At 28.8% G+C, this 102,273-nt stretch overlaps 8 protein-coding genes across 14 annotated transcripts; 3 read left to right on the forward strand and 5 right to left on the reverse strand.

Moving 5' to 3' along the window:
* Positions 1 to 25,732: 25,732 nt before the first annotated feature.
* LOC111038782 (U3 small nucleolar RNA-associated protein 6 homolog) lies at positions 25,733 to 31,041 on the forward strand. Of its 5 annotated transcripts, none has more exons than XM_022322010.1 (11): positions 25,733 to 26,314; positions 26,381 to 26,613; positions 26,707 to 26,833; positions 26,912 to 27,064; positions 27,797 to 28,161; positions 28,227 to 28,358; positions 28,421 to 28,643; positions 28,708 to 28,932; positions 30,364 to 30,637; positions 30,695 to 30,842; positions 30,918 to 31,041. In XM_022322010.1, the coding sequence occupies exons 2-11, from the start codon at positions 26,540 to 26,542 to the stop codon at positions 30,967 to 30,969; spliced, it is 1,773 nt and encodes a 590-aa protein (XP_022177702.1). In that variant the 5' UTR covers positions 25,733 to 26,314; positions 26,381 to 26,539; the 3' UTR covers positions 30,970 to 31,041. The 5 variants fall into 5 exon arrangements, with proteins under 5 accessions (XP_022177702.1, XP_022177704.1, XP_022177703.1 ...); XM_022322012.1 differs by having other exon boundaries at positions 26,392 to 26,613; XM_022322011.1 differs by having other exon boundaries at positions 25,733 to 26,098; positions 26,157 to 26,613.
* A 2,665-nt stretch (positions 31,042 to 33,706) lies between these two features.
* Positions 33,707 to 39,792, forward strand: LOC111038784 (alpha,alpha-trehalose-phosphate synthase [UDP-forming]-like). The gene is made up of 10 exons (XM_022322016.1): positions 33,707 to 33,961; positions 36,026 to 36,179; positions 36,250 to 36,375; positions 36,440 to 36,583; positions 36,958 to 37,075; positions 37,146 to 38,034; positions 38,106 to 38,295; positions 38,371 to 38,508; positions 38,563 to 38,856; positions 38,921 to 39,792. Exons 1-10 carry the CDS (start codon positions 33,861 to 33,863, stop codon positions 39,158 to 39,160), a joined length of 2,394 nt encoding a protein of 797 aa, XP_022177708.1. The 5' UTR covers positions 33,707 to 33,860; the 3' UTR covers positions 39,161 to 39,792.
* A 1,100-nt stretch (positions 39,793 to 40,892) lies between these two features.
* On the reverse strand, positions 40,893 to 58,916 carry LOC111038787 (ADP-ribosylation factor-like protein 6). The gene is made up of 2 exons (XM_022322019.1): positions 58,693 to 58,916; positions 40,893 to 43,081 (listed from the first exon to the last, which is right to left on the reverse strand). The coding sequence occupies exons 1-2, from the start codon at positions 58,889 to 58,891 to the stop codon at positions 42,669 to 42,671; spliced, it is 612 nt and encodes a 203-aa protein (XP_022177711.1). The 5' UTR covers positions 58,892 to 58,916; the 3' UTR covers positions 40,893 to 42,668.
* On the reverse strand, positions 49,496 to 53,225 carry LOC111038786 (leucine-rich repeat protein 1-like). The gene is made up of 2 exons (XM_022322018.1): positions 52,265 to 53,225; positions 49,496 to 50,006 (listed from the first exon to the last, which is right to left on the reverse strand). The coding sequence occupies exons 1-2, from the start codon at positions 52,973 to 52,975 to the stop codon at positions 49,518 to 49,520; spliced, it is 1,200 nt and encodes a 399-aa protein (XP_022177710.1). The 5' UTR covers positions 52,976 to 53,225; the 3' UTR covers positions 49,496 to 49,517.
* A 541-nt stretch (positions 58,917 to 59,457) lies between the features above and the next one.
* LOC111038785 (dynein regulatory complex subunit 3-like) lies at positions 59,458 to 72,840 on the forward strand. The gene is made up of 10 exons (XM_022322017.1): positions 59,458 to 59,612; positions 62,217 to 62,380; positions 63,500 to 63,628; positions 63,745 to 63,923; positions 64,698 to 64,919; positions 65,544 to 65,684; positions 67,740 to 67,920; positions 67,984 to 68,136; positions 70,126 to 70,274; positions 70,756 to 72,840. The coding sequence occupies exons 1-10, from the start codon at positions 59,486 to 59,488 to the stop codon at positions 70,844 to 70,846; spliced, it is 1,536 nt and encodes a 511-aa protein (XP_022177709.1). The 5' UTR covers positions 59,458 to 59,485; the 3' UTR covers positions 70,847 to 72,840.
* Positions 72,841 to 72,969: 129 nt separating this feature from the next.
* On the reverse strand, positions 72,970 to 80,242 carry LOC111038783 (uncharacterized protein C05D11.1-like). Its single transcript, XM_022322015.1, has 18 exons — positions 79,719 to 80,242; positions 78,744 to 78,884; positions 78,562 to 78,662; positions 78,293 to 78,502; positions 77,277 to 77,399; positions 77,035 to 77,180; positions 76,869 to 76,968; positions 76,203 to 76,478; positions 75,861 to 76,115; positions 75,605 to 75,778; positions 75,308 to 75,544; positions 75,011 to 75,191; positions 74,645 to 74,897; positions 74,384 to 74,570; positions 74,150 to 74,293; positions 73,732 to 73,892; positions 73,515 to 73,667; positions 72,970 to 73,083 (listed from the first exon to the last, which is right to left on the reverse strand). Exons 1-18 carry the CDS (start codon positions 79,912 to 79,914, stop codon positions 73,020 to 73,022), a joined length of 3,102 nt encoding a protein of 1,033 aa, XP_022177707.1. The 5' UTR covers positions 79,915 to 80,242; the 3' UTR covers positions 72,970 to 73,019.
* A 10,565-nt stretch (positions 80,243 to 90,807) lies between these two features.
* LOC111038790 lies at positions 90,808 to 95,444 on the reverse strand. The gene is made up of 2 exons (XM_022322022.1): positions 94,896 to 95,444; positions 90,808 to 92,440 (listed from the first exon to the last, which is right to left on the reverse strand). The coding sequence occupies exons 1-2, from the start codon at positions 94,976 to 94,978 to the stop codon at positions 91,279 to 91,281; spliced, it is 1,245 nt and encodes a 414-aa protein (XP_022177714.1). The 5' UTR covers positions 94,979 to 95,444; the 3' UTR covers positions 90,808 to 91,278.
* A 4,426-nt stretch (positions 95,445 to 99,870) lies between these two features.
* Positions 99,871 to 102,233, reverse strand: LOC111038791 (nucleoporin SEH1-A-like). 3 transcript variants are annotated; one of them, XM_022322026.1, is made up of 7 exons: positions 102,003 to 102,233; positions 101,361 to 101,454; positions 101,133 to 101,289; positions 100,801 to 101,059; positions 100,490 to 100,723; positions 100,266 to 100,411; positions 99,988 to 100,145 (listed from the first exon to the last, which is right to left on the reverse strand). In XM_022322026.1, exons 2-7 carry the CDS (start codon positions 101,391 to 101,393, stop codon positions 99,988 to 99,990), a joined length of 987 nt encoding a protein of 328 aa, XP_022177718.1. In that variant the 5' UTR covers positions 101,394 to 101,454; positions 102,003 to 102,233. The 3 variants fall into 3 exon arrangements, with proteins under 3 accessions (XP_022177717.1, XP_022177718.1, XP_022177715.1); XM_022322025.1 differs by lacking the exon at positions 102,003 to 102,233 and having other exon boundaries at positions 99,871 to 100,139; positions 101,361 to 101,898; XM_022322023.1 differs by lacking the exon at positions 102,003 to 102,233 and having other exon boundaries at positions 101,361 to 101,898.
* Positions 102,234 to 102,273: the final 40 nt, after the last annotated feature.

Raw genomic sequence — 102,273 nt, forward strand, 5'->3', positions numbered from 1 at the left:
GGCTTAAATCGTATTTTGCAAAATAGTGTCAGTCTTGTAAAATATACTTTTGAAAAAATATTAAGATACTAGTATTTGAATAAAATAGTATTTAAAATACTTTTAAAATACTATTATAAAAATGTATTTTACAAATACTCACAAAGTATTTGAATACAAATACAAGTATTTTTTTTTTAATTTTAATAATTGTATACAATATAATATACATGTATACTATATATCAGTACAGCCTACATGTACCTATATTATGTTACTACTTACCACCATAGATTTAATTGTTTTAACAATTTGAAAAATACTACGAAATGTCACTATGTTGGACTATTTAGAGGTAAAAACAGGTTCACATATATTTATCAACAAATATTGATAAAATAGAATGACAAAAATAAATAAATAAAAATTGGTATTAACTTTTAATATAGGTCTATTTTAAAATGATTAGATTTAATATTATAGCCTATAAGTAATAGGTACCTATTAACTTATTTGGTACAATTGTATAAATTATATTCTATGTAACTATACGTCTGTATGACTGTACGGCTATAGCACTATACATAGTGTATAGTCTGTACAGTTTTGCTACATAGTATTACACATTCTCTTGATATAAAATATCATTACATATAAATCATTAACATTGTTAATTTTATATATTTCATTATTTATTTAACTGTCGTATACATTACCTACTTTATCATAAAAGTAATCAGTTGAGATAAAACTTTGGTTTGTTCTTTTTGTTCGGAGTTTATTACATGACCAAAATTCATTAATTCTTTTTTTATTTAAATATCTTGAGCATGTAGTTTCTGAATTTCCAATTACACAGGATTAACAGGTCTAGTAGTTTTCTTTACTCTAATAAATCATTTTGTAAGTGGACTCTCATCAGTGTAAGCTGAATCATCGATAATTGATCTATCATTTGCCATACCTGGCGAATCTATTTCATTACCTTCATTCAGCTCTTCTCTAACACTTAATGTTTCATTTTGAAAAAAGTCGAGATGAAAAAAATTCAAGTATCTAAAACCACAGTGGTTTAACGGTATGTTTTTCGGAAAATGCTGAATGTAGAAAATTATAATATGGGGGCTGATCCTTGGGTCCTTTTCCAATTGAATTTGGCCCAGCATTTTTTTTTAAATCAATATAGTTTTTTTCCAAGTTTCACCACTTTTGGTTACACTTCTTTCTATTGATGATTGACATACTCTAAAACCTAATATAATCATCTTATCATAAACTTGTTTCTATACCTTAGTTATAGGAATTCATTTGTCTTTCAATAAATGTTGTATGTTTTCACTCATAACTAGTTTTATAAATTCTTCAGTCGCTTGATAGTCTATTGGCCTTGGTTGCGCTGTATTCCGTACTGTAACTGTTGACGCCTATAAATTTGCATATCGTCAACAAAAAGATAACATTATAATAGCCAGTAAATATAGGCTCATAACCTAGGCAGGCAGCCGGGACCATGTAGTATTGTAGTTCACTCCCGACTCCCACGTTTTCGGGGTTCTCTGGAATCAGCGAGCATACTAGAGCGAAAGTATCATCATCAGGCTTAGAAGCACGAAGGCTTTTGAGCATAGGTACGAGTGGTCTTGGGATGGGTAACTTCTCTGGCAGCATATCTATAAGGACTTGCGTAGTAAGCTGTCTGGTAGCGAGTGAGCCTAGTTTGGCTTTGGCGTATTGCATTGCGCGAAGTGTCTGTATGTAGACGAGAGCGCCGAAATACATTATTGAAATGAACGGCTGCCATAGGTTGGCCTTCTCTTTCATAATAGAGGTTATCTACTACGAGTGAATCCGTGAAGTGAACTACTGAGTAGTAGTTCATGAGAGTAGGGGTGAAAGTACTGACCTGAGGTCGTCCTCTTTGTATCAGTGGGAACTTTGAATAAGGTACAGCGATAGCATCTTTTCTAGCTAGTGTTATTTCTATTTTTTGTATTCAATTTGGTCAAAATATTCACTTTAACTTTATTTATCGAATTTATATTATTTTATTCAGTTTGATTCTTTATTCAAATTAGATTTATTTGTCTGTAAATAAATTTTCAATTCAATTTCAAAATATTGCTGCCAAAAAAACTTGTAAAATTCACCAGAATAAAAATATTGATTTCAGAAACCTCTTTTGTAAACGAAATATTGGTTTTCAAATTATTAAGACTACCTTACTAATCGTTGCTAATTGACCACTAAATGATGGTTGAATAATTATTTCAATATGTGTTTTCAATGATATGGGTTAGGTTGGGGACATGTACTTTCATCAATCCCAAATTAAGGGGGGCAGGGATCTGGGCTCACAACATATATCAAACCATGGTGAGCCCCTAGCGAATAGTAAGTTTTCTATAATACATAGCTGAACCTTTTCTGGGCCATGGACACCTTTAAAGTATAAAATGTAATCACGGTCGTTGCTGGTCTTCAAAAATCGATATAATTACTTATATTATATTATATTTACTATTATATATTATATGTGTACAGTTCTTATTTTAAAGGTTCATCAAATAGCATTATGAATTAATTTAAAACAAATTTATTTTTGATTTATGTAAAACAAACTCACAGCCACCCCGTCCACCAAGTAACCATCTACGGATCCTCCAAGGGGTAGATCCATAGATCCATAGATCCCCGGTTCTTAACCTATGCTATAATATATGGATAATGGACATTATTATAATATAGCCCTGGGTACAAAATTGTTTTAATCCAGACTTTTGTACCTGCTATATAATAACCAGTGGTATGCTTAGAATGGAAGAAGATGTGACAAATTGAGATGTTAACCTTTAACATCATAGGTTAATATAGATATAATATTAATAATATTGATATAAATGTACATTATATTGTATGGAATTTAATTTAAATCCTAGGTAATTATAAAAAACGTAAGCCCGTTTAACACTATCAAATTTAGTACTGTCTAATGGATATACGTTAATACATGGTGAAAGAATATAATATTGAACTTAAAATTATTATATTTGACTAAATCTTTTCGTTTAGGTAAAAACCAATCGGTAATTTAAATGTGGATAACACAATGGAAACCCTGTAATAAATCATTAATTACTAAGCACACTATGATCAGTTCTATAATTTTGAGATCCTACTTTTCTTGGAGCTGTAGAACTAAATTAGGTCTGTTTTTTTAAAATTGCTTTTAACTTAATTTCTTGTTAATGTTACACTTATGGCTGGTATAACATCCTCGACATAGTATCCTTGGTATAATTGAAGCTTTCATTAGATATACCATTATATATTGCAACAAATTCCTAATGCTAACTCGAATAAGAATTTCCTATGAGCAATTTCATTTCTATAAGACAAAACAATAATTATTGATAGCGCCTAAAATTTGCTGTGTAGGCAATTAAACTACCATTCTACTCTAACGGGTCCCGCCGTTGACTGTAAAGGGTACCTTACTTTCATTCAATCGATAGTCCAATAAATTACTGCCCTAGAGTTTATCTTGAAAAATATAACAGGTGCTCGCTTAAAAAGAACAAGTACCCCCTACCAGTACATCGGGACATTGGGTAATCTAAGAATTAATCATTTCATAACATTTTTTTTAACCTACCAACATCTAAAACTTATTAGTTATTTTAATATGTTTTTTAATTATTTTTTAATATCTGTCTACATAAATAATTTTGACATGAACTGCTTTTCAATAATTATAGGTTTTTATTAAACTAATGTCGATAAAAAATTTTTCGATCATTCGAAAAACTTAAAAATATATTACCTGGTTTCTCGTAAGTTGTTTTTAGTGGAAATTAAAAAAAAAAGTTCAGCGTTAATCCACAATAATTGTTTATGAGCGTTGGAATTTAGAATTTTTACAAAATTTCTTAAAAGTAACGAGAATGTACATTATTTTGAGTTTGAAATTTATAATTTTTTCTTTTTATATCTAAGATTTTAAAATTTAATTCAAGATTAATTTTGTTTTTCCATCTTTATCAAAAAAAGTCAAATTTAATTTTTATGAGCGTTTGAAGTTGAAATTTTTACGACATGGGATATTCATTTGATTTTTCCCTTTAGCGAGATATCAGCGAATATCAGTTAACAAATATTAAAAATACATAGGCACGATTTTGTCTCATAAGCATTTAAAGTTCAAATGTTGACAAAATTTATCGAATTGAAAATGTACAAATTATTTAATAGCTAAGGATTAAAAATACGTTGCACACAAGTAGTTAATTTTGTGAAAATGCGCACCAGAACCAGACTGCTTGAGGTACGGGCTTACCCTCTGCTCTGCTCTCCAGTGACGGACTGTCCCGTGTCTCCGGCCTAGAACTTTGTCTTTTCTTGGCTGTCGAGCTTGACACATAGACGTGTCCGCTCGCCGCTTGCCGAAACTGCATGTACGGACAAGGCGTTTGTGGCCAAGTTGTCGCAACGTAACAATCGAATTTATCAAGTCATCATTTTGGTCAAGTTCGACTACGCGTCGCGTTTTCATACTCCTGAATGTTCCCACTCGAGACAGTGAAGTATGTTCGCTGCGTTCTCGACTTGCTCTAACGTCAATGACGGGCAGGGCCGGCTCAATGTGGTAGCAAAATAGGCAGCCGCCTAGGGCGGCACTACTGTGGGGGCGGCAAATTTCAAATGAACCAAAGTGATTTAATTATTATAATATAATATATAATATAGTATGCTGAATTGTATATGTTCATTGTTCAAAATATACTAAACAAGTTTACCGAGAACGCACCAAAGTCGTAATACTGCATGAATATAAATAAAACGGCGATAACGGTGGTACTTGCATTAGTCGACCAGAGACGAATGCACGTTCTTATCGAGTTTAGAATTATTATTTAATTGGAAAATAGTGGTCAATGACACAACGGCATTTAGTCCCGGACTTTTAGCCGCCCGCCTAACACGTAAATAATTTTTGCTGTAGCTGTGGAGTGATAGTGACAGTGTGTCAGTGTACCAAGTGTATGAACGTGTACAATTTTTATTAAAATACATTTTTAACGGCAACACTTAATTAGTATTAATTTTGTTGAATTATCACGTTAATATTTATTGAATATGTCAGAGCAAAAACGTATACGGTTATCAGGAGCTGCATATCGAAAACAAAAATTAAAACGTGATGAAGAAATTAAAAAAAACTCTGGTTCCTTTGAAAAATATTTGAAAAAAAAATAATGAATTTTTAAATAATCCAGAAACACATTCTAAAATTATTTTAGAAGAATCAAATACCTTAGAAGTTACTGACAGTTTAAAAGAAATTGGTAACTCAGAACAAATTTCCGATAGCATTGACATTTTCAATAATGAAATAAACACAACTTTGGAAGAAAGTTAAATTAATTAAATATTTTTTATGTTAAATTAAATACATATTTTTGATCTATGATAACGATAATGAATGTATAACGATGGTCAAAAATATTACTTGTTCTATTTCATACTCAACATTTATTTTAATTTTATTATTATGATTTTATATTTTGTAAAGAAAACTTGAGTCAGTCAAAACATTTTATTTTGTTTAAATAAACAATGGTTCATAGATAAAAATTAATGTCCTTATTTTATTCAACCCCTTCCTCTCCAAAAAATTAACTATTGCATAGGGCAGCGTAAATTAGATTTGCCTAACCTTCGGCCGGCCCTGATGACGGGTCAGTGTGATGTAGGTTGGTTGTATATTTGTATTATTATAAGTGATATGTCACTCCGTCAATCACACTAAATTATTATTTACTAGCTGACCCGGCAATGCTTTGCTATTACTAGATTTCAGTACATTTATATATGTTTAGGAACATGTGAAAAGTTTGATATGAATTATTTGAAATATTTAATTTCATTAATTTTTTTAGTATAATTTTATATATAAGTGTGGAATATATTTGTTTTGTTATGATGTATGATTTTTATTTTGTTGTCAATTATATCAATTTGTCTTAAGGTCTATTCACACATATCAGTCACGAGACAGTGACGCATCCGATCAGAGACAATGAAGTTACCGACGATTTTGACAGAGCAGTCAATTGTATTTCACACATATCAGTCGCCGAAGTCGGTCAGTTCAAATATCGGGTCAGTCATGTTGAGTCTATTATACACCAAACGTGCGTTTACACATACCTACGTATTTTTTGTATATTTCTTTTTTATTTAATTTAATAACATTAAAAACTACACATTAGTACTATATATTACTACGCATTATTTTACAACGTGAACATGGCAAATTTCACCGACGAAGAATTACGTATTATTGCGATCATTTTGGACGAGGAAACCGATGAACAAGAGAGGAAGACTCCGAAGAGACGAAAATGGGTGCATGAGGCATATGGCAAAAAAGAGACAGTGAAGGAGAGTTCTTGACACAATATAAGGAACTGATTGAAGATGGAACTAAATTTTATCAATATTTCAGAATGTTTGATACCGAAGTCTTCGAAAATTGTCGTTTTGTTGTTTTTATCGGAACATGAATTTCTTTAGTTTGTACCGGGGTGGGAGATGGCTGACTTTGTAAATTTTCTTCAGGTAGCTGTTCCTCTGAATCTGGCTGCAAATTTTCTTCCTCGTCTTGGTCATTTTCATTTTCATATTCAATATTTGTTTTGGATTTTCTTAATAATAACGATTAACGGACTGATGATGTTGTCAATAGACGCAATGTTGTGATTAATTTGGTCGGAAAATAAATTCCAATCAGCGCTATTAAGATTAAATTGCCGGAGCTCAGATGAAAAAGTTCAGTGATTTGGAGTGAGATTCCTAAGAGATTTAGTGGCGGTGTTGCCACTTGTCAATAGCGAAGTTAATATAGGAAAATGGTCACTACTATGTGGATCAGCCAAGGTCGACCAGAATGAGGACCATATTAGATTGGGAGAACCGAAAGAAAGGTCTATAGAAGAATTAGGGCAGTTTGGCCTGCCTAGATGGATGGCAGTACCGGTGTTATAGACTCTACGGCCTAAAGAGTTGATGGTGTTGTAAATCGTGTTACCGCGCCTGGAGGCGAAGGAGGAGCCCCAAGCAGGATGGTGGGTATTAAAGTCGCCTACGATGAAACAGTTGTTTCTAGCTGGGACTGCTTAGTTGTCACTGGTTAGCTGGAATAAGGAGTCCCACAGTGTTAACGAGATTTTGGAATCATTGGGAATATAGCATGACCAGAAGGAAATGGTAGGGAGATTTTTGAGGTTTAAAACTTCGATACCAATTAAATCTATTTTATGATTGAGAAAAGACTGTTTGAGAGTTGCATCAATATCAATTTCGCGGACAATTAAGGAAGTATGTGTTGCTATTGCAGAGCTGCCGTAACCGTCTGGGCGGTCGGATCTAAAGAGGTTGAAGTGTGGAATTTTAAATTTCCTGGTAGGGAGGGCCAGGTCTCAGATAATAGAACTATAGAGCATTTAGAGGAGGAAAAAAGATGCTGAATGGAGGGAGGCTACGGACATTCCATTGTAAAATATTGACTAAACCCATAAGATTTGATTTTTTTAAATTTATTTTAGCAGCTTAAAGGAAAATAAGTAAATTGGCACAGAAATTAGCTAGGGTAGAGATATAGTAGGGAAACTGGATATAGCTAAAAGGGCGAAAAGAGAGGATTCAATTAGGTTTTGAAGAGAACTAGCGGTTTGTGAAGTGAGAGGAGCTTTTATTAATGATTGTGCTGAATTAGTGGAGAGGGTATTTACCCATGTGAGGTCGTTATTTTGTGCTTGAGGTTCATTTGCTGAATGGCTATTTTTAGCATATTCCAAAGAAGAACTATTAGGAAATTACAAATCTTTTGTGGTGGGAAGTTTAAAGTGTTTACTAGTCTGGGAAGGAGAATAGTGCCTAGATGTACTCAAAGAGTGGTGATGTGTGTAGTTGGAGCTAACAATAATAGGTGGGTATTGGTGGTGGTTGTTAGATTGTGGATTAGAGGGGTGTTTATTTTTGGAAGTAACCATAGGCTGTTTATTAACAATGTTAGAATACCTAAAAGATGATCTGACCTGATTTTGTTTTTTGAAGGTGATAGCACCGCGGAATGAAATGATTTCTATGGTCATGATTTTCTGGATGTATCGCTGGAAATCCCATTCTTGACATTTGCGGTTGGTGGCAGAAGAGACAGCGAGGGTCAGTGGCTTGGACGGTTGGGCACTGGCTGATGGAGTGATTGCTTTCTCCACAATGACTGCATCTTGGACTTCTGCGACAGAATTTGTGGGTGTATCCAAACCGTAAGCATTTGTTGCATTTAAGAGGCGAACGAACGCTTGGCGAAACATCGATAAAAATGTTGAAGATGAATAGCGATTTTGGGATTTTAGTGGGCAGAAATTTTATTCCGACAGTGCGAGTACGAGTGAGAATATCGTCTCTGTTGGTGACGATACGACCGATACGTTTAAAAACAACAATTGAATTTTACTTATCTAACGATCTGGGCACTGATAATTATCGATGTTCCGTGTGAATTTTGAGATATCTACATATTATAATGCTTAACTAAATCATAAACCGGATTGTAAAATTGTGGCCTGTGTTAGCCGAAATTCGGTTTATATTTTGGCACATATTTAATACATTAAAACTAACAATTATTAATTAGAAAGTATTAACATGCATTGTGAAATGATTGCTGATTTAATTTATTGATACTGTAAAAGGTAAATAAAAAGAACTGTGAGCACACCATGTGTCTGGTTTAAGGCTCAACTGTTCCCAAATGAGTGGTTGTTTTGTGCTCAAACAAGTTGTCTTTTTGGCATTCCAATACTGCCTTGTATACGATAGTTTAATGTAGTTCCTTGTTATTCTGTCTATTATTTCTATAGCATTAAATGTGGTTTTTTACTGTTATAATATTTTAATAACGTAGCTATTATAATCCATTGTACTTTAAACGGATATACTACTATTGATTCATTTTCCTAGTTTTATGCGGGGGTTTCTATTATCGATTCTGATTTAGCCTATTTTAGTCTTATGTATTCCACAACGCAATTTTTCTTGTTCAATTTTCAGAACTACTTTATTGTTGGACGTTAGTACATAGGAGGTTTTATAATAGGTACCTATTTAAATTATATATTTAGTAGATTATTTATTTTTAGTGTATTATTTATTTTCCCTACCTCTATTTGGGTTTATAGTGGGGGGTGGTTGGGTGTTCGGGCTTTATGTTACTTGCCTCTGGAATATTTTCAATTCGCCACGGCACTGGCCAGGAGTCAGAGTAAAAATATAATAATAATAATTTTTTGTATGTAACACAAAATTATGAAACATTTGTGGATGTGGAAAATATGAGAAAAAAAGAGAAGTAAAGGGATTTAATGTGAATAAAAATGACAAAAAAAAAATCATTCGGACAAAAATACATTAATTATTTATGTCCAAAATATTATAATACGATGCCACTACGAGTATATATGAAAAAACTAATTTACTCTTCAACTGGAAATCTTAGAATTTGCAAATATAAAAAAAAACAAATTAATGTATGGTTATTCTCTTCATTAAATTATATGTAAAAATGAATAATAGATCAGTCCTTTAAAGATAATATAAATGTAACATTCTTAAATTTATTTTTTACTGTTTCGTGTTTTCTATGTAATAATCTTTAAATGTAGTTTTAATATTTAATAATATTTATTTGTATCTATGATTACATAAAGTAACTCTCTACCACCATTACAATCATTGTGCTTATAGGCGGTAGATACCGTAGATAATGTAATTTGTTTTATTTATGTTAAAAAAAATACACAGTAATAGACAATAATCAATAATCAATGATGCCACCCATGGGTCGTATACCTAATAGTGCGCAAATGACAAATGCTCTATGCGCATGTTCTTCGGGGCTGGGCGCCCCAGACATGAAATAAAAAGATAACAACTTTTAAAGAAATGATTTAAAAAATACAATTGTGTTTGATAGTATTAACATAATTGTATATAGTTTATTTAGTATTTTATTCCCAGTGACTTAAGCTAGCAGACAGAATTTACTTGCTGTAGCAGTCACTGTTCGGTATTCATTAAGCTGCCCTGCGTCCTAGCCTCAACTACCCACAGAAGCCACAAACTCAAGTCACTTTTCACGACGCCATCATCGATTTTCATTTCATCTAACCAAATCTGTAAGTTTCGACGGAGTTCTGGTAATCTTAAGATTTTAGTCCGTGTGCCGACATCGACGTCAGAAGCATTGAACTTTGCAGAGCCGGTATAAATCGTCATTGATTTTTTGCAGTCAAGTTTTACACCGTAATAATACTAGGGCGATGGTGCTTCCCCCGGGGAACAAACCCCAACGACTGCTTATATGCTTCAAATATTCACACACGACTGAATTCCATAGTATTATGGACGATTCTGACAATATCAAATATTTTCTACTTGCATTATCATGTCATTTTTATACTTATTGGCTAACCTTTGAACTTCACCCAAAAATATTCTATACCTGGCACATAACAATTATTAAAATGCAAGATTTTTGTGCTGATGTATTTGTCTATTAGGTATATTTTTGCACCAGCTTATAAAAAAATACAAGTTTCTATTTTAAAAATATAAGTATTTTACTATTCTTTATTTTTAAGTTTTTGCACATTATAGTCTTGTTACAGAAGTGACATTATCTTTAGATTAAACATAAGTATTACTATAATAAGGTGTAACAATAATAATATTTAAAGGTCTACTCAGGGGCGGAGTGGCTCAACAATTCTTACTGGGCAAACAGATATTTTCAGGCCACATAAATTTATTTAAGGCCATTTTTTTCAAATTTAATTTCTTACCATTTATTATCTTATTGCTAGATGTGTGCTTACCATTTTTTGATTGGGTGAAGTATAAAACAATTTAATAATATTGCTGGTTCACATATCACATTATTAATTTGTTTTCGTTGTTTTTATAGTCATCAAAAATAGCTAAATATTTTAAATATTAATTATTTTCATCACACCAGGACCAGGCCACTTTTTATATAAGCAAGCCAGGCCACCGGGCATTGTCCCGGTTGCCCAGCGGGCCACTCCGCCCCTGGGTCTACTCCATCTGTGATTAAATACAACAGAACTCCATTTTACACAGAATAAAAATCACCTAAGCTGCTATGTAACAATGTATAGTGGTGTACCCTATCACTAACTGTGTATTAATGAAGTAATCTAAAGCAACAGTTTGAGTTTGAATTCATTGATAAATAATATTCCATAATTTAAAATATCATTATGTGCAATAAAATGTCACACAAATTAAAACATTCATAGTGAGTTAGCAAAAAATTAGTATATTATAATATACTTTTTTAAGTTTGTTGCAATAAATAATTAGGACCCCCCCTGATAAAATTCCTTGTGTTTATTTTATAACAAATTAAGGAAACCTTATTTCAATTATATTCTATGAAAAAAGCAACAAATCTATTTGATGTTTAATGTTAATAAATACTAAAACTTTTTTTTTCAGGATAAAACTTATTATGAGGAATTATAAGAAAACTGAAATAACAAACTGTAAAGAGAGTAATGTACAAGATATTATTCAGGTAAATTTTAGCTGTATCGTGTAGTACTATAAATGTTGAATTACAGTTTAATGTATGACAAAATATTTTTTTAATGTTGTATAGACAATTAATTTAATCAAAGAAATTGAATTGATATTGTATGCAAATAGATTGTAAATTTTTTACTGTCCATTTTAATATTTCATTATTTTCATTTTGCCACTTTAAACTGCGGATATAATAACCTAATGACTTTACAATACATTCATAATTTATGCCAAATGTTAATTGGTTATTGAAAATATTGTTTAATGAATGCCTATTCTATGAATATTTATTATCCACAAATTATAACAATAATATTGCCTCATAATCATACATAACAAATAAATAAAGTTTACAATTTATCAAACATGACATTGACATTTTTAAATTTGTATACAATATACAAATTACAAATAATATTCTTCCAATTTTCTCTTCGAAATTGTATTACCTTAAAATGTGTCATTCCATTTTACCTATAGCTTTTTTACTTTTTAGTATAACCAACACTAAAACATTTTATTAGACTCAGATTTGGTTAGATATATTTCTCAGATTTATTACATAGTTTTTTATTGAATTGAATAATAACAATATTTATAAGAAATAAATACTAGTTTTACTTGGTAATTTGTACACTGTTTACTATACAAAGTTAGTAATCAAACCTAAAAAAAATTATAAAATGTAATTTTACTATAATAGCTTCAAAAATATCATTAAAATATATTTCTTATATTGTTTCAAATACATATAAAAATATTAGACAAGATTTTAGTGCTATTTAAATTAATATTATGAGCTTTAATAATTTAAATTATAATTCCTCTTATTTTTTCCTGTAAAACCGAAAGCATAGGATGCTCTGTGTAATCAATTATATTACTAAATTATAATTAATCAATTATGCTAGCATATACAGTTTTAAAATTAAGCATACAATTATTAGATTAGACTTTTGGGAAACAATTATTGAATGATTATAGAAAAATTGTTTTTGTATGAATAGCGAGTAATCAGACACAAAAAGTTATAACACATTTTTTATACTGAGCGTATCTTATGTCAGGTACTTATGCAGATTTTTTTTATGGGTCAATTATATGGAATTTTAAAAAACAAATCTTTATTTTTAAGTCAATTTTTTAGTAATAATTTCAAAACTTTTAAGCATGCAGTCGTACCAACAGCAAAATTTACTTTATTTTTCAAATGATAATACTTTTTTTTTTTATGGATTCTGGTAAAGTTTTTTTTCTGAACATTTTGATAGTCAATTCATGAATTTTGATATGCATTTGTTAACTACAGTCTAATAAAGTTTAGTAAATGCATACTTTTAATTGAAATAATATTGGTATACATTTAATTTACATGAGCTATATAGTTTTATCTTTTAATTATCTTAAAATAAACTTAAATTGGTAATCTAATAACACACTATTTGGTGGTTAATTTGTTCTGAAAATGTTTAATTATAATCAAAATTCCATCAACTAGTTATTGATTATTTAACTTTGTGTACCAACTAAGAACTAAAGATATTAGGTCCATGATGGAATTAAAATATATGTGGGCTATGATGATTTGAACATTTCCCAATTGTTCAAGCTAAGTACCTTGCTTATCTGCTTATTAACATTATCTGTGCAACGGCAACCGTGATCTTCCCCTCATCCATTCAAAACTCCTTCCGTTAATACTTAATAATCAAATTAATTAAATTATTGTAATATTTATGTTTTTATTCTCTTTGTTTTCTTTTGTCTGTGTTTAAATATTGATCGGCCTGTTATATAATATTTCATATATCTTACTTAACACTATTGTTTTCTTTTAAAGTTGTTGTATTGTTTTTGCTCGGCCAACGCCCTTTTTTCTTTCTTTTTTTAACGGTCAAAATTGTAATTGGTCGCTATTACAGCGGTCAGGACTTTTGTGCGCTACTGCAGCCACGACAACATACCATGTATACACTTATTGTCAAATAAATTGATGTGTAAGTCAATAAGTGAGTTAGCCCGGTCCGAGTAAGTCCGCCAGTACCCGCGGGGGTGCGTGAGAGGCCCCCATGGTCGTCCAGTTGTATCTGTCACTAGCAAGCTGCTCGTCATTCAACTGCCTTAGATCTAAGTTGATTTTAAGAATTATCACCCCTGAAAGTGTACTCTCTACGATCATTGCACCAGACCGATCGGATCATAGAGAAATCCCCCCCCCCTTGTACTTAAACTGCATCATCCAGCTTCTATGTAAACTCGTCTTCCTTATTCTACACAACCACTAGTAGCTCGTTCCTTAGTATTGTCGTTGTGACAGTTAGCCAACGCTTCGTTTGTCTGTCTCGTTGTTTGAGTTGCCTACCCAAACATTAGTAGGCGTTAAATAGCTCCCCGTGCATAATATAATTCATCTTTGTTCCGCCGAATGTTGTTTTTTTCGACCAGTCCTCTGCGTCGGGCACATACACTAATCATAAAGATCTATTAACTTTAATAATTTGGAAACATGGTCTAATTATAATAAATACTAGATAAAATAGGTATTAAATCTATTTTATATTGTTGTATAACCATTTGTAATAACAATTAAATATTTTTTAAATTGTTAAAATTTGGTTAAATTCTAATTAATATTGTTTTTGTTTTTTGTTTTTTAGGATAACTGGTCCGAAAATGATATAGAATCGTTTCGTCTAGATTTATTAGCACTTTCTAGGTTAATCTGGAGCGTCGATAATATTATTTTTGAATTGATGGCGAAGAAACCTTAATGGCAATTATATTATACAAATAACATTTTTATTCAATAATGATTCTACACATTAACAGTTAAAAATGTATTTGTATATTACTTATTATAATATATTAATACTTATAATCAATTTGTACAATGAATACATAGATAATACAATACATAATATGTATTATGAACTATGAAGCAATATTTAAAAATTGATCACAAATTAAAGTTACACAATTCAAAAAAACATGTTCTATTTTATGTATGGACTAATACATTTTTCACTTGCACTAACGAAAAATTTAAAATTCTGCTTTTTACTTTTAAACCATAGTGATGATAAAATATTTTATAATTCATAGCCCCTCCTTATTTAACCTGACAGGATTGTCAAAATAGATTCTTAAATGGTTTTCTCAGTAATTTTCTTACATATTAAAATAGAATTTGAAAATTAAAATTTGAAAAATTGAAATTTTAATTTTGATTGAGTTAATATTTCAAAATAATCATTTGAAAAAATAGTATCTAAAAGATGCTTTTTGTTGGTGTATTTTGCTTTTAGAAGCTTAAATAACTGTAGTATTGAAGCATATTGAAGTACTTAGTACACTAGTGCAGTAACCAGTAAACACTAACAGATAACACTTCTGTAACCATGTGAATATATATTATCATTTTCATTAGCTCAGAAATTATAATTCATTAGCTTCACAGAAATTGAACTTAGTATATTTTATGCACATGATAATATGTGTGCTGTCAAACATACATTAAGATTAATTATCTCAATTTGGTTAATAATAATGAAAAAAAAAATCCTATAGCATGTTTCTTATGATCAGTAGTGTAACTTAAAATTACTTTCATAGTTTAATATTATTTTAGGATAATCCCTAATCAATTTTGTAAGGTATTTGAACGGTATTTAAAATATTTTTTTATTACTTTAATTCTTAGTTTGTTTTTATTTAATAAAAAATACCATGCAAAAGCTCATTGCTTTATCTTTTGTTGTTGACTGTAGAATTATAATTTGTAATTTTACTATGCAAAAATATTATTATTGATAACTATTACCTATTTATCAAGAAAATGGTTATCAATTATCATTATCATTTATTGTTGACAGCTCCAAATATATAATTCTATTAAAAGAGAGTGGTCACTGTTGGTGGACCAAGTGTGCAACTATCACTAAAAAAGAAACTAACATGAATGATCAGAATTTTGATTACTTGATAATCATGTTTTTAAACCAAGTTTTGATTAATTATTTCAGAACTAAATAAAAAATTTTCTTTGTATTTGAAGATTATTTAAAAAAATTCTTAAGTTTAATTCAAGATTATGGCCACTGAAAATATATCCTTTCAAGATGCAATCATTTTCAAAAAAAACAATTGTTATTCTTCTGTATTTAAGAATTCCGATGTTACGAACAGACAGCCTCCTGTTTCTAACGTAATTGTACCTAAACCCGCTCGACACGTTGTGGACTTTCCAAACCTTAACGACAGCCACCATTTTTTCAACTCGAAAAAGTCTAAATCCAGAGCTCGTCCCTTATCCCCTACCAAAAAATTGTTCTCTTTCTTCCAGGCCGTATTACTCCCCTCCCAATGGTAGTTATTTAATTCAATCCCCAGCACAGGGTCTGACTCCTGTTAACAAAGTTACTGATTTCTTTTGGGTTCAATCCTTATCCAAAATTTTAGCGAACGCTCTTATAAACTCTCCCACGCTCTCTTCACCTTTTTCTCCTTCCGCTCTCCAATCTTTAATTGAATCGTCTTTACACTCTCTCCTTAACGTTCCTACCTCAAACGATAATTAGTTCCCTATAATGTCTAACTCCTATAGCTCTATCTATTCAACCAATCCTACTAATATCCTTCAATGGAATGTTAGAAGCTTGAAGGCTCGTCTCCTCTCCCTACAATATGTTCTTTCCTGCCATAAATGCTCCATAGCCCTCCTTTCAGAAACTTGGCTATTACCTACTCGTTCAGTTAATATTCCTAATTATGTCAGTTACAGGTCAGATCGCCATGACGGTTATGGCGGTGCTGCAATTATAATTCATAACTCCCTTATGTCAAGACCTGTTTCTATTGTTGAATCCACCCATAACAATTTTCTTAAATTTATAATTGATACGGTCTTGCTACATTTCCAGTGATTCTAACATTCCTATAGGGGTCTGGGACTCCCTTTTTATTCTCGTCCGGCGCAATTCCCTCCTTGGTGGTGACTTTAACGCTTTCCATCCCACCTAAGGCTCGCACTCGTCATCACGTCGTGGCAACCTCATATATGACGCTATTAGTCCCCTAGTTCTCTGTTTTCTCAACAATGGTGATCCTACTTATATAGGTCGGTTGGAGTCTCCAGATTCCGCTATTGATTTATCTATTTGATCACCCGATCTCATTTGGTCTTTATCCTGGTCTGTCCTCGACAACTCTCATGGAAGTGATCATTTTCCAATATTGATATCTGCAACCACCGGCAATGATTTCCGTGGTACCCAATTGCCTGATTCTCTTCACAATCCTATTAAGGAATTACGTTGTACCTTCAATTTTAACAAGGCTGATTGGTTCTCTTATTCAAGTTTTATCCAACACTCGTTTGCATCCACACCTACTGATCTCCCTCTAGTTGATTCATATTCTACTCTTACGAAGATCATTGATAGTGCTGTTAAACAATTTATACCATCAAAAAATACTAATCCGAAATCCTTCCCTCCCTCTCCTCCCTGGTGGAACCCTTCCTGTTCTAAGGCAATTAATAATAGGTCTCAAATATTCAAAATATTCCATCGCTCGGGTTCGATGACTGATTTCTATAATTATCAAAATTGCTGTGCAGCTACTATCCGCCTTTTAAAAGACACTAGAAGAACTGCTTGGACAAATTTTGTTCAAATTTAAACCCCTCAACTCCAAAACATATTTTCTGGTCTACTGCTGTCACCCCATCTCACCGGCCAACCAACGATGACTGGTTCCACCATTTTTGCTCTAAGGTTGCCACCTGTTATGTTCCTAATTCATCGGAAGCTTACCCCTCCTTCTACCCACAATTGCCACTCCCTCATATTCTTACCAATCCCTTCACTCTATCCGAATTGAACTACGCCATTTCCACTAGGCGGTCTATAGCCACCGGGCTGGATAACATCTCTCCATTATTGTTGAAACACTTACCGCCTTGTGCTATTGACTTCTTACTTAAAGTGCTCAATTATATCTTATCTACCAATCATATTCCTCCTACCTGGATATCATATAAAGTCATGTCATTCCTATTCCTAAACCTAATTCCAATAAAGCATTTCGTCCTATCACTCTTTCCTCAGCGTTATGTAAGTCCTTTGAACTTATTCTCAAAACTTGACTCGATTGGTGGTTAGAACACCACTCCACACTACCACCTAATCTCTTTGCATTCAGGAAAGGCATGGGCACTATGGAAGGCCTTTCTACTTTTATTGGAAATATCTATCACTCCTTTAACTCTAAGGAATTTTTTGCCGCTACATTTATTGACATTCGTGGTGCTTTTGATTCTGTTCACATTCTGACCTTAGTCTCCAAACTTCGCTCTCTTCATATTCCGCCCACTTTTTGCAATATTATTTACTCTCTGTTTTCACATAGAAATCTCTCTTTTTCTTCCCATCTTCCCTCACCGTTCCACTTTCTCCGGTCTTCCACAGGGTAGCTGTCTTAGCCCGATTCTTTTTAATATTTATATGAGCCCCATCGAAAATCATCTTACCAGTCTCGGCCATAAATGCCCCATTTATGCGGATGTTATTGTTGTCTTTTCTTCCAACAAATTCCTTGATCTGGCAATTGAATCCCTTAATCTCGCCCTTATAGATCTCAAAACTATTTTCAATGATCTATTTTTACAGTTGCTTATGAAAAATGTAAATCTGTAATTTTTACTAGACGAAGATACCATAATCCACCCAACGTGTACCTCGACGATTATATTATTCCCTTTATTGACAACACAACTTACCTAGGTATTACTCTTGATTCCAAATTGCGCTGGCAACCTCATATTATTTCCCTCATCTCTTTTGGCGTTCAATGGGCAAATTTTCTCAGGGAAATGACTGGTACTTGGTGGGGTTCCCACTCGGCAACCCTTCTTTTAGTTTACAAATCCATTATTCGTTCCAAACTCGATTACGGATGCTTCCTCTTTGGTTCTGCCTCATTCTCCAATTGGAATATATTAAACAAAGTTCAAAGCTCTTGCTTGAGAAGCATTATGGGCTATATTAGATAATCCCCTCTACCAGCAATTGAAGTGGAATCATCGTGTCCTCCTTTTAACATCAGGAGTCGCTGGCTTGCAAGTAAGTTTCTTCTAAAATCTTTATCTGTCTCTAGCTCTCCCGTCTTTGATTTATTCTACTCTCTGTTCTTAACGTGGCGTTACGTCCCTAAAACCCTACCGGTACTCTCTTTGGTAGCTAACTCAATTTCACCTTTTCTTGACTACACCTTATCCAATATCAAACACCTAACCCCTCCGGTTTTCCATACAGGTTCATTTGATAAATCCATTTCCAGGATTTACCTCCTCTGAGCTTAGAGTTACTTCTCCCGTAGTTATTAACAATCTTTTTTCGAATTTTATTGCAAACAACTTCATTGACTTCATTGTTGTTTATACAGATGGTTCCGTCTCACCTCTTTCGGCTGGTTACTCATTTTATATCCCCAAATTACACATTTCATTTACAAACAATCTACCACCCTCCTCATCTTCCTTCACTGCTGAGTACTTCGCTATTATTGAAGCTCTCAGCTGTATCTCTTCTTTCTCAGATAAAAAGTTCTTAATTACATCGGACTCAATGTCTTGTCTCCAATCCCTCAACTCTTTTTCTCTTCATCCACATCTATCTCCATTAATTCTCCGTATTAAATCTGTTCTTTTTAGCCTTAGCCAATCAGACTTCAATATTCAGTTTCTTTGAGTACCCAGTCATGTGGGAATTCAAGGTAACGAGTGCGCCGATTCCTTAACCAAATGGTCCTCAAATTTTATTAGTCCATCTTTTTCCCTAATCCCTTGGTCAGACTTTACCCCTCTACTACGACGCCATTGTTTTAACTTTTAGTCTTTTTACTGGCATAATTTACCCAATTATTTTGCCTCCCGATTTAAATCTATTCTACTAATATTACCAATAACATTTGGTTCAATAATGTATTGCTGCCTAGATCCTATATTATTAAATTTAATCGTTTACGTATAAGGCATCATTTATTACCCTCACACGCCTATAAGCTAAATTCAAATGATTCCCCTTTTTGAACTCTACATATGGAAGAACATATTTGCGATCTGTCCCATATTCTTTTCGACTGTCCCTCACTCTCCATCAAGCGTCAGAACCTAGTTACTTCACTTAATTCCACGAATATTCCTTTCAATCTTCACTCCATTTTTAACTCTGAACAGGTTATTATTATTATTTCTTTTATTCAGGAGCTGGCTTTATCATCTAATGTTACTTATTATCTTATTGTCTTGTTTTTGATTTTTTTTTCTTACCATTGTAATAGTTGTGCCAGATTTAAAATAAAAAGCTAATAAAAAAAAACTCAAATTCTTAATTCAGATGGAAAAAAGTTACAAAAAGTCAAATGGGAAAAGGTACAGCCAACAGAACAAAAAAAATCTTCTTTATTTTGACCTAATTTCCGACAATACGGCACAATTTTATTTTTTAGTATTATTCTTAGACATTTTTATCCCTTGGTTGCTGGTATTTGTACACACATATATAATATGCATTTCATTATTTCTTTATTTCAATGATAATACCTTTTAACTATTTTATACTTTAATATTGACTTACTAGTTAGTACTTACTGAAGCTCTTGGTATCATCACTCATCGGTAAAACAAAGTATTTATAGTTAATTTAATAAATTCGGGAGTCTATGACATTTATTATCATCTTTATTATACTCCATGATTCTACTGTAACCATTCATCACTCATCAGTCAGCAGTGTTGCAGTGTAAAATTTGTTTTGTTATGCAACAATTTAGAATGTGTAATTTTTATTTTGCATTTTTTTTTGCATTTTTTGTATTTGTTGTGTTAAATGTATTTTATTGAATTTTTAAGCTCATTTTTACAAATATTACGTTAAATTTGTGTATTTAAACTAATCTTTGATTATTTTAAGTTTTTTTAATATGTGGTGTATAGGTAATCTCAATTAGTACCAGTACCCTCATACAAATAGACAATAGTACCTTTGAACTTATATCGACAGTATACCATAATATTATTGCTGTTATACCCGTTTTCGATAAAATTATTGTCACCTTTCGGCGAATGGGGAAAATTAAAACTACATTCATAAAATAATATAAAAACATTTTATAACTGGTGTAATGATATGCTCACACAACAATATAACAATTCTTTAAAATGTAACAGATAAATAACGGCCAGACCACTGCACGTCTACACGTAGAAATCGGAAATCTCCAAACCCCAATAAATTATTGTCACGGACAGAAATAGTCTACTTATATTATACGATCACGGATTAAGAAATCGACAAGTACTTATGTTTGTAGCAGTAAAGCGTAAGGCGTCTGGCTTTCTTACAGGCCGGCATTGAAAAAGATATTGGGAAAAAGAGGTCTTTTTAGATACACAAAGCAACCTTTGATATAGCCGCCTATCACTCTCCGGTCGGCACAGCCGGGTCGTCCCTTCGCCAGTGCATGAGCACCACTAAACAGAGTAACAACCTCTCTATACCGAATCCTACGTAGCGACAACTGGACTCCTTATGATGAGCAATAATCAGTGAGTTTTATTATTTTGAGTCATTAATTTGTGTCACCTACAGCATAACCCAGAGACAGCTACGAGTCGGGTAAGACATTTAATATAAAATATATTATTATTGACTGCATTATATTACATTCTATGCACATACCTACACATTTATATTGTACAGTGTATTTGATCGAATTCTCGAATACACGACCTAGAGTGCCCTCCAAACACCTGGAGGAAGGTAATAACGTAATTGCCATACTTGCATCTGGTATTATTCTCCAGCACTTATAAGTGCAGAAAATCACAGATACTTTAGATGCATATTAGATTTTAATATTAATACAGGAAGGAGCCTTATTTTTGAGTTATTACACTAGTATTTTTGTCGGTAAACTGGGTTTTCAACGAATTGGGATTCGGCAAATTGGGTATGAATCGTAAAGTAATATACTTAATTAAAGTCACAAGTCAACTCAAATTTGAATATATTTGTTTAATTTACTTCTTAAAACAAATTTTTACCTTTTTTGTGTAGTGTAAAAAAGGAATGAATAATAATTAATAATTAATAATAATATTTATTTTAAAATTAAATTTTTTTCGCTCATCTAAGTACATTTTTTAAGTTCATTTTTTAAAGGTTTTATTTTGCATGTCATTTTAGCATTTTTGTAGCACATTTTTGTGTATTATTATTTTTTTTTTTTTTTTCATCACAGTTTAGCTCCTGTGCGATTTTTATATTTTGTTTTTCAAAATGATTTACATTTTCTGGAACAACTGAACAAATATTATTTATTAAAACATAGGTATTAAAATATATTTTGTATTTATGTTTTACATGAGTTTGATGTTTATACTTACTAGATATATAGTAATTAGTAATATGGTATTATATACATGTAGACTATTCTAAATACACTGCTTAATACATACAGTAAAATCTCTATAATAATTAAAACATTTAAAACTGTTAACTGATGTTCAATATTTATCTACCTTAAATTATTTATTATGTAAATATCACTTGGCCAATGGAACTTTTTTTTTCCAACAGGTAATAATTGTACATTAAACATGTTAAACACATTTAAGATGTAAGATTATATACTGTGTATATCAATAGGTTAAACATCATTATAATTTGAAAAATTTAAAGTATATGGGTATTTAAAAATTAAATTTAAAATGCGAAATGTTTCTGGTGTTACTGTGTTTGATTTAATTCATAGGTGTATTATGTAAATTGTACACTTTTTTATATGTGTTTTGCTTTGGCCTAATTGTTCTATATTATTAATGTGTATAGCCATTGAAGAAAAGAGTTATGAATTAATAGAAAATATCAGGATTAACAGAATCAATCTACATAAAATGTTTCAAAACATGAAAACTGCAGTGGTATTTTGAATGTCTCATCAGATCCTGATAAAGGTGCCTAATTTAAAATTTATAAAACTAAGTACACAATTTTTTTATTTTATATAACCCAGTGCTTTGTCAAAATGTATAATGATCCAATGTAATTTATTGAATTCAGTTATTGATGAAAGCAATACAATAAATAACAAATGTATTTACTGTGTGTCTAGGAAAATATTTTAAAATTGATGCAATGTGTATCCAAAGAACTGCAGTCTGTTCAGGTCTTGGAGCAAATAAATACGGTCATTTTAGATATCAAACTGATGCGTGACAAATATGATACAATTTTTGACAAAGTAAAAACAAATGTGTGATTCATGGAGTATACCATTTACATTCCATCAAAGCCATGAACAGTAGAGCAAATTATTTCCTGGTGAAATGAATGGTGATAGAAGACTAACAATTACCGAAGAGAATTTTAAAGTAATTGATTTTCTTCTATCCTGTTATCGATACTATATTATCACAGCTTAAATTTAGATTTGCTAGATTGAATACTGTATGTCGGGGGTGGGCAACTTGGCGGCCAGTGAGCTGCATCCGGCCCATGAGAATTTTTTATCCGGCCAGAGCTACATTTTCAAATTACATTATAAACAAAATAAATGCTATTTAAAATGTATATTTTGAATCGAATTTTTTTTTTGCTCCCTATGCTCTGGCCCGCTAGATTTTAATTTTCTAAAAATTTGCCCTCTATAACTTTGAGTTGCCCATCCCTGCTGTATGTGATTATTTCAGATACCGTTTAATATGATTTCAATGACAAAAGAACTTTTAGTTAAGTAAACTTATGGTTTTATAGAAAGGTATAGATGATATTGCAGTGACTTCATGCGTAAAATAGTGAGTCTTTGAGATTTTTTTCAAAGGATGGTATTAGAGACCTTAAAAAAATGACTATAGAAGATCTATGATTATTTATTCTAAATGAAAATCTATCAAGTATTTTTCCTGATGTTTTAGCTACAATAGTGTTTATAACTATGCCAATCACTTCTGTTTCTGTTAAAAGATCGTTTTCAAAACTAAAATTAATAAAAAATTATCTACACAGTTCCGTGTCTCTAGCTTTACAAGATGGCTATATTAAACATTGAAAGGCTCCAAACTGCTGAAATAGATATGGACAAAATGATAAATATTTGTGCAAATACAAGCAATGAATTTTTTACGTTAAGACTAAATATTTTGTATGATTTTGCAATATTTTATTTTATAAAAATGAATAGGTAGTTAAGAGTTATGTTTCTAATATTTAATTTTGTTTGAAAAAAATTGTATATTTTTAATAATTATATTAAAACCTTATTATAAAAGACATTTTTTAAAATTAAAGTTGTAATACTATATTAAAGTGTAATAAAATATTTATTAATAATGAGTCCATTGAGTATTTAAGTGAACTTCATAAATATGTTTTCTATATTGTATAATATACAACAGTTAAAGGTATATTGTTTTACATACATACATACATACATACACAAACTGATGTAAAACGTGTTTTAAGACCTAAAAATGTTGGTAATTTTATACAGTGGTGGCCTGGCCATACTGACTAGTTAAATAAAAAAGGGGCCCCCTCTATTTAAGTACAATTAGATAGACATGGAGCCTTCAACATATTTTTTCAATAAATTTGAAGGGGGCCCAATCGAAGGTCAGACAGCCTAAAAGGTTGTGAGACTTGCAACAAAAATTAATCTGGAAAGAGACCCAAAATATTTATCGCACCCTTATCCTGTAGTTGAAGCACTGTATCGAACCAACATTGTCTAAGATACCTATGGTAGAAAACCCACCTTATAACTAGTAAACATGTTACCTATACAAGTAATAAAAGTATAGACATCAAAACCATAGTACTAACTACAAATCTAACTGTCTGAGAAACTACCCAACAGATAATACTTAAGAGTACTTATTACTTTTTAGTACTTACTTAGAAGTAAATAGTAGGTACTTGTGTGAAGTTATCACTTATCAGTATTCAGTATAATCACTACAATGATTTTATCCGATTTTACGTGACAAAACGGGTCATTGCACGTAAATCAATATAAAAGAATTAACAATAATGGTTTTGGTATCACGGGTTGTTTATTATTTATCGACGGTATGAAATTGACAGGTTACTATGGAGGTCGGTCTTGTTGTGGTGTGTAAAGGTACGAGTGGCACTGGATCAGGCAAATGAGGGCACAAACGTACGGTATACACGTCCTCACAGCGACTCACTGTCGGTAACGACCGTTTGGAGGTAGTGAGTTACTTACAACAAGCGGTGTGCGGCGTCGTGAGAACGGAACCGGTACGGCTGTAAGGAGGCAGGAGTCAGAACATGGAAAGACGAGTACCAAAGGTGCGAGCTCAGTGAGTGCAGTCCGTTTCGTCACTTCGTCAGTCGGAAAGACAAGGTGCTCTTGTGCTCGGGCCTGGTATGTCTGGATGTCAGCTTGGACGCCGTGCCATGTCGGGAGGTCGACCGATGATAGAAAAAGTATTGTGGCGGCATCCAACAACAATTTAAAAGATAAAGTACCCACATAGAAGTCCTTAATCCGTATACAAAAAGTATATGAGAATAGCAACTGTTATCTAAGCTAATTATATATTACCGTAAAAATAATATTATATTTTTCCGATAAATAATAATATTTTCTAAGCATTAAACTGAAGGGCCCGTGACGTTAAAACACTTTTGTCTTGGCGGTGGCAGTATATTGTGTTCGGACTTATTTTACCGCCACCGCTACCGCTGCAGTGTGTGGAGTCATTAATCCCCGAATGCCGGAAAAAAACTGTGCCACGAAATTATCCAAGATATCAACTAATCCTCCCCAATAATAACCCAAAATATTGTATCTCAATTTGCATTATTCATTTAAATGATAATTCCTGTCCTCCTATCACTCTTCATACATCATACATTCATCAAAGTTAATAGGTACTTATTAAATTCTATCCTGAGTAGTACGGCTCCATTATAATCCTGATTTTTATTTTTTACGCGGGCCCTGATAACGTGTGATAAGGCGCCGTATCACTACATTCTTATTGATTAAATATGGTATAATATTATCAATGCTTAATATTGACAATATTGTGTGAATGTGTGATCAAAATTCAAAATTCAAAACTTCAAAACGTCTGATCAAATTCTAAATACGATATAATTGTATTTGGTCTAACATAGTAACTCAAGAGACTGACAACATTACTGGAATCTAACACAGAAATCAAAATAATAATAATTTTTACTTCTCGTCGATCTTTATCAATTTTTGTTGTAGGTACGAGATAAAATACTTAAAGATCTTCTTTATAGATCTTGAGTACAAGCCACAAGAAGCTGACTGTTCTCGTGCACCACAAAGTAACAAATTAATATAACAGAATACAGACATATCCGGCTCTAGAAATCGGTCTACTATCACTGTAAGACAAAATATTATTTAGAGCCTTCTCGATCACAAACACTATTAAATTTGTGTAGTATCGACGCGTTTTGGATAAAACGAAAAACACTCGGTAATTGTCTTCAACAGCAGTACTTCGTTTATTGAATTTGTTTTTCAAACACTATGCATGACTTATTCTATTGATTTCTTTACTTTCCCTAACTTATTATCAGTGGCTGATACTGCTATATGGGTAATGGTTTATTTGTTTATTCGTTTTTATATGATTTAATAATTAATACGTTCGATTGAATTCAAGTACCTCTACAGCACTATAACTGTTATAACAAAGGACAACACTTGGCATCAAGCTGAAATTGTAGCATCTATTGTTGGTACCACAATTTGTTGGACTTATTAATTTGTTTGTTTGCCTTTCAAATACCTTGATCAGTCTCCAAAAGAATTATTTCTCATCATGTCGGTAGACGAAGTAGAATCAGAAATCCATTTCATGAAAACTTATGGTATAATGAAATGGGATGAACTAATGTAAGCAAGCGTACATTTCTTAAGACAGTGTTATTTTTTATTTAGTACATTCAATATTTAATTTGTTTTACTTTATTTTTTACATAAAATAAGAATGTTAAATGATGATCGCAAATCGCTTAACCAGAAAATCGCTCTTGGGGTGGCTACCAAAGAGGAATTGTTAAAACAAATAAAAGTGGAACTAAATATGTTGGATACGTGTCAACTTAAAATTGATGTAAGTTTGATAACTGATATTATTTCAATTACCTATTATTATTATTAGTATTATAATAATAATTATTATTTTTCATAGCAAGAAATGAAAGAAAACGACACAGAGTATATTAACACTGAAATACTTACCATTTTATCAAACCGTATCAATGATATGTACACCAGTATGTTTCTATTGTTTCCTGTCGAAAAGAATTCATTATCAGAATATATTGAGTTCTGCTCAAATAATGTAAGTAAACAAATTACAACCTGGATGATTTTAATATAAGAAATAGAATGAGTTTTTCAATCTTTTTTGTTGGCTTCAAAGATCTATTAAAAATCTCTGAAGTCTACTTTGTATAATAATTGTATGTTTATGTTAAATGATGAGTGACAATTGATGACTAATTAAAAAGTATGTCTACACGCATATTAATTATTGTGACTACCAAAAATGCATTATATACAACCAGCTGAACAACACATAGAGATAGATACGACTACAATGCAACTGTGTATTTGTGATTGTAGACTAGTATACGCCTTGGGGTCTTATTTTTTTTTATATGAACAATTACTTAATGAATTATTATCATTCAAATATAAGATACTTCACTATAAGAATTAATGTGGTAAACCTATATAAAATAAATATAGTAAATCATGTATGAGATCTTCAATAATTATCAATCACCAAATAATTAAGTCATAAACACATAAGACAATATACAATTCTTTTAATATAATTTCTGTTTCAATAATTTTACCATTTAATTTTAAAAGTATTTTAATAAAAATAATAAATACAATTTAAATGTTGATGATACATTTCACATTGTATGTTTTATTTAAAAAGGTGTTGAATAAATATTTTTAAATAACCATTGAAATATGTTTAACAAATATCAAATTTGTTTGTGTAGAATTTGATTAAAAATTATGAAATATTTATTTAACCATTAAAAATTCTTAATTTCAGACATTATTTATTACTAAATGTAGCAACATGCTGAATACACTCATGTTGAGATTCCATAGTGATCCTGAAGTATATATAACTGCAGCAACATATGAATTTGACGACCGAAATAATGTTGAATCAGCTAGACAATATTTTGCAGAAGGATTAAAATATCACAAAAATTGTAAGCGCTTATATGTAGAAGAGTTCTGGGTAGAAGTACAGCATTTAGAAAAGACTGCAGGTGCCTCACTTCCAATTGCCATGGGAAAATATAGAAACCTCATAAAACATTTTGAAGGTGATATCGAGTTTCATTTTATATTACTGGACAGAGCAATAAAATTAAGTGCAGTTAGAGAACTGCAATGTAATATTGTCAGGTATTGATTATATTTAAAAAAAAATTACTGTCAAATAATTTGAAATGTATTTTTTTTTTATGTAGAGATATGGTTAGAAAGTATAGGCATAGTGAACTAATGTGGCAAAAATTAGCTAAGATTCATTTTGATGGTTTTATCTATCATCAAGAAACTGAGCAATTACATTATGATAAAAATTATATAAGTGGTATTAGGTAAGTGTCTAAAATTAAAAAAATTAAATTGTCTTACTGACATTTGTTTTATTGTTTTATAGAAACTGCATTAAAACATATGAAGACGGATTGAGAGAAAATTTACCATTAAAAAATAAACAAAAGTTATGGAACTTTTATATTGATCACGTTATAGAAATTCGGAGATCTTATCGCATGAAAAAAGAAACAATAAGAAATTTTATGAATGAAACAATGGAGAGAGCCTTTCAAGAAGCACACAATAACAGAGCATTACATAAATCGGAACATTACATTTATTGGGTATATTTTCATAAAGTATTGCTATTTAATATAAAGAACAGTTTGATTGTTTATTTTTATTTAGGCTAAAAACACAAATAAAAGCTGTCATAAAGTTCTGAGAAAAGCAGTTGAAGTGGTGGAAGATAATGTAGAACTTTGGATTAATTTAATAACATATTATTTACACTTTGACTGTCTTGAAATGGGTATTGAAGCTTTTCAAGCCGGTGTTCGAGCTTTGACAAGCAAATCGATGCCTTTATGGCAAATTCTAATTTTATATTTGGGGAACACTCATCCAAAATTGGTAAAATAAGTATTGATATTTTTATATTGTCTCAAAGATAAACTTATGTAAAATTAATTAATTGAAACTTTGGTGTTAAAAGTTATCCCTTTAACACTTGATTCATTTTATGCTTGTAGATTTTGTTGACCAATATTGATATGATCTTAAAATACAATTTGTATATTACAGATTATCTATACTTTAACCCTAAATTAACTTGTGTCTACATCATAATATATTATTTATTGTGATTTATTCTTTCATTCCTAATGTCTACTGTATTCTTATTTAATATACATTGACTATAATAATGTCACAAGTAATTTGCATTTTGATTTTAATCGTTTCTTTATTTTATTAATTTAATATAAACTTAATAATATTTAACTTTTTTCTTTAAATAACAAACCTTCAGTCAACGGTCAACTTCTTAATAATCAATGCTTTGTTGTTTTGACACCCTAAATAAACTATATTTTGTCTAAAAATGAAATATTTAAATGTTATACAGTGAAATCTCAACTAATCAACACATTTCAGTAGCAGTTACCTTGGTATTTTTGGATGTCCCAGGTGCTATATTTTTTTCCCCGTTTATTTTTTACTCTTTTTCTATTCAAATATAGCAGATATTACCCAATAGCAGCATCTTAAATCATTAATCAGCTCTAAAGAGATAAGGTATTGGCCCACCGAGTCTTAGGATTTCTAGCCTTTTATAACTGTACTGTTTAAAAGTTTCATTCAATTACATTTTCTACCAATTCTTGTAGTAATTTATTATTACAGTGGAATCTCGATAAGTCGAAATTCAACGGAAATACAATTTTTTCGACTCATTTAGGTTTTCAACTCACTAAGGTTTTCTAGTTATCATGGTTTTAGAAACAAAATTCGACTGACAGAGTTTTTATAATGTATGTAGATAGGTATTATAGTTTTTAATTATTATATACATTGTAAAAATATGTGATTATAATATACGTTATTTGAATTTTAAAAAATATCACGAAAAAAATATAATAAAACATGTGTTGCAACTTTATAATAAAAAATTTGCTATCTTACTTTGACTTAAAATTTGAGATTTTTTATCATCAATTTATCAATTATTAGAACGAACAAGCCGATTAGATAAATGTTTATAAAACTATCCATCATTATCCGTCTATATTCAGAGCACAGAATGTTCGAGTTATCTATAGTTTTTTTCAACTTACCGAGGTTCCACTGTACATTATAAAAAAATGAAAAATTAAGACTCAAACATTCATTACCGGCCCACCAAAATTTTCTCTGTTGCTTATTGGCCCAATTCGAGCCTGTCTATAATACTTAATATAATTACCTATAAGTAAGTGTTTAATAATTATATATAATACTTAAAATATTATTCTCTACTTGTAAATATTTTATGGTTTTTCTATAACAATATTTATTTCTATTTAGCTCCAACAATTATATCATGAAGGCTCACATTTTCCATTCCCAGAAATTAATGTTGTTATCAGGCCTAAATATTTGGAATGGAATGTAGTTCACAATGGATTACTTTCAACTCGTGAATTATTTATTGAACTTAGAGACATAAAACCAGAATGTAAACGGTTGTACACAACCATGATTTCATTTGAACTCACTCAGAACTCAGGTATTACTAAATTGAAAACAATCAGAAAATTGTATAATGATGTATGCAATGCTTTTGGCCAAACAGACATTGGTGAGTATCAATTAATGCTATAATATTATTGATGTTTATTTAAAATTGGTGTTACAGGAGTATGGTCGGACTGCATTCGTTTTGAGTACAAATATGGTTCTCCTAAATTAGTGAAGGAAATTTATAAGGCATCATTATTGTGTTTAGAACCAAAGTTAAGAAATGTTATGACAAAGGAGTTTGAAAAACTTAAAGATGAATTTCTGTATGTATAACTCAACTAATTAACTTAAATTGCATACCAAATTTTCTGATGTATTTTGTTTGTTTAATTTTTAAGGGAGAATGATTCTAAAGATGGAGGAATTATTGTTATTGATGATGACGAATAATTTTATAGTTAAGAAAAAATTATCTAGATATATGTGTGTATTTATTTTATTGTTATTCATGTTTTAAGTAGGTAGTAATTAGTGTACTTAATTTTTTTTGTGTGTCTGTGATATTATGCTGTATTAAGTCTATTTATTATTTATTGTTATTTTTATTTAATTTTAAGTGGCATAAGCAAGAAATAACGTGATATTCATTTCTATGATATTGTACAGTGTGTAGTTTTGGGAAAAGCCCAATGCCCATGTTCATAATATCATAGAATACATTTTTTTCAATACTATTTTTCAATTAGTTATTACTTCAGTTTCAAACATTTCAGACTTTCAAACACAGTATTTACTATTTACTATATCCTTATTGAATTTTTACATTAGAAACAAAATATTTTAATGATATATCATATTTTGCAACTGGTTGACTCAATTAACAATTATGGAGATTTAGATTTAATATTCTATATATTAGTGTATATTTATTTTTTGGTTTTAACTACAACTTTTCTCCAATTTACTCAAAATAGTATTTATAACTTAGTTAAAATACATTATACAATGGCCAAGGTCCACTCATTAATCACTAAACATAATATTAAATAGTGATAATGAAACAATATTACCACGTATCTCAAATTTTATTATAGGACACACAACTGATTATTCCAAAACATAGTAAGGTATGTTATGAAATAATTATAATGAGACTAAAATCATATTATTATTATTCTGGATTATGAGGTGTTAGATATTTAGGGAATATTTCAAATTTCTGATATATTATTAAAAGAAAAAATTATACAACCTCTAAATGTTAATAACTAGAGCTAGGATTTCGGTGACTTTTGCATTTTTTTTGTTTAAATGCTATACAGTTATAACCAAAAACTAAATTTGTCTTGTGATACAACAATTTAGAATGTGTAATTTTTATTTTGCATTTTTAAGCTCATTTTTACAAATATTACGTTTGATTTGTGTATTTAAACTAATTTTTGTTTATTTTAAGTTTTTTTTAATATGTGTTGCATAAGTAATCTCAATTAGTACCTATAGTACTCTTATAAAAAATAGTACCTACCTATGAACTTATATCGACCACATACTATAATAATATTATCGCTGTTACATCCGTTTTTCGATAAAATAATGGTCACCTATCAGCAAATTGGGGAAGTTGAAACTATATTAATGAAATAATATTAAAAATATTTTAAAACTAGTATATTTGTTGGCAAATTAGGATTTGGCAAAGTGTCTATGAATCGAAAAAGTTATATAATTAATTAAACTCACAAGTCAACTCAAATTTGAATGTATTTGTTTAATTTACTTCTTAAAAAAAATTGTTACCTTTATTTTAAAATTAAATTTTTTTGCTCATCTAAGTACATTTTTTTGTCATGTTTGATAGTTTTGAGTAGGTGATTTTTGCATTTTTTTTTTAGTATATTTTTGTGTATTTTAAGTCATTAAAATCCTAGCTCCATTAATAACTATAAAAATAATCTCTTTGATGTTATAAATCATTTTATAATAAAATCGAGATTTATGGTTGATATTCAATTATTATTTTATTTTATAATTTTTTTGATATTGTTAAAAATGAAAAGTCTGACAAAGTAAATGAAGTTATATTAAAAATTAAATCTGTAAATGTAATCATTCAATGTTGTATATTTAATTATAATATAAAATGTACCTTAACTTAATTAAAATTCTAAAATGCCATTGCATTAGTCATAAGTATACCATTGTCCATAACTCATGGTGATAAAAAATGAAACAATTTGTGCATGATTTTTTTTTTATTGATGACATAATAAATAATATTAACTAATTATTAATTATCAGAATATTTTTTCTCATTTATTAATTTAAATAAGTTATTAAAGAATAATAATTATTGCATATTTCACACTTTTATCAGACATTTTAATTAGTACAATATTTAATTTTAGTTAAAATAGATGCATTAGAAAACAATGTTTTTTCAAAACAGATTTTATGATATAGCTCAACCCTCTAGTTTCCTATACTTAAATGTCCCTATACAAGATGCATTTTCCAAAACTCATACAGTTTAATATATGTAAATAATGTAACAGATACTAATACATTTTATATTTTATTGCCTTTCTTTGACTTTAAGTGTGATTCATTTTTCCTTTGAAACGAGTGCATTATTAACAGTAAATTTACACCACATAGAAGATAACTTATTTGAGTAAATAGAAAACAAAACAAAATATGAATTTATACAAATAATTTGGATTGCCTTAAGTAATCAAGACTTGTATACATTTTTCTATCTGTACCTATAGTAAATATTTGATAAGGCTCCTGAGAACATCGCCTTCGTAAAGTATGTTATTTTACGTTGTCCCGCGCTAAACTATTTTCATGGATACATTTTTCAACACCCGTAAGCGTCCTTTGAGAAAAACCGAGATTTGCCGAATGTTGGAGCCATCTAGTAAGAAATCACTGAACTATAAAAATGCCTGAAATATAGATTAGTGGCATCACCTTATCTTCTTTAGTTTTGTATATTCGTACCGCCATGCGAGTCTATTCGATGCCAATGAATTATTGTACCTTAGACTGTTGAGAAAATAAATATGGCCGACATTGTTGTCATATCTCTTAACTTTATCAAGAAACACGCCTTTAGTTGTCTCTCTGACGAATGAACGACGATGATACTCGTTTTCTATGTGAAGAGGAAAGTAGTGGGAATGACGCCGGCCTGCAAGCAACAGTGAATACTCAAACGACGACAACAACAACGGACTACTCAGACGGTCAACAAGTGAAGTGTATTTCGCAGCGCGTTTGTGAGAATCGTCGGTTTTCCTAGTACTACATTTTATTTTGTTTCTGCGTTCACAATCATGTCTGCACAAGCGTCTGGGAAGCTCATCGTAGTGTCAAACAGGCTTCCATTCATTCTCAAAAAAAACGAACAGACTCTAAAATGGGAAAGAAAAGCCAGGTATGATTAATGATTGGGAATTGGTTTTTTAGTATGGTAAATAATGTAGCAGATACGAATAGTACCACGTGTTTTATCGTGTTTGTTGTTACTCTTAGTTAACACTTGTTGATCAACAAGCGAACTACAAACATAAGTAGGTACTTAGTGTGTGTTTACAGTCCATTAGACGTACAGTAATTTTATTAGTTACTCTGATAAGGATGTATATGACAGTGGGTCTGTTTGTGTTAATACATAACAATATTTACCATTTTATTACCCACAAACCAATTTTTTGGCAACGCTCTGTGCCAGGTTTTTTTTAAATTTTATTTTATTGACGATGCTTAAGATGACGCTATGAGTGAAACATTATACAACGTTTCAGAGATGGCGTCGTGCTCTGTATCACGGCGGCGGCAAGCGATTGTAACCACGGTTGTAGATGGAATCTATTTACAACCGTGATTGTAAATTTTGCAACCTTTTATATGACGTATTTTAAAAAAAAAATTTTAAGTAAAATATAAAAATTCCAAGGTCACGCCCAGAATTTTATAGTGGTGGGTGGCTAAGAGATTTTCAACAAGACCGAAAATACTGTGTGGTTTCGATATGAGAGACGTTTTTCGATAAAATACACAGTTTTTATAATTAGTTCAAGTTTTTCCTGGTTTTCTATGGTTTATTTGTGTAAAACTTATACAATATTTTATCGAACCTACTCTTCTCGCCGCCACCCGATTCGCCACCACCGTTTTGCCGACGGACATCTCGCATTCTCGCCGCCGGACAATTCGCCGCCACCGTTTCGGTAGTGATAAGCTTTTGACTGATAAGAGTGGTTATTCTATGGTATAGCAGCGGTTATACTGTGACCAACTTTAGGTGGTGTTGCTTAGCAAGTCGAGGGATATTTTCGATTTGCGGAGCGGAGCGACGACGCCGAGGAGCTTAGCGACGAATGCCGCTAACAAAGCATCACTGTAAATTATTTCTTATTGGTGGTGTCACTGCTGGATCTCTGGTATATTCTGGTACGAGTTGTGGTGGTATTTTTAACTCGAGAAGTGTCGGCGAGACAGTGGCGGCGAGATGTCCGTCGGCGAAATATTGGCAGCGAGATGTCCGTCGGCGAGATGGCTTGGCGGTGAAACGGTGGCGGCGGGATGTCCTAGACCCATATTTTATCGATTGGTATCAATTTTCTGTCCATATTATCAATACAATTATCGGTTTTTAAAGTTGTTATGGTAATTTAAATCATTTTAGAGTATTTTTTCAATTTCTAAATCCTATCTCTGTTAATTGACTAAGTGTCTGAGTAGAATAATTTTTGGTGTATGAAGGAGAAAATTAAACACAATATGTCTTTTAGTAGACACTATTTTCTAATTTGGAAAATCCACCATTTATACTTTGTTAGTCAAACTAGAGTAAACTTTCTATTTTCTGTATCCATTTTTTAGAACCATAAAAATATAATTATTATAAGGAAACCACATATTTTGTAAAATGTTTATTTTTGATGACCAATTAATTTTTTATTTACATATAAAGTCGTGTCATATTTTGGTATTATATTGGTACCATCATTTAGTTGGAAATTATAATAATAATATCATAAAAAAATATTTAATTCCATTATTTTCTGTCAAAAACTGTCTCTTACAATATGGTTACGATGAGTGCCAACCGTGAACTTATACACAACAGTTAATTTTACTATTTTTAGTCATCATCCATCTTATAAACGATACTGGATGTGTGATGGAATAATATAGATTAAATAAAATAAATGTATCATCAAAAAAAAAAAAAAATACAACTGGATATTAAGTATACATAAATACATATTGTTACAATTGATTTTATTTGGATATAGATGGTATCAATTCTACACCTAATATTAATAAAATAAATGATTTTTAACATTTAAATATTTCATACTAAAAATAATAATCATTGCAATAATACTGCAATCAATGTTATTATAAAATACAATAAAGCTTTTTATAATTTTTAAAACATTAAAAAATATTAGGAATTATTGTCTAATATTTTAATATATTTTAATTTTAGTGCTGGTGGATTAGTCACTGCTGTAGCACCAGTTGTAGTTCAAGGAAATGGGCTATGGATTGGATGGGCTGGTGTTCACTTAGAGGAAGGTGAAAAAATACCAGAATCGGATCCTAATGATACAACACCTACTGCTGGATTATGTTCCGATAAAGTTAGTTATTTAATTTAACAAGAATTTAACTACAATGTAATTTATTTGAACAACTTTTAATTAATTTAAGGTTATACCTGTTGATTTTGACCCTCAAACATTTGATAGTTATTATAATGGTTGCTGTAATGGAACATTTTGGCCTCTATTTCATTCAATGCCTGACCGAGCACAATTTTCTGCAGATTTTTGGAAAGTAATAATAGTTGAAAAAAATACTGTAATGAAACTAATTAAATTTTTTTTTTTGTATTTCTAAGTCATACTGTGCAGTCAATAAAGAATTTGCATCAAAAACAGTAGGTGCTTTGGAAAATTTATCAAGGGAAGAAACAGATTCTGGAACACCTCTTGTTTGGTTGCATGATTATCATCTTATGTTAGCGGCGAACAGTATACGAAATGTAAAGTTAAATATTGCATGCATAGATAAATTAATAGCATTAAGTCAAAAGGATGTAACATTTTATTTTAAAAATCAGAGTATAGCTGGAAGTAATTTGCCTACTAATATATTATTTCTACACGAATTTCCAACTGATTTCATCAGGTGAAAAAATAGAAATGATGTCAAAATTTGAAATCTTATTTTTGTAACGGAAAATTTAAGAAATATTAGGTGTTTAAGTACATAGATAGATTGGAAAAAAAAATTATTTATCATAAATAAATACATTTTTTCCCCAAAGTTGCATACTTCCCTCGACAACACAGTTCAATAAAAATATTGTTAAACATCTAATTATATTTTATAAAATTATGTCAAGTATTATTTTAGGTGGCAGAAGAAAAAAATTTGAAATTTAAATTAGGATTTTTCCTTCACATACCATTTCCTCCGTGGGATATTTTTAGGCTGTTTCCGTGGGCTGATGAAATTCTTCAAGGAATGTTAGGTATGTGCATACTTATCTCATAGTAATTTAATGATTATAGTAACACACTCATGTTTACTTTATTTTCAAGGTTGTGATATGATTGGTTTTCATATTGAAGACTATTGTTTAAATTTTGTCGATTGCTGTCAGCGGAGATTAGGCTGTCGGGTAGATCGAAAAAATTTACTTGTTGAACATGGTGGTCGCACAGTACGTATTCGTCCATTGCCAATTGGTATACCATTTGATCGATTTGTTGAAATGGCAAAGCAAGCACCCACAGTGATAAATACATCATTACAATTGGTACTTGGTGTTGATCGATTGGATTACACTAAAGGATTAGTACATAGATTAAAAGCTTTTGAACTCCTTTTGGAACGATATCCACAACATAAAGGTAAAGTGGCACTTATGCAAATTGCTGTTCCATCACGTACAGATGTTAAGGAATACCAGGACCTTAAAGAGGAAATGGACCAACTTGTTGGACGAATAAATGGTCGTTTTTCAACTCCTAATTGGTCTCCAATTAAATATATATATGGTTGTGTTAGTCAAAATGATTTGGCAGCTTTCTATCGTGACTCAGCTGTAGCAATGGTTACACCGCTTCGTGATGGCATGAATTTAGTAGCAAAAGAGTTTGTTGCTTGTCAAATTAAAGAATCACCTGGTGTTCTTATTGTATCACCATTTGCCGGTGCTGGGGAGATGATGAATGAAGCTTTAATTTGTAATCCTTACGAATTAGTTGAAGCAGCTGATATTTTGCACAGAGCATTGACTATGCCCGAAGATGAAAGAATTTTAAGAATGAGGTGTTTGAGACGTAGAGAAAAAGTACATGATGTTGATTTTTGGATGAGATCTTTCCTTAAAGCAATGGGAACTCTAATATTTGAAGACGGAGATGATGTTTTTCCAACTACCATGCAACCAGTCACTTTGCAGGACTTTGATGATTATTTGTCTAAGTAAAAATATTTCTTTTACAATTATATTATATTATGTATAAATATATTTTATTTATTCATTCTTACTATAGATATATTGGTAACACAAACAAACTTGCATTGCTATTAGACTATGATGGTACATTAGCTCCATTGGCTCCTCACCCAGACCTCGCTATATTACCTTTAGAAACTAAAGGTGTTCTAGAAAGATTGGCTAATATGTCTGATGTATACATAGCCATTATTTCTGGCAGGAATGTTCACAATGTTAAAGACATGGTTTGTTATTAAATGTTTAACTATCATAATATGTAAAGCAAAATAAATGGTTGAAATTATTTTATTGAACATAAGGTTGGTATTGAGGGTTTGACTTATGCTGGTAATCATGGACTGGAAATTCTTCATCCAGATGGAAGTAGATTTGTGCATCCAATGCCTAAAGAATATGTAGATAAAGTTGGTGATCTGTTGAAAGTGCTTCAAGAACAAGTAAATATACAGTGATTATCAACGAGTTATTGACTTATTTGTTTTTATTTTTAGGTTTGTAAAAACGGTGCATGGGTAGAAAATAAAGGTACATTATTGACATTCCATTACCGTGAAGTACCTGTTGACGCTCGGCCTGAGCTTGCATCTATTGCACAGCGTCTCATAGAAAACGCTGGTTTTAAAGCTGGTCAGGCTCATTGTGCCATTGAAGCCAAACCTCCAGTACATTGGAATAAGGGACGCGCATCTTTGTATATTTTACGTACAGCTTTTGGTTTGGATTGGAGTGAACGCACACGAATTATTTATGCAGGAGATGATGTAACTGATGAAGATGCAATGCAGGTAGTTTCTATTTATCTTAATATTCAAAGAATATTCACCTAATTGTATTTATATTATTTAAAAGGCATTAAAAGGTATGGCAGCAACTTTCAGAGTAGCCCAGTCTCAAATAGTTAAGACTTCTGCTGAACGTCGTTTGCCAAGTACAGATTCTGTGTTAACTATGTTGAAATGGGTTGAAAGACATTTCGGCAAAAGGCTACCTCGTGAAGATAGTGTTGGTAATTTAAGCAATAGTCTACAGATGTCATTAAGAGAAATTGAAATGGAGCTGAGTATGCCGGAAGAAGAGTCTTCACAATAATACTTATTACTCACAAATATTAATCTCTATAAACCTTCGAAGTTTTTTTATACTCAAATTCAGCTACACTAGTATACTAGTATACAATTATTTGATATTGAATCTTAATATTATGTTTATGCATCTGAAATATGTTGTATTTTTGTACAAGAATACATAATATTCATGTTCAACGTTTATAGAATGTTTGTACATTTTAAAATGAACAGCAAATTAAATATTCTATAAGTCGGTTAAAAGATAATAAAAACAAGTAATAAATGTATGAACTTAAATTAAGATACCGTATAACAGGGCTTTTACATTCCTTAAATATTGTAAGTTTTCAGTTTTTTTATCTTCTATATTTTAGTTATCAAACAATTAGCAGTACAATAAAATTAGTACTAATATTGATTAATTTAAATATATATACAATAGATAATGATAAAACAATAAATATATCATTCATGTTATTTTTCATTCCTAATAAATTGTAATATTTTATAAGTTGAACAAATTGTAGTGCTTAATGAAAATCAAAAAACCAATATACAGTTGTAAGGTGAATTGTTAACAACACTAACCAAATAATAAATATTTAATTAAATCAAAAACTAACTAAAAATAATTTTCAACTTAATACAATCAAAAAAATTGTGCCATTATCTAAAACTATATTTGTAATTGGATAATTTTTGTTAAATTTAAGAGTTCAATTAATACATTATTTATAAATCATAATTTATTTATATATTTTTTTAGCCCTCAGTGGTATTATGTTGTAAGACACATGTACAATTATAATAATACTAGCTGTCCCGACACAGCGTTTCCTGCGTATTAGTTGGTTTTTGACATTTTTGTAGGCCGTGTATTATTACTATTATGTATGAGAAAATATTTTTTTATTCATTTGTAGTTTATTAGTGGTTTTGGAGATCATAGCATATAGTAAACTATTATTGAGTGTGTCAAATTAAGATTCATATAATGTCACTAATAATAACCTACGTGATTAAGTACATAATATTTTTAATGACACTCAATGATGAGGTCAGACCAATGTTCAATCAAGAAATTGAGAGAGATATAGAGAGCTTTAAGTGAGATATGCCAGATGTTAAAGAACAAAACTAGGTTGTGACTTACAATATGTGTTTAGAAATATTTTAGAGAAGTGTATATTTAAATTAAATTAAAGTGGGTAAACCGTCTATATATAGTATATGGGTGTCTAGAGAAGTCTCTGTAACAGAAGTGTTAAATTTGAACTCAATGATATAAAATAATTGTATACCAAAAACAAAACGATTCTGTGAGAAGACTATAATATAATTAAGTATATTATATGATATTTTTGTTATTTATTTTACTATTATACATTAGTAATACAGTAGATTAAATTAATTTCATTGTGTGTATGCAATACTTATAATAATATACTTTAAAAGTTTCAAATATCCACGGTTAATATTTTTGACTCAAAACAAAATAACTAAAATTAATATTCTTCTTTTAAATTTCTGATTTCATACAAATTTGAACTTCAAATATCTATAAAAAAAACAGTGTTACTTATAAAGTTATTAGATTTTTTGTTATATTATGAACTACTTATGAGAATGTTTTAAAAATCATTAGCTTTAAAAATTTCACATTTTTTAATTTTTGACTACAAAATAATTTTCTAGAATTTTTTCAAAATTTTAACTTTAAATATTTTTTAAAAAAAGTTGTGCCTATGTATCTTTAATATTTTTCAACTGCTATTATGACTACTGAGGAATCTTGTATTACATTTTCAAGTCTTAATTGGTATATTTTTTTTAACTTTTAAAGTAATTTGTTTTGTTCTGTAAGATTATGGGAATCTATAGTACATTTATCTATAGTTATAAATTAGATCAAGATATTTGATATATCAGTAGTTTGTTCTCTTTTAAGTTGCTGTGTTCTAAACCAATCTTTAATACAATTTTCAAATGTATTTTCATAATTGTGATGAATTTTAGTACATATTTCTTATATTAAAATGATCATACCAAATCGTGCAAATAAAAATAGATAATAAATTAAGTTTATAAAATTTGAAAATCAATATTTTACACAGGTATTCATCATTTGAGCCTATCGATCTGTGTTCTAGTGTTGGATTCCCTAGTTTTATATTAAGTGTGCTAATCTATAATCTACCACATTGTCTTCAAAAGTATAAGGTACGTTTGAAAACTATTATTTTTATAATTTATAAAATTTTAATAATTGATAAAGATACAATAAAATTTAGACAAATACTATTCGTTTATAATATTATAAATCCTTAGTATTATTCAGTTTAATTCCACGCTTTATACATATATACCTAGTTGTTGCGGCTTGTGCTCTTATTTATTAGGTATGGAATATAGGTAAAGAATTATTTGTTTACCAAAAATTATAAATTCTCATGTAAAGAACTTACCAAAAAAGGCAGTAAATGGCGGTGTGCCGAAAAAAATTTCAACTCTAAGCTGTAGGTACATAGACGAGTGTAAAACTACAGTTCTCTATGACATATTATATCTAATCTAGTACAGCGGAGTGCAATGGAAGATTTAACGGAAAACCCGTTGAAATTAATAAGTAAGGAAATATCTAATAAATAAACAATGTTAAAACCGATGAATTCGATAATTTTGTTACGTATTAACTTCAGTATTGACGAATTATAGAATAAAATTATAAATTGACTGAGACGGGTTTTGCATTTTATTTTCATTTATTCTTAATTGCGCAATTGATGCATATCTTTTCAGAATACCTTTTTTGCTAGAGCAATAGATGTATATTATACAGGATAGTGTCCCAAATTCGGCGCAATTGATGAACACATGAGTAGACTACTGCAGGGGTAGGTACTTGTTAGCTTTTGTTGGACTACAACTCCCCTCATTTGAACTTTAAATACATATAACTTAGACATGAGTACCATATAAATACATAAGCTACTTGTTTTCAATTTGATTTTCATAGATAAAGTATTCCGTTTAATACTCCGCTCCGGTAAATGAAATATAAAATGTATGTTATCATTTCAAAGAAAAAAAAGAAAAAAATGATGGTGATAAAATTATAATTATTCTCATGTTGTTTTATAACGACTTAAATTATTTGAAAACATATTTTCGGAAACATTATATAAATACCTAATATTGTTATATCGTTTTTAAAATAATGACTGTCTTACGTTAAATAGTTCACCACGGGTTAGTTAATGTAGTACAGCCAGTACAGGTTAAAGCACGTAGTTCTTTTATTTAAATTAAAAGGGCAAAGCCTTCACGCGTGTCATTTATGTGCTATACTTACTTAAAAGTGTTTACTACTCGAAATTACCAAAAATAAGAGACACTGAATTGGACGAATATCATTTTCGAATTCGTGTACGGGGGAACGATGATAATAACAACAAAAAAAACATCTCAAAAAAAAAAAAAATTATAAAATGTTATTCAATTATTTGCGAGTATGGAGACGAACGGACATTTCATCGCCGACGGGTGAACTTGACCAATTCCGCCAGCCACTCCATGGCGTCGCTCAACCCGTCGTCGGCCGGCTGGTCGGCCGCCGATATTGCGTCCGTGCTGGCCAACCGCCAAGGACGGTCCTGTTCCATGTGCTCATGCAGTCTGAGTGCTCCGGCCATGGCAGATGCGCCGCACGCGTCTGGCGCCGCAGTCTTGTTGGCCACGAACAGTATGGGCAGGTCCGGTCGATCGGCCACGTCAGGGTGTCGGAGCATCATGTCCAGCTCGTCCTTGACCACAGCAAATCGCATCTGGTCCGTACTGTCTACCACGAACACGATGGCATCGCACTGGCCGTACATGGACTCCCACATGCTCCGGTACCCGTCCCGGCCAGACATGTCGCTGGCGGTGAACTTGACGTTGTTGACTGCAACAGTACACAAAACAGACAGCGGGTGAGTGAAGAGCCAAGAGACTCTTGGTCTTGCGATGGTTACAAAATATAATTTTAAAAAGTATTTCAAATAGGCTTGTGTTTAAAATGATACATCAATCAACCTGCTATTATAATTATTTAATTATACATATATTATTAATTGTAAATGCATATAATAGCAGTATCATTTCAGTACGAATGTTCAAAGGTGAGCAAGTTAATACGGAAAAAATTATGAACTTTAACCCAGTTCAAAAAAAGTTAATTTACTTTTTCAATAAGTACGTAGATTACGTAAAGAGTGACTGCGTTTTTGAGAAATATCTAATTTCCTAAATTATAATTATAATCAATTTTATAGAATTATTTATCATAATGTACAGCAGTGGCGCTAAAGTGTTTGAAAAATATTATGAAATTGTACATTAAGGGGCCTATCTTAAAAACTATCGTTTTTATTTATCTTTATAATTAAAATGCTTTATACATAAAATGCTGCATAATTTATAATTTTATTGAAAAAATTTCCTGGTCAATGCAAGTGCACTATATAATATAATGTTGTCTACAAGTATAAACAGCAATGCAGCATATCATATTTGACGTATATATATACAAATATACAACTATATTTATACGATAATTTAATTTTCAAGTTATTTTTCGAATTTTTTTCAATTTCCAGAATCTGATTACTGGCCGTATTTTTCTTATCGAAAGTTGTTATTTGTACCTACTGGACACTTATAAATATAATAATATTGTTAACCTTTGTCTTATGGCTTTATGCCTGTATCCAATATACTAAAATATTATGTCCATATTCAAAATTATTTTATCGAGAAAAATAACAGAAATATTTGTGTTATTATAGTATTGAAAGATTTTTATTTTTTTTATTAATATTTAAGTATATAAACGTAGAATGTCAATAATTTTTGAACTTGATAGATCATTTTTAAATCAACTGAAAAGCTAAGTTATTTCGACTGCCAATTAAACTAGTTAAGTTACAAAGTTTATTAGAAAATAAACTAACTAGTTAAAATACAGTAGATACATTGTCAGACACTATCATCATTATTGACCTATGATACTATAATTATTATTGTTATATTTTTTCCCAAATATTAAAAATATGTAACCATATTGTATATATAATAATAAGTTTACATTACAATGGCAGGGAAACTTAAATAAATAAAAAAAAATTATAAACGTTAATAAAATCCCAATTAGTTCATTCTCATACTACTCGGTGACGCCGTGCCCTATTCTGTCTCAGTGAAAGTTTTTTGATTCGTAAATTTTTATTTGTTTATGAGGAATATAAAAATGCATCGAATTTGCCTATATAAACCCCTTTTATTCATATAGGTTATTTGACTAAAATAATTAACTGTTAACTAAAGACGGGATTCATATGTATTTAAAATTTTTAAATATGCATGCAAACATTCAATAAAAAAGTCAAAATATGCAAGAAAAAGATACAAAAGATGCAAAATAAAATTTTAAATTTTATTGCGTTTTATATTTGTTTTAAAATTTGCAGTGATGATTATTTATTAATTTTGACAAAATTTTCATAAACAAAAAGTAAGATGTATAAAATAACAAATATCTAATACAATAATGTAATTTGTTAAATTGTAATTTAATTTTTAATCATTGATACATCGTAAAAAATATTTTATTAAAATTAAATAGTAGATACATTGGTGATATACTGTTATAAATATGAAGTACGAACAATATAATGTAGAATGTTAATTGAGAAAAAAATAACCTAACCTATTTTTAGCACCCGAATATTCTTTAAGATGTAAAATATTTGATATTAATATTATATAAACGTACCTTTAATTTGTTTTTTTGCCCAACACCTTTTTAGAATGTTATAGGTGTATATTTGTACGGTTTTTTGTTAAAATATGCAAAAATAATATTTTTGCATATTATGCAGAACATACACTAACGTCAGAATATGCACAATAAAATATTGATATTTAATCAGTCAAGTAATGATTAGTCTACATTCATTGACTGCATGTATATGACGTTGAAAATAGCAACATGCATTTTATGCAAAATCCGGTCTTTACAAATAACTTACTATTTATTTATTAGATTAATCTTATAAACAGTTTTATTATAGGGGTTTTAAATTCAAATTTGGACGAAATTAGATATTTTAACTGAGAATAATGATTTTAAATAATTTATTGTAGTTGAAAAAGATAGTATTAGGTATAAATAACTATTTGAATCTTTTAAAGAATATTATTATATCATACACGCAATGACATTTTCAAACTAAGAATTTGAAAAAAATACCTACTTTATGAGGTATGAGCTGGAATACTTAGGGACCTAGTAATTAATAATATAGGCTGACAGACGGTCTACGCTTAAGAATCATTTTTCAAGTCCAAATAATATATATATAATGATTTTATATCATTAAATTCAAATTTAACACATCCGTTACAGTGACCCATTGGACACCAAATGTACAACTGCCAGCAGGGCTGTACCCAATTGCTCACCGTTTTAAAACTTTGTTCTTGTTTTTTTTTCTTTTTAAATTGTGTATAGAAAAACGGGAGTTTTAAGCCAAACCAGTATTTGACATTTTTTTTACGGTGCGGTTACTTTACTAATAACTATAGGTTCTTTAAATTTTCACCAAATGTATATTTATGACCATTATTTTTTGTTTTCCCAATTATCAAGAATAATACTTTACATTTTCTATTTTAACCTTTTAAATGTACAAACTTATCTTATTTGTAATCAGAAACAACCCTCAAAGTTAAAAATAATTTTTTTCCACCACTTTTTGTTTATACAAACACACAAATACACAATAAAAAAAAGGGGGTAAGTGGATGTCGCCCCACTGTACATTAGGTACCTAGAAGGTCGCTGTAATGGATGGTATTAAATTTAAATTCAATGATTGAATGATATAATATCATTGTAGGTATACTAAAAACTATATAAAAAAATTCTGAGTGAGGACGGTACCTATGTCCGCAGTCTAGGATATTTCATATTGTTAGTTGTTACCTATTACTTATTAGTATGGTAGCTGGTAGGTTGAATTAATATTATTCTTAATTTATCAGTGATACTGGAAAAATATTATATATATTGATGTAAAATTGGGCTGTTTCGGAACCAAATTACAACAAAATTACTAAAATCGTTATTCTTTGAGTTTATATGTAATTTCGACTAAATTTTAACTTGAAATAGTTATAAAAAAAGTTGTTCTTATGTTTATTCTTAGATTTTTTGGTTACAAAATTAACCACTTACGTAGAACCTTGTTTTAAATTTTCAATTCTTAGCTATAAAATTTGAACATTTAATACATTTTCAATTTTCAGTTTGAGAAATTTTGTAAAGATTCGAAGTTCAAATGATTATAAAACAAAAACTTGTCAATGTATTTTTTAATATTTTTCAACCAATATTGTAACAATATATTAGGAGCCTTGTATTAAATGTTCATGCTTTAAAATTGCTTTTTGACCCAACAAATAAAATTTTATTGACATTTAGAGAAAAAAAACTTATCCGTTAACAGCTCAAAACGTGTCAAAATATTTTGAAAATGTTATCAAGTAAGTAAAATTGATAAACTAAACATGTGTTGTAAATTACAAGTATCTACCTACAGTTATTTGTTTTTGAATAACAACAAAATAAGGAAATTGCTACATGAGAAATCTAGAAAATATCCTATGTAAAAATTTGAACTTCAAACGCTCATACAAATTTAATTTGACTTTCAGGTAGAATTTATTTTGATAAAAGTAGACAAACTTGTTTTAAATTTTCAAATCTTAGATATTATTATGAAAAAAAAATTATTATGAATTTCTAGCTTAAGATAATTTGCAAATTTGCGTCATTTCTACGTATTTTGTCAAAATTTGAAATGTATAAAAAATAATTGTGAACTTAAGCTCAACTATTTTTTTTAATTTCACAAACAACAGCTTATGAGGAACCTTGAATTATATTTCAAGTTTTTTGACAGAGCTAACATTTTTTTATCAACATTAATCGAAAAAACTGTAATAATAATCGAACATTTCATATGCCAGTAAATAGTTTAACATGAGTCAAAATAATTTGAAAGTGTTATTGTATATAGAAAATGCTAACACGAATTTTCAGTGAATATTTTATATATCTATGGTCATTTTTTTAGAGTACACTAAAAACCAAAATCGAAAACTGGTTTTTATTTGTTATTTCTGTCACTTTTGAAGAATATTGGGAATTTTAAATTTTGATCTGCCGAATCTACCAACTAGATTCTCTTTTCTACCAGAAAAATTGTTGTTGAAGAAAATCGAAGCACTTTTAATGCCCCCAACAGTGATGACAGACACAAAAATAAAAAACACATATCATTGTAAAATCAATACATTCATCCATCATCTTAAAATCTAAAATGTAACTTTGTTGTGACGTGACTATTTTTAATCAAAATCAAGAGTAATAAATAAAACCTCAGTAATACCGAGCTTTTTTTTTTTTAAATTACGGATTCCTTTTGTTTGTTTTAAGTTTTTTTTATATAAAAGTTTAGCTTTTCTATTTATCGAATGAGGCAATACAAAGTCGAAAAAATACCGGTTTTCACCTAAGGTGACTTTTGCCGGGCAACGCTGGGTGGGACAGCTAGTAGACAATAAAAATTAAAAAAACTGGAATCCACTTCAAACACTGTACCTATATCATTTAAAATAACACGTCCAAAACTCTCGGAAAACTTTAAAAAAGAACGTTAATTATGACTATACAGACTATTTTGGAGCAATATGAACCGTTGACATTTCAAACTCTCTTAAAATGCATATATCTGCATATGATTCCAGGCTTTAAAACTATTTTTATTAGTACAAATAAGGCTTGAACGCAGATTCACTATATTATTCTAAGTTAATTAATTTTATCTCACTGAAAAAAATCCTGGCTATGTGCCTGTTTTGGTATAGTTTAAAATATGTACAGTGTACACAAGAACAGTTATTAACTATAATAAAGCCACTGTTGTAACAATATGTTCTAGAATTTTGATAACATTAATGCTAAATATGGCGTCAATTCCAGATATGACATTTAATAGAATTGTAAATTATACATTACATTATTGAAAAATAATAATTTAAAATTTTTTTATTATCCACAAGACTAACATTTGTATTAATTCTGCTATAGTGTATACTACGATAAGTTTTTATTTATGACACAAATATTATTAATAATGATCAATATAAATATATTAAATATATAAATAAAATAAATAAATAAATTAAAAATATTTTAATATTTTAATTTATATATTTAATATATAAATACATAAATTGTATGGGGTCAAATGCCGGTTCTTCAAATTTTTTGAAAATTATATAGAATATTTTAGTAGCCCCCTTAATTATAAATATTTATAATCCATATCCATTAATCTACTGCCCGATATCTTTTTTAGGGGGACGGGAAGTGCCTCAGTTAATTAATAGTAAATAACTAGATAATAACAAAAATAATTTAAAATAGTATTATATTTAAATAATAGTAATACAATAAAAATATAAACATTTTGTACATTTTACATAATACATAATACATTATCCACACTACAAAATAGTAGATTTGTATCTAAACTAAAAATATTTTCATTTATTTTATAGAAACATTTAATTAATTTGAACACAACGCACTTTAAAGGTACTTTCTAAATATTAAATTTAAATTATTCTTAATCATAAATACTTAAAGACAATATTATATTACACTATGTATGACATTTAAATTAAAAATATAGGGTACTAATTCAGTAATGTTTGATTAAACGCAAAAATCTCTTTTCTTGGTCAAAATTAATGAGGATAATCAACTATATAATATTAAGTATTTAAAATTATCATGCATTTTTAAAAATTATCATCGATTTTTATAGTTTTAAATTATAGTAAAAAAACAATTAATGAAATATGATTTATAAAAATTTAAAAAAAACTAAAAAGATACTTACTTTTATTTAAGTAAAATGGAATATTTTAATATCACAAAACATTATTCTTACCATATAATCTACCACGATCAACGAAAGAAAAATATTGTACAAAATATACAAAAGTATGTGTATGAAATTTGTATTTAAGACAATTATGATAAATTACAATTAAAAAATAATAATAAATAATATATTTTGTAAAAACAGGAGATTTATTATTTATTGTTTAAAACCTCTATCTTTTCTACTTTTTTTATTTGTTTTGAATTATGGGTAAATTATAAGTTTGATATTAAAACAGCAATACAGTGATAATGGATAATGTCAATTTATATGAATACATTTTTTATACTTAATTAAGTTTCATATAGATAAATATGGCTTAAACTAATACGGACAGCCACATTCAGCTGAATAACGACATATTAATGATTGCCATGGTAGACCATTGGCTCTTTGATCTTTAATTATACGTTTTGCTTTAGGCAAACCAAATGTATGAGTTACTCTAGAGTAATTTGGTAATATCCATTTATTACACAACATACAACGACCAACAACATCAAAATGTGTCCACAGTGAGCGAGGTAAATCTTGTCTCTTAAATGGTATTAAATTATCTAATATATTGTTAAATGCCAAATGGCTTAATGGTTTAATACCAACGTGACGTAAATTTTCAGTATTTAATGTATCTAAATATATTTTTATGTGGTCAAACTCTAGAGATCTCGGTAACTGAAATAAGTTATTTGATATGTCGATTTCTTTGAAGATTTTACTAGACAAAATATGAGGAAAGTATTTTATTGAGTTGTCAGCAACAAATAAGCATTCGAGTTTCTTAAGCTCACCAATGATCTGAGGTAAATATGACTGAAAAAAAACAAAATTTTTAAATTACTAAAGCAACTATTTAAATTTATCTTGCATACACAATAATAATTTTTTTTCTATTATATTCAAGGTTTTATCATAATTAAAAATTTAGAGCCCTGAATTATATGCATTCACATGTTTATTTATAATATATGGTGTATGCTATGTGCAAGTAGTTTGAAATATTGACTTTTTGTACAACACCAAGTTTTGTTTTGAATAATATTAATTGTAGGACTATTTCATAAAAAGCTTATCCTATGGGATAGGTTAATATAATATATTATTAATCTTAGGTTAATATAATTAATCAACAAATTTATATTTTAATGTTTTAAATTGGATGTCTGTGTTATGTTTTTTTTCTTTGATCCACAGGCAACGTAGCAAATGTGAGTTTACCAGAATCAATCATTTATTATTAGCTCTAATATTAGAGTAAAATAACCTATTATAAAAGTTGCTAACATAGATGTTTCTACGTTGGATTTTTTATGATGTTTCAATTTTTAGGCCTTACCTAAATAAACATTTTTAAATTGTTATACTTACTTCCTCATAACTTACATAAAAATTTTAACATGTTAAAAAATTCTGTATAAGCACCAAAAAAATGTTTTAACTTATGAAACTTAAAGATAGATCAATTCACTATATTACCTATTACAGCTATTAACACAAGATTGGTTCTGCAGACAGAAAATTTGCTACTTTACGGTTAGGTCAGAAAAATAAAACCGAGAGCACACAATAATAATAATAAGGTATAATAAATATGAATAAAATAAATTAATTATTTGAGTATTCTTCTGGAAAAGGCAAAAAATGTTAAATTTATTCTTGATATAAAAGTTGTATGCGTTTTTTTTTTTTATCGAGTATATTGAATATATAAATATAATAAACATAACTACTTATTTAGGTAGTCACTTTTTCTCTGCAAATATTTTTAATTGTTGAATTGGTACATACAATTCTGGGTTTTAGATAAATTACAAAAAGAGTAATTAATTTTTGGCTTTTATCTATAATCTATATTCTCAAAAAAAGAATACCTAATATTGTTAAAAATAATATTGTCATATACAAATGTTCAATCCTCAACAACTAGCATCACCAAGCATATTAAATCAAGAAAATTGATTGGATATTAAATAAGTAAATAAAACAGTAAAATATGCATGTAAAATATATTATGTAAGTACAGAAAATGATACAACAATATTGACTGTATGTCTATTGTCTATACAGTCTGTTTCTTTTTAAAGATAACACTAAATAATTCTGTCCAGTGACATCAGATTGATATGCGGTTTTCGGGAGGAGATAGGGAATACTTAAATTCTTTACGAATTTTTTTAAGTCAATTTGGTCTTTTACACCATAGCTCTAAAATCAAAATTGACTAAATGACAATGAGTTAAAGTTTCGATTAAAACTATTGAATTTTTCAACAATCGTACTAGAATTTTATGAATTTTTATGAAATCTCAAGTATTTTTTTTTTTTGTACCTGTAGGCTTGCAGACATTATTAAATCATTTAAATTTAATTTTGAGGAATTAATTAACATCCATTAGACGTAAATGTTTAATTTACTAAGAAAAAATTAAATAAACTAATATGATTTATTTCTCATATTTCTTCTATTATTAAAGTTTCAATTTCAATTATTAATTGTATGGTTTTTTGTTACTTTTCATGATACAAGTGGGTAATTACTTGTAATGTCTATGATTATTTTATTTACAGCCATTTATTAAATAAACTAAATTTACTAAAATACTTGAAATTTCATAAAAATTCATAAAATTCTAATACGATTGTTGAAAAGTTCAATAATTTTAATCAAAACTTTAACTCATTGTCCTATAGTCAATTTTGATAGATATGGTGAAAAGGACCAAACTGACTAAAAAATTCGGTCAATCTGAATTTGGTATTCAAAACACTTTAAAAAAAATGCAAGTTGTATTGGGCATGCGCACACGGAAAGATGTAAAAATGTAAAAATCATCAAAAAATGTGTATTTAGGTATTCCCTATCTCCTCTTGAAAACCGCATATCAATCTGATGTCACTGGACAGAATAATTTAGTGTTACCTTTAAAAAGGTAGACACTGTATACTACGTACAGTTTATCAATGCATTGAAGAAGGAAATTAGAGAACAAAACAATAGTCTATAAAAGTGCATGATAAAAAAGACTTTTAGTAATTATGTTATTATTAGTAATAATTAATTCATAAATTACCAGCTTATTATTGCGTGCAGATAAAGTTTCTAGATTTTTCAGGAAGGATATTTCAAATGGCAATGTTTTCAATCCTATGGAATCCATTTTCAAGGTTCTTAATGAATTGCAAATTGTGGTTATAGATGTCCAATTCCAAAGGACATCTTGTTCATTTTTTGAAGTTGGCAGTTTACTACCTGAAATGCTAAAATATTCAAGGGATAATTGGCCAATTTGAAAAGGAATTTTAGGTAAATCGCAGTCTTCCAGCAGTAGTGTCTTCAAATGTCTCATGTTCAATATACGGTTGTCAAAACGTTGAATAGATGAGAACTGGAGAGCCATTGGATCAAAACGATTCATTTGAACCTTTTTAGTAGGCACTGTCTTAGGCATTAAATGTGTTCTAATGTTTACATTTTTTCCGGCAATAATGGTCTTAAGTTGACGAAAGAACAAGTAAAGCAGTCTCTTGTCATCGCATACTATCAACAATGCTTGTTTGGGCTCACTGAACTCCAATCCTATCTTCCCATCATTGATGAACTTGTGGTATATGTTTTGCAACATAGTGAGCTTGTAGCTCATAATGTTCGGGAACATTGAGTTCTTCACACATACATAGTAATCGTCGTTTACTCTTTTGGTCATCACACACGATCTGAGAGACCGTGTGTTCGGTCGAGTAGCATTCAGATCTTGGATAATGAGCGAACAGGTAATTAACATCGTTACTACCACACGCGCGTTCACAATTAATCAAAAACGAAGAGTATCGAAGATTCGACAATTGAATAACTAATCCAAGACAATTAACTAGGTACCTCGAATTTATTGATCCACGATGGTCGTGTACTGTTCCGGTAATCTTAATTCTCGATTCGTTATCACGACGTCTTGCGACATAAAACAAATTTAAATAATACTTATATTGATCAGATTGGAAACAACGCTCAGTCAGCTGATTGGTTGCTTGTGTTTTTATTTTTATTCTCTCCGCGAATTATTATTCCGATGTATGGAGGTACAATAACGTTGAAGAAGAAAAATTTGATAGCCCGTACTGTTAACGGAATAGTTACGTACCGGCTCGTATCGCAGTTTGAGTAATGAGTACGATACGGATCGGTACGTATCGCTGGTATACTGCATACAACATGACTTCTTGAAAGCGCAGTATTGAAACGATAGTCTATACACAAGTCACTGCAATTTCTTGCTCGAAAATTTTGCTTCCTTCCAATTAAACCATAAGTATATTAAAGCACCATAATAAGTGTCGGGTAAACTTTAAAAAAAAATGTTTGATTATTGATTACCTACTAATTAGTTAATACAATTTGACAAATGAATTAAGAGCAGTAGCGTCAGAAACATTGTTAATGATAAGTATTTAAATGTTTGAATGTGTGAAGGCCCAGCTACAGTAAGAGCTGAGCAGAAACTGAAATACACGTATTTGAGATAGGTACGTAACTGAGTTACATTTGTAACTTGTATCTTGTATTTTTTAGTTATATTTTTGGAGTGACTTATAATAATTGATATATACAAGATACTTGAATATTAAAATGTTATACTATGTTTTTTAAATCTTAAATTTAAAATGTTGGTACCTATTCGGGTAGTAAGCTAGGTATACCTACCGGCAAATTGTTACTTACCTAGGTACTGGGATATATGACGTACCTCCGTCATATTCTTGTAAAAGTTGTATTTTTATTTCATTCTATTTCGGGAAAATACCTGTTAGTTGTGACTTGAGTCGTCATGATTTACGATAAACTACATTAAACTAACCTTTACAATACTACAATATAGGTACCTAATATCCATTATGATACGTAACTGGCAACTGATATATATCCACCAAGACATTTCAGAAAACTTACTTTTTCAGGAATGACTTAAAAACAACAAGAGTACATGACATATAACAAATAACTATAGGTACTCTATAAAACATTTTAAAATACTGGGCAATGATGACCATCAGTAATTCATCAAGTACATACGCTTTCGTCTAGTAGTTTTTAATTAATTAGTAGGTAGAGCAAGGCCGTAATTTTGGAGGGGGTTAGTTAAAAGTATAAATATTTTAGCTGTGAATACCCTATTGTTTATTGATTACAATTGTACATTTTCATTAAAGTAATAATAACGAGCATAACTTGTTTTAATATTTTGAACGTAAAAATAATGAGTATTCTGTCTTCTGTACCTATACGGCTATACCTATATATTAAAATAAGTTGGACCCCCAAAAAGTGTGTTTTTAGTTACGGCTTACTGCTTAGGCGTAGAGTAGGTTCGCCGTTTTTGGTCGCAAACCTACTACACGAATACTAAACTGTTTATCTTTTATGTGATGTAAATTATAGTATTTTAGATACGGTTCAACTTTTCATCCTATGTACTTACAGATTAAGAGAACGCCATACGGCATTTGTTGTCTCGGTCTTACAAGCGTACAACATGGCAAATTTAAATGTACAGTTTAAAAATGGTCATAAACTCATAACTTATTTTAAAATTATAATATCAATACAATCCTCCGAGATGCTCTTGATAATATTCTTGCCTTTAAATTTTATACGAAATAAATTTACTCTAATTTTAGAAATTACAGAGTAAAATGTATTATTGTGAACTAAAAATTTGACATGTTCTACTTTTGTGAGACGAAGACAACAAATGCCCATATAATAACGCCCTATTACGATAGATACCTAATCCACCAGACATTGTCATTCAGATTTCTGACACTTCTATTAAAATACTTAACTCAAAATCTATATACCAACCTACAAGACAATACAATATTAAACAAAATGAAAATTTAGATAAATTAAACTGTTTTGACGTAGGTATTAAAAGAAGATGATAACTTTCTTATGTTCTCATTTCAGGACCAGGACACGGTCTGTCAACATCTCCAGATAGTTAGGTATAAAAAAGCTGACTTAAAATTATTGCGATATTTACGATTTAGGCTAGCTAGATAGCTTAACACTTATCGAAGTAGGTACAGTTTAGTAGGTATTTAATAACTTTTAATTTTATACTCTTTACTTTTTTAATATTTTAAAATACCAACATTTAATGAATACTTTTATATTTTAGTTAAATGAATCAAGTAAAACAATTAAAATTATATTTAGGTAGGTTTATCAAAAAAGTTCATTATTTAAGATTTTTTAGTATTTTTTTATTTTTTACATGGTGTATAAATACACATGACTCACAAAACATAAAACAAATATCTTCCAATAAACCAAATTACAATTACAGATAATTGTCTTAGGTACCTTTAGGTTTGAGAGATCAATTCATTCTAATACTAAAATGTAAAGCTTATACCACAAAATTAGGCTACTAAGCACAAATTTGCTGTTTTACCATAATAAAACAGAGATAATACAAGAGAGGGTGTGGCTGTGGAATCTTTTTATTTATATTCATATTGGCTTGGTAATAATAAAATAACAGTTTTTTGTCAATTGATAATCAATTGTCTACATAATAAGGAATATGTAGGTACAATAAAGCATATATTAAAATCGTTTATTATTTTTTAATTTGTTGTTTTTACAATAATATTGATAATTAAATTGTATTATGATTATTGTATTTTAATATTTAGGTATAGCTTGCATACCAAGTTTTAAACAAACCTATTATTATTTATAACTTAAAAGTTATAAGGTATAACATAAAAAAAACTTTTTAAAACTAAAATACTTTTATAATATTAATTGTACCAGTTCAAACTTCGATTAATATACTTTATACATGACAAGCTATATATTATTGTAATAATTTTAAAACCAAAGAAGTCCTTCTGTCGTATAGTAGGTATATTAGTTTCAAGTACCTATAGGTACCTAATATAATATATTATGTTGGTAGTTATATGTAAATTTTACTCGAAAATATCCAATTCTGAACTAATATTAACTTAATATCTAACCCATAAAAAATATTTATGGAATTACACTAAACTTTTTATAACTCTTGTATAAGCAAAAGGTATATGGAACTATATATTACATTTTCAAATCTTAGGTATGAATATTAATTTAAATGTTATTCACTATCAACTAGGTGCAAAATAATTTGCAAATGTTCGCAACTATGACAATTTTTAACAATTTAATTGAATACGCTCAACGTTATTTTAATTTCAATACAACAACTATATGAAGAACCATCTATTATATTTTCAAACTGTTTGACCGAAAATCTATTTTTCATCGATGGAATAGGAGTTTATAGAAAAAATATCGAACATTGCATGTGTCTTTAATAGCTTAAAAATATTTAGTGAAAATTTAGAGTATCTATCCACGGTTAGATACGAGTAATCCCACGAAGTTAATCTGCGAGTAAAAACAACAGTTAACTATTATCAATTAAGTAATTTATAAAAAATAATAATTTTTAATATTCCTACTATACACAGTGAAGTGAAAGTGTGAAGTGTGAACCATTTTTTTTTGTGGGGATTAGGGAGAGTAAAATAAGTGTTATACTAATACCTCAATTAAAAATAGTTATTGATAACGTCCTGATGATGTTATTAGGTTAATAAGTTAATAAGTTGGTAAGTTGTATTTTAAATCGTGCTGAATATTCAACCAAAGATAATGTTGAAAAAAGATCAACTTTTCTCGTAGGAAAGTGAATCTAGTTAGTGCATTCGAGAGATCAACATTTAAAATGTCCAATAGTTTTCAAAAGCAATAGGAAAAACAAACAAAAATTAAGGAAGAACGGGAACCAGTTTTCGATTTTGGTTTTTAGTGTTACTTAAAAAAAATGACCATAAATACATGACATTTTCACTGAATATTTGTGTAAGCATTTTCTGTATACCATACAATTTTCAAAATATTTTGATTGTCGTTGAACTATTTATAGGCATATGAATTTTTGATTATTATTTGTTTTTTTTAAACTACTGTCGATATAAAATTTTCCCTCAGTCAAAAAACTAGAAAATGTAATAGAAGGTTCCTTGTAAGTTTCTGTTAGTTGAAATTTAAAAAAAAAGTTGAGCTTAGGTATATGATATATAAGTTATATCCTCAGTTATTTATGAGTGTTGAAACTTAGAATTTCGATAAAATTCATAAAAATCACGAAAATTAGCAAATTATATTTAGTTAGAAATTCATAAAAATTTTCTATTTATATCTAAGATTTAGAAATGTAATACAAGATCTCTTATGAGTTGGTTTACCTTTAACAAAAAAAAAATTTCTATCGAAAAGTCAAATTCAATTTTTATGAGCGTTTGAAGTTAAAATTGTTATAACATTAGATTATATTAAGCTGTTGACGGACATTTTAAATTTTCATTTTTTTTCATTTCTTTTTTCTATAAATGTCCATAAAATTTTATTGGTTTGGTCAACAAGCATGAAAATTTAATACAAGATTCTTGATAACTTTTTACAATAGGAGTTGAAAAATATAAAAAACACATACCTAGGCACGATTTTTTTTATTAAGTTCAAATTTTGACAATATTTATCAAATTGAAAATTGAAAATGATTTTGTAGTTATTAAATCTTCAATTTTCATAGCGAAGGATTGAAAATTTAAAACAAGGTTCCACTTAAGCAGTTTTTTTCTATTACTGAGAAATCGAAAAAATATACGAATACAGTTATTTTTACAGACATTTTAAGTTCAAATTTGGACAAAACTGCATATTAACACAACAGAATAAAGTTTATCATTTTTTTGTAATTCAGTTCCAAAACAGCCCAATTTTACATAGGTATATTTAATATATTTCCGGCATCACTGATGATTTAAGATCAATATTAATTCAATTTATCGGCTACCATCATATTAATAATAAGTAATAACAGTATAAAATATCCTAAACTGACATACCGTCTCCGCTCAGAATCGTTTTTCGTATACAATGATATGATATTGAATTAAAATGAAATACCATCCATTACAGTGACCTAATGTACAGCTGAGCGACATCCACTTACCCTCATTTTCTTAATATTTTTTCTTTTAACCCAATTATTGAGAAAATTACTGGATATTTTCACTTCCGATCTCTGAAGTATACCAAAAGTTCCAAACACACTAAAGTGTCAAAGTACCAACCAGTTTCACTTTTCTAACATAAAAAATATTAAATTTTTTATTCTAATACCTAACTGGTAGGTTAGTTATTTACAATTATAAAAAATGCCTTCAGATCATAAAAAAACACACACAAAATCAATACGACGAGTCGCTCCATTCAAAGAATTTAAAATTAAAATAAATTTTTTATCTTTTATGTAAAACCGTGATGAGTTATTATGATCCTGAACATGATTTAGCCTACACAGCTAAAAGACACTCCTTAACAATGTGCACAATAGCACTGATAGTGGTTATATTTTGTAATTTTTTATGTTATAGAGACACTCACACACGAACATATCGGTGGTAAAACCGACGGTGGGCGCGATCAGTTTTCTTGACAGTTGTTCGCGTTCCGGTTTCAGACGGTTCAGCAGTGTGCTCTTGCCGGCGTTATTCAGCCCGACGAATAGCACTCGCGCTTTCCGCCTGCGTGGTGTCCGCCTCACAAAGCCCAGCATCCTCGTCAGCTTCCGCCAGATATTCATTATCTTCTGCGATGGCCGATGGTTACAGGCGTACAAGAGGGTGGTGGTAGCAACTTGTGCTCCTTCCTTAAAAACGCCACGTTTCCGGACAGTTGTCTTCCTCGACGTAACTCGGCCTGATTTGAAGAGCAAAACTGACGATGACCTGCAAGACTCGTCGACATTGATAAAGCTGCTCTCGCACGCGCGCTCACTAGCCGCCTAACTAACTTATAAGTAGGTACATACCTACCTAGCTACCAACCCTGTTCCCACGACAATCGTCATGGTTACCCGGTACGAACTTGTGCAACACAACAGCTATACTCTCGATCATTATAACTATTATTATTATTATCATTAAATATTTATGTTTGGATTAAAGCCACTGCATGACTACAAGGGGTATAATATGGTAATAACTAATTAGCTAATAATTATGTAATAATATTACATTAGGTATCTATTATATATTATATTATAAAAAATTAATATCAGTTTACAAGTTACAGTATAAATACACACTGTAAGGCTTAGGTGTATTTTCAATTTTGAGTATAAAGTTCATATCGTCATCGTCGTCGCGCACTTGACATTTCTTTGACTTAGTTTGACATGGAATTCACGGTGATCAACTCTGACATCGGGCGGTCTGGCAGAGACGACGGTTATCATAACGGTTCGGATGCAGCGTCGATAAGAAAATTTGAACACGTCGGATGTCTGGATCTCAGTTGTTCGAGTGAGATTAATATATTGAATATCGCTCCTATAATATTATAGACGATATTATGACTATTTTTTTTATTTTGAATTATCTTATTGCTTGTTTCTGAACGCTGCAATTGTACCTATATTCCGTGTCCACGGGGATCACATTTTCAACTGTAGTAAATTAAAAAAAGTTTGTTAATTTATTTCATACTTATTATAGTTGATAAATACTAAACATGTATATGTGTAGTAGGGAAATTAAAATATTTAAAATTAATGAAATAAAAAAGGTTTTATAGTATATATATAATACATACCTATTATATCTTATTCCTGAACAATTTCGTCAGAAAAAAAGAATTAAATATAATATAATACTGTTATTATAAAAAGGTAGGTTTGGTTAGGTAACTATTAGATAAGCAAGACTGTACTCGTATAATATAGTTCCTATCTGACTAGGGAACTACGTATGGTCAGTGGTCGAAGTTTTGGTAATACGGTGGAGTGGCATTCCTCCACTTTTTATAACTCACATTTTCCATCCCTCCACTTATTTTGTCGAAAATCATGCATCCCCCTTATAATTATACACAAATATTAGGTGTCGATAAACATATAGCTAAGTTGTATACAATCTGTTTTTTTAGTACCTACTAGGAGTTTAAGTCAATATTTTTTATTTTGCATAATTTGAAAATTTAGCTTTCTTTTCCATAAAAGTACATATTTTGTTATATTTGTATTTTAGATTCTGAGCGGAGCGATAAATGTATTGATTTCACAATGATGTGTGTTTTTATATTTATTTTTTTTTTTTTTGCGTCCATCATCACGGTTTCTTGCAGTAAAATGCTTAGATTTTCTCCAACAGCAACTTTTCTAGTATAGGAAAGTGAATCTTGTTGGTGCATTTAGGAGGTTAAAATTTAAAATTCCTAATAATTTTCAAAAGCAACGGGAAAAACGGGAATTTTTACTCAAAACCATTTTTCAAAAAAATCGATTTTGGTTTTTAGTGTAACTGTAACAAAAATGACCGTAGGCACTTGAAATGTACAACAAATGTTTATTTCATCAATCCATATCCTTGATTTCCTTGATTTTTTTCATATTAATAAATATTTCTTTTTTGATTAATTTTAGTTAAATAATTTTATATTTATTAATTAACGGTATTATCACTATATTATACTATAATGCATAACTGATACTTGATAGTATTTATAAGTTGCATATGCATTAATACTTTGAGCATAAATTCATAATATATTATATAATATTAATAATATTATGTATATTATATTTCAGAATTGTAATTATATTCAAAATATATATTTAAATGTAGCTACTTTTATAGTTATAAGTATTCGAAAAATGAAAATAAGACACCAAACTAAAAACTAAAAATATAAACTATATATAAAATTGTATTATAAAAAAGGTATGAGAAGTTTAACTGATCCCCTCACCCTCACCATCCATATGGTGTACAACTTTTTATGCCATATATGAAAACTATATAAATTATGAAGTGCATTCCTTCACTTATTTTGAGCAACTTCCTTCGAATACTGCGTCTATAGTGCGTATAGTATGACTATTATTATTAAATTAACGGGCTGATGAAATTTTTATTCTTTTCTAATTTTACCAGTTAGTAAAAAAAGCCGATGCTCCTTCTATACGACTTTAACTAATAATTATATGTTAAAAATTATCTACGTATATACTATGTAATAATATATTATTATGAGTTAGGCTATACCACCTTGCAGACACAGTCAGAAATAATATTGTAATATTTAAATATGATTTTGCTAAAAAATTTTAAAATTACGAATGTTTAATAACTTATAATAAGACCTATAGATACTTAAAAAAAGAAAGAATAACAAATTTTAAATCGTACTTATTATAGTTATAATAATACATTGTTGGGTTAATGTCAAATTTATCTTTTCAAATATTAATGTGAAAACTGATTAAAACATTTGATTCATTTCCGCTGACCCAGTGACATCTGACATTACAATATAAACATAAATATTAACAAATAACAATGTGTGCCAAATTTAGTTACATAAGTTATTATTAACCTTTCAATAATTTCAAATACATAGAACATAAATGTAACACATTTTATTAAAACGAAGAACTCTAAAATAGCAATTTAAAAAATAAAAAAACTTAAAAAATGGATTAAAAAATAAAAAACAACTACTTCTGTTTAGTAGATGATGTATGAAACAAATGTATAGCACACATAGCTATATTGGACCAATAGTCAATAAAATGAAATGCCTACAACATCCGAACCCTAGTAACAAGTAATTAGTTAAGAGTTGTTACTTATTAGTTATTAGTTATTATTGTTATTAAGAGTTAGGTATCTACGATCTACCTATTCTACTTCTACCTATTACCTATATAATTTATAAATATAAATATCTATATTTAATATTTATGAAAATTGTCATAAGTATGGCATCTATGAATAATAGTTGAATAATATGACATGCGAAAAATAAAATATATAATTGTATTACATTTTTATTTTTTATATTGACTTTCTGTAATTATTGTGAAAAATGTTTTAAACAACTATCTGATAATCATTTATTGTATACAGATATATTGCACATAGCAAATTTGTGTTTGATATCGTCCACCAATCTTACGTCTTTAAAATTACCGGTCAATCGTATTGATAAAATTTGCAATCTCGATTCCTACACAAATCTTGTCGAGTTGGACCTTTCTCATAACCATATTAAGCAGATCGAAAATCTCCAGGTAATTCAATTTTCATTAATTTGTAGGTAATTTAACTGTACGGCTGTATGGCTATATATACGTAGGTAAGACGTAAGTAACGAATATACTATATTATCATTGGCACTCAACTAAAGTCTAAAGACATCTGCACGGCTCACGGCTGCACCTAAAATCGAAATTCAATACACTGTAATTTATTTTCACTATTATGTACCTATTATCAGAGTAGGCAGGGTAAGGCCAAATGGTTACATAATAGTTATATCATATATTTCAAACAAAAAATGATAAATTTATTTACAATAGTCTAAGTAATGTAAATATTCTTTTGAAAATGTTTTTGAAATAAAATATACAAAATGGTTAACTTGAAATATCTATGTATAAAAATACAACTGTCAGTCTTACCTATTGTAAATAAAACACAGCTCAGATGTTGAGCCTTGGATATACATCATTAAATATCATAATAATTTGACTATTTGAGGTAGGAATTACACTACATATGTAATTATATTGCAAATGCAAAAGTTTGTAAGTTAAAAAATGTATCTGCCCAACCTATTAACAATAAAATATAAACTGTTGCGGAAATAGAATAAAAAAGTGAACAACTACTCATTATTATCAGCTATTATGATAAATATTTTATCATAATTATTTATATGTACTATTATAGTAGTATACATTAAATGAGACTAAGAAGCCTTTGCGAAATACTATTGTATGCTAGCATATTGTATACAAACATGAATATAATTTGATGACTATAGGTATCTATATAGAAAATTAATATACGCACCTAATACCTACAAGGTTGTATATACATATATATATATACATATATATGTACATATGTGTATTGGTAATAATAAAAATATTATTTAAATAATTCAAATATTTCAAAAGTATTTTAAGAAAGACGTATTTAAAATGAAAAATACAAAGTACAATATCAAAACATAAATAAAAAAATAAAACAAAAATTGGAAAATATGCTTTTTCAAATAGGTAAATAGATATATTTAATAAACGCATACCTGAATACCCATTTTTTCCAACCTTGTATATTATAACATATTTCCGAATCAGATTTTGTTGACAAATTAACAACAATGATTACCTATTATTTTGAAGGGATTGGTTAAATTGAAGCGTTTGACTTTAAATCACAATCCATTGACAAACATTCAAAATTTGGATACTCAACGTGATTGTTTAGAAATGCTAGACATAGGATGTTGCAAGATAGCCGATTATAAATTTGTAAGTTCATAATAGATACATCACTATACCAGTAAGATTTCTAGGTTTTTCTTTAACATCAATGAACTATAAGTACTAAAAATAATAATGTGATTGATTTTTAAATGAATTTTCAGGCTTTGTACTTACGAAAGTTTAAGAACCTTATATCGCTAATTGTAGAAGGTAACCCATGTCAAACAGAACCCATTGACTCGCAACGGACATTCATACTATCATTTGTACAATCATTACTGGTGTTGAATAATAAAACTATTGCAGTTGAAGAAAGAAAAAAAGCTCTAGATACACACAGGTATAACTTTAATTATACCTATTATAGCTAGCGTATAGATACCGAAATGATGTGAACAACAGGCGGTTATCGATGGAAGGGTTAGGAGGTTAGCCCTCTCCCCAAAAGGAATTGTTTGTTCTTTCATCATCGACAATGTAAATTGTAATCACAATGAGGACCACTTTACTTCTAAGATATAGTGCTAGTAGTGTAGGAAGGCAGGTGCTAGGGGTTTCCACCTCGTTGGGCCTTTTTTTATTACTTTAAGGCGTTATAAAAGAAAGAATCAATATTTGTTGACTGTTGGCTGTAATTGTCTGTTATACGTATTGCATGATAAAAATGTGCTCAAACGCTCAATACAATTTATGCCATTTGAGTGACCTTTAAGTGCTCGCAGTAAATACACTATAATTTTCACAACATTTTTTTAATAAATAATATTTCAGTTTATTAATATGGATTTCCTAGTATGGTATGTTGGTACAGCTGTAAACAATTCAAAAGTCCTGAATAATTAAAACTTATTAATTGTTGGACCCTATCCCCCCCTTCCACAAAAAAAAGCTCTAAATACGCCACTGAACGCTAGTCCCTTCAAAATGCAACCAAATGTCCAAAATACGTCCGCATATAATGTACACTTGTATTTATTAGACTAATTTGCTAGTGCATATGTAAACAGATAATCTTCATTCTCCAAACACCCGAACGAGTCAATTCAAATTACGTGTTTTATTTTTGTCAATTACGGCTTTTATCACATAAAAAATGTATGGTTTTTATTTTTAGTCAACTGATTGCTATACTTGAAAAAAACGACAAGAAATGGAAACGGTTGTCTGTGGACGAACAACTACGATTAGAACAAATGGCGAGCAGGAAGGACGCCTTTTTAGATGGAATCCCGGAAGGCGAAGACGTCGATTTCAACGTGAGCGTATTTCGTAACCCGACCGTGGAACAAGTTCTGATGGAAAACGGCCGTTACGGAATTTATAATGTTTACAGAGGGTAAGGCCGTATTATTGTATCCGAATTTAGGTGCACCAGTGATGGTTTTAACTGGGCGATTATCTATATCTATTGGAATTTGGAACTTAGTTAATTCCTATTATAATGTGAATATTAAAACATAATAATGCACTGAAATTATTAACAGTAGGTTTTATAAAAGTGTTTAAATATAACAACAATTATTAAACTCAAGTACAGCTAGTCTTCGAAAAAAATAAAAACAATTTTTCCCATATCATTTTGGCATTTAACATACTACCGCATCATCTCTAGATTCACCACAACCCTGATTGGAATTTTACCAAAACCGCTACCTATACTGAGTTGCACCGCACTGTTAACCAGTGGTGGATTTTCAATATTTTTCTGTGGAGTGGAGGGGGCTCCTGAAAAATGATTTGTATTTCAAAATTATTTTATAGTAAAAAAAAATGTTTGACTGTATTTTTTTTTAAATATATACATCCCCCATTGTCGGAAGGGCAAGGTGTCCCCTGGACCCCCCTTAAATCTGCCTCTACTTATATCCCAATAATCCTAATACCTATATGTTATTTTGGTTGTTTCGAGGCGATTTAACATTTTTTTTTGTTTGTTTTCCTCTGGTCATGAATCGTTTAGATACGCGGACGACTTTAGGCGACTAATAACCGAAATAACGGAAGCTGCGGAGACTAGCCGCGGGATCCGTGCTCGACTGGTTGACGAATTCCACGGTGAACTGCGGCAGTTGATCGACGACGGCGTGAATGAAAGCAGAAAGTTAGCAAATAAGTGAACTGAAATAAATAAAAAACTAAGCATAAATAATAATATGCAACGTTGAGTTGGTTAACGTAATTTAACGTTATTTTATTAGTTTAATAAATAGGCAATTTCTTAACAACTATTAAATTTAATGGTAAAAACAATTTCTGTGTCTGTACTTTGGGGTTTTTATCGATTTTTAAATTTTCATGTAAAGCATGAGGTATGACTGTCTATAAAATATTACAATTTAAAAATGCTCATATATCGCAGAAAAATGAAGTTTGGTAAAATACCAACATATATAAACATAATACCGGCAATTGTAAGCTACGCCCGAAGTACAGGTAAACACTAAATCACAAGTGTAAACTGCGCCCGAGATTTTATCAAGTGTAAGAAGGTGATATGTAAACTGCACTATAGCTGATAAATTTTAAAAATGAACAGCTATATTTTTGCAAATGTAAACAAAATTACACATCAAAAATTAAAATTTCTAATTTAAACTTAGTTCATTATTGCAGCCTCATAATATAAACAATTTATAAAATAAAATATATAGTTTTAAAAAGTACAATATTAGGACAAATAATGTCATATTGCTGTTATATAAGTACTCATCAATTGGAGTTGGACCACTATTATATTTATTAATTAAATGTTGTAATTTTTCGCGTTTTTTATTGGTTGTAGAATTTTTGTACTTAAGGGTTCATTTATACTATTCAGTTTCATATACGTTTCTATTTTAATCTCTTTTAATTGTCCTATGAACATAAAAATAGATGGATGAGTTGTATAAAAGGTAGAATTAAAGTGAAAATGAAATAACTCGCAACATTAGTGCTTAAAGTTTGCCCTGCTGATGCTTGAGGGCATATTTCAGGTGAATACTGAGCTTCTTCTCTTATATAAACATATACCTACACCTACCAGATGATCGGAAAATAGTGTAATTTTTCTATGCCGGATGTATTGATAACCACCAGTTGTTGAACACCACAATAGTTATTCGATAAAGTATTGGTGTTTTTATAAATACTGTGGTTTTGGACAACAATACAATTTGATTGAAAAAGTACACAAAACACAATCATAGATTCCACTTTAATAAGTTAAAAGTGTTGAATAATTTACAAATGGGGCTCAGGTTGCATTAAACATTTACCTTTTTAACATGGATAAAAATTTGGGCGCAGCTTACAAAAAAAGGTCATTTGGGCGTAGTATACGTATGCCCTATAATATTCTTAACTTTAAGTTTGATAATAGATCAATTCACTCTATATGAGTGGGTTAAGCTATAACCACAGTATTGATTATCTCTGTAATCATTATCGTATTACTCTTAATACATAAAATTGTTTAATTTCTGAATGAACTGTCTTTTAATCATCTAACTTAACAATCATTGTTCATGCATCGTTTCTAAGACTATACAACTCTCATTAATTGTTCGTCCATTGCTGTCCCATACCTTATATGTGGCTCTGGTAATATATGTACTTGGGTAGTAGATGTACATGGGTATAATATGGCTATATCTAAGTACACGCAAGGAGTTAATTTTTAAAAAAACGGAATATTTAAAATAACTTAATAAAAACATCTTTTTTTTTTTTCTTTATTTGTAATACACAATCTGTACACAATCGGCACAATAAGAGTATGAGCTGAGATAATAAAAAACATGAAATTATGAGCTAAGAAGCCACCCACCGATGACACTTATGTAAATTGTACATAAATTTGAAAAAATTACAATAATATAATGTTTTTATATAACATTTAGATAAAAAAACAAAAATGTTTACGAAAAATAAATTTGATAAAAATCTTGGAGCTTAAATCTAGGTTATCTGCAAACTGAATCGGGCGTTACGACGTCAATTTTTCGGTGAACCGAACTGCGATTTGTCAAACTCGTCAAATCTCACATGGGAAGTCTCTGCGTATTATTTGTAATGCCTGTTTTTATTTTATTAAAGGGCCATTGCATTTTGCAATTGTACCAGCTCAAAAATGATTGTCAGACTATACGTCGTAACTCGTAATCTTGTTTCTCAGGTGTGTTTCGGAATTTACGGAGTACAAAAAACGTGTAAAATGTGGTTTGTCGGCAGGTGGCGGTGACCATGTAAGTCCATTGATAAACGCTGACGTCGCTTGCGAACGGTTTGGTGAGAGGACTCGAGCAACATGGCTCACGCTGATGAGCCACGAGGACCAATTGTCTAGGAAAATAACGGTTGACTTTATTATCATTATTATTAGCTCCTCTTTAATTATTAATACCTACCGATTTATTTAGAAAATGATTGATGCATTGCGGGACGTACTCGAAAAACAGATAGTCGAATTCAAACAGTTGGTCAATAGCCGATTTTGTATGTTGCAGAGACAACAAAACAAATTCCTACAGTTCATTTTAGAGTATGCAGTGTCTTCGGTTCAAAGCGATGACGTACGTATAATTATTTTGTTATTGACGGACCACGGAAAGAATAAAACTCCATTTACACTTTACAAAACAATTTAAATATGTAGCATGTGAATAATAAATTAAAAACAATAGCTATTAAATTAGTAAAAATGGTGATAAACTTCACTTGCCATAATAATAAAAAAAAATATATAGATATGTCGTACATAATTGTATAACAGTAATTAACTTCCTAATAACTAATATTAGCTTCCATAGCATCTATTCCTATTTTCATCAGTACCTACCTATATTAGCAATTAACAGACGATTCTCATATAAAAAAGTATCAGAAATATTATTAATTATTATAAAACAGTATTTTTTTTTGGTAGAATATAATTCAGTTATAATTTAAAAATATAATCGTTCTAATAAATAAGGGCAATCTATTGAGTTATTTAATAATTTTAGTAAAATCACATGTACATGACAGTAATGAAAAAATTAAATCTAACGACGTAAACATGTTTAACTTATACGATTTGCGAAAAGATATTAATAAGTGGTTTTAGAGTAAAAATATTAAAACAAAATATGAAATGTATAAACAATTCGGAGTTTATCTCGTCAGTCATAACTCATAAGAGTTTTTTTTATGTATACCTATGGTTAATACCTATAGGTATAAAAGAACTTATCCTGGCTGGCTGCCGAGTGCTGAATCCATCATTGCCTATAACAGGGACCAAAGCTATGAGTGTGCAATTTAGTCAGTGGTTTCGTTTAATAATGTTAGAGATCCACTAAGAAAGACTTTTCCAAAATTTTTAAGGCACATTTACGTGGCCTCAATTAAACAATAAGCTATAAATCGTAAATGCTCAAAACCAAATGTATGTTTGTAGCTTATATCCTCAAAAACAACTTATTAGATTTCGACGAAAATATCAGGCATTGTTTTTAGAGATATCAAAAAAGTTTAGAGAGTTCTTAGTTTAAAAAATATACCAAGACAACGAAAAGTTAAATCTAATTCGTAACTTGAGGTTGCACATCTAGATTGAATTATTATTAGGTCCACTGACGCCGATTTGACAGTGTATTGATGTACACTATTACTAAGATACACTTAAACCAAGATACATAGGTATGTACCTATATCGCGTTGTATTTTATATTTGTAATATATTTATTATATTGTTTTAGTGAAGTCAGATTTTACTGCTTTATTTACTGCAAGGTATAAAATATTTTCATCAATAGTTATAAATTCAGTTAGATCCACGCGAAAAGCCGGGTGCTCGTTATAAATATTATAAAAGCACAAAAATATTTTTACATTTTTTTTTAATACCAACTTTTATACTTTTTTCAATCTAAATTAAGAATGCCGATAAATTTGTCTCTTAAATATTGCTCTCTTCTTTTCTGTGCATTTCATAGAACCTAAATGTTTGTAATCTTAAGCCACTTTTTAATGCTGTTTTGTTTGTTTTAGTTGAACATGTATAGTAATATAGTATATATAGACATATAGTATAGCCGTACTTACAATTAGGTAGGTAACTAAATATGACAGTCCACCAGATATACAAACCACGAATTGGGTGTTTGTCCTCAATCCCGTGTTTAAAATGATATGAATGTAAATATTTACAATAAGTCAATCAACCATGGGAACATCGACAATATTACTTAATTACGTATTACAATTGAGTATATAATAATGTACAGTATATATATCATACGTAAGTATTTATGTAACTATGTTTTATACGTAGCATGTAGGTATAAATGTACAATGTATATGTACAATGTATAACATTTTTCAATTCGTAGGTAATTAATTAATTAAATGATTTCCTACTTACCCTAAGAAATATAATATTTAATACTATAACGATTATGAATACCAATTCATATAGATTTATTAACTATACCTATAATGTAATACAACTATTATTCGAATGTCCTTCTCTGGACCTTGCCAGACATTTCTGGTCATAATTTTTTTTCTGATTATTTCAGATGAATAATAGAATAAGCAGAGTGTCACGATTTACAAACGATATTTCACAATGTATGGAATCGCAAGCCTCGCAGGTAGAACGCGCTGAATTATACATAACGAAAAGTGCTTCCAAATGGTTAGATGACGTGTTTGACAAATTTAACAGGTAATATGTCAAAACTAAAAAACTAAAAACTGCAGTTCATGATGATAAAAAAGACACAAAACATTGAATAATAACTGATACAACTTAAACAATTGAGCAACAGTGTTCGAACATGTATAGCATAATTGTATAGAATTGTATTCGATGCAGTTGATTATTAATAACGATTATACAAACAGCTGGTACCTACTCCATAAGCTACAAACCTAGGTACCTATGTATTTTATTATTTAAATGGTTTAATTCGTTTACATTTTATTTTTTATCCGTATATAAAATATAATTAATAACTAAAATACATAAAAAGTATAAATTATTAACGACTTCCTAATAAGACTCTTATTAAAAAATTAACCTAATATTTTACCAAGTTAACTATATATGCATATAATTCAAATGTTTTATTAATTGTATTGAGTAGGTACCTACTACCTATATTATTAATTATTATGTATTGTTAAAATTTTAAATAATTTTGCAGCGAAGAATTCCAAAGAAATCGTCGGAAAATATTAGAAATCGCAACATTCATCCGTTCTCAAAACAAAACATTGAAACAAACACAATCTTAGCAGTTATAACAGTTTTATGATGTCAACAGTTTGTTTATTACTAAATATCTATATTATAACGCGAACAGGGCGCAACTAGGATTTTTTAAAGGGGGGTGACAGTAGTGTATAGTGTAGTTTCAGATGAATTCTATTTTTAATATTTTTTTTTCTCATTCAAACTTACTACCATAATTATTTCTGAATAATAATATGACTACTTACGTCCGGCATTCGAGAGACTGAAAAACTTATTGGTACTCTATATATTTAGATACAAATCACATATAATTGAGGTATTATCAAATTTAATCTTAAGGCATTTTACAAAATTATACATAGCAAAAGTTTACATATAATTTCCATTTGTTCGGCCAACTTATTGAAACTTTAATTTATTTTTTGGAACTCAGTCGTTGAGAATACAAATGTTCTTTTTAATTTTTTTCTTTATTTGAAAGCTTTTGTTGACTTTGAGCAACATATAACTGAATAACAAATCAACAAACCTGACTATATCGGTGTACATGTCCATATAATTGCTATAATAACTATAATTTTGCATTATTTTTATTTTTTTTAAGTACGACAAATGGATCTGAAAGTTTATATCGAACATACAACGCTCAATTTCATAGCTCCTATCCTTCTGTCCATGTAGCTTTAAATATTTCAAAAGAAACGCAAGAAGAAGCATGTATGAAAATTCAATCAGTATTTAAAGGTCAGATTAAAAAAATGGAAAATGCTGATTCAATTCGTATAAAATAATCCATGAAAGAATATAACAAGTATAGAATTCATAAAAATATTATAACATATTTGGTCAAAAATTTGTTATTTAAGTAGTACTAAGGTATAACCGTATAACATTCTTTATTATATTATTTCAACCTTTTATTATTTTTAATTATTTTAGTTTGTTTACTATATTAGGTATATCATATTTGTCAAAAATTGAGTTTATAAGCACTACCATAACTTAAGTCATTTTTTAAAAATTTAAATTTTACTAATCACAAATAAAAACATAAATTTGGCAACGTTCCACAGCAAATCATACACAATCGTTTGACTTTTGGCGTAAATATTAAAGTTAATGGTTTAACGTATATCGCTAATCGTTAATCGTGTTCTCAAAAAAGTACATTGTACGCAATCGTGTGGTACCCAAATTCCTTTCAAAATTTCAAAAATTACAAATTTATTTCAATGAGTCATTAAATTCAATTTCCAACATCCTCTCTCCCCTTTGTAGTGGTTCTGGTTGTAATAATATTTTTATTTTAACCATAATAAATTTCCGAATTTGTTGCCTTCTCAGTATAGGTACTATGGACAAAAGACAATATGACATTTTTGTAACACATTATTATTTCTTAAATTATGGTTCAATGGGCTAGACACCCAAAACACCCCCTTAATTGAGCCACTGAAATTCAAAGATGAAAGTCCAAAGTATTATCCATAATCACTAGTTGTGAATGTTGTAATAAATTCTCTGAGCCAATTAGTGTACCCATGTACGAAACTATGAAATTGGAAATACTTCTGATTTTTTAATACTTTAAACATTAACCAGTGATGGTCAAAATACACAATTACATAAAACCACCGGTTGTTGTTTACGCAACACTATTGTTAATTTTGACCCTTTTTTGTTCGATTTTTTGGTCATACACCTCTTGCGCATAAATATTATTTAACAATAGAACTGAAAAAAGGTGAACACCCAAACGCTCAAATTCTTTTTTAACTTTAATCTTAAAATATAAACTGTTGTTGATGTTTAAAATTGAATATGTTTAGACCATTAGGAACATTAACAATTTACATTTTTTTAAAATAATGTATTATACCTACAATGGCATAAGAAATTTACATTGCTGTTGCCTAAAAACCAGTAATTATATGTTATATAATAGAATATATGAAATTATTTATAATAAGTAACATTAAATATGAATGTAATATTGTAGATTCAGATCAAGTAAAAGCAACATTTTTTGATAGTATGATTTTGGATTTTATTAACATTCAAATAAATGAATGGTTATAATATGATATAATTTATAATATTATAAACTTATGAAAATATAGTGAAGCAAATAAAGAAAAAAATGGCTTACAAGTTGGTTAAAAATTCTATTCTGAAGAAGAAAAAATATGAAATTGAACTAGTAAATTAGAAGATCTAAGCAGCATCATTGAGAATACTATCATCCAATGATTTGTATATGGTCATGTCAATATCCATTCTGAAATAAAATAAAAATATATATTTATTAAATTGTACGGGTTAGGCTTTTAAGTATAATAACACAAAATTACATTATTTCTATCAATAAAAATAAAAATTAGTAAGTTTTCACTGCATAACATAGCACTTTTAATTAATAAATAGATTAAATTAATTGAAAACCATATTAAAAATATAAAAATTGTTCTTATGGGACTGTAATTAATAATAGATTAAACTTAAATAAACTTAACAATAACACAAATAACAACCAGAAAACTCAACAATTATTATAATGAAACATGACGAATATTAGGCATGCAATTATTATATAAAAGTCACCAAAAAGAAAAAAATGTACATAAATACATGATTTATTAAATTGTAATAACATAATTAATAAATTCTTAAATATACAAAAAGTTAAGATTGAGAATGGATTGAACTTACTTTTTAAATTCATTAGCCACATCATCTAATTTAGATGGTGGGCAGACCATTGCTGTTCTTATACATTTTGGATTAAATAATGACATCACATACTTATTCCCAATTTGTGGCAGTTCCTCTAGTGTTACTTCAGATATCTTCTTAATAAGATTTCTAAACAATTGTTAATATTATCAATACATATAATTTAACAATATCATACAAATATGTTTATTACCGATTATAATCGGGTGACAAATTTCTAAAATGAAACAATACAGATTGTGTTACTAAGTCACCTATTGACTTTTCTCTTTCAGCAATTTCAAAAATAACAGAACATTTTGCAGATTCAAATAGTGTTGTATCCCAAACTGCACCATCAATTAAATGAGTCTCCTATAATGGAAAAAATAACTTATTATTGCAACACAATACGTCAAATTTAACTTTAATTATAACAATGTTAATATATCAATACAATTTGTTGCTTAACATATCTTCTTTAATTATGATTCATTATATTTAAGAAAACAAACCATTACTGAGCAATGGACAGATACCATGTAGACATATTATTATTGATAAAGGTAGAGAGTGGATGTACATAAAGATTCTAACTTGATTTTTTTTTTTAAATAGTCGAATAAACATACCATAATATTTTTGGTTTCTTTATATGCGGCAGGCACATTTACTGAACGATAAAAATGGAGCAATAGTAAACCTTCATTGGGTCTTGGAGTAATGCTGTATGAATATGCATGACCTAGTCCACGAATATTTTTCCACATTGGTCCCTATAAAATGAAAAATACTTAATGTAATAACAGTAAATAAAAAAAAAATGTTAATTTTAAATTTGAATAAAATTATACTATATAACATACTTCTAATTGTGTAAAATATTGTAAAAAGACTAATAAACCAGCCATATCTGGATGATTAAAGTCATTGATACAATCTGTTACTTGTATGAAATAACTGGACTCAATAGCACCCATACCAACAGCACAAGCTCGTATAGCACATTCATCATTGGGTAAAATATATTCATAGTCAAAAACAGTTTCAAATCTGAAATACATATAAATACCATTCTAATAACAATTTCAAAGTATACAATAATGCTTACTTGCTAAAATACTCACAATTTTTCTGAATGTTTAATGTTGGATGGAATTAGCTGTTCCAAAAGTGAAGATGCGTTTGGTTGAATTTCACATAATACATCTAAATCAGCAGATAAATGCATTTTTATACAGTCTGGATTGGCTAAAATCATTTTTACATTATTCAAATCATCATTAATAGATGACCACCCTTCATCAGATTCTATTTTATTTTGTAAATTTGATAAGAATTTATGTTGTCTCAGTGTACTGCACGCATAGTGATTGCTATCTATATAAATTGAACAAATAATTACATAACAAAATTGTTTAAAACAATGTGTATCATAAGATACTATTACAAGATAATAGAAAACAAAAAATGAAATATTTATATCGACTTACTATTTTTATAGATTATATTACGTAATATATCCCTTAACATATGATTACCGTCTCTTCGATAACTTGAAACTTCATTTATTATTTTTGTTAAATTAATAGAAAATTTTTCTTTTGTTATTTCTGTATTGAACAAAAAATTATGCAGCCATTTGATGCCCATGTGGTATTTCTTTGGTTCTAACTAAAAAAGTAAAATTTATAATAATAAAAAACTTATTATTTAACTGGAGAAGTGTTACACACATTATTTTATTAATAACTATTGAAAATTATTTTAAATAAACCTAATATAATTACCTGAAAGAATAATGAAATAACAGAAGAAAAAGTTCCACACAAGAAGTGAGATGATGATGATGTTCCTATTTCTGAATTCCAGCACATTATATCTTTTTCTAACTGAGCAATAATATCAGTATAATGAATTTTAATACCATCACAGTTGACTGTACTTTTCATTAACAAATCAACCATAATCGGTAAATACATTTTAAGATTCATAGGTACATCTTTGGTATCAATAAAAGTGTAAATCTACAAAACAAAAAATAAACAGTCACAAATTAATTTTAGCTTTACTAAAAATATACTTACATAGACAAAGTTGCTTTTTATATTGTCTACTTCCATGTATATGGGTGCATTAGTTATTTTAAATAAATCATGTTGATCAATAGAATTTGTCGTGAATGTTTTATATGAATAGAACTGTATGCATTCAATATTAGGAATATTAAGCGATGTTAAAAGTTCTTTGGGTGGTTTAGTCTGAAACACGAGCATATTTTATAAACAATTATTTTACAATCAAAATAATTATTTGTTTGGTTAAATATTTTAAAATTCTTACCTCACATTCAACTTTGGCATTTAATAATTCAACTGCCTTTTTTTTCAAACCATCTTCCCCTAGTGTTGTATGTCGTTCTTGTACTCTTTCTTTTTCTTCATTAGCTAACTCCTCTTGCTTTTTTATAGAAGGTATTCCCCTAACAATTACTCTATTACTATTGACAAAATACTTTTCCAATATTCCTTTCCAAAATGTTATTCCTTCATTATTTAGTTGTTTTAGTATGTTCATTTTATTCAATTTCTGCTCCAACTGAAAATATTAGTAATAATTATTTATATGAAATTATAGTGTTTAATTTTTTAAGAATTTACATTAAATATAAATAATATTACTCACATCAACAGAAGTTTTTCCATACAAAAAATCTTCTATAATTGTTGAAGACAATTTTTCATGTGGATAATTATCTAAGTAACTCAATATTTGAAGTTTGTTTCTCTCAACAAATGTTTTTAATCTTTCCAAGTCAAGATAACTAACATCGACCAAAAGTTTATAAAATACTTCATCCAATTTTGAGGGTATAATGTCAGCACCCATTTTTTCAATGGGAACATTTTCAAAATTAATGGTTATAGAAGGTTCATTATGAGAAGTCATATCAAATGACACCTGTTAAAATATATATACAATAATAAAAATTTATAAACAATAATTTAATAGATTATATTATTTATAACACCAACTCAAAAATAAATAATATTTAGTTTTTGGTTGTAATAAAATAGCTATGTGTATTGGTTGATTACATTTAAATTGTTCAATAATAACCAAATTAAATGTAATTTAATTTATTTTTACAATTTTGATAAAAACTTATTTTATTTGTAACTATAGCATATTTTACAATATTTTTAGTATTATTTGACAGAATTTTATTTGGAGATTTCACAGATAATCTCAATATTTAAAGATAATTTATAAGCAATATCAGCTATTAAGTTAATTTAAGATTTGAACAAAATATTTCAAAGTATTCTATATGCAGTTTTATATTCTTACATCAGTACAAAATGGATCTGCAATTTCAACCATTTCTTTAGGTAAAGGACTGATCTGAGTATCCGTCAAGTATTTCAACAATAATTGACATGCAATATAACTAAAATAGAAAAATAACATTAATATAATATGTTATAATAATTCATTAAATAACATATTTACTTACTCTTTTAAACAATTTGGACCTCTAAAGCCTACACTTATTATTCCATTAGTTTCCTCATCAGAAGGAAAAAGGACCGAATTATTTGAAGATATAGTTAATGGATCCACGGGGTTTTGCCAAGGTCTGACATAATCTCCTCGATTACCCTGCAATAATAATAAATTATATATTAAATATACACAATAATAATAGTTAAGTAAGTATTATTCAAATCAAAAAAAAAAAAAAACTAACAATATTACCTTTGATAAAATCTTTTGAATGAATGGTTCTAAAACGTCAAACACAGAAGAATGATCTATCTTTCCACTTATAAGAAGTAATAAATTTTCAGGACGATAAAATGCATGATGATATTTACGAATCTATAACACATAATGTAAATAAATTATTCAATAACTAAGAAAATTCTTTTTTATAACTAGAATTTTTACAGAGTAATTCATCGAGCCAATGTTTTCTTCAATAATGCAGTTCTTTCAATTCTGATTTTTTTAATTTTTAAATATACTTTAAGGCTGTATTTTAAAATTTTTGAGATTTTTTGTTCTACTCAAGGAGTGTCCTGTGGAGATACTAACATCTGTTTTTTAAATGAGAACACCCCAATTCAACTATAAATTGTACAGTAGATAATTTTTCTGCATTTTTTTACATATCAAAATCAAATTTTATAGTAGTTTTTGAGTTATTTAACTTTGAGTTCTAGGGATAAAAGATCCATAGGAATTAATTTATAAAATATGAAGGTGAGGGTAATTTGAAAATTGCAGCCATTAAATATTAATATTAATCTATCGATATTAATAATTTGTTATTTGGCCCAAGTATAATAAATACTAGATTCGATTTTAGATGTATTTTATATTTATGTAAAATCAATTTTAAGGAATATTATCTTTCATACAAACTTTTCAATAAGTAAGAAACTACTCATTAAAATTTTGAACGTTGTACATCATAATTTTCAAAAAAATTATCTACTAATTAATTTACAATAAAAGAGGAGGATTCTAATTTGAAAAACAGAAGTTTGCATCACCACAGGACAAACAAATTCAACAATTTGAAAATATGGTCTTTGAGTAGATATATTTAAAAATTTCAAAAGTCGGAATTTAAATAAATTTATTATTAAAGGAAAAAATGAGGTTAAGCATGCTTGGTGAATCACCCTGTATAATAAAACACTAACTATTATAATGGGTATTACACAAGAATAAATAAAAACAGTATATCCTTTAAATACAATTATTACCTTTTCATTTGTAGTTGAATCCCTCAAATTTTTCATAATACCTCCAGTTTCCGATTTATAACCACATTTACCTGGGTACAAGTTTTCCAACATATTTCTTGATACAATACTTTCTCCAGTATTTTCCCTGCCTTGCATTTCACAGTACACAACACCAGCATCCTCTGCTTCATAAGTTATATGGTGGACTTCCGTAATAAATCCACAATCCTAAATAATGTATTTAATTAATAGCTTGTAATGAATAAATAATTCTTAAAAAAGCATACTTTAATTGTAGGATATAATATATGGTCAAGATAGACTGGAAGAAGTGATAGGAAGCCTTCACTACCAGCTGTGCTAATTGTATAGCATGTATGATCAACATCTAAAATAAATGTTGTGGTAAAATAATAGTAGAAATCTTATAGTTTATTAACATAAAAGGAAAAGGGTATCATTTTTTTACCTGTCCAAGCATTTGTGCCAGATGCAAGGCAACGATTAGCCAATAAATCAAGAACTCCTTTAAAAGGATAATCTTCAGATCCTAGAAATATTAAATGTTCTAATGTATGTGGAATGCCATCGCCATCGTGAGCTTCAGTAGCTACAAATAAACATTTTAAAAATAGGTAGTTAAAAACATAGTTTTTTATTTCATGTATTTTAATGTGTTTTTAATTATAAATAAAATCAATGCAAATTATTTACTAAAAAAAAGATTTATCTATAGTATAAAAATGTGTTCATGAATAATGGAAATAATACAAGTTGTAGGCAAGTAAATATTATAAGTTCATAAAAACATAATTAGACCCATTCATATCTGTTTCACATTCATAAATAGGTACAAATAAAAATAATAGTCAGTAATCCAGTTATTTACTCCTAAAAGATATCTGTGAACATTTAAGTCAGAACAATGCTTCTCAGCCTTTGCTGAGCAAACAATTTTGTATTAGAAGAAATTTGAAGATTTTTTTATGGAAAACTATTATGACTCAATCTTATGTTTAAAGAAAGACAAAGTAGAATGTTGATTTGTTGAAATTATAAAGTCGCCCATTGGAGAATATACTATCAGAAGAATAACTTTTCACTAGATCTTAATAGAAATTGGTGTGATAGGCAATAATACGCTCAACCAGGATTTTGGTGCTTAAACTGGTAGATAACCCAAATCAGTAAAAATCTATTTCGCTATGATCACCAATTTTTTCCTGCCGTTATAGAACTGTCAACGATTAAAAATGTAACAATTCTTAGAAAAGAGTGCACACAATGCAAAATAAAATTACGTCAATTTAGTTTGCTGCGATAATATGGGAGTTGTGATCTCAAACAGATTACCAGTACAACACACACTGTCTTCACCACAGCTGTTGGTCGTTACAACATTTGTGAACAGAAAAAAAACAAAAAAAACAGACCAATATATTACCCAGAGTGAAGTATCCCTGGACTAGCGGGCCCTCTATGTCACCGAACACGATGGTGATGCCAGTACGCAAACATTTATACTTGTACACCGGTATGGTAGACTCGAGTTTCGAATAATTGATCAGCTGAAAACGGTCAGAGTGCTTCTCGCTGAGCGTTACGTCTACAGGAGCCATTCCGGCGCGTTCGTCGTTCATGTGCAATCCGGCCTGACAACCGTAAAACTAAAAAACGACCGTCGTCTGTGTGGTAGGACAGGTGGTGCGTGCCGTGCAAACCGTTCGATTGACAGTAAATGTTTAATAGGTAGTTATGGTAATCAGCAGAGAGGAGAAACTCGAATGAGACTGCCGTAATTCCTACAACATCAAATAGCTACGGGGAAGTATCGGAATATTATTCGCGAATGCCGGGCGTTAGGAACAACGAAGAACACACATGGACAACGCGACGACGGTCAACTACGGTAAGTGAATAGTGGTGGAGGCACGATCACGCGATATCGGATGAGATAAGGTACAGACGCTACCGCCCCTCCTCATTCCTGCCGTCGGACTGACGCCACTGAGCGTCGCCTCCACACTTACACCGGGCGCCGGTGAACACTGCGACCTACGTAAATATTACAGTTACGCGTAATCAAATTTAATCCTTTCGAGATTCGATGTTTCGAATGTTCCGATGCGAAAGATTCGAGATTGTCAATACACTGTCGTCGTTCGATCGCCGGACGGCTGTCATTAAATGATATAATATTATATTCCTCTCGATAATAAAATACCTACAACCTACCTACCAATTAATATCACTGTGTAAATACATCGTGTGGTAAAATGTAATGTAAATTAACATTATGTGTAGGTACGTGTCTGCTGTAGGCAGTAGGCTATAGAGGGTGCACCGTCTTTTATACAGAGTGCTGCTACTGCTGCACTGCTTTTGTTGGGTAAACGGCAATTTTTTTTCTCCAAATTGTGTTATGGAAAACAATTATTCCTTATAGGTAGGTAGGTACCTACTTAATACAACCTTAGTCACTGTTATATTTTAAAGATTTCAATTATACTTTGTGGCATTCTTGTTCCTTTAAAGTCCGATATTATTATAATTGTATAATAATGTGGATTGTAGCCTTGTATCAAGGTGGATATTTCCACCTTGCCTTGTGTGTATTGTGTTTTCATAAAATCAGTGGTAGGTAGGTAGGCCAACGGCAATAGTAAATAGGTACTCTAATACTATATGGTCCCCGCTACACACCTTTGAAATATTTTGTCCGGTCCGCACTAATACTAAATTTTACATCCTAAAATCCAACATTTTACACTTTTAAAGAGTAGGTAAATAGAATGAAATACTTAGGCAGCTATATTGAAATAACATTTTAAAACTTTTTTTACTTTTATTGGTATCTTGTTACTTTACTGGACACCCATTGTTTTTGCAATTTTAGACCTACAATTTCCCTAAAAACTCAACATTTTTTTCCCGCTTTTCCCGCAAAATTATTACTCGTAATATAAGTACTACATTATAAGTTGCTACTTAATATTTATAATAACTCACGAAGAAATAAAAATAACAACAATGTATCATAGTTGTTCAGCATCCGCGAACCATTTACCCAAGTTAAAAAAATTATGTAGGTATTTAGGTAGTTTACATAATTTAAAATCCCAAATAAGAAAATGTTACAGGTATATACCAACTTTAAACAAAACATTTTTACTAATACAATGGATAGTAATTATTTGTACATAAACCATAAGTATAAATAATAGGACTAATAAAAAACAATGAAAGATCATCTATTGATTTAACCGTTATTTAATTGTTAGTATCATAAATCATAATAGGTACAGATAGTTGGTATTAATGGTATTATTTATTTTAAGTAGGTACCAATATTTTTAATTACTAGATAATTTTGAATTTGCTAATGCAGCTTCAAATGAGTTTTTAGGAGCACCAAAATGTTAAGTAGGTACCTATACCGACATTTTTACGAGGTTTTCATGATTTTGTGTAGTCAAATGTTTTAGGTACTATAATCAAAAGATTGCTTTTGCTAGCTAACTTTTAATTTTTTTTTTAATACCTTATTCATAGTTATTAAACTAAAATAAATTCGTGTATAATTCATAAGAATAAAAAGAATTATCACAAAATATTAAAATTATATAAAAAGTATAAGAAAACCTAAAAGCTATTTTGACCACATTTTCAATTCTTAGTATAAATAGAGAATTTTTCTATGAACTTCTAACTCAAAATAATTTGAACATTTTTGTCAAAACTCTAACTTCAGTTGCTCATAAAAGAACATTTTGGATTTACGCTCAACGTTTTTTTTTAATTTTCAAAAAAAATAATTTTTGAGGAACCTATTCAATTTTTCAAATCTTTTGATCAAAAAAAATTTTTTATGTCTTTAATTTAAAAAAAACTAATACAATTTGAAATGTATGTATAAATAAGTTAAAAAGAGTCAAAATATTTTGAAAATTGTATGGTGTCTAGAAATTGCAATTATAACATACGGTGATACAGACACAATTAGGGACATTTTTTTTGGAGGGTTAAAATATTGTATAAGCAGCACTCTACTCACTCACATTAATAATATTAAAAACTAAAATATGTGATTAAAAATTTGAGAGGGGGCTAAGTCCCTCTATCGAGCCTATTTTTGGTGAACATTTAATTTATCTATGATGTGAAAAACACAAAAATAGTGGTTTTTGAAACCACCAGAAGTTTTTTCGTATAAGTGATATTAAAAAAATAAAAATGATATTTCACAGATAATGTTCTCAACTATACTGTATGTCCAATATGGTGTCCTTACTATCACAACAGCCTATCATGTTGCTCATTTTTAAGACTTAATACTAATCTACTAGAAGAGTAGACTCAGACACTCAGTGGCGCCGAAGTAGTATAAAAATACTCGAGCAGACTAAGTAAAAACACAAAAAGCATCAAGTACTCCTAATAAATTTCAAGTAAACTTGTGGGGAGTAAGGGGTTTAATTTGTATACAATTTATGATACTTACAAATAAAATGATTTGCAAATTTTCGTGATTTCGACGAATTTTTTAAAAATTTGAACCTCAAATGGTTACAAAAAAGTCGTTGTTATCTATCATAAATTTTATTGAACTGTTATTATAACAACTTATGAGGAACATTGTATTACATTTTCGGGTTTGTTTACTGTGCAAATATTTTATTTTATAAACTAAAAATTGAAAATTAAAAATGTCTATAAATTGTTCAAATACAATCAAAATATTTCAAAAAATTATACCACACATAGAAAAAGCTATTGCTTATAATCAGTATTTGGTGAACATTTCAAGTATCTACTAGTTTTTTAGTTACATGTTGAATTATAATAATAAAAAGTACAAACATCGTTTCATATGAAATCGTTAGTTTACGGGTGAATATTCAAAATCTTTGATTACATTTTTTTTTTTGTTATGGGTAGCAAAAACCTAAATTCTAAAATCTTAGATATTAAAAGAAAAAATTCATGAATTTTCTAACTCATAAAACTATTTTCAATTTTTTTTGAGTTACGCAAGTAACATCTTAAGAGTAGTCATGTATAAAATGTTCAAGTTTATAATAAAAAGCTTTAATAAAAGCTTATGAAAGAAATATTCCAATTAAATGCCTTAAAACAAAACCTCGTATCTCTGCAGTGCGATAAAGGACTCACCACTTATTTACCACAATTTAAATACTTATTAAGATTTTATTTTACCTTTTAAAATAGTATTTCCTTATAATGACTCATATTTTGTTTCTTTTGTTGACTGTCATAACTTTTTTAATTTATCATTTCAAAATAAGGTTAATATTTTATTGTTATTAATTGCATAATGATGTTTATTATTTATTATAAAATTCACTTTTTTAAATTACCTTTTGTTAAAATATACTACACTATTAAAATGTATTAAAGTATTAATTATTCATAGAATATTAAATTCGACATTATGTTCAACTTTTAAGTTTTAAATTTAATGTACCACAATTTTTATAAATCTCTCTAAACTATATAGACTTAGAGACTTAGGTATTTCGAGTTTTATTTTTATTGATTTCACAATGCAATTTAGTTTTTTTTGCATTAAAAAACTTAGAGTTAGTTTATAATATTATGCTGTATATTTCTTTCCATGGCATTAATTTTTTCCTATTAAAAAAGAACGTAAGTCAAATAAAATACTAAACAACTAAACAGCCTAATACACCCTTTATAAACTTTGCTGGGTATTTTCTCAATTTTCCACGCCCAAAACATGATTATAGACCTATTTAGTCAAGCTCTTAAACTAAATTCCCTTTCAGCTAGACGCGATAAACTTAGTACTAACTTCATTCGAGGTCTGATTGAGGATCGAGTCGAAGCTTCGAGGCTGCTTGAACAACTAGATTTTCGTACTCCCACTAATACTAAAATGAAGTGCTCTTTCTACCAACCAAATAATAAGTCTAACTTTGCCAGAAATGCACCACTCTCAAGATTGATGCGCGAAGCAAACTTGCTTTAATAATTGAGACGCACATTTTTGATTGTTTATTTCCTGTTTCTAACTTGTCATTTCGTTATTTTTATTATTCTTAGACCTTAGCTAAGTTTATCCCATATAAACAATACTGTAACTAAATAATATGCTGTATTCGTATTATGTAGTATTTGTAAACGCCGACTGGCGTTAATTAAAAAAAAATATATATATAATATATTACTTAATATGAATTATAAAAATATATAGAAAAAAAACAATTACAATTTGCCATATCGAAAATATTAAATAATATTTAAAGAAGCTAAATATTGAATTATTGAAATGCAGAATAATAATTTAACTTGGAAAACTTAAGCTGCTCTCCTAAAAAATGATGAAAAGTGAGTTAAGTCCATCTTTGTTGACATTAATGATAGGTAGGTATCTTAATCACAAAACTATATTATTTGTTTTATTATATTTGTGAAAACTATTGAGGTTTTTACTACCCATACATGTATATAATAATTAATAATGAATTCCAGAAAAAAATTCTTTTATTAAGACAAAAATCCATTAACAACGGTTACACTTTTGGCATTTTTAACAAACAATTTATTTAATTTCTAATAATTTCATATTAAATGTAGAAGATATTATTATATAATTTATGCAATTATTCTTAAAAATTATTTATGTTTAGTTAAATTTGAAGTGCCCGTCGCATTATTGCCTTAAATTTTTTCTGGGGATTTTTTTTCAACTACCTACCATAATGTCTACTATTATTATAATAGTGCTCTGATGGTTTTCTTTTTTCATTATGCAGTGTTAAAGATCAGTTCAGTATAATACGACTCATAAAATCCATGTGGGCCAGTAAAAAAATAATTTACACTGCACTTTAAAGGCAATAATATGAAAATTGCCAAGATTTAACAACTGTTAAACTTGAAGAATTGTACCGAGAAGTTGACATATATACTTGTGGTTTGAGTTTAATTATGAACTACTCAAACATATTTATTTTTGTCTAATATTCATTAGAACCTACTAAGTACTAGTCTCTATATACTTGGAATTGTTTTAAATAGTTGTAAATAATTAATACATTTTATAATTTTATATGTTTATAATCATCTCCACTAGATACTACATAAAATTAAATTGTGAGTGGTTTTCTACGACCTCGCTTACCGAGAAAGCTATTAAAGCAATTTGGCTGACATTTTTTACTGTTGTACCTGACTGTCTAGTGTCTATTGAAGGTGTTAGCACCACTTTTGTAAATAAAAAATAAGTATGAAGTTACATCAAATACCTACTCCTACGAGTGATATATTATTCACAATTTAATTGTATACCGTTACTACAGTTACAATCGTTAATAAACTGTCTATCGTAAAACACTTGCAGAAATTATTAACTGCAAACTAATTTAATAGTTTTAATATTATAAGAGTTGTATGAAAAACCCCGATCCCTTATCTTTATAACAATAAAAACTCTTCTTATTGATATGTCAACAACTGTCAAAAGTGTTACGATTCGCTAAGTTACTACCCAGTACCCCTTTAGGTGAGCCAAAAGAGAAATTGCATTTATTTTATTACAAGAATTCCCATGATTCCCACTGACTTGCCGTTTTCATTCAAACGGCTTCAATTCCCTGTTCAAGTTTCCTTTGAGATTAGGTACTATTAACTAAGGACAAACATTTAGGTATGTTGGCGTTGATCTTCGTTCACAATGCTTTTCACGTGGTATAATATCAATTATACGTGGTATTTTCTCGAACTGGGGACTCAAATCATCTAATGATTTTGATTTCAACGGGAGATAGAACAAAAAACCTTATACACTCAGAAGTCTTATACAATTATTTATCAACAATAGAAAATTAGCATTTCTTTTATATTTGTATTAATTTTTAATAAAAATATATTTATCATTAATACCACTAGAAACATTTCAATATGTGTTCATTAACCGTTTTTTATATTTACTTGTCGATCACTTTAAACGATAAAATTTGAATAAAAAATTATACATATTATCATCGTCCGAAGTCAAAATAAACAACCAAACACAGACGAAGCCGTGACGGGTCGACTAGTTACTATTATAATTGGTACCTACACGTTTTGGATTACAAATTGTTATTTTTATTGGTTAAATTCTTATACAATAGTACTCAATAATTTTTGATCTTACCGAATGCTGATTCTTTAATTATCCCTTAAATTTTAGATAACTATAGATGTAAAATATACCTACATAGAAACATTTTATCTAGACGATCGCAGTAAATTGAATAACATTCTTATGAATATTTAAAATGTTATTCCAAAATATCAAATGGCTAATATTTATTGTTTACTTATTACATTAAGTATTTTTTATTCCAAATTTATAAGCAATTAATTCCTTTTTATATTTAATGTTTCCCTGGACCTTAGACTAGATTTTCTAATATTTCTTTATTAAGAGACCTAATAAGAATTAAAAATTTATAAACATGGAAATAGGTAACTTCAAGTTTTGAAGTAGACCAAGAACTACCTATAATCCACACAAAAATGTATAGCTCTTTTTTTAAATAATTGTGTAATTGGTTTTATAGGCTATTAGTCCACAGTCTACTGATAAATAATACATTAATTTAATTTTCCCGAAGTAGCCAATATTAAAGTTCATATAAATGTTCAATGATTCCATTAATTGTAGTGTGTTTTCATACCAAAGCTCTTTTTGTAATAAATAAAAAAAATATTTTAACAGTTCAAAATAAAAATATTTATGTTGACAATAACTATAGGCTCTAAAAATTTTAAAATGCTGTTGAATATTAATAAACCTAAATACCTGATAAATAAAAGGATAACTGTTTAATGACATTTCCTAAACAAAACAGTGATTTGATAACTAGAATATTTTTTCCTTCTTTAAACTTAATTTTTGAATCATCAAAAGTTTACTGCAAATTAACAATTAATAATTTCTAATATACATATCAAAGAGTATTTTATGAAAGAAATAAACATCAGTCACCAAACATATTTGCTTTTAGCTTTATTTTTAATTTGCCTATTTTAGAAAAATACCTTTTAACTGAATTATTTTAACTAAAATATCTACTTATACTAAAATGCTTCAATGTTGTCTGTTATTGCTTATTGCTTGTAAATAGAGAGTAGAGTAAAAGGTTTTTACATATTATTATTATTATATTTATTGAATTTTGAAGATTTAGAAGATTTAGCCTATATTTCCAGATTTCCTATTTAAGAATATAATATGTTATTCTTCATATGAAATCATATTTGTTTATTTTTTGTTTTAATAATTTAATAACTGAAAATAACACATTTTTAATTTAAAAATTAAAAATGTTAGAAATTGTCTGTAGCTATTTTTTTCTGATTTCCGGGAGTGAATACTTATATTTGAATTTGATTACTTATGATCATGGAGGTAGGGTGTATTATTACTTATGCAAATGCCAAATTGTAAATAATATTGTATACATTTTTACAAGCTATATTATGTTTATTTCAATAGTACAATATGAAAAAGGCTTTAAAAATTTAAGATTGTCATTTAAATTCCAAGGGGAGCGATGTATATATTGATTTTACAATGTATTAATTTTTTTGGATATTTTTTTCTAGTAACTTTAGCAACGTTTCTTATGGGAAAGTGAATTTAGGTGGGACACAACTTTAGAGATTAGAGATTAAATTAAAAAACTCACAGTAGTTTTTAAAAGCATTGGGAAAAACAAAAACAATATTAAGGAAAACAAAAATTTCTACGCAAAACCAGTATTTAACCAAATCAATATTGTGGTGTGACAAAAAAAATATTGACCTTAGATACTTTGAATTTTCATTAGGTATTTATAATACCATTTTTAAAAGATTTTGACTCTTTATGAGCTATTTATAAGCATAAAAAATGTTATAAGGCCATTTTCAATGAATGATAAAATGTTCAAAATATTTTCATTCATTTTGAGCTATTAATTTGTATGAAAAATGTTGGCTTTTTCACTTATTGTTGATAAAAATATTTAGTTATAGTATAATCTGTTTTTCTTACAGTACTATCCATGATAGCTAACTCAATTATAATTATAATAGTAAGAATTAACTATTGAAAATGATATCAGCATTCACAAACACTAGCATTTAAATACCTACACTATCACTATGACCCCAACCAAAAAATGATAATATTTTCCTTTAGGCCTTATTATTTTGTTTAGTGTATCATATGATTATTTAAGATCGCACAGTCATAGCAAAGATGATATACCTACATTAATTAATTATACATTACACTCAATGAACATAATTTCTACATTTTTTCTTTTAAAAAAGGAAGTTTGAAAAATAACAATATATTTTTATGACTTATAATCTTACATCCACAGTATGGTTGGATTCTAACCTTGAGATTTTATAGAGCACTAAGTGTGCCGCAGTGCACACAAAAATAGTCACTGGAAATTGTTTTTTTAACTTGTTTGTAATTAAATTGGAAATAAGTAGTTTGATTTGTTTAATTGTATTAAATGTCACTAAATCAAAAAAAAAAAATAAGCATGTTAATACATTATGTGCTAATGGATGGTAAATATAAGTACCACATCATTTACATGGACATCAGGGCCAATCTTGAAATAGCCTCCTGGAAGCAATAAGCACCAGATAGCATAAATACAATTTTAAAATTATTACCTTTTCTCCGTGATAAAAAATGTAATATTTTACCTTGCATTTATAAATATTCTTTAAATTTCATAAGTTAATAACTTTTGTTGGTGTTGTGGCTTCAATAATAAATAGCAATAAAAAAGAAATAATTCATTTAAAATTTAATTATACCAAATCTTTTAAAATGATGTCAATGTTATGCACTACAATTATATTAAATGTTGTACATTAATTAAAATAAATTTTGGATTTAATGTAATTTATTATAATTGAAAATAAAAAAAAAACTTAATTGCATAGTTAACGGTGACTTTATTTTTATCTTTTTGTTTGACTTTTATTCACCATTCAAATATTAGTTATTTTTTTTATTAGTTTACTTGCACTGTATTATTTAGTTAGCAAACATTATCAATCATGTATAAACTTTGCATTACATTTTTTCATTTTTAGATGATGTTATAAGCGTTAAAATATAGTACAACTATACAACATAAAATGTTGCAGATTCAGTAAAATGTCTTGAACTATGATCAGAGTTGAAAATGATTTTATTAATTGTATTTAAATACCTACGAATATATAACTTTGTAAATAATTAATTAAAATATATATTATATAATAATTTATTTAATTCAATTTAACCAGTATGTGGTGTTTAATTTCAAAAGCTGAGCAAATCATAATTTTTTTTTTAACTCAGTTAAATTTATTTAAGGTTTTCATAAGAAAGAGTTAAAAGTTGATACATTTTATTTTTGTATATAAACGACAACAGCCTTCTTAATTTCTTCCATTTCAAAACTACATAGGTAGTGTTTATATTATATTTCATTGAAGTTTTTTGTCACTAAGAAAAAAAACAATAAATTGTTACAAGCAGTAAGATATTGAGATTTATAAATAATTCTAATAAAATGAACAGCATCAATCATAGATTTCAATATTAGCCATAAGGTACAATAGGTATAACATTTTCAACTTATGTCAATCTTCAAAAATAATAAAACTAGTCTATTTTTAACACTGGTTTTGTGTTTACCAATTGTTAATAATTATGATTTAATTTCCAATAAGTACTTACTTAATTTTAACTAAACAATTTACACCAAATATTACCCAAAATATATTTTTGACAATGAAATAAAATCAACTGAAATGTACTTTAATTAAAACAACTTAAATATGAAAATGTAATTCTTTGATTTTACATTAATTAAAAAACAATTAAGTTAAGTTTGTAAATAAATTCACAGAAACTCAAAAGTAACTAGTTAAGATAAAAGAAGAACCTAATTTTTAAATTATACATTTTTTAATGTCCAGCCGATTCATTTTCCTAATTTACTGATTAAATGTACAACTGATTTCTAATTTAAAAACAACTATTTTTTAAATTTTTATTGTAAAATCAAAGTAAAAAAGTAATATTATTTTTATTCTTTTCTTTACTGTGAGCAAAGTTAATACATTTGCCAAAATTAATTATAGTGAAACCTCTAAATACTGAACACTCTCAGTCACTGAAATGTTGTCCGCTATTCAGAGTTCAGTTTGTTGGTTGTCCCCAAGAAATATTTGCTATTTAGAGGAGTCTTAGGGGAGGTTTCACTATATATAAAATGTAAGAAATTTCAAAATACTGTTTGTGTATAGCATAAGAAATATAGAATATATAAGGTATTTAAGCATTTGAAATAGTATTGCTTGGATAGTAATGTAGAAGATATGAAATAAGAAAATGTATACATTTGAACTTAATGATAAACACAACTATTAATTAATCAAAGGAAATATTTTCATACCTGAAAAAAAACAATGATAAATATTTTTGTTTAAGACATTAAATTGTATTATGTTGTAAAAATAATTACAAATACTTAAAATATATTAGATATAAGCCAAAAAATTATCCCAATACAAAACCATTATATTTCTGATACATATCTTAAATACTTATCTTCGATACTGCCCAGCCCTGAACAAAAACTTAATTTAAAGAAAATTGAATCATTAGTTTTTAGTAAATTCATAGTTAAAAGTATTACATTATACAAGTATTTATAGAGAAACAAACTAAATATTTAAAAAATTTAGGATCTAATAAGATCCAATATATTGAAGTATATAAATTTATTTATTTTTGTTAATTTAAATTTTTGATGATAAAGAGATAATTAGTATAAAAATAATAAAATAAAAAAATTGTAATTATGAATCTGTAAATGTTTGATTTTAATGATAGAATTAAAGTCTTCAGTTTCTCTTTATAATAACACACAGTCTTTAAAAATAGCTATGAACACACATAATATACTCTAATTAATTTTAATCCACAGAACAGTTGACACAGATGCAACTACTAAGGCTTTAAGATCTTCAAAATCAATGATGTCAAACATAGTTATTTGACCAATGTCCAATTTTACTTCCAATAATATATTCTCGTCCTTGAGATTAATTAAATCATCCATACAGTGCAAACGATATGCCAATAAGAAACCATTTAGAGTTCCAACAAACAAAATATTTGTATACAAGTATATCGCAGAAGCTCCTGAATATTTTTTCTTCAACCATGAGCTTGCCATAATACACGAGTTCTTATAAATACCATGAATTAAGATGCTATTTACCTGATTCCGACTGATTATCAACCCATGAACTACTGATGTAAACAAAAGGTAACTTAAATGTGGGCATAAATGACCTTTGATAGCTTTTGAATTAGTATTTGAATGCCATTCATACCATGTTTCTCGGACCCAGCAGCATACATTAGTATAAGCGCACATGTCCACATCAACAAGTTTTCCAGTATAATGTTCTCTTCTAATTCCATCATGTACTACTTTAACTGTGTTATGCAAAGGGCACACATTTGAATGTTCTTCACGGCATTCAATGAAAGTATTATCTTCTCCAGTTTCTTGATTTGTTGTAGGTCTAGGATTTAACACTACTATTGTGTTTAATTTGCAATCTTCTATATTAGCAGTTCTAAGATCATAGTCTCCTGTGTTCTGGTTTTTTGTAAGTGAAAACATATACATAAAATTTGAAAATACAATCATGACATCAAGTTTATGACAAATAATTTTATCTACTCCATTAAGACCCAAAAAATTGTGTTGTGCTATACGGGATATTTTAAAATTAGGATTTTGCCATTCAAGCCATTTTTTATAAGCCATTTCATAATGAACATCTGTAAGTAAATCAAATGGAATATTACTATCAAACTGTTTGGTTAACAGATCAATTAAATATTTCTTTGGTATTTCTTGATAGCAGATTTTTTTCCACAGTTTATTAAAACGAAGTGCATTAGTAGTAATATCATGACATGTCTTTGACAACCGTTTGAATTTAACCAAAGTCTCGCCATCAAAATAACAAACAATTTTTTCCAACACTTCAGGTGGTAGATAAACCTCACGAACGTTTTCTGTTTCATTGACTTGTTTAGAAATATCAGCACTATAACAAAGTAAAATTAAAGATGTTAAAAAATAAGTCAGTTACCAGTAATATATTTTTTCTAAAAATAAAAAAAGTATAGGTAAAATACTAAACTATACTAATTTAAATACAAGGCTCTTTTTATTATTATTATAAATACATTTTACAATTGGCTTAATTTTTACATGAAGAGGATGCTACCCACGAGTTTGATGTCTCCATCTTACCAACTTACGACATATCAAATTTTTGATCATTAGTTTCAATAGTGTGCTGTTAGTTCTGATATTAGAGTGAATTGACCTATTATAAAAGTTTTAGGTAAGAATATTATCTATGCTTAAGCGTCAGCGGATTTTTGGATATTTCAATTTTCAAGCTAGATATGAACATTTTTGATTTGTATTATTTTACATAATCGTATCTTGCTTGAAAATGAAAATATCGAAAATTTACTGACGCTAAAGTATAGATAAAGTTCTTACCTATAACTTTTATAATAGGTCAATTCACTCTAATATCAATACTAACAGCACACTATTGAAACTAGTGAATGAAAATGTTCTGTTGTATGTGCATAAGATGGAGAAAACAAATGCATGGTCAGCGTCCTTTTAAGAGTTAGTGAATGGATAGGTGGTTCTAATTGATGAAACTTATGTACACCATTTATATTACATTTGTCTTTTGGGATCACTTGGAATAATATGAGCAGAAAAGTCCGAGGCGTGAGGATAGTGAAGGTTGGAATGGATAATTGTGTAGAAAGTTTTAGTTTCATTTCAAGGGTTTGGCCCATAATTGGAATCCATAGGACGGTTGAAGAAAAGCTAGTGCAAAAGGTCTTATTTTAAAGATTAATATACGTGGTTGTAAGAAGAAGCCATAATTTTAAGAGGATGTTAACTTACTATTGGTTTTCTCTGAAAATAAATGTGGGTTAATCCACAGTCTACATTAAATTTCTATTTAATTTATATCTGCTCCCAAGAAAGAATTGGCCTATTCGACAAAAAATATTTTATAATAATATTAAAAATATTAAATGGTTATTAGTGTGAGTGCAAGGGTGTACGGAAAATATGCACACAATCACAAGTACATGTCATTAACTAACTGACAAAAATGACTTCATGGAATAATGAATAGCTCATTAACAACTGAATATTTTCAGATTATTAATTTTTAATTGATAAGCAACAACATTTTAAAGACCGTATTGAACTCTTATTTTCAATTTGATTTTAAATTATGGTATAAAATAATATGTAAAAAAGCTATACATTTTCATTTTTTTTAAAGACTAATGATTAAGTTTGATATTAAAATATTGAAAAACAATGTTTGATGCGGGCTATAGGATATTTCTGTCTATAAATTAAGAAAAAAATGATCAAATTTGGTTGATTCTACTGGACGTTATCATTATTTCTGTAAAGTGTGTTTTAGAGGACAACTATTATCATCAGACACCTTAATGCATAAACAATACCACAATAAATTTCATTATTGTTTTAAAATAAAAGCTTCTAACTAAATAATGATCAAAATAAGTTAATAAAACAGGTAAGATTATTTTTGTTTTCAAATATAATGGGAAATTCTAGTTTATATCATGTTCTGATATATTGATAATCGATCATACCCAATAAGGATAACAACAAAAACCGAATTGATTATTTACCTATTCAGTTAAAAAATAATAATTATTCTGGCATTAGTAATGTGATTATGGCTATTAAAATCAACATTTATAATTAAATTCTATAACATAAAATTATAAAGAACCAGATAGTTAAAAACATAGTAAAATTGTTATATTATAAATTACAATTAGGTACTACATTGAACATTTTAATAATATTATTTTTTTTTCATCACAATTTCAACAACTTAATATTGGGTTTTATTATAATTTAAATCAACAACTTATATTTAAAAATTTATAAATATTTTTAAGTAAGTCCTTCTCAACTGAAATTAAAAGAAATTTTTCATGTGGTTTAGTACATATTGGTTTTAAAAAGTGGTTTCACACCTCACATGTATACCCACACACAACAATTAATTAATATTATTATACAGTATACACTGACGGACGACAGCAAAGTATCTCTTGCATTATCGATTCTCCGGAATGGAAAGCCCAGTGCAGTAATATACAACAGCCCAATTTTTACACGGCTACCAAAATGTTTTTTGTAACGCCGGTTCAATGTGACCCTGAGTAGGCCAGAGTAACAGACATTTTTATGGTAGGAAGAGGTAAGGTTTTCGTGTGATACCTAGACAATGACTTGGTCTGAGTGAATGTATTTCGACTCATTTGGATGGATACCAACATTTTTATAGGTACCACATTTTACATGTCTTGAATATAAATATTATCTTAATTAAAACTTTATAACTAAATTAACAATACAACAGAGCTAAGCACTTTCGTATTAAAAGCTCATTTATGAAAACTATTTACCGAGGATTTATATTCAAAGATGAAAGAGAAATGGCGTCCACTGAATCCATGTCACTCCATGCTGGGCATATTGAACTATCCATTTTGAATTTTTTTATTTTCGTCAAATTACAATATTGAATCACACTAAATCATGTACATAATACGGAAGAACTAACCTCACTAGTCACTAGTACACTGCTCACACCAGTCACACTTTTTAGTAGTTACTTGTAGAATGTTGAAACCGTGCGTCCGTGCAAACGCCGATTAACATAACCTTATCACTTATTATGTCAGCACTCGTAAATGTTTGTCATACGTACAAATTCATGGAGAAATATTCATCGCTTACAGTACATTTTTGTTTTATACCACGAAAGTGTTATGTATGAATCCATATCACGATTATTTTTTTTATATTCTGTGATATCTCTAACTTAACAGTTTGACACAAGTACACAATGATTATAATATGGAAATATTTTGTGCACACAATTCTTTATAATCGTGTTTGACCCAGACCCCGATTACGCAAAAGACACAAAAATATAATCATATACGTATTAATACATTACAATAATACATTAAATATTGTTTTATATTTATGTAGATAAATGTGATATATCATATATATTATTTATATATATCAAAAACGAACAGGCTGACTGTAAAAAAATAAAATATCTGCCTCAGTCCAAGACACGCAATAAATGAAATTATAATTATTTTTTATGTCTTTACACAGAACAGATTAAAATAAAAAATTGTCCTTACATAATAACTTTACTGACTACAGTAGATAAATAACCGTAGCACTGTATGTCAATATTTCATTATATGCTATATACCTATCTAATCTACAGTGACCTACTTACGACTCAAATTGTTAATATTTGTCATGTAATATACTTTAAATATGCATTATTATCTTAATTCGTGGTATTTGGCATTCGTATAAAGTTATAAGCAGATAAAATTATTGTTGGGAACTTGTGTTATAATCCATTTTTTCACCATTCTACATAAACTGCGCCGATGCAGTTTGTGTTTCACTTGGTAGATCCTTCGATGCTCACTGTATGTGCTTTACTTTACTGCACAACGGTGGTTACCAAAAAGCCCGTAGTCAAAATGTTCGAAGCATAGAAAAATAAATGGTAAAAAAGTTTGGACAGTAAAATGTCCACGGTAAAAAATATCATCACGTCATATAATTAGGCAAAAGGGAAAATACGATGTGATGACTATCAAAGTTCCAATCAATTTTAATATTAATTTTAATTAAATGATGTACCTGGCCAAATTAACAACTAATCTTGTAGTTATCTAAAGCGATATCGGCAGCATCAAAACTTGTTGATATACTTAAGTAAATACCCAACTACCTACTTTTTTTTGACTCTGAATACAGCTCGAATTTTGAAAGCATGCAATATTGGACCATTGATTTTATCTAAATGATCTATTTTGTCGAGGTTTGGTCGACTTTATTTTTAACCAAGACCTAGTATAATTATATAATAACTATAATATTTTTTTTTCATTAAAATTATTATTCCTATTCGTGACCGTCGTCACTCGTCCGTCATGTCAACTTTTTAACTACGAACCTATTGGTTATTATATAATGTATTCACACTGTTCTACTGTACGCCAGAATTCGATACTTCAAATCATCGCGTTTACATGGCATCGATTCAAGAAACTACCCACAACTTTAAACCTAAGTGTACCTATGTTTGGAGCATAAAATCTTAATTCTTAACAACTACTGGATTGATTTTGACGAAAACCTCAGAAAGTTTAAAGAGAAAGAGTTCAATCCACGTTGAAAAATATAGCAAGAACTAGAATCCAATACACGATTTTCGGTTGGCATCTAAGTCGATACATTTGACTCCTACAATACAGCAAGAGTATACTGGCAGGAGCCTTTTACAAATAATTGTAATGGTAAGTTTATCATACATTAATAAATCACAATAATAATAATATTGTAAATTGTAATATATATGATAATATTATATATTATGTATTATATGATAATGTTAATACATTATATTAACATTATCATTTATCAGTAATCACAATAAAAAAACGCTGCCCATGATGTGGCCTTAGATCATATACTATGGATGGAGCCATGGCCTATCTCGCCTGTGTAAACAATTTGAAGCACATATTAGCGATGAGTCCTCCTTGAGATTCGTTATCTGCGCATACGCGAGTATACTCATCGCATATTTATTTTTTAAATAAACGCGGGATTTAATATTCAAATAAAATATAATAACATAATTGTTTATTTTATTTATTTGCAGTGGCGTGTACCGTAAAAAAAATAGGTGTTGCTCTAATAAATGTTGGTGACCTACCCCTCATTATACTGTTATACCGACCTATAAAATGCCCTATTTTTCTTTAATTAATACCCACCTACCCATATTTAAGGTGTTGCCTTAGCAACACTTAAACCCTATGTTACACGCCACTGTTTATTTGTATTTGTATTTTTATTTGTTATTCAAATGAATAATGTCCAATTTCCAATATAGTAACAATGTAAAACAGACATTAATTAATAATAAAATGAAACATTTAGAAGAGAAAAGAAAACAATATATACAATTATTTACTATTTTATATTATTACTCTATGCATTGTTCATTTGGGTAATATTGTAACTTATAATACAAAATATTTAACTATTAATACTACATAACTACAGAGTACAGAACATTCAACATTACTAACTACTGATTATTAAGTATATGATCTAAGGATGTGGCATACGTTAGTACTTGGCATATTAATATGATAAGTGATAATCCAACTTAAAAACAGTGTATCGGTGTTCTTTGTCCATTAGGTACTTACGTCAAATACTCTATAATGTAGAGTATTTGGGTAGGCCGTTAATACATTATAAAGATTCTAGATACATAACTGTAATAAAAATATGATCACTATTATATAGTTATGCAACAAAACCATGTAAATAATAACACATGAGTTAATTTTAATAGTTACATATTGTTAAAACTAAATTGACAATTTATCATTTTTAAATATACGAATTTAGACGATTAATGGTATCCACTGTCCATCATCAATAATGACAGCCAAACGTTAGGAAATGCTCACTGAGCCGGGTAAGATGGCAATTATATTAAGGCTCTCTAGCTTATTACACAGACGGCCCCGACACTGAACTTTGTAAGTACAAGGAGGTACACACTTCACTTCATGATATTTTCATAGTTTATAACCAATACTCATTTCACATTACACTGAATTCCGTTGAAAATCAAAAAAGTTTATGTCCAGTTTATTGTTGTGCAATTCCGTGTCACAGTCAACGATACAATATTGGCTTTTACTGTATTAATTTTATAATTATATTCTTGTTCCGCTCTAAAACTAGATACCTATCATTTTTGTATTTAACATTGTATTCCAAACAATAAATTGATTATTTTGTTAACCAAAATTATTTGGTTAAAAACAAGATGACTGAGAACACAATCAACAATTCACAATCAACACTCATAAATTAAGATGACAAAATAATTCCTGCACTCACTTAGTCACTTCATTCACTTTCATCAGGCAATGGTTATGGTAACTTGTTCCTAAACTCAACTGTTTTCATGTGCATATATCAGAAACTGTAATTATTCTGTTTCTTGTAGGAACTATACACCAAGAACAATAGTATTTTATGAGTATACTTCAAACAATCCAAGTGTCAATTTGCCACAGCCTTGGCACATGTGTTTTCATCCGACGAACAAAATTAATAGTTGTGGGATAAGAGTATGTGTGCGAACGCCGGGGCATTTGGATTAGTTGGAGCGTGCTTATAAAAACGACTGACTTTGATAAAATTATATCTAAGCCCAAAGATTCCACTAGTTCATATCAATAATTAGATTATATGAAATAGGTTCATGAATACACAATAGGTATGTCGTATGACGTATGTGTATTGAGATAGTTATCACCGACCTAACAAATCTATGAATGAACATATTTATGGTTTGAGCTTTATCAAAAAAAAAGTTGAACAAAAAATTAACCTATGGTTTAAGTTGTATATTAATTGTAAAATGTTAACAGAGATCATAAATAAATTGATTTTGTGTTCATAATATTAATAAGCTTATTTTATGTATTAATTATTCATTCCTACCTTTCAAAAGAAATTCCACTGCATTTTTATAAATGATACACATAATGTTTATTTATTATATACAATTATTTTTAAGTTTTAAAAATGCATTTATGTGAGGTTTTAAAATCTAAGCTGGGTTGTCTTTATAATATTTCTATGTGTATCAACCACAGAATAACCGAATTCATAGGTTTGTGAGAAAAAACTTTTTAAAATTGGTATGTTATAATAAGTGTTATTTATAAACTTAATTGGTCAGTATTTAGATTGAACACTGGATACATCTAATAAAGAAGAATTGAACATACCATTAAAAATTGTGATAAGCATAATAGTCTGTACTAAAACTAAGATAGGAAGTACCACTAGCCATAAATAAATGTATCAGGCATTAGTCGCAGCGCCTGCCTTCTGAAGTTCAACCAATTGAACAGAACATAAAGTTGAGGTATTAAAAATAAAAAAGGTAAATAAAATTAATTTTATAGAAAACAAAGATAAAACAATTCATTGTAAACACTTTTTCAAAATTATAATGAAACAGTATTTTAAAACACACATTTTTAAACAATATATTTATTTCCTAATATTTTATGATGAATAAAAACCATTGAATGAATGAAAAAAAAACTTATGAGCATTATTGCAAGTGAAGAAATTTGATAGTGATTATTTTGTTATTGGTTTCAACTATAAATATAAAAATAGAGTATGAATATATATTTTTGTTAATTTTAAAAACTATTTGTTGATCTTAAATTTTTCTAATTACTATAGCTAAAAATGCTTATTTAAATAAAACAATAAATTAACTTCAACTGTTGATATTTAGAAAATATAATAATATTGTAACTGTTTTACATGAAAAACAATGGAATAATCTCACATTCAAGATATAAATTAATAAACAAAAGATGGAAAATTAATAGTAAGTCATTAATGCCAATGTACTTCACTAGGATGAGTAATTTGACCAAGTTTTATGAATCTCGTTAAATTGTTTTGAGCAGTTGATTGGGAATTTTTAGATTGTGGCTGTGGCAATTTACCATCACGTTTTAACACTCCAACACAATTCCAGATGTCTACTGTTGCTAAAAAAAAAAAATATTTATTAAGACCATTTTAAAATTAATTGTTATCTTCTAGAACTTTGTAAATTGTAAATCTATAACATGTAATAAATTTAAAACAAACATATTATTAAAACTAACATTTCCAAAGTCTCACACATCCATCATCACCGGATGATGCTAAAACGGTACCAGTTATATTCCATGCAACACGCCAAACAGTACTCAAATGATCATTAAATTGAGCCGCAGTTTCAATAGTATACGGGAAATCTCTTGCAGCACCACTGTGTAAAAATATTTCTATTAAAAATTAGAAATAAAATCAATTTTTCAATAGCAAACTTAAAAACTTTTGTACATACACAATTGGTCTGAGTTTTAATATACGAACATTATTTGTAGCAATTGCTAACAAATAAAATGATCGTCCCATATTAGGTGCAAATATCATGTCATGTACTGGATGCTCTACACTAGTTACAGATTTAGTTTTGGCCCATCGACGAGATACTTTATTGTATTCACATATAAATACTTTACTGTTTGTAGTATTAGAATTGTCATCACTACCAACTGCTATCATTCCAATTGGATTTCTATAAATAAAAAATGTTCAGTATTATTGTTAAATACTGTTAAAAAATGTTTAGTAAATACAACTTCAAATTATTACGTGGATAATAAAGGATTCCATGTGAGACAACTACTAGGCAATTTCAATGATACTTCATGTTGCAATGGCCATTCAGCAATGTTCATTGCGTCTGGAGCTTCATAAATTCGCAAAACTCCATCAGCTGAGCAAGTTGCTAAATTAAATCCAAAAGATTTTGGACCAAATTTTACATCAGTTACAGAAGTGACAGAATCAACTAAGTTTGCTCTATGCACCCAATGACGTAATACAGTTCCATTTTCATCACTTTCTCCTACTACAAAAAAATAAACATTAAATATTGTCATTAAATTGCATGAAAGACACAATTTGGAAATTATAATTGTTACATATTTCTTCCCATATGGCTGCGGTTCGGTCAAAAGAACATGTTGCTAACACTTGACCAAAATCAGGATGTGCCCAAGTCACTTTCCAAACAGATCCACTATGAGCCTTCCAACTAGATGACAAATTCCAATTACCATCTACATCTTGGTCCCAAACCTATATTTAAAAATATAAAAAATTAAAATACAACATTTACAAATACAAACAGTCAACAGGATTACCCTTACTTTAACGAAATTATCGGTCGAACATGTTGCCATTCTATCTCCATAGTAGTCAAATGCAACATCGTGTATTAAGTCTTTGTGTTCCGAATTAATACTGTGTGCCTCAACCATGTTTAAATTTAATAATTTAGTATGTAAACATTATATAGGCTAAAAGTATTCTGTTGTATTAGCGGTAGGTAAGAAAACTTGCGTAATAAACAAACGAACGATAATATTTAAATTTACAAACATTTAAAATTCAACATTTTTTTTTTTTTGCAAATAATTATGATAAAACATAACCTATAATAAGTATACTACTTAGGAGTATATGTAATCTCTTTGGGATGGATAGTTTCACAAATTGCAAACAGATGGCGTTTAACATACAAAAGAAAGTTTACTATGATTTTTTTTAACGACCATTGATAAAGTAAAAACTATGTGGGATGAAATGGTTCAAGAAGATTACAAAAAGATTTGTGAAATATAAATCAGCATATTTTCAATACAAAATAACTAACTCAGAGAGGACAAAAATTTAAGAATTTCTTATATTTACCATTATTCAAAGAACAATGAATATTCATATCACATGACTGAAGAACAAGTTTATAATGCTTAACACTTTTTAAATCCATTGCATATTTAATAATATACCTTTGAGTTTAATACCAGTTGAATTACACAATCGTTTACATTAAATAGTGTGAACACAAGTGAGAGGGTACATAAATTACAGATAGTTTTTTCAACAAGTAAACATCTTCTAATGTCTGTGCTTCTCTTTGAAATTCCATGTGTGGTACAAATCTGAAATTTGAACAATATAGTTAAAAATTTTGATTGATCTATTTTATTTATACAGTAACAAGAGATAATAGTGTTTAGCATTGTTAACATATTGAAAAATATTTAATAAAATGCAGAA

The sequence above is a fragment of the Myzus persicae genome, unplaced genomic scaffold (assembly GCF_001856785.1).
Source record: "Myzus persicae strain clone G006 unplaced genomic scaffold, MPER_G0061.0, whole genome shotgun sequence".
Classification (NCBI taxonomy): Eukaryota; Metazoa; Arthropoda; class Insecta; order Hemiptera; family Aphididae; genus Myzus; species Myzus persicae.

Coding starts and splice junctions, on each gene's coding strand:
- LOC111038782 (XM_022322009.1), top strand. CDS start 26,540: ATGTCGGTAGACGAAGTAGAATCAGAAATCCATTTCATGAAAACTTAT. Junction 26,834..26,911: donor CGTGTCAACTTAAAATTGAT/GTAAGTTTGATA, acceptor TATTTTTCATAG/CAAGAAATGAAAGAAAACGA. Junction 30,638..30,694: donor TTTTGGCCAAACAGACATTG/GTGAGTATCAAT, acceptor TTGGTGTTACAG/GAGTATGGTCGGACTGCATT.
- LOC111038784 (XM_022322016.1), top strand. CDS start 33,861: ATGTCTGCACAAGCGTCTGGGAAGCTCATCGTAGTGTCAAACAGGCTT. Junction 36,584..36,957: donor CGGCGAACAGTATACGAAAT/GTAAAGTTAAAT, acceptor GTATTATTTTAG/GTGGCAGAAGAAAAAAATTT. Junction 38,857..38,920: donor CTGATGAAGATGCAATGCAG/GTAGTTTCTATT, acceptor ATTATTTAAAAG/GCATTAAAAGGTATGGCAGC.
- LOC111038786 (XM_022322018.1), bottom strand. CDS start 52,975: ATGTTAATTACCTGTTCGCTCATTATCCAAGATCTGAATGCTACTCGA. Junction 50,007..52,264: donor CTGCACGCAATAATAAGCTG/GTAATTTATGAA, acceptor GTTTTTTTTCAG/TCATATTTACCTCAGATCAT.
- LOC111038787 (XM_022322019.1), bottom strand. CDS start 58,891: ATGAATATCTGGCGGAAGCTGACGAGGATGCTGGGCTTTGTGAGGCGG. Junction 43,082..58,692: donor TACCACCGATATGTTCGTGT/GTGAGTGTCTCT, acceptor GTACTGTTGCAG/TCAACAACGTCAAGTTCACC.
- LOC111038785 (XM_022322017.1), top strand. CDS start 59,486: ATGGAATTCACGGTGATCAACTCTGACATCGGGCGGTCTGGCAGAGAC. Junction 63,629..63,744: donor AGATAGCCGATTATAAATTT/GTAAGTTCATAA, acceptor ATGAATTTTCAG/GCTTTGTACTTACGAAAGTT. Junction 63,924..64,697: donor AAAGCTCTAGATACACACAG/GTATAACTTTAA, acceptor TTTTATTTTTAG/TCAACTGATTGCTATACTTG.
- LOC111038783 (XM_022322015.1), bottom strand. CDS start 79,914: ATGAACGACGAACGCGCCGGAATGGCTCCTGTAGACGTAACGCTCAGC. Junction 76,969..77,034: donor GGTCCAAATTGTTTAAAAGA/GTAAGTAAATAT, acceptor TTTCTATTTTAG/TTATATTGCATGTCAATTAT. Junction 74,294..74,383: donor AATATTTTACACAATTAGAA/GTATGTTATATA, acceptor TTCATTTTATAG/GGACCAATGTGGAAAAATAT.
- LOC111038790 (XM_022322022.1), bottom strand. CDS start 94,978: ATGGATAGTTCAATATGCCCAGCATGGAGTGACATGGATTCAGTGGAC. Junction 92,441..94,895: donor TCTTTGAATATAAATCCTCG/GTAAATAGTTTT, acceptor ACTTTGTTATAG/TGCTGATATTTCTAAACAAG.
- LOC111038791 (XM_022322023.1), bottom strand. CDS start 101,471: ATGGTTGAGGCACACAGTATTAATTCGGAACACAAAGACTTAATACAC. Junction 101,290..101,360: donor CGACCGATAATTTCGTTAAA/GTAAGGGTAATC, acceptor TTTTAAATATAG/GTTTGGGACCAAGATGTAGA. Junction 100,724..100,800: donor TGGAATCCTTTATTATCCAC/GTAATAATTTGA, acceptor TTTTATTTATAG/AAATCCAATTGGAATGATAG.